The 122,972-nt window shown below is 39.1% G+C and overlaps 3 protein-coding genes and 1 long non-coding RNA gene across 6 annotated transcripts; 1 reads left to right on the top strand and 3 right to left on the bottom strand.

Annotated features, from left to right (window-relative positions):
• Positions 1-6,383: 6,383 nt before the first annotated feature.
• LOC121990397 lies at positions 6,384-8,489 on the top strand. The gene is made up of 2 exons (XR_006114583.1): positions 6,384-7,142; positions 8,142-8,489. It is a non-coding gene; the product is annotated as an uncharacterized LOC121990397 (long non-coding RNA).
• Positions 8,490-16,721: 8,232 nt separating this feature from the next.
• On the bottom strand, positions 16,722-19,700 carry LOC121993004 (2-hydroxy-6-oxononadienedioate/2-hydroxy-6-oxononatrienedioate hydrolase-like). Of its 2 annotated transcripts, none has more exons than XM_042547669.1 (5): positions 18,991-19,700; positions 18,639-18,731; positions 18,382-18,449; positions 18,161-18,270; positions 16,722-17,081 (listed from the first exon to the last, which is right to left on the bottom strand). In XM_042547669.1, exons 1-5 carry the CDS (start codon positions 19,615-19,617, stop codon positions 17,071-17,073), a joined length of 909 nt encoding a protein of 302 aa, XP_042403603.1. In that variant the 5' UTR covers positions 19,618-19,700; the 3' UTR covers positions 16,722-17,070. The 2 variants fall into 2 exon arrangements, with proteins under 2 accessions (XP_042403603.1, XP_042403602.1); XM_042547668.1 differs by having other exon boundaries at positions 18,161-18,315.
• Positions 19,701-20,612: 912 nt separating this feature from the next.
• Positions 20,613-21,277, bottom strand: LOC121990398 (probable protein phosphatase 2C 10; the record flags this gene model as incomplete). The annotated part of the gene is made up of 2 exons (XM_042544534.1): positions 20,613-20,987; positions 21,068-21,277. Coding segments are annotated over 2 exons (351 nt in total), but the record flags the coding sequence as incomplete, so codon positions are not given.
• Positions 21,278-60,385: 39,108 nt separating this feature from the next.
• On the bottom strand, positions 60,386-73,946 carry LOC121993005. 2 transcript variants are annotated; one of them, XM_042547671.1, is made up of 3 exons: positions 73,723-73,946; positions 73,171-73,352; positions 60,386-60,646 (listed from the first exon to the last, which is right to left on the bottom strand). In XM_042547671.1, exons 2-3 carry the CDS (start codon positions 73,315-73,317, stop codon positions 60,566-60,568), a joined length of 228 nt encoding a protein of 75 aa, XP_042403605.1. In that variant the 5' UTR covers positions 73,318-73,352; positions 73,723-73,946; the 3' UTR covers positions 60,386-60,565. The 2 variants fall into 2 exon arrangements, with proteins under 2 accessions (XP_042403605.1, XP_042403604.1); XM_042547670.1 differs by having other exon boundaries at positions 73,773-73,941.
• Between the last annotated feature and the right edge of the window lie 49,026 nt (positions 73,947-122,972).

Genomic DNA, 122,972 nt, shown 5'->3' on the forward strand with positions numbered 1-122,972 from the left:
CTAGTTCCAGATACATAACCAAAAAGGGGTTCAGATACATAACTTGATAACCATCATGAGTTTTGGCAAATACCTTTATAGATCAATGTAGCTCTTTGCTGCCTTGGCTTACTGGCCAGTAGAGCACAGACAAAGAGAGGGAGGGTCCGGAGGGAAACGTCAGCTGTGAAGACCCGATATGGGAACGGAGGAGGCAGCGCGGCTTGAACTGTTGTTAGGGACGCTGTAGCCGAACACGCAGAGAAATGGAAGAGATAAGAGAGCTCTCGAATGGACAGGCAGAAGCAGCGAATCGAAAAGGAGGTGTGGGCGTGTGGCGGTGTGGGCGTGGGCTAGGGTTCCAGTGGAATAAGTCGGCGAACGGCGAAGGGTGAAGGGCGTAGGGCGAGACCCGTGAGGGTGAAGGGTGAACGATGAAAGGCGAATGGCGAATGGCGAACGGCGAAGGGAGAAGGGCGGACGGCAAACGGAGTAGGGCGAACTGGCGAAGGCCGAACGGCGTGTGGCGTGTGGCGTGAAGTGAACGAGGAGTGAATTAGATTTGATAATTTGAGATGCGTAAAGTCGTAAACAACTAATAACCCTAGTTTACTGTTTACTATTTTACTTACTTTACTTTTCTTTCTTTTTTGTGTTTTTTAAAATCATACTTCTGTCATTCTGTGTTTAATTTTCTATATTATTTTTTTAAAAAAGTTGAATTAAAAATTATTATTAATATATTAGGGTCGGGTCGGGAATCCCGTCGGGTAGAACTTTTGTACCCGATTCTTTTCCCGAATTTGGGTCGGGTCGGGAAAATCCCGACCACACGGGTCGGGAAAGATTAGGGTCGGGAAAAATTCGGGATGGGAACAGGTTGGGAGTCGGGAAAGGTCGGGAATTTTGTAAAAAATTCCAGCCCTACCTGAGGTGGGATCGGTTCGGGGACCGATCAGATTCCACACAGAGAGTTGGGCAACTCTCTGTGAAGCCTTCTGATCGGTCTGGGGACCGATCAGCACAGGGCCTGATCGGTCCCCACGACCGATCAGGAGGTTCCCTGATCGGTCTGTGGACCGATAAGGAGGTTCCCTGATCGGTCCATGGACCGATAAGAGACGGAACAGAAGCGAAGGCTAGGGAATGGATCGGTCGGTGGACCGATCCACATGGAGCCTGATCGGTCCACAGACCGATCCAGGTACTAGCCGTTGCGACGCAACGGCAAGATTTCTTCTGTGTTTCTTTGCTTTCTTCGCAGGTTATAAAAGGAGGGCTGCTGCTGCGAGCCGTAACTTCTTTTTCCTTCTTCCTGTCCCTAAGTGCTACTGTGCTTGAGCTTTGTTGAGCTCCTCCAAAGCTTCGCGTGAGCTTCCGGCTGAATTCCTGGCGCTTGGAGCTGTTGCTTCTTCCAGTCGACGAGAAGGAAAGATTGTTTTTACACTTGTATTGTCTTCTGCTTTCTTGTATTTCTTGTACATTCATCTTGCTGTTGCAAGAGTATTGTGGCGAGGTTTCTCCACCCATAAGGAGTTATTTTTAGCCGGTTTTTCGGGGACTCATCCACCGACGGATTGACTGGACTCATCCACCTTACGGACACGCCGAGGAGTAGGAGCCCTAATCTCTGAACCTCGTTACATCAGTTTGTTTGAGGTTTGTCTTCTTTTCTTTCGTTTCTACGTGTTATTTTCCGCTGCGCTAACCTAGTTTGTAGAAACGCGACGATTTGGGGTCGGCTATTCACACCCCCCTCTCTAGCCTCCGTACGAAGGATCCTAACACTCTCCTCCTCTCCCGAGCCCTCACCTCCTCCGTCGAACTCCTTTCTCCCGACCTCCTCTCCCTCGCCGAACCACTTCTCCCCAAGCTAAGCCAGCGATCTCTCCCTCATGCGAGCACCAGCCGACCTTTCTCCCTCGCACGAGCAGCGAGACACCGACGTTGCCAGCCATCGACGCCGCCGACCATGGGAGATCAGTATCCGTCGAGTTTCTCCCTCACAGGACTCTGCTCGATGGTCGATCACGCTGGCAGCACTTGCTAGCCGTTGCCCCTTTCCCCAAGCTTCTTCTTTCTTCTCCTAAGTTTTTCCAGCCGTGCCCTAGCTTTGATTTGTCGCCAGGAGGGGGAAGTTGATGAAGGGGGGTGACGACAAACTCTTCACCTCGCTTGCGGATCCGAGCAAGCCAACGTAGATTCTATCAATGAGAATTCCCTTTATCCTATTACCGACCAGACACAGCCACCACTGTGAATCATCGTCGCTGCCCTTCCTTTCAGTGGGCAATGGGTTGCTATTCGGGTAGAGATAGTGAAGAAGCAGTGAACCTCCCGCAAAAATAAGGAAGTTGCTGGATCAGCCATTGCGACTCCAACCTAGTTTTCGGCAACAACTTCACTGTAGCTTCAACAATGAATTTCCAGTAGTAAGTTTCTTCGACGGCGGGTTAACAATAGTGCAATCAGATTTGGATAAGTCATAGAGGTAATTTATTATATGAATTGGATTCGATTTTAGTTGTGGAATGAGTATGATTTGTGTAATTGGGGTTTGATTGAATAGCATGATTTTATGTTTGTCGTTAGGATCATTAGATTGATTATTGGAGTCATCCTAGGTGGGATGGAGATTTTATTTAGCTATTTGATTCATATTAATTGAGCTAAATGAAATATATATATATATATATATATATATATATATATATATATATATATATATATATATATATATATATATATATATATATATATATATATTTTGATGTATACAGGATTTTAGTACGAGACGAGTGTCACGACGTGGGTTTTAGATCTATACGATCGACAGATAAAGGCGGGTATTTCTTGCTTTGTTTTCTTTTAGTACTTTGACCTTAGTGCATGAATTATTTTAGATAAGGACTGTTTACCTTGACTCCACTCTTACTTTCCTACGCTTGATACTTCCACGCAATCTTTGTGAAATTCGTTTCTATATCCATACAGTCTCTTTTTGTTGTCTACGACCTGTAGCAGATACTAAATATCATATTTGTATGCTTTAACTATTGTTTGTTTATGTACCGTATTGAGCATGTTGGCTTTATGTAGCATACCTGTTTCTGCTTATATATATATGATGACTGTTGCATTGTTCACATCATGTCATTGCATGCATGCCGCATCCTCGGCCACTCGAGAGAGTGGTAGCTGGAGTTGATGACGCTTGTCCTGTCATGCCGCACTCGGCCACATGTGTGAGTGGTAGCTGGAGTACGAGCAACAGGGACCCCATAACAGATGTGGCTAGTTAGCTACTATGCAACTGTCCCCTCGGCCACTCGTGTGGGTGGTAGCTGGAGTGGTGTACAGTCTGTCATTGACCCGGCCTCTTGACCATACAGGGGTCATGGTGCGGAGAGGTGGGCGGGAGTGGCCATCCGTGCATACGCTGTTTGTTATTATACTTGATTTGGCGGCTGTTTATATATGCTGTTATTGCTTACTTACTGCTGTTGTTCGCATATGCTGATGTGTTTGTGTTGAGATATATTCTCGTTGCTGATGTTTAGTCATTGGAAATTTGTATATATCTTGCTTATTACCTCTATAGTTATGAGCAGTACTATAGCAGATTAGTACCAGTTCTAACATACTATACCTAGCCTAGGATATGGTTTCAGGTATGAGCAGTTGTTTTGATTCTACTTTAGTATCTGCCATTTCCTCTTATGAGACTGTATACTTTTGGCACTTTCTATCTGTATATTATGTTCATGCACTATCTTATCTTTACCCGCTGAGTTCCAATACTCACCACCCCGCAAAATGATTTTCTTTTGCCAGGTAACAGGTAGATGAGTCATGGATGCTTGGAGAGATGCCGACCGCCAGTCCTGGGTCCTACGTCACACTCGAGGATAGTTTTCGTTTTGGTTTTGTTATCGTTTTGGATTGTATGTTAATTTTGCGTACCTTGCTTTTGAACAAGTCGATATGAATTTTGGGTCAAGTCTGTGATGACAGATATTTTTATTTGTGTCGTTGGTTTTACGTTCGTATCGTTTTATGTCTTCCGCTGCTGTGTGTTTATTTAGTTCCAGCCGAGTGAGCTGTTATTAATTGCCTTGTTGTGCTCATATCCAGTCGTGTGGGCTGTTGTATTATGTTATATGTTTTATTCATTTATGTCCAGCCGGGTAGGCTGCGTATATTAACTACGTGGTTATGTTATTTCTATTTTGTATATATATATATTCCAGCCGAGTGTGGCTGAGGTATATTTGGTATGTAGTAATGCTTCAGATTGTCACCCGTACAGGGGAGATGCTGCCGAAATTTCTTCGGACAGGGACTACCTGGGGCGTGACAATTTAGTGGTATCAGAGCTGGTTTTCGATGTCTGTTGCTTTTCTTGTTTTGGATTTCTTAGTTAATCTGATACCAATTTAGTGGTATCAGAGCGAGGTTTTATGATGCCTATTTTTGATATTTCGGTTGTTTTATTTTCCCTTTGTAATTTGATTCCTCGATGTGACTTTCGAGTTTTGGGACCAGGCAGCGGTAGGAATCTCCAAGTTATAGGAGGTATGTGGTATATTGTTATCGTACATATTTATTAATACTTGACTAGTTATTTGTACCACGTGTACTTAGTTGTTTATACCATATATGACATGTTGGATCAACCATTGCTTAGGTCCACCAAATCTTAGTAGTGATCATGGATTATAGTCTCATAGGATTTCTTTTACCATACCAGTATTACTAGTTTCTCCTATTACTATCAAGTAGTGAATTAATCAGTGAGCCTGACAACTTCTATCCCTAGAATAATCGAGATTTGAACAGGACTGTCTCTCCACCACGACCTGATTGGCCATTTGCATGTTTTGCAGGGAAAGGACATGATAAAATGACAGTAACATTAAGTAACTTACTTTCGGAGTACCGAGTACCACTGTAGTAACCTGAAATGTTTGTATATGAATATAAAACATGAATTGATACTGCAGGTTAACTTGCTAGATGAAAATCATATAACCAAGATGTGCCTAAACTATAAAATCTAAATAAAATCTCAGAGCCAACTATGCCTCACAATCATAAGCTAATTGGCTGACAAACATGGATAAATTCTGTAACTGCTTGGTTTGTAGAGCACTTAGTTTGGCTATCTTAAATTCCTATATTATCTTGTATCCTTCTTAATATCCTGATTCTCATATTATGAAAAGGGCCATGTACTACTCTTCAATCATACACTATGCCATCCTTTTTAGTAGACTTGTTGTGCCATTATTTTGATTATTGATCATGGCCAAATGTTCTCCAGAGACCAGAGATACAGTTGAAGACCTTTATGAAAAATTCTGGTATTGAATACTCTGAGCCTATGTGTGCTAATTCAGATAGTGAGATAGCTACCTACATTGTGAGTAATTATGTTTTCATGGCCAAACACATAGAGGTGGATTGACAACTTGAAATAATTTTATAAAGATTGGGATTTTGCATATATTAACTGAGGATCAATTTGCAAATGATTTGCCGAAGCTTTTGAGATATTCTCATTTTTTTTTTAAAGTTGTGTAACAAACCAACATTATTATTATCTATGTAGTCAGTAGGTTTTTAGCCAACATTCTGTAAAGAAATCCTTGACTGTCTGGTTGCATGTAAGTACGTTGTAACAGAAGCCAAGTTGGAACAGCAGGCAAAAGAATATATGGGACTTTGAAACTGAAGTGATAGATACATGTTTAGCTAGCCAAAAGCAGCACAAAATTTCTGAGGTTGCTTACTTTCTCCTGTCATTAAGCTTTATAAATGAGAACAAGAGAAGAATAGATGGGCATTAAAGTCTCTAAACCATAATACCAAGAGAGGGGGGTTTAAATACAAGGACAATATATAGTAAACTACATTACACCTGCTCAAGCTAGAACCTAGACGGTTGATCTTACCTACAGTAGGTTAGGTAATAGTATGGAAGTAGCGGAAACAGGATTAACTCATAACTCATAGAATCATCTTTTACAGTTGGAGATTTATTCACGATATTTGGTTGGAGTAGTATATGAGTATGCTGCTTGGTTGTTATCCTTGGATGAGGATCCCGGAGTTAAGTAGGAAATTTAGGGACCAAATTTTTATTAGTGGGGGAGAATGTAAAATACCGATCCAAATAATAAATAAGTAATAAGGTTTATTAAGCTAATAGCCTTAACGGAATTTTTAGAAATTTTTAGAAATTTTTTTGGAATTAATCGGAGCTTGTATGACTTATTTAGAGGGGATGTACTTATGGGCTCGAGAAAAAGTTTGTTTGGAATATTCGGAGGTAGGAGTTGATTGAGGAATAGGTCTAGGGTTTAATTAAAATCTCTAAGTTATAAAATAAAGGTTGTCCGTGCCCTAGCTTCCTCATCGCCAATTCCCTTGTTCCCGCGAGTTCCCGCGCTCGCCGGCCTCTCCTCCTCTCCCGAGCCCTCACCTCCTCCGTCGAACTCCTTTCTCCCGACCTCCTCTCCCTCGTCGAACCACTTCTCCCCAAGCTAAGCCGGCGATCTCTCCCTCATGCGAGCACCAGCCGACCATTCTCCCTCGCACGAGCAGCGAGACACCGACGTTGCCAGCCATCGACGCCGCCGACCATGGGAGATCAGTATCCGTCGAGTTTCTCCCTCACAGGACTCTGCTCGATGGTCGATCACGCTGGCAGCACTTGCTAGCCGTTGCCCCTTTCCCCAAGCTTCTTCTTTCTTCTCCTAAGTTTTTCCAGCCGTGCCCTAGCTTTGATTTGTCGCCAGGAGGGGGAAGTTGATGAAGGGGGGTGACGACAAACTCTTCACCTCGCTTGCGGATCCGAGCAAGCCAACGTAGATTCTATCAATGAGAATTCCCTTTATCCTATTACCGACCAGACACAGCCACCTCTGTGAATCATCGTCGCTGCCCTTCCTTTCAGTGGGCAATGGGTTGCTATTCGGGTAGAGATAGTGAAGAAGCAGTGAACCTCCCGCAAAAATAAGGAAGTTGCTGGATCAGCCATTGCGACTCCAACCTGGTTTTCGGCAACAACTTCACTGTAGCTTCAACAATGAATTTCCAGTAGTAAGTTTCTTCGACGGCGGGTTAACAATAGTGCAATCAGATTTGGATAAGTCATAGAGGTAATTTCTTATATGAATTGGATTCGATTTTAGTTGTGGAATGAGTATGATTTGTGTAATTGGGGTTTGATTGAATAGCATGATTTTATGTTTGTCGTTAGGATCATTAGATTGATTATTGGAGTCATCCTAGGTGGGATGGAGATTTTATTTAGCTATTTGATTCATATTAATTGAGCTAAATGAAATATATATATATATATATATTGATGTATACAGGATTTTAGTACGAGACGAGTGTCACGACGTGGGTTTTAGATCTATACGATCGACAGATAAAGGCGGGTATTTCTTGCTTTGTTTTCTTTTAGTACTTTGACCTTAGTGCATGAATTATTTTAGATAAGGACTGTTTACCTTGACTCCACTCTTACTTTCCTGCGCTTGATACTTCCACGCAATCTTTGTGAAATTCGTTTCTATATCCATACAGTCTCTTTTTGTTGTCTACGACCTGTAGCAGATACTAAATATCATATTTGTATGCTTTAACTATTGTTTGTTTATGTACCGTATTGAGCATGTTGGCTTTATGTAGCATACCTGTTTCTGCTTATATATATATGATGACTGTTGCATTGTTCGCATCATGTCATTGCATGCATGCCGCATCCTCGGCCACTCGAGAGAGTGGTAGCTGGAGTTGATGCCGCTTGTCCTGTCATGCCGCACTCGGCCACATGTGTGAGTGGTAGCTGGAGATATATTCTCGTTGCTGATGTTTAGTCATTGGAAATTTGTATATATCTTGCTTATTACCTCTATAGTATGAGCAGTACTATAGCAGATTAGTACCAGTTCTAACCTACTATACCTAGCCTAGGATATGATTTCAGGTATGAGCAGTTGTTTTGATTCTACTTTAGTATCTGCCATTTCCTCTTATGAGACTGTATACTTTTGGCACTTTCTATCTGTATATTATGTTCATGCACTATCTTATCTTTACCCGCTGAGTTCCAATACTCACCACCCCGCAAAATGATTTTCTTTTGCCAGGTAACAGGTAGATGAGTCATGGATGCTTGGAGAGATGCCGACCGCCAGTCCTGGGTCCTACGTCACACTCGAGGATAGTTTTCGTTTTGGTTTTGTTATCGTTTTGGATTGTATGTTAATTTTGCGTACCTTGCTTTTGAACAAGTCGATATGAATTTTGGGTCAAGTCTGTGATGACAGGTATTTTTATTTGTGTCGTTGGTTTTACGTTCGTATCGTTTTATGTCTTCCGCTGCTGTGTGTTTATTTAGTTCCAGCCGAGTGAGCTATTATTAATTGCCTTGTTGTGCTCATATCCAGTCGTGTGGGCTGTTGTATTATGTTATATGTTTTATTCATTTATGTCCAGCCGGGTAGACTGCGTATATTAACTGCGTGGTTATGTTATTTCTATTTTGTATATATATATTCCAGCCGAGTGTGGCTGAGGTATATTTGGTATGTAGTAATGCTTCAGATTGTCACCCGTACAGGGGAGATGTTGCCGAAATTTTTTCGGACAGGGACTACCTGGGGCGTGACAAGTGCTGTCAACTGGTCATGATCCTTGGGATCATTATCGTGGGTAAGTTTGGTTTTGCTGCTACTTGCCTTGGAACTAAGTGGGAAAAGGCTTCTTTCTACTTGGGCCTTATTGTTCTCTTCCTTGGTAACTTGCCCTCTTGTTCTGCGCTTCCTTTATCACCTCATTCCTGTCCCTCTTTGACATCAAGGCTTGATCCATTTCCTCTCCGAGGGTGGTAACCAGGCTCATCTTGACATCACGTCGGATCGTAGCTCTTAACCCTTCGATAAAGTGTTTCAGCTCCTCCGATGGCTATCCTACGATCATGGGCACGAAGTATCGTTTTCTCTCGAACTTCTTGATGTATTCAGCAACTGTCAAGTCTCCTTGACGAACCTCTAAGAATTATCTTGTCAGTCGAGTTCTACTGCCAGTGGTGAAATACTTCCCATATAATACTTTTTTAAAACCAACCGAAGTCAAAGTAGCCAAGTCCACCATAGAATGTGCATCTCCCACTAAATACAAGCACCATCACGTAGTATGAATATTGCACATCTAACCTTGTCTGCATTGGTGAGCTGCATAAAGTCATAGATCATCTCCAATGATGAGATCCATCCTTCAGCAACAATTGGATCAGTAGTACCCTTGAACTCTGTCGAACCCAGCTCTCTGAACTGTCTATACACCGGGTTAGCACTGGCAGTGGGATGGCTGAGTGCATTTTCATTTTCCCTAGTTCTCAACAGTTGCTGGATCTGTTCCCCATGAATTCGACTATGTTCTTGCATGAGTGTTGTAAGTCCAGCCAAAACTGATTGTTCTGTCCACTAACATCACCGTTGTTTCTTCGGACAGCCATACTCCTATAAATCCAAATATATACATCACTATCTCATGTATGCACATAAACATAGCTAAATTTAGGACTATAACTTAAAAAGGTAAATCTAAATCTTACAGACTTGAAGGTGGAAGTATCCAAGTCCTCGACGAGAATTCATGCATACACTGTCCTTTAGGAACGATTGCTCTAATACCAACTAAAACAACCCTATATCCTACACATAACGAGATATTCAACACATGTTGATCTCAAGTGGAAGACTCATCGCATAGCTCCTAAGACTTTTGATATAGGGAAAAAAATAAAAGTGAAGTTGCATGACATATGAACCTCAACACATATCAAACACAATAAATTGAAGTTGATGAACTACTACAAAGAAGATAAGCAACCAACAAATAGATTTCAATCCTTAATTACATAACAAACTAGAGAATAATTTCATAACATGCTCTCAGGATCTCCGGACAGTGTGCTATGCTTCCATTTCGTCTCCTCAGCTATTCCGCCCCCATGTCTTCTATTATATCCTTGGTGGCATCTCCCTCACCTGTATCATTTACAACGTGAGTCTACAAACTCAGCAAGTATATTCTATTAGTAGATATAAGAAATAGATGGTAAGGCAAGAATGAAACTAGGAAACATGAAGCTTAAACTTACTTACACATTATGGAAACAAGGAAAAGAACTATGCATAACTTAGCAAAAGATAAACATGACACAAGTGTGGCACCTGTCTTTAGTGCACATTCATTTGGTCCATATTCATAAAGTTTAGAGGTACCTCTTAGTAGAACTTATAATCATATAGTTGAAGCCAACATTCGTTGCATCATCATTCATGCTTGGAATAGCCCTCCCTCGAGCTCATCCTGGGGCACCCAACCCGTACCGTCACCACACATACACATCATTATCTAATTGTCTGTATTGAGTAAACATGGTTCCATCATAACATACATAACATAATTCTTGAATTATCTTTCATAAAGTGAACTACTTAGGACTACTAACAATGCATATACAATCCATGTATCACAAGAAAATTAGTAGAAGGACAACTTAAACCACAGAAATTCCTACTCTCCAGAATCTGTCCTAAGAATTTCAGTACACCAAGAAGCAACCACAATTTAAAAAAAAAAAACGGAAACCTATAGGAAGAAGCTAGGAAACATCAAAAACACATTGCAATTTCACCAAAATGATTGTAGGAAATCAAAACCATTAAGAAGAAATGCGTCATCGAAACAAATTGCAATCTACCTAGTCTGTTACCATAAATGAATACCTTTATGAAGAAGAAATGCTACATCGGAAACCCCTTGAAATCTTCCCTAGATCTTCTGCAAAAAAAAAAAAAAAAATGAAACCAATAGGATGAAGAATGCATCATTGAAAACCCAATCACTATCAAAGCATTGAATTCCAAATATGTCTGGCAAGTAGAAACCAACACAAAGAACATACGCATCCCATCACAGTCATCGATTCCCATCCATCCAGCAAAACCGAAGTCGTCTCATCGAGCAAGGTCACACACATCAAACTATCACCTTCATTCTGCCCAGAACCGAGCCCTCACAAGGAGAAAAACATAACACATCAAAGTAACACTCCCATGCCAAAACCGAAAACCCATAGCACCCATGAGAAGAATGAACCCAAACAAGCACGTATAAAATCCCCAAGCCCCATCCTCTAAATCGCGGCTACTTGCAGGAAATCAACACCACAACAAATCTAAACTTCCACTTCCCAAATCCAAGCAGAAATCGAGAAAAGAGGACAACCCTTACAATGGCAGTGCAAGGAAGAACAAATGAACCAAATACCACACCCAAATATATTCTAATAGCATGTAACCACAACAAGAAAACCATGCCATCATTAAAAGCCAATCGATCTCTCTCAAATCCAAAACAAAAAAAAGGTAAAACAAAAAAAAAGACTCAGTGTTGAGCTAATACATCTGTTGACGGGTGACTCATATTTGGATGAAGGTCATTCGATGGATGCTATGGGAAAAAAATTTGTTAAGATATTTCATAATAAATTTTGTTACTATTTTATATAACAGAATTTTATTACAATTTTTCATTACAAAATCCTATTATGATTTTATCAGGTCTGGGTTTATGCACTATTTATAGGGATCATTATAAATCTATTGTACAATAATCACACGAATCATGTAATGCAATTCTCTTGTGTAGGGAGAATTCTAATAAACTTCGATCATTTTTATGGAGTAGGCACGTCGCTGAACTATGGTAACTCTTCTTCTTTCTCTTTCCTCGTGTTTGCTCTCCTTTTGTACGTCTTTATCTTGTTGCTCCACACCATCTCTTTCTCTCTTCGTTTTCTTCGGCTTTGGAGGTTGAGAGGTGTTGCCCTCTTCTTTGTGCAACAATTGATATTAGAGCTACAGATTTAGGTAGATTTCTTTAACATGTCGGGGATGATTTTTGCAAAGTTTGATATGGTGAAGTTTGACGGAATCGGGAACTTCAGATTATGGCAGAGAAGGGTTAAGGATTTGTTGGTGCAACAAGCCATTACGAAGGTGCTAGGAGAAAGGAAATCGGAAAGCATGGAGAGATCATATTAGGAAAAACTTCAGCTGAAAGCAGGGGCAATAATTAGGCTTTATCTTATAGATGATGTGATGTACTATGTCATGGTTGAGGAGTCATCGGTGGTAGTTTGGCAAAAGCTGGAAAGCCGGTACATGTCAAAGTCATTGACAAACAAACTATATTTTAAGCAGAAATTATTCGGCCTGAAGATGACAGAAGGAACCGATCTAAGCCAGCATATCAATGTATTCAATCAGATTGTGAGCGATCTGAAGTGGGTTGATGTGAAGATCGAAGACGAAGACAAGACGTTAATGTTGTTGAATTTTCTACCTTCATCTCCTACGTATGAGAATTTGGTTACCACTTTGATGTGGGATAAGGAAACTCTAAAATTGGAGGAGATCACAGGTGCATTGCTAGGTTTTCACCAAAGGAAAAAATAAGCAATGAAATTTTTCAGGGAGAAGGACTTGTGGTAAATAGCAACCAAGAGCATGGTTAGAGCAAATCTCGATATGGATCAGGTAATAACAACAAGTCTCATTCTAAGTCGAGAAGGAAGAAGGTGATCAAGTGCTACAAGTGTGGAGGCAAAGGTCATATCAAGAGAGATTGTCTAGAAATAAAGAAACATGTTGCAGAGAACAAAGGTAGTTCGGCCAAGTCAGTAGACATAATTGAAGAAGAAAATTCAGAGAGTGGTGATGGAGATATGCTATCAGTTATGCCGAGTTCGGAGTAGCTGACGAATGCATAGATTTTGGACTCTGCATGTTCATATCACATGACTCTACCCAAGGAGTGGTTTGACACTTATAGGGCAGTGAATTCTGGTTCAGTGTTGATGAAAAATGATGCGTCATGCAGAGTTATCGACATATGGAACGTCAAAATCAAGATATTTGATGGTGTGATCAGAACCTTATGTGATGTTAGATATATACCAGAACTAAGGAAGAACTTGATCTCACTAGGTACACTAGATGGTATTGGTTGCAATTACAAATCAGTGAGCGAGGTGATGAAGGTTAGCAAGGGAGATCTGATAGTAATGAAAGGATAAAAAGTAGCAGGAAATATCTATAAATTGATAAAGACTACAATTGTAGGTGGACTCACCTCAGTGGAGTCTAAATCAGATAGTACAGTCTTGTGGCATATGCGGGTAGGGCATATGGGTGAACGTGAGATGCTAGAATTTCATAAGAGAAATCTTTTGAAGAGTGTCAAGACACGCAAGTTCGAATTATGCAAATTCTGTGTTCTTGGGAAACAGAGCAAAACACAATTCAAGACGCAACAAATAAGACAGAGGGGATTTTAGATTACATACATACGGATCTCTAGGGCCAGCTAGTATAGCATCACGTGGAGGACACTTGTATTTTGTAAGTTTTACTAATGATTTTTCATGAAATGTCTGTGTATACTTTATGCGTCATAAGTCGAAAACTTTTGTAAAGTTTAAATTGTGGAAAACTGAAGTAGAGAACCAGACTGGAAGGAAGATCAAATGTCTTAGGTCAGATAATGGGACTGAGTACATAGATTCAAAGTTTCAGGAATTTTGTGAGCAACATGGGATAATGTGACATTTCTCGATTCACAGGACATCTCAGTAGAACGGGGTAACGGAAAGGTTGAACAGGACAATCATTGAGAAGGTAAGATGTCTTAGACTGAATACTATTCAGGGCTTGCAAAGAATTTCTAGGCGAAAGCGGTTAACATGACATGTTATCTCATTAATATATCACAAGGGCAGCACTAGAAGGCAAAGTATCAGAGGAAGTATGGACAGAGAATCAAATAGATTACTCTCATCTTCGACTATTTGGATGTCCAGCCTATATGTACATATCTAGTGAGGAAAGATCAAAGCTGGATGTAAATTCAAAACAGTGCATTTTTCTGGGGTATCAGAAAGGAGTTAAAGGCTTTAAGCTTTGGGATCCTAAGACAAACAAGGTCGTGATCAGTCGAGATGTGATGTTTGACGAGAAAACTATGCTATAGCATACTCAGGAAGAAGGAAAGGAAACACCACAAAGCAACATGGTGAAAGATGTTATGCAGGTGGAGCTAGAGACTCATGACTCCGATGATTCTAGCTCAAAGCACACGAAGCATCGCACTATAACGGGTGGTAGAACGAGACGAGTCGTAAAACCACCCACCATATACGGATTCGAAGACTTGGTATCTTATGCGCTTATCACTAGTAGCAGAGACCCTACATCTTTTTAGGAGGCAATAACCAGCTTTGAGAATGATAGGTGGACCGGTGCTATGGCAGAGGAGATGAAGTCATTGCATAAGAACCAAATGTGGGATCTAGTGGAACTTCTTGAAGGAAAGAAAACTATAGGGTGCAAGTGGATATTCAAGAAGAAAGAAGAAATGTCAGAGGGAGAAGAAGTGATGTTCAAGGCTCGGTTGGTAGCAAAGGGGTATTCACAGAGAAAGATGATTGACTATAAAGAAATTTTCTCTCAAGTGGTAAGACATATATCAATTAGAGCGGTGTTGGCTTTGGTGACACATCACGATTTGTAGATGGAGCAAATGGACGTGAAGATGACATTTCTTCATAGAAATTTAGAGGAGCATATTTTTATGTCACAACCTAAGGGATTTAGTTAGCCAAGACAAGAGCAGTTAGTTTGTAAGTTGAAGAAATCACTCTATGGATTGAAACAATCTCCTAGTCAATGATACAAATGTTTTGATTCATACATGATTCAAAACAAATATAAGAGATATGACATGCTCATTGTTACGAATAAAATGAAAGAGGTTGACAATTGAAGAGACTACTGAGCAAGGAATTTGACATGAAAGATTTGAAAGAGGCCAAGAAGATTCTTGGGATGGAGATTCACAGGGATAGAGCTGCAAGGAGATTATGGTTGTCTCAACGTAGCTATGTGGAGAAGGTGCTGGATAGGTTCAACATGAAGAATACAAAATCGGTGAGCACACATCGGACGTATCACTTCAAGTTATCCAGTACACAATGTCCAAAGACGAATGACGAGATCCAAGAGATGTCAAAGGCTCCTTATGCCAGTGCAGTTGGTTGTTTGATGTATACCATGGTTTGCATAAAGCCATATTTGGTGCAAGCAGTTAGTATGTATACAACCGGAAAATCCTTCAGTTGTTAGATACGTAGAAATTCAACTTAAGAAGGTCACACTACAAACAATGCTGCAGACATGCAGACAAGGCCAGTGACCACAGAGAAGTTCAAGCATTGCTTAAACTTAATCCATATCTTTAGATGTTAAAGGAAGGAAGCCCAGACCCAGAAATCCAGATGAAACTTTATTCAGATACTCGTGTTCTTTGAAGGTGTGAATATTCATCAAAGTGAATATTGTTAACGGGTGACTCATATTTAGATGAAGATCAATACGATGGATGCTATGGAAGAAAAATTCGTTAAGATTTTTCGTAATAAAATTATGTTATGATTTTATATAACAGAATTCTGTTATGGTTTTTCATAATAGAATTCTGTTGTGATTTTTCATAAAAAAATTCTGTTACGATTTTATTGGGTTTGGGGTTTATGCATTATTTATAGGAATCATTGTAAACTTATTGTCAACAATCACAAGAATCATGTAATATGATTCTCTTGTGTAGAGAGAATTCTAATAAAACTTTGACCGTTTTTGTGGAGTAAGCACCCCGCCGAACCACAGTAACTTTTCTTCTTTCTCTTCCTCTTCTCTTTCCTTGTGTTTGCTCTCCTTGTGTGCATCTGTCTTGTTGCTCCGCGCGATCTCTTTCTCTCTTCCTCTTCTTCTGCTTTAAATGTTGAGAGATGTTGTCTCCCTCTTTGCTCAACAACATCTAATTTGTTTGCAAACCTATCAAAAAAGCAACCATTCCATACCTACTAAAGGAATCTACTTGCCTCTCCCTTTTCTTGGTGCCACTGTCAAGTGCGCAGGAGGAACTGTCGGCGAACTTAGGGCTGCTCCGACAAAGGAATGAGTGGCAGCGTCGAGGGGGAGTGGCAGAGGGGAATTGGGAGAGGGGGTGAGTGGTAGAAGGGTTTTAGGGTAAGACTTAGGGTTTAATATTAAACTTAGGTTTATATATTCAATTAACTCCCAACTTAATTGGGTGTTTAAATAAGCACAAAAATTTTCCAAGATACGATCTTTAATACATGAGAAATTAAGAAAGCATTTTACCGCTACACTATTATCCCAAAGAAAATTGTCTGTTAACTCCCATTTTATTATTAGAGCAGAAAATAAAGTCGTAACTTTAACGACTCTCTAAACACCCCATACTCTTTGAAAAAAAATAAATCTGAGATATTTATTTTAACACAACGTCCTTTGTATCGGAAAGGTCAAGCATCCGTGAAATATTTTACATCCAAGAATTTATTGAAGTAATTACCGATATAAATACTAACGGTACCAACTCCCACTCCACTATGAACATTATTACAGTTTAATCAGTCTCTAAAAGAGGTAGATGTAAATGATTCAAAAAAACCAGTATCACTATCTTAATAAGTTGGAATATCTTTTATCCATTTATGACTGTACCACGCCCCGTGGAGACAACACATATTTTCTTAAAATCTAATTATGAAAAAATAACTCAAAACTATATATAGCCTGAAAGATATAGGATGTATAATCCATTCACAAAATTGTATCTTTGTATAACAATGACAAAAATTGCACGAGTAGTCACAACAATCCTTGTTCGTCATGAAATGCAATTTCACTAATTTAACACAACAGTAGTTGGAGATGCTGGAGTTTTGTTGTATCAAATCTCTGCATGAGTCACAAAGAGATGTCTTCGTAAGGTTCTAGCCGTAGAACCTAGCTCAGCAAAACCTAAAAGGTCGGCTCAAGTAACAATATGATGAGCATGGAGGGAATGTATGCTTCATACCATCTTCATCTTCTTTGATTATTGAATACAGGTCAGTATTTGAAACTCACTCGGTGATCATACTGCGTCTATACAAAGAAAAAAGAAAAGAAACGGATAAAGCTAAAGTGAAAGATTTACATTCCGATCTACCTAGTGAAGTTCGGAAACATGCAAGAAAACTAGAGCTAACTAGAGAAAACTGATGAATAAAGTATAAAACTCTATGGTTCTGTGATTTAGTACCACCACTTAAAATGGGATAATTGATAAGTTTACTCGACACATTTGTTTGGATTTCCAAACCTATCATAATTGTTAACATCATAAATATAGAAATTGACCTCTTTCATAAAAACTAGGCTTTTAAAATAAATGGTTAGTCATATTGAAGAGCTGTTGAGATAAATAGTTAGTCAATCAACTTTGATATCCGAATTTTTTTGTGATGAGTGGTTAGTCAATCAACCTTGCATGAAATTAGAGTGGCAGTTGGAAGTTCATGTCTCACCTATGTCATAAAACCCCATCAAATCTAATCAACTATTGTAAACTTGATGGATGGTGATTCATTCATTGAATATTTGTCATAGTTTGACGCTGGCTGGCAACCTAACGCAACCCTCCTCCTTTATCCGGACTTGGGACCGGCCATGACCGGTCATCATGGGCGGAGTTAGCTTGATGGATGGTGATGACCAAACAAAAAGCCAAGTCACTAAATTGCAGATGAAATTACACGACTCTATTTGTGATCGCTTAAACCTCATAGAATCCAAACCCATTTAAGGAAACCAAGCAGTAAGAACAAGTGTTTTAGACAGGTTTGGATTTTATCAGATTTATGGGTTAAAAACTTAGGCTAGTAATTTCATTAAGTATTTGCTAACTTATCTTGCTACCAAGTTATTGCTTAGCTTTCTGCCAAGTCATTACCATGTTTATCAAAAGTGAACGTCTGAAAATCAAATGGGTCATATATTCAAGAACCAAATTCAATACAACTATTAAGTTTAAGTCTTAACTATTTGTTCAATGGTACTTGTCTTGTAATTTACTGTGGTGTTTCAGATACATTGTAAAACAGAAAAGATTATTTGAAAATAAAACATGTTGTAGATTCTGCAATTCTTTGGTGATTCAATCTAAATTCAGGAATACTCTTTACCTGAAAGTAGAGGTGCTTGCTGCCCATTGTAATTTTTTGTGGGAGAATCATGAAAAAATCTTATTATATGCTGACAAATATCTTTTGATTTCTCAAGATTAACAGCATGCCTGGCATTGTGGATGACTATTAGTCTTGCATTGTCCCCTAAATGCCTGCGTGTTTCTGATTGAAATCATATGCAATCCAAGTGAAAGTTTAATATGATATGCTTAACTGACCTCTTCAATCTGTGACCCAATTCTAATGGAAAAATTCGATCTTGCTCTCCCCAGAGTATCAAAGTAGACTGCATAGAGAGGGCGAGGCCATTCAATTATCACACTTGCGTTATCAAACAGTTCAAGATACAAAGTTGTTTGGATTCAATTATGATGTTCTTGTAAGAAAAATAGCAGGTCTATGGAGTCTATTAAGAGAAGAAGATTTATTTTTCTATGAGATTTAAGATTTGAATAGCATGAGATGATGAAACTACCTGGGTAATCCTTGGAAGATCTGTGAGTTTCCTTTCTTTAACCAAAGTATAAATCAACTCTGTCTTCTCTTTCCGATGCTTTGAGCACATCACCTGCCACAGGCAGCAAAACTAATCGTCTAAGTAATTCCAATACCATTGATACACCAAGCTCTCGACAGAAACCAGAATAGTCATTGACAAGAATTACAACTTCATCAGAAATGAACACTGATTATTAGGAAAAATGGAGATCTATGAGTATGACTTTCATTAGTGTTCAGGAAGAAACCGAGCTTGATGGTTAGGTTTCTTCAAACAAGTATATTTAGTTCGGCGTTTAGTTGAGAAAGAAATTGTTCGGTGCCAAAACCTGTATGTAATCCCGGAGGAAGCAGGACGGCAACACCGGCGGCGGCCGGACGAAGGAAAGACGGACAAGCTGTCGGAGATTCTCCGGCCGCTGGGGAAGCAGAAGTTGTAACGCCTCCCCTACGTCCGACACGACGAAGAGCCCCGACACGAGATCACGCTCCTCGAGGCACACGCCGGCGCCGCAAAGCACTACCCGCTCCACCGCGCCAGGATACATCGCCGCCAAGCGGTACGCCACGAACCCGCCATAGCTCACTCCCACGAGGCAAAAACGCCGGACGCCGAGAGCGTCCATGGCGGCCGCGACGCAGCGAGCCTGGTAAGACTCGGAGCGATCTGGGCCCAGGGAGGAGGAAGCGCCAAAGAAGAGAAGGTCGGGGACGTAGAGGTCGAATCCGGCGCGGAGGAGGGGGCGGATATAGACGGACCACTGCCATATGGCGGTGGCGCCAAAGCCGTGAATGAGGAGGAGTGGGGTGCGGGAGAGATCGGGGCGGGAGGGAACCCAGCAGTGGACGGTGGCCCCGTCGAAGAGCGCGGTGGAGGTAGGGCGGAGGCCGGCCGCGAGGAAGACACGGCGGTGGCATCGGTCCCGGGCGAGGGTGAAGTTGAGGCAGCGCGGCATCCCGTCGGCGGTAACGGTGGCAGCGGCCTCGCGATCAGTCCGTGCGCCCCCTATTGGATGTAAAAGAGAGTCTGTAACTTATCCGTGTCACTCCCACCGCAAAAGTCACGGTTTTAGGTCCATCCACAGTAGAGGTGTCAATTCGGATGAATTGGATTGGGTTGGGTCGGATTGAGTTTTTTTTTTTTTAAACCGAATCCGAACCCAATCTGAATTCGAGTTCAACCCAAAATATCTCAACCCGAATCCGACAAACCCGATCAACCTGAACCCGAACCCGAGTTTTTTTGGACTATTTTCCCTATAATTCTTCACTTTTATCTCAATACTTCATCGTTATCATATAAACATGATATTAATATATATTAAAACATCTAAATTTTTAAAATAAAATTTGATTTAACACAAAAAAAACTTACAAAACCCTATATTTAAGCCAACCGAGGTCAACCTGAATCCGACCTGACCCAACCTGAAATTTTTTTGCTCTCCAACCCTCCAACCCGAATCCGACCCGAACCCGACAATGCCCAACCCGAACCTGATTTTTTTCGGATCGACTCAGGTTGGGTCATCGGGTCGAGTTCATTTTTGACATCCCTAATCCACAGCGTTAGAAAAAGACATCCATGACGAAAGCAGTGAGGTGTCCACTAGCATAGCGATGGGAAATCACTCCCCTATTTGAGTTAAACAGGGGATCTCCCTCATTTCAAGGTTTAGTAAAGGCAACTTGCTCATGAGACACCAAGAGGGCCCTGCTCCCTTGGCCAATCATTAACAGGTATGATTAACGGGACGCTTTCAACGCCCAGACATGTACAAAGTAACTGGAATATAACATAGTTTATAACGTATTTATAACTTGCAACGGATGTTGTTGTCGTTGTTGTTACCAAGCAAGCACTGGCTTCATCCCAAACTAATCTATGCGGTAAAATCAAATCTAGCGAGTAACAAGAGGCAAAGACAAAGATTTCATGGTACAAGTCGCCTTGAAATTTTAAGGGAGAAAAAGTCATTCCACTTCCACTCATACCAATAATACATTTCTCAACTAAAACATCAAAGAAATCAACCACAGGTGAACCAACAATACACAGAAGAATTGGAACAGCAGGAGCTCTACTAGGCTAACACTCAAGGTTCCTTACGCGTTTCCCTTGTTGTCTTCCGGTCGTTATCGCTTCCTGGCAATATTTAATAATCGACAACAAGTTAGATAATCTTTATGCCCTTAGTTGAACAACGATGCAAGAGATATCATCCTTGATGACTCTGTTCACTGCTTCCGTTGCCAGCGGCCTTGCTGCTGCTTGTGGATCTTTGTGCTTTCTAGCAATATCCACTGCCTCTTCGTTGCTCATTACCTGAATAGGATTAGTGCGATGGATAGAGTAGGAGATAAGTACATCAGTTACTAAAAGAGAGAGCAATATTTGAAGCAAACCTTCCACAAGCCATCACTCGCAAGGATCAGTAGATCGATGTCAGCAGTCACATCTTCGGAGCGTATATCTGGATCTGAACTCAGATATGACTTGAGGCTCTTGTCTCCGAAAGCACGTGAAGCGGCTAACTGGCCATTGACTCTGGGAACATCTCCTGAGAACGTTATACACTGACCATGAGCATTTCTCACAGTAGACACAAATGTTTGTTAGCAAAGACGAAGAATCAAGTGCAGAAGAATGCAACATATTTACATATAATTCAATATGAATGTTTTTGAGGTGCATAGTAGGTACAGCTGCAGAAGGTCCCTAGTCCTGACAGTGAAGCAGGGTACTTTCTTCAGTGTTTTTTTTTTTTTTTTTTGGTGCGAAAGCAAACCTACACTACAGGACAATGCTGAATCATTTGGCATTTCGAAAGTGAAAGTTAGGTCATAGCCTTTTGGGAGCAAAAGCCATCATAGCTCAGATGAGTCCGATGACTTTTCGTGCTTCAGAACGGATTGTGTGATGATGACAAATTACCTACATATCTCTAATGTTAAGGTGTGCGGCAACGTTGAGTTTTCTTCGTGATCTTTTGTTAAATTATATTTTTATTTGTTTATAGTTTTTTTTAATAATTTGAATTTTTTTTATAGAGTTTAGGATTTTTTAATTTAACTATATAAAATCTTATATTTTGTATCAATTTTAAAATATAATAATATGATTAATTTTTTACTTCTGTTAATTTCTATATGAGGGTTCTTCTTTTTTGATATAATTTTTTCTACCACTCTTTATTATTGTTTCCTATTGCCGCTGTCTTCTCCTACTACTATTGATTTCGACGTCGACATCTATTTTCTATCCTGCTGTTATTGATTTCAGTGTCGACATCTATTTTCTATCGATTTCGATGCCGACGTCCTATCCTATCGATTTCGGCGTCGATATTATTTTCTGTCGATTTCAGCACTGACTTCCTGTGCTGTCAATTTTGACGTCGATACTTTTTTCTAACAATTTCAGTGTCGAAGCCCTATGTTGCTGATTTCGACACTGACATCCTTTTCTACTGATTTTGACACTGACGTCTTGTGCTACTGATTTCTACATTTGACATCCTTTTCTGCCTCAGATTCTTTGTGTGACCACGGATCGTCCTGACATCAATTTTTTCGAATCATACAAATGTGTATCCTTATAGTTTGGTTATTCTAAGAATTATTCGTTTTGTCATCATGCCTGGTCATGCAGATGCTTCATGGAAATCTGATTCATATATGTTTGAGCAGTTTCAACAGTTCTTTGCTTCACAGCCCTCTGCCATGTCAGCTTCCTCTCATATAAGTTTGTCGTCGTCTGGTATTTCAAGTATATCTTCATCCATGTGGATTTTGGACTCTGGTGTCTCCCATCATATGTCATCCAATTTTTTATCTTTTATTTCTTTTTCTCCCAGTTCATCTATATCTATTGTGACTGCTGATGGTACTCCTATGTCATTAGTAGGTGTTGGTTCAATTGTTACATCTTCTTTATCTCTTACTAATGTTTATTATATTCCAAGTCTTACTTTAAATCTTGTTTCTGTTAGTTAATTATGTAAGTCTGGATATGTAGTCGCTTTTTCTTCATCCGATTGCTATGTTCAAGACCTGCAATCTCAGAGGCTGATTGGGATAGGCCATAAGCAAGGAAGACTCTATGTTTTAGATTAACTCAAATTACCAGAAATTGTAGCTTCGAGTGTGGATTTATCATCTTTTCATTTGAGTCGTTCATCTTCTGATTTTTATTTACGACACTCTCGCTTAGGTCATGTTTCAGCGTCTCGTTTGCAGTGTTTAGCCTCTACAGGAGCATTAGGACCTTTAAAAAGTTCTGATATTTTTTATTATAGTGGTTGTAAACTGGCCAAATTTTCTGCCTTACTATTTTCTAAAAGTCTTTCTTTTTCTTCTGCTCTATTTGATCTTATCCATTCTGATGTGTGAGTCTCCTATTCCTACAAAAGGAGGTTTGAGATATTATGTTTCATTTATTGATGATTGCACTTGTTACTGTTGGGTTTATCTTATGAAACATAGGTCTGATTATCTTACAATTTTTAATAATTTTAGAGTTCTTGTGAAAACTCAACATTATATTGTCATAAAGTGTTTTCATTATGATTTGGGGGGGGGGGGTGAATACACTTCGAATCAATTTTCACATTTACTTATTTTTGATAGTACTATTCATCAAACTTCGTGTACAGATACCTCTGAACAAAATGACGTGGTTGAACGAAAACATAGACATCTTGTTGAAACAGTCCGTTCATTTTTATTGTTTGCCAGTGTTCCTAGTACCTTTTGGGGGGAAGCAATCCTTACTGTTGCTCATGTCATTAATAGAATTCTATGATTAACAACCTCCTCGGTTGTAACCAAGTAATTCATTGTGTCTCTTCCTTTTTAATTTATTTACTTTGTCTATGCAAGTGTTTGATTTAATTACGCTATAAAGAACAAGGAAGGTTTATTTTTTATTACAGGGCTATCCCCCCCCCCAGTCAGTCGCTACATGGATCAACATATCTGAATCAGAAGAGCTAGAAGAGGAAGTTCCTTCAGGAGAATCCATAAGGGGCAAATAGCCAGCAGAGGGCGAAGCTTGCGCGACTTCATGATACTTTAACAGGGCTTCCCCCCATTGGTTCAAAATATTTTCCTTCAACTGAGTGCTTTTGGAAAGGAAGGTTGGGGTGATAGCCTTACTGCAACAATAAGTGAATATCATGAGAAAAACCTTTACAAATGATCAATGGAGAGATAGAAAGTCCTTACCAAAAGTGGTGCTTAACCCAAAGTTAATCAGGGTAAGCCCAAAGATGTATAACAAGTCTTCTGTGGTTAACTCAGATAGGTTGAGTTTTAGACCTTTCAGTTTCTCCAGAGTCTGGTGTAAGGATGGATCTGTGCGGATATTATCCAAATTTGGGATAGGGGGAAGATGTTGCTACTAGGTTATTAGGCGAGGCAAAGAGGTCGGGAGTAGAATGAAGAAGTATTTATCTCTCCATTCACCCTAGGCTGAAATCCTATCAAATAAAGTCATCTTAGGAAAGGCGTGGAAATGAAATAGGCCACCCATCACTTACTAAGGATAGAAGTAATGATGAAATAGACTAGGAGACAAAGGGAGGTCAAGTAAACTAAAAACAATAGTGACACCACTTAGAATGTGGATGGAATTGAGGAGGATTTGATGGAGCAGAATGCCAAAATATTGGCTGACAGCAATAAAGAAAGGATGAAGGAGGAAATGGAGTCCTGCCACAACCTGCTCCATAAAGATAACAATGCTTTCTACTAGGGGAAGATGAGGGTGATCTTCACTGGTTGGTATGACTATGTAAGAAGGTAGTCCGTAGTTGATATTGAGGTCGTAGGCATCAATGATGGTGAAGTTGGAGGGGCATTGCATATACCACTCACTATTTTCAGCCATTTCAAGTAAAAGGAAGAAAAAGAAAACGAGAGAAATAGAAGGTATGGAAGTAACGAAGAAGAAGCGACGAAGAAGAAGAAGAAGAACTGAGGACGTTAGGGTTCTTAAGGATTTCTTATGGAAACCCTTTAAAGGTTGCCTTTTGGGCTCCTTTTTGAGCAAAGCCCTCGGATCATAATAGTAAACATGTGGGCTAAATTATGGACCATAAGATGATAAGGTGAAACGATGGGTATAGGAAAGGGCATATACTCGTAATAACACACACACACATGTCACCAACCAAAAGCTTACATCGATAATTGATTCGACAGGTAGTCCTCTTGAAGTGTTAGCACTTTTATCAAAGTAAGCCATGTTTTTATGCCACCCTTTTAAAAAGCTCAACTGGTCCTAAACTCGAATAGGTTGTTAAGGTAATGGAAGAGGTAATGACAGGAAACCCGATCGGATTCATTCCTAAATGACATATGTCCGGGCGGATTTGATACTGAATGAAGTTTAGCTTAACCGGTTCCAAATATTTTTATGGCTCACTTGGTCTTAGAGCCTGGACGAATTGTAGGTCGAACGATTTCTAAAAGTTGTTGTACCTATTTAAGTTAGTCACACCTCAGTATGGCCCGGTCGGATTTAGTCCGGACAAATTTAGGATATCTTTAGCGCATACCATACATACTCGTGAAAAATAAAAAATATGAGTTGTTCGGCAGTCAAACATTAAAGTGAATTCAAGTAACGAATTAGCCAAAAGTTTAGTTACATGGATTGCAAACATAAACACAGAGTTCTAGTGCATTGAGTAGAGGAAAAGGGGGTACAAAGTGAATCAGAATAGTCGAGGAAACAAATCGGGCGGAGCATTATTGTTTATCCTCTTACGGTCAAGAAAGTGGACAGGGGGATTAAAAGCTAAGTAACCACCTTCCTTTAATTGCTCTATTGTGCCCTTCGCTCTGAGAAGAAGTACTTTGCTAATGGAGTGAGCAATGGGCACATTGAATTTAGGTGTTTTGAGAAGAGTGGTCGTCTTTACTTAGAAACGCTCATCTTCTCCCGTCCGATAAGCTTCCAACTCCACCTGGACAACTGCTAGTTCAACTGAGATACCCACCAGTTTAGACTCTTTGGTGGATAGCGAGAGATGGGTGGTCACTAGGTCCAAGCATAAAGTATTTCGCTCAGCATCTCGAACTACTAATTCAGAAACTTTAGGAGTTAACTCGGCGTCATGGAAAAGCTTTTGTTCCTTTAGTTGAGAGGATAGGCGATCAGATTCTATAATTTTTTTCATCCAACTCTGCCTTCATATTTGCCCGGAGGGCCGCCTCTGATTGAAGTTTAGCCTCAAAGGTGTCTAGGGCAGTTTTTAAGCTAATCACCTTCTCAAGTTCGGTCTTCGCCAATCTCCAAGTCTCTTGGAGCAAAGTTTCTAGCTCACTCAACCACGCAGAGAAGGGAGCCATTGCAGCCTCAAAAATATGTTGCTTCAGTGATTCATTTTCCTGTGCTAGAGAGTACAATTGTTGGGTGACACTCATCTTAATCGGCCAGCTCTAAAGGAAGGGACAAACAGCATTAGAAACAACCAAGGTGAGAAGTGGTATGCTAAGATACTTCATCTTGGTTCGTATGAAATCATAGTTATTTGCTAACTCCCTAGGAGTTAGCTCGCTATGCCGGTTTATAACGTCCTCCCAAGCTTTTGTTAAACGACCCCTTAGAAGTATCTGGCCGGTCGGGATAGTTGAGGGAGAAGTTGTGGTCTGGGCAGATGACACATCGAAAGCAGTTGAAAATTGATGGGGTCATCTTAGCACGGAGAGATATGACGAAAATGGGGTCTATCGACTCTTCTAATAAGGAGATCACCTCCTGTGTTCGAGCGAGATCCGGTATGGGACTGGTAGAAGGAAGGGAGGATAGGTGCCACTCAAAAGATTGCTCTTGTATCTCTTCCCTGATGGGATCCTCCTAGGTGAGAGATACTTGAGTGGAAGGCTCTTCACTGAAGGGTACTTCAGCGAAGGGTGCTTGTCGTTCGGGGACCTGGACATGGGCAAGCTTATGCTTTTTGGGTCTCTTTAGGGAGGCACCCTCCCCTTCTGAAGGAGAACCCTCGGGCACTGAAACTGAAATGGAAGGCAACTCTTCTAAGGCGCTAGCCACGCTAGACTCAACTACTCCACTAGAAGGGGTGGTCGGTTGTAAGTCTCGCTCGACCTGTAGTTCTCACTCCTTAGTGAAGATTTCCCTCTCTTCCATGTCGATAGAGTCATCAACTATAGTAGAGAAAATGACATTCACTGCATAAAATAAAGAATACCTTAATTAGTGATAATACAATGTCCAAGTTATCGAAGCTTACTAAGAGAACCAGGAGCTTCTTTTGGATAGGACTCAAGCCAAACAAGTGCAGGAGGCCTTCGTGTAACTACTGATGGATTTTAAAGCTTTGATTGCTCAACTTGGGAAAGTATGAGATATAAGTAGTATCATATTTGTAATTCCCTATATTGGAAGGAGAGGAAATGAAGATTGACATTCAGTCGGCCAAGAGGCGGGCTCAACCATTTCAAGGAAAAAGAAATGTGACTTCCAACTCTTGTTTAAAGAAGACATGTTCTCGAAGAACACCAGCTTAGGGTGAGATTGAAAAAGAAAGACTCCCGGTTTTGATTTTTGGGATAAAAAATAGGAAGATGTGTTGAGGTGTAGGGGGAATGCTATATGGACAAAATAACATGAATGTGTCACATAGGGCACGGATAGCATTCGGGGTGAACTGTTGTAGAGGGATGAAAAAATACTGACTCATCGTTGACAGGAATGGGGAACAGGAAAATGAAGACTGGCTATTAACTGGTTTATAAAAAAGGTGATATGATTATTAGGAGGGCGATGAGGATGGGTGTTAGGAGAAGGGATAACAATTCGATAGCTCTCGGGGATTTCATACCAAGCATGGATATAAGATTTATCAGCGGCATTAAAATCCAAAAAGATTAGGGTATATTAAGGGGCAAAGGATTCTTCCGCCATGAGAAAACATGGAGTAAGGAGAGAGAGAAGGACTTACTGATGGCTATAGGCGAAAGAAAGAAGAACACCAGTGGTGAAAGGTTGTTGGAGAAGAAAGTGGGGAAACGAAAAGTAAAGTGTTGAGAATAGGTGGTTGTTTAGGGTTTTTATAAAGTATAATTCAATTATGGTTGTTGGATTGAAATGACATGCAATGGATCGTTGATTTGTACGAAGAGAGAGACCGTTTAGCTATATGAGGAGATGTGTGTCAGAAGTTATTTCAGAAAATAAAAAAGGGGGGGGGGGGTCACGTGGCATTAACTCATAAATAGACATTTATAATGGAGATGACAACCAAATTATTTCGTTGTCCATGCACCCCTCCGCTCATCCTCCATAATCTCTTTTGAAAAATTGGCCACTAGTAAGTAGTTTTTTGAAAAAATCACTAACTCCTCAAGACATAAAGGAGAGTGTAAATTCCTAGACAACCATAGTAAGAAGAGGTAGATGGTTGAAAGTAAGACTTGGGTCCAGTCAATCGACTACACCTCTTTCGATTAGACTTGAAGGGGAGGCTAGTGATATGGGTTATGACGAACGGACCCAGGGGATGACATGGCAGGTCAAGGTCAAGGTGATGTAGTGGTTAAAGTCAACGGAAGAAAAACATCCCTCACCTAGCTTCGTCAGTTACTAGCATTAGGGATTTCAAGTCTAGCCTAGTGGGAATACCAGGCAAGCGAATAAAGGCCGACCAACCCTTCAGCCAGTCAAATATATAGAGCCTAGTACTTTACCTAAAAGATAACACGGCTGCTCATTTAACAGTCGATCGGGTTTTGAGGTAGCCGCCCTCCTAGGTCGGCCGGGATGTCTGAGCGATCTCATAATCGACCAACCATAGGGTTGGTTAGAGTATGGGTTGGCCTCCTCGAGGACCGCAGATCTCTCTATGTACGTCTGGCTAGAAAAAAGGTTAGCCAACTTTGAGCCGACCAGCTTTGAAGTATTTATCCTTATATCACTACCCGGATGGATTTCTAGCAAAGCATAGGTTGCCAAATGGACTTCTAGGAAGCATGGAGCATCATATTATTTCTCAAACGGATTCCTAACATAACCAGGACATTATATTATTCTCCAAACGAAGGTCTCAATGTTGTACAGAACATAACTGACCAACTTAACACTGAGACATGTATAAAGGCGGCCAGCCTTATTGGCCAGCCAAGATATAGGCAGTATAATACATAACAGAGCAGACTATACGAAATGTAACCAAGTAGTTTAATAGAGATGGTCAGCCTTAAGGACAGGCGGGACATACTTAACAGACAACATCCTAACAACCTATCAAGATAACACTTATATGTCAGAAAATATTCTTCTGGAAATTTCTCTGGGGACCATCATGTCTCTCATCAATAGACCATTTATGGCAGCATATTTTCTCATGAACCCCAGTAATAACAGAAGCTATAAACAACAAAAGATGTATACATGTGAATAAAAGAAAAATTCATCGGATAATTATTGTACCTAACCTAACAAACTCTGGCACACTTTGTCAGTTCATGAGTGCGGAGACTAAGATGTGGTATATAAAGAGGGAGTCTTATCAATGGTGAAAATACACTCTTTGACATCTGTAATTCTACTCTCAGGCACACATTCCTTACTGTTCTTCATTCGCTTGTCCAGATTTCTATTGACTTGAGCATCGGAGGGCCTTCGCCAAGGACTCCCCTCTAGTTTCTAGGCACTGATATTTTATTGGCTCGTCTTCGTGTGCATAGGAGAAGAAGGAAGCTTTTCTGTAGAGTAAAAGGTCTTCTACCAACCAAACACCAATCTATCGTGCCAAGTGCGTCATCTCTGTAGTTTTCAGACAGGATCATTATCGAACTTTCAATTCTCAATTAAAGTTTATTTAATTGTTTAAAATTTTTATATTTATCATTTTAGTTGGTTATTATTGGATTGTTGAGGATACAATCAAAGTTTTACATTGCAAAGATATGAAAAAGATCATAGATTTAAAAGAAGGTAAGATATCTCTATTGTAATGTCCAAAATAAAGTCATGAGAGTTTAGACCCAAAGTGGATGATATCACGTCATTATGGAAATATGTGAATTCCTTTAGTCCCAACAAATGTTATCAAAGTCATAGTCAAGACCAGATGTCATGTGTAGTGGCCTTGAACAGGTCAAGGTTGTAGGTACAGCGGAGGCCGGCAAGAGGGGGGTGAATTGTCTGCAACTCAAAAGTATACCCTCCTCAAGAACTTTCAACTCAAAAATTACAGCAGCAATAATAAACAGTAAATAAAATAAAAGGAAAGGCTGGAAGACTCAGCGATTAACTTGGTTACAACCAAGACGGTTATTAATCCAAGGCGTTGGAGAAAGCGCACTAAGAAAGTCTCCTTTGCTGTAGGCGGAGAAGTCTTTTACACTTAGAAATCTCACTAGCTGCTAGGAATTGCTTACAGAGTTGATTGAACAATTGATGAATAATTCCTAGCTCCATGGGCCTTTATATAGCCTCTGGAAATTCTATCTTAGAGGTCCAAGGCACCTCCAATAGAGGTCCAATGCGCCTCCAAAGGAGTGAGCGGATAGAACTCTATCCGCAGCACAAACGGTCATCTTGACCAGATGAAGGCGCCTTTATCAAGCCTTGAAGGCGCCTTCAAGCCATGATGAAGGCGCCTTGAGCAGTGCTTCCAGCACACTTGCTTCTTTGCTTCAGCTTCCGAAGTTCCGTTCTTTTGGGTGATTGTGGCCAACCAGAATAGGGCTCACCCGAACCTAATTCCCGACCTTCTCCTCGAGCAGCCTTCCTCCCCGGCTTAACGTCCCTTGAACGCCACGCAAGTTCTTCTGGCCCACCAGTGTACTCTTCCGCAGCTCTCTCATCTTTTGGATGCACCGAGCCCGTCGGCTCCCCTCCCATGTCATCCTCCTCGCTAGCTGCGTCTTCCGCTCGACTTCCTGCGCTCCTAAGCTCCTGCACACTCAGACACAGGGATTAAACACAAAGCATGACCTAACCAACTTGGTTGATCACATCAAAACAACCACGGGGTCCAACAATCTCTCCCTTTTTGATGTGCATCAACCCAAGTTCAAATTAGGGTAAAAATAAACAAACAGTAATTTTTTTTTAAAAAAAAATACTAAACTAACATGTTAAGCATAAATTTGTAATAAACAAAATTACAACTATTTAATTAAGAGTTTAAACAAAATTTGTCAAAAATATATTTTTAAAACTCAGAGTTTTGAAAAAAATTCTAAAAAAAATTCTCTCCCTCTAAACTTGTACCTTTTCTCTCCCCATTTAATCACAGCAAAAACGGGGTAATAATAAGAGAATATGATATTTATTTAAAAAATATTTAGTAAAATATTAAGTTAGAAAAATTTCTGAGCAAGATGAATTTTTCCAAAAACTTCTAAGTAAAATGACTTAAAAAAAATCAAAGTAAAAATTTTGAAGATTTTTAAAGACAATATTTGAAAAAACTTTCAAAGCATTATTTAATTATAGTTTAATATTTTTTCAGAAAGTTAATTAAACATTGTATTTCAATGTTTTAGCTTCCAGGTCGTGGCGAGGCACTATGCCTTCTTGGTTATTGGAACAACAACCACTTCCTTAGACAAAGCTTTATAAAGAAATTTTAACGTTTGATTTTTTCACTGAAAGCCCAAAAAAAATTTAATTTAAGACAGATTTTGGAACCCAATAGAGGTTCCTTCCTACTGGATTAGTCAAATACTTAGGGGGTGCATAGTTCTTGGGAATTTTTCTAAGTTGACCTTAATGATGTTTAACATACCAGTTTAATTTTCCATAAATTTTAAGTTTTGATTTTTGAAAAACATTTATTTTTAAACATGCATCAGATTTCAATTTTTCAATTTCTAATTTTAAATTATCATTTTCTAATTTCAATTTATCTAAGATTCTATTTAAGTCAGCATTCTCTTTTTCTAATTTAAATAAATCTTTAGAAAGAGACTTGATAAATTTAAATGACTGAGTAGGGGTTAGAGCACGTACCTTACTTACCTGACTTGGTGATGCTCCCCCTCGATCGCTACTTTCTCCTTCTGATGTTCCTCCCCCTTCATCTATGCTCATCTCTGAGCTTGACTCTTCTTCCAGCTGATGGTTAGCCATTAGTGCTAACCCCGAGAAGGCTTCGACGTCTGATTCGGAAGAAGACGAATCTGACCAAGTGGCCTTCAGGTTCTTCTGTTTGGAGGAAGATTGTCGTTTTTCCTTTACTCTTTCCTTTTTCTTCAATTTTGGGCAGTCATCTTTGATGTGCCCTTCTTCGTTGTAGTTGTAGCAACGAACCATTCTTCTCTTTCGCTCATGCCTCTTTGTCTGCCAACTAAATTTATTAGAATTAAAAAACTTATTGAAAGGCTTTGCCAGTAGTGCTGCTAACCATGCTCACGGCAAAATAGATATCTGGTCTCGTGCACAACATAGCATACATTAGGCTTCCGACAACCGAAGCATAAGGAACTGCCTTCATGTTCTCTATCTCCTTTGTTGTCTTCGAAGACATCTTTTTAGATAAAGCTACTCCATGTCTAAAAGGTAGAAAACCTTTCTTGGAGTCTTGCATGCTAAAATGAGCAAGGATTATATTGATATATGAAGCTTGGGATAAACACAACATCCTTTTCATGCGATCCCTTATTACTTTGATCCCAAGAATATGTGTGCATTCTCCTAAGTCCTTCATATTGAATTGTTTGGACAACCATACCCTTACTTCCGACAACACTTTGATATTGTTTCTAATTAACAAAATGTCATCTACGTATAGTACAAGAAATATCATCATGTTTCCATCACACTTCTTGTATACACAAGACTCATCCAGACACTGAATAAATACATATGATTGGATTACTTCATTAAACCGGATGTTCCAAGATCTTGAAGCATGCTTCAGTCCATAAATTGACCAATTGAGCTTATACACTAGATGTTCTTTGTCTTTTTCAATAAACCCCTCTGGTTGTTTCATATGGATGTTTTCTTCAAGACTTACGTTAAGGAAAGCTGTCTTGACATCCATTTGCCAAACCTCATAATCCATATGAGCGGCAATGGATAAGAGTATCCGGATAGACTTAAGCATGTCACTGGCGAAAAAGTTTCCTCATAATCGATTCCCTCTTTCTGAGTGTACCCTTTCGCAATAAGTCTTGCTTTGAAGGTTTCCATCTTCCCATCTATCCCTCTTTTCCTTTTGTAGATCCACTTACATCCAACGACTTTTACACCATTTAGTGGTTCTACAAGCTCCTAGACCTTATTAGAATACATAGATTCTATTTCTGAATTCATTATTTTTTGCCAAGATGCTGCATCTATATCTTGGAGTGCTTCGTCATATATTTGGGGATCAGGTTCATGTTTACCTGGGACCAAGTCCGACGACTCTCCCAAAAACATGAATCTTTCAGGTTGCCTAACAACCCTCCCGCTACGACGAGGTACTGTCTGTTGTTGTGTATCATTTGTGATACGTGTTGTAGTTTTTTGTGATATTTCATCTTGCACTATTGGTACTAAAGTAAGCGTGTCCTCTCGCATTTCTTCTAGAACAATTTCACTCATGGGCTTATGGTTCATTACATAATTTTCCTCTAAAAATCGAGCATTGGTGCTAACAATGATCTTCTGATTTTTAGGATTATAAAACAAACCACCTTTCGTTCCCTTAGGATATTCTACAAACAGACAAACTTCTGTACGTGATTCCAACTTGTCAGTATCTCCCTTCAGCACATGTGCTGGACTACCTCATATCCGAATATGACTAAGACTAGGCTTACGCCTATTTCATAATTTCATGGGAGTAAAGGGTACTGATTTAGAAGGTACCATATTCAGAATGTACACTGCTATTTTCAGAGCATATCCCTAAAACAAATTTGGTAATTCTGAATAACTCATTATCGATCTAACAATTTTCATAAGAGTCCTATTCCTTCGTTCTGCCACACCATTCTGTTGGGGTGTACCAGGTGCAGACAATTGGGATTGAATCCCAGCATCTGATAAGTAATTCCTAAACTCTCCAAAGAGGTATTCGCCACCACGATCAGACTGTAGTGTCTTAATACTTTTACCATGACGTTTCTCCACATCAGTCTTGTACTCTTTGAACTTATCAAAGCATTCAGACTTACGGCTCATCAAGTAAATGTACCCATATCTCAAATAGTCATCTATAAAAAATACAAAATATTCGAAACCACCTCTTGCCTGGATAAACATAGGACCACACAAATCAGAATGAACCAGTTCTAACACATCTTTGGCTCTATACCCATTGGCCTTAAAATGTCTCTTGGTCATTTTACCTTCCAAGCAAGATTCACAAGTTGGAAAGTTTTCCAACACTAATGAACCCAAGAGTCCATCGGCTATAAGCCTTTGAATCCTACTCAAGTTAATATGACCAAGACTTAGATGCCAAAGATATGTTTGGTTCATTTTCGAAGGTTTCTTTCTCTTATTAGAATTAGAAGATGTGTTATTAATTTCCATTTGTTGCTTTGTGGGAGAAATTAGATTTAAAGTATACAAATTGCCTACTAATGTATCAGAATAGATAATAATCCTATTCTTCTTGATAACTACTTTGTCATCAAAAGAAATAGAATATCCATCCACAAATAATTTAGAAACTGAAATTAAATTTTTTCTAAAAGTTGGTACATAAAGACAATTTCTCAAAACCAAACTTCTATTCCTATCAAATGATAAGTAGACGTCTCCCACTGCAATAGCCGCCACTTTCGTAGCATTGCCCATGTAGACCGTTATCTCTCCCTCATATAGTCGTCGGGTTTCCTAGAACCCCTGCAATGTATTACAGACATGATCAGTGGCTCCTGTATCTACACACCATGTACTGGTAGATAACACCGCTAAACATATTTCAACTACAAGAGAATAAGATATACCTCTATTGTTCTGATTCCTACGAGGACAGTCCGCCTTCCAATGTCCCGACTGCTTGCAGATGAAGCACTTGCCCTTTGGCTTCTTCACTCCAGCTTTAGGTCCAGTACCTAGAGATCTTTTCACCTTCTTTCCTGAGTCAACCTATTTCTTCTTCTTCTTGCCTTTCGACTTAGAAGTAGAAATATTTTCAGCAAAGTGAATCTGAGAACTATGACGAAATATACCTTCTGCTGCCTGAAGTTCTGTCAGAAGTTCCGCCAACGTATAAGTTCTTTTGTTCATGTTATAGTTTAGGTGGAACTGCTCAAAACTTCTGGGTAGCGTTTGGAGAATAATATCGATCTGGGGTTCCCCATCGATTTCAGCTCCAAGGATCTGTATTTCGTTCAAATAAGTCATCATCTTTAGGATATGATCCCTTACGGGTGTCCCCTCTGACATGGTGACTGCCATTAATTTTCTCATTGCCTCTTGCCTAGCAGCTCGATTCTGGTGTCTGAAGAGTTCTTTGAGATTGTTCATCATATCATAAGTAGTTGATAATTCCTGATGCTGATGTTGCAGCACATTTGACATTGAAGCCAAAATGTAACACCGTGTCATCTCATCTACTTTTACCCATTTCTTATGATACTCAATCTCCTCTTCACTAGAATCAATATTAGGTGCATCAGGGCAGGTCTCTAACAGTACAAACTTATAACCTTCAGTAGTTAGGACAATGTCCAGGTTTCTTTTGCAATCTATGTAATTGGGACCAGTAAGTTTGTTCTCTTTCATTATAATAGCCAGTCGGTTGAAAGTCATCCTAAGAATCACAAAATAAACTTTTGGTCAAGATTCTAAATTTAGAATAATATTAATTCCTCAAACAATACTATTTAAATTTACCAACACCTCAAAACACCGTGACTTTTTACATGCCACGTTAGTGTGGATGTATACAAATTCAACATTTATAAGAGGAGGTTTTACCCATCAATTTTATTATCTTGTCATCCTAACTTTATGACAAATAAAATTAATAGTTGGTATCCCTTCCGGGCGCCCGGATCCCCTCCGGGCGCCCGGACCACCTTGTTCCAGAAAGACTCCTTTTTCCTGCAAAACAAGGTTAGTCTGAGGCAAATATATATCCTGTTAAACAAATGGTTAGCACAGTTAAAGTTCAACAGATAGATAAAGAGAGTATGACTTAGATTCCGTCTTTCCGAGACCGGAATCTAGTCACGATCTCGACTTAGATATCCGAAATGGATCTAAGCCGGATCGACTCCTAATGTCCCCTTCCCGGGAACGCGTCCTCACAGTCACTCCCCTCCAGTGACTTACCTCACTTACCTGCCAGACGTCCGGTCAGCCCGTCGACCCGTCTGGACTTCTCGCCAAGCGTCCGGTCAGCCCGTCGACCCGCTTGGACTTCTCGCCAGCTATCCGGTCAGCCCGTCGACCTAGCTGGACTTCTTGCCAAGCGTCCGGTCAGCCCGTCGACCCGCTTGGACTTCTCGCCAGCTATCCGGTCAGCCCGTCGACCTAGCTGGACTTTTCCTGCACACTTGATTAAAGTGTCAGATAACAACACAACTAACTTAACCTATTTGTCATTCATCAAAACCTGGGTTAGACCGTTAGTGCTACCCGCACCAACAATCTCCCCCTTTTTGATGGAATGACAACCTGGTTAAGTTAGTGAAAGCATATGTACGAAACAACATGCATTTGTGTGGTTTTAAAGTTAGTTTGTGTTTTCAAATTGGTTTAGCTAACTTAACCACCTAACCCTCCTCCCCCTTTGGCATTCATAAAAAAAACAAGGGAGACAATCATAGTGTAGAGTTACTGAAAACAATAACACTTAATCTTAAAAAAATAACTGAGTTTGGTTCAGAATTTAAGGAGAGAAAAAAAATACAATTTTTAAATCCAAGAAAAGATCAAGTTGACTTGGGGGAGTATAAAGTTTTGAGAACTTGTATAAAGCAGTAGCTTTTAGCGTTTAGAAAAATTGCTAAGTTTTAATTTTCAAACATAAGTGTATAAGGTCTAAATTTCAAGATTAAATATTCAAAACAAGTTTCAACTTTGAAACGCTTTTCAAACATAAGTTTTCAAAACCAAAATTCCAAAACTAAGTTTGAAAAAAAATCTATTGTTCAAAACTAATTGAAATTTATTTTTCAACACTAAGTTTGTAAAAGATTCAATTTTCAAAATCAAGGAAAATGAGTTTGAGAAGCTTAGTTTTTTTTTTTTGTAAAATTTAACCTTCAAATCAAAATGTCAAAATTAAGTAAAATCAAATTTTTAAGAACTAAATTCAGGACAATTTTCAAAGTAAAGTTAAATTAAATTTAAATTTTTACTTTTAGTTTTCAAAGGAGTTTGGTAAAAGTAAGATCATATTTTTAGAATGTTTTTGTAAAATTTGTTTTTCAAAATCAAATTTTCAAAGTTTAAAAGTATTAGATTCAAAACCTTTCAAACTTTCAAATTTTTGTAAAAAATTTCACAATTTTAAACAAGTTGTTTTTAAACTTTGATTTTCAAAATTAAGTTTAAAATTTAATTTGGAAAACTAAAGTAGTTTTATTTCTCCCCCTGAATTTGATACTTAACTTTAACCAGCTGTCTAACCAATTAGGTACTAACTAACTATCAAAAGATAGTAGCTTTCACTTGGTTAGTCAGATTAAGTTAATTATAATCAGTCAGTGTTTGACTTGACTGATGAACTTTAATCTGATTAATATCTGAATTGTATTTAACGTCCAGACTTATGCTGATGCACTGAAATAAGCATCTTAAGTCCAGACAGTTGGCCTATGCATCTCACCCCTTTCTATGTTTATCAAACACAAGCAAGGTAAACCTAAGGTGTTGGTGAGATGCTCAAAAAACTAGTCCTATGGGTACATGCTTTCTAAGGATGTAAAACTAGTCTAAGGCCAAAACTGTTTTCGAAAGTCTAAAAATGGAAAGTTTGAAAACAAACAAGTTTAGCCTATAAGTTGGTGAAATCAATTTTGAAAGTATTTTTGAAAGATCCTAGTCTATTAAGCACATCCCTAATTTTCGTCGTAAGTTGCTAAATTCACTTTCAGGGAGAGGTTTTGTAAAAATGTCAGCTAAATTTGATTTGGACTCAATGTACTTGAGTTCAATATCGCCTTTAGTAACATGATCCCTGATGAAGTGGTGTCTAATTTCAATATGTTTGATTCTTGAATGATGCACAGGATTTTTGGTTAAGTTAATTGAACTTATATTGTCAATTAATACTTTTACATTTGTGATATTTAAGTTGAAATCTTTTAGAGTATGCATCATCCATAATATTTGTGCAACACATTCGCCTATAGCTATGTATTCTGACTCAGTTGTAGACAGAGCAACACAATGTTGCTTTCTACTAAACCAGCTAACAAGTGATGAACCTAATAATTGGCATCCACCACTTGTGCTTTTGCGGTCTAATTTGCATCCAGCATAATCTGAGTCAGAATACTCTATTAGTTCAAAATTACTTGTCCTAGGATACCAGATTCCTACATTTGTTGTTCCTTTAAGATATCTAAAAATTCTTTTAACCTGTGTCAAATGGGATTCCTTAGCACAAGTTTGGTATCTAGCACACATACTAACTGCAAATAAAATATCAGGTCGGCTTGCAGTTAAGTACAGTAGGCTACCTATTGCACTTCTATAATGTTTTAAATCAATTGGTTTTCCATTTGGGTCACTATCTAAGATTGTGTTTACAGCCATCGGTGTTTTTATTTCTTTTGTATTTTCCATTCCGAATTTTTTAAGTAATTCTTTGGTGTATTTATGTTGAGAGATATAGTTTCCTTCATTTGTCTGTTTGATTTGTAATCCTAAGAAATAGGTTAGTTTTCCCACTAAGCTCATTTCAAATTCTTTTTCCATTAGATTAATAAATTCTTCTAAAAATTCTGAATTTGTTGAGCCAAATATTATGTCATCCACGTATATTTGTGCAATAAATATGTTTGTATTTAATGATTTGACAAACAAGGTTGGGTCAATTTGACCTTGTTTGAATCCTTTAGATGTTAGGTAAGATGTTAGCCTCTCATACCATGCCCTGGGTGCTTGTTTAAGTCCATATAGGGCTTTCTTTAATTTAAAAACATAATCAGGGTGTTCTAAGCTTTCAAAACCAGGAGGCTGACCTACATAAACTTTTTCTTTGATTAGTCCATTAAGAAAGGCAGACTTAACATCCATTTGGTATAGTTTAAATCCCTTATGGGCTGCATAACTTAGTAACATTCTAATGGATTCTAATCTGGCTACTGGGGCATATGTTTCGTCATAGTCAAGTCCTTCAACTTGACTAAATCCTTTGGCAACCAGTCTAGCCTTATTTCTAGTAATTTCCCCAGTTTCACTTAGTTTGTTTCTGAATACCCATTTTGTTTCTATTATTTTCTTATTCTTAGGTGGTGGGACTAGGTCCCAGACCTCATTACGCTCAAATTGGGCTAGTTCTTCTTGCATAGCTATAATCCAATCTGGGTCTAGTAGGGATTCATCCACAGTTTTAGGTTCAATTTTTGAAATTAATGAAATTTGACTTAGGTTTCTAAAGGATGATCTGGTTTGAACTCTTAAGTCTGGGTCACCAATTATTTGATCAGTTGGATGATTTGGGTTTACCCTTATTGTTTTAGGAGGTTGATTCTCTTGATGTTGTTCCTCGTCTTCATGATTTAGAGTTTGGTTGGTTTCTGGAACAAACTCTGGGGGTTGTGTAGGTTCTATGTCTTGTTTAGTTTCTTTAAATTTTACATTAGTAGTTTCTTCAATTTTTAAGGTAACTTTATTATAAATTGTAGCCTCTACTATTTAGGGAATATCCTACAAAATTCCATTTTCAATTTTAGAGGTGAATTTTCCTAAGTGTTCTCTTGTATTTAAGATAAAAACTGGGCACCCAAATACCTTAAAGTATTTTATGTTTGGTTGTTTATTATAAAATATTTCGAAGAAAGTTTTGTTATGAGTTTTATTTATTGTTGTTCTGTTCTGTACATAGCAGGCTGTACTAACGGCTTCTGCCCAAAAGTATTTAGGTAGGTTATACTCATTTAACATTGTTCTAGAAGCTTCAAGTAAGGTTCTATTTTTTCTTTCTACAATTCCATTTTGTTGGGGGGTTTTAGGGCATGAGAACTCATGATGGTAACCATTTTCTAGACAAAAACTGTTAAAGTTGTGATTTTTAAATTCTCCCCCATTGTCACTCCTAATTCTTTTAATTTTAATATCTTTTTCGTTTTCAATCTGTTTGCAAAAATTTGTAAGAATTTCAAAAGTTTCATCTTTATGTTTTAAGAATTTTACCCAAGTAAACCTAGAGTAATCGTTTATAATTATTAAACAGTATAAGTTTCCATTAATGGATTTGACTCCATGGGAGTCAAAAAGATCTAAATGTAGAAGTTCTAAGATTGAGTTAGTTTGTGGTTGATTTGTTTGTTTGTGGGTTGATTTAGTTTGTTTTCCTTGTTGACAAGCATTACATATAGTTGAATCTAAGTTAGGTAACTTCGGTAAGCCTTTTACAAGTCCATTTAATTTACTTATATTTCTAAAGTTGGTGTGAGACATTCTCCTATGCCATAACCAAGTTTCTTCTTTTTGTGTTAAATAGCACTTAATGGAAGAAATGGTTAAGTTGATGGCATAGATGTTGTCTTTTCTAAAACCTTTTAGGCTTATGGTAGGATTATCTAGGTGTTTGATTGAGCATTCTGTAGATAGAAACTTGACCTTATACCTAGTATCACACAATTGACTTATACTTAGAAGATTATATTTAAAGTTTTCAACAAGTAAGACATTTGTAATTATAAAATCTAATTTTAATTCAATATTACCTATACCAATTACCTTGAGCTTGCCATTGTTTCCAAAGGCAACTGTTCCTAGGCTTTTGTAAGTGAGTTGAGTGAACTTGGTGTGATCTCCAGTCATATGTTTGGAGCAACCACTGTCCAAAATCCACTTGGTTTCCTACAGTAAGTAGGATTTAAAGTTAATCTTTTGAGCATGCATTAATTTAAGTTTAAAATTAAGTTTAAAATTAATTTAAGTTTTTAAAATTAAAATTTTGAAGTTAATTTTTTAAGTTTAAAATTAAATTTTGAAATTAATTTAAGTTTTAAAAATTAAAATTTTGAAGTTAATTTTTTAAGTTTAAAATTAAATTTTGAGATTAATTTAAGTTTTAAAATTAAAACTTTGAAGTTAACTTTTTTTAAGTTTAAAATTGAATTTAAGTTTTAAAATTAAAATTTTGAAGTTAAATATTTTTTTTTTTAAAGTTTAAAATTAAATTTTGAAATTAATTTAAGTTTTAAAAATTAAAATGTTGAAATTAATTTAAGTTTTAACAATTAAAATTTTGAAGTTAATTTTTTAAGTTTAAAATTAAATTTTTAAAATTAATTTTTTAAGTTTAAAATTAAATTTTGAGATTAATTTAAGTTTTAAAAATTAAAATTTTGAAGTTAATTTTTTAAGTTTAAAATTAAATTTTAAAATTAATTTTTTTAAGTTTAAAATTAAATTTTGAGATTTAATTTAAGTTTTAAAATTAAAATTTTGAAATTAATTAAAAAAAATTTGAAAATAATTTTTTAAGTTTAAAATTAAAATTTTAAAATTAATTTTTAAGCCTTATTCATCTCACCCGATCTATATTATCAATCAAGGAATCCTATGGTTTTGTGAGATGAAATTGGTTTGATTACAGAGTTTTGGTTTAACTAGTGTTAGATTCAGACTTAGCTTTGGTTTCCACAAATAGGCATTCTTCGGATAAACTTCTAAGCTTGGTGAGTCACAAGGACATCATTAGAAGTAACCAACCTTTCGAGGTTTTCCGAATAGTCATATCCACGGAACTTAGTACTAAATCTTGGTCTAACTGGTTAGGATTCGTTTAAGGGTAGCTTCGGTCAGTTCCACTTGGTCAAATGCACCAGATCGAAACCATATCTTTCTAGACATGCGATGCCCAAGTTTCCCTAACGTACTATCATCCAAAAATTTCACCAATACCATGTTTCAACTTAAACTTGGTCTCTTTTTACCTAATCCTAATTACCCTGCCGGGTTGGTAAATTTTGGGTTACCCTATCGGGTAAGTTAGTTTTGGAGGTGCCAGCTATTCTGGAGCCTCCCCCTGAATTATTGGCCATTAATTTAAGTTTTGATTTTAGGCTTGTGTCGATTCTTTTTATAGTTATAGTTAACTTGGTGATAATTCTATTTAGATTTTGAATTTGATTTAGGTTTGTATTTTGGATTTTGGTTTGGTTTATTTAATTTTATATAATGTATTTTTTCTTTAGGTATATAATATTGATTAAGTCCTACTTGCGTGGTCAGACACGCTTTCGGAACCCAAGCTAGATTGGTTGACTTGTATTGGGTTATTAATGATTTGAAGGTTTTATTTGAATTCGACTTATATCCTAGTCCGGTTTTATTATAACATGCTTTTTGATTATTTAGGATTAAGTCTAAATTTTTTGATCTTGTTGTGAATTTTTCTAACATCTCTTTTAAATTGTTTATTTCATTTTTTAATGATAAATTCTCCTCCTCAAGTGTTAGATCTTGAGTTGGATTTGAATTCTTTAATTGTTCCTTGAGGTTTTGATTTTCCTCAAGAAGTGATTTGTTTTCATTTTCTAATTTAGTTAATTTACTATTTAGACAGGAAATAATTCTAAAAAAATTTTTGTTTAAATTAAAGTATACCTCATTCGGGCCTTCGGAAACGAGTACGGACTTGTGGCTTGTTTCGGACTCAGACCCGTCTTCATCTTCCGACTCGTTATCTGTTTCGGCTTCGCGGGCCATCAGTGCGAGGTGGCTCTGATGTTTCTGCTCTTCTTCCTCCGATTCGTCCGAGGAGTCGTCCCACGTTGCTTTGAGTGCCTTCTTTTTGGTTGGCTTTGGTTTGTCGAACTTTAGTTTTGGACATTCGTTCTTGTAATGTCCCTTTTTGTTGCAGCCGTAGCAAGTCACGTTCTTTTGTTCTGAGGGAGAGCTGATCTTTTGAAGATCCTTTTCCTCTTTTTCCTGGTGAACATTTTTCTTACCAAGTTCACCAGGTGTTCTTCGTCTTCGGAGTCTTGGTCGGAGTCTTCTTCAAGTTCAAGCTTGCCTTTCTTTTCTTTGGAGGAACCTGCAAATAGTGCTATACCTTTCTCGGCTCCGGCATTAGTTTGTTCGTGTAATTCTAATTCACAAAACAGCTCGTCTAATTTTAAGTTAGAAAGATTCTTAGAAATTTTGTAGGCATCCACTATTGATGCCCACAAACTATTACGTGGAAAAGCGTTTAAAGCGTACCTTATTAGGTCTCTGTTCTCCATTTGGTGGCCTATTGCATGAAGCCCGTTGAGGATGTCCTTGATCCTCGCGTGTAGTTGATTCGCTGTTTCTCCTTCCTGCATTTTTATATTAAAGATTTTGTTTAGAAGCAGGTCTCGTTTTGTTACCTTAGCGTCGCTCGTTCCCTCGTGCAGTTCGATCAGCTTGTCCCATAGCTCTTTAGCGTTTTGTGTGGACCGACTCTTTCAGTTCTTCTCTTGTCAATCCACACTGTAGAGTGTTCTTTATTTTCTGTTGATGCTTTTTCTTGAGATCTGCTGTCCGGTCTTGAGATCCACTAGATTCCGGCGTTGTCCATTGGAATTTTGTAAGGTTTCGTAATACTCATCCACTGGTCGGTAGACCTCCATGCACTTCTTCCAGTAGGGAAAGTCGTCCCGTTGAAGAGTGGAGGTCGTTGAATCCTTCTTGTTGGGACATTCTGTACACAGGTAAATAAAAAAATATCCCAAGACTTGGTCTTGGATTAGTAGTCGGGAAGAAAAGATAGAAAAAATCTAAATTCGTGTTGAACTAATTTAAATTGATTAGTGAAATATTAAGTTAACGAAACACCGGTTTTAAAATTAATTAAAAAAACAATTCACCCCCTGTCTGATTGGAGCGAACCTGACTCGATACCACTTGTAGGACCGTTAGATTCGATAGAGGGGGTGAATATCGATTCGAAAAGACGAGTATAAACGCAAAAAAGATAAAGTAGACACAAATATTTTTACTTCGTTCGGACTCCTGACGGCCCGTGGTCCTTGACCACTTTCGTTGGGCAATCACTAGCAAGTCGAAATATGATTAAAAAGTACTGGAGATGCTAGTAATAATAAAGCAATACCGACAAAGAGAAAATTAAGCAAAAGGAAGAGCACTTTTGTCGGGCGTTGTTGACGCGCACTTGAGCGTCGGCGCAAGATCGGCGAAGAGTTCTCGATCGAGTTAATTCAAGCTCGGGCTTCTTTATATCTGTTCGGCGCTGGATCCCTTGGCGCAGGTGTAACTTGCTCAAATCAAGATGCTCCACGTGGCGGCGAGTTGTCTGGATAAAATTGCCGCCTGGACCAACTCCGGGTGCTCGAACCACCTTGTTCGAAAACTCCTTTCCTGCAAAACAAGGTTAGTCCGAGCAAATAATATGCAAACAATGACAAGATTTGACAGATTAAAGAGTGTCCGGTCCTGACTTAGAGTTTAGCTGAAACTATAGGTTGGACCAATACTACTAGATGTCCTCTTTGGGGAACGTGCCCTCATCTACTCTCAAGAGCACTCCCTCCGACTTACCTCACTTACACGCCAGACGTCCGGTCGGCAAGCGTCCGTCGACACGTCGCTTGGACTTCTCGCCGACTATCCGGTCGACCCTGGACTTCTTGCCAAGCGTCCGGTCAGCCCGTCGACCCGCTTGGACTTCTCGCCAGCTATTCGGTCAGCCCGTCGACCTAGCTGGACTTTTCCTGCACACTTGATCAAAGTGTCAGACAACAACACAACTAACTTAACCTATTTGTCATTCATCAAAACCTGGGTTAGACCGTTAGTGCTACCCGCACCAACACCTATAACCATCCATAAAGGAAGTTTGACCTAGTGATCCGCAAACAAACTCATCCGTTGTGGAGGGAGACACTCAGATCCAACACGCAAGTTTGTTGCATCACTTACAAACCAGTAATAGAGACCGTGGAATTTATTTACTAATCCCTCTCCCACTTAGTTATTTAAGGTGAGGAATTTTAACCATGCAAGCACACATCACAGTAAATAAAAGCAATAAATATAGAAATTAATTTTCCAACTATTATGACTTCTTCCATTACTGTCCTCCGTGTGCTGCCAACCCTAGCTGCTGTCATCTTTAGCCACCGCAATCGGGTCTAGTCGCCGCATCTATCTTGCTTCTTTTTCCGCTGCGCCTCTGGTCCACAAATAGTACCATGCCTCGTAAGGATACGATCCGCGACAAAAATAAAATTTTACATATATCGATCTTATATTCCACAAAAGAATGTACATGCAATCTAGATCGAAACAAAAATGTAAAATGCTAAAACTAATACAGCTCCTGTTGTATTTAATACATACAATCATGCACACAAATAAAATGCCTTTGACATGTCCAAGGGTCCAATCACACACAATCACTATAAGCCATAATAGTTGGAGCCTGTAACCACAAATTTAGCATATCCTACTATTATCCTGCCTAAATTATGTATGACATATGCATAATTAAACTGAAAACCAAACACACAGAGGCAAACCCTAGCTCTGATACCAATTGTTGGTTGCTACTGGGAATATTGTACTGGTTCCCCTGTATAAAAATTTTGTATAAGTCTTGAACCATTCCTAACAACCTATTGTGTTCTTTAGAAATTAAATTTGGAATCGCAAACAGAACTTAACATTATTGATTGCAAATTCAACTTGATGTTCTTAGTGGTTTAGACTTGAATCGCAAACGATGCTTAACATTATTAATCCAAATCCACCTATGTTACAAATTCAATTAAATATTAATTTCAGAGATCGACTTCCAGGTTAAACATAGCGAGGCACAAGGCCTTCTTGGGTATGGGAGAATCCACCACTTCCTAGACAAAGTCTTTTAACGAAATTTAATATTTAATTTCCTTATAGTAACCCTAGGTTTAACAAAAAAGAACAATCGAATCACAAATTCGAAAAACAAAAGAAACACAAAATCGAAAACATAAATTGGATAACCTAGATTCATTAGCCTATTGTGTTTGGTATTTCAAGATCTAAATAAAAGGATAAACTCATTATGATGTGGAAACTAATAACTAGTTATACCTTTTATAGCTTATAGACCTCACGATCTTCTATCGTACTCCTCTTCTTATCTCGGGCGTCGTGTGGGCGATGATCTACCGAGACGAGAATCCACCCAAGCTTCCTTCTTCTCCAAGCAAGTTTCGGCCACTACAAGAACTCCAAGACAAGATGAGGTTCGACCACCACCACCAAGCTCCAAGGGATGCTAGAAACAAAGCCTCCTTTCTCTCCTTCTTCTCCAAGCAAGATCCGGCCACCACAAGAACTCCAAGTGAAGATGAGGTTCGGCCACAAGAAGAAGAGAAGGGAAGGAAGAGGGCAGCCACACCAAGGAAGAAAAGAGAGAGGAATAGATGATATTTTATGAGGTGAGGCACCTCTACCCTTTCTTTTATATTCCTTGGTCTTGGCAAATAAGGAAAATTTAAATAAAACCTTCCTTATCCTCTTTGCCAATGAAAGGAAAATTTAATTAAAATTTCCTTTCTTGTTTCTATTTGGTCGGCCACCTTAACATCCTCCATACAAGGAAAGTTTTAAACAAAAATTAAAACTTCCTAAGTTTTAAAAAATTCCCTTCATGGTTGGTTATAAAAGGAAACATTTATAAATTAAAATCTCTCTATTAAAACATGTGGATGATTTACAAAAAGGAAAGTTTTCTCAAAATTAAAATCTTCCTTTTAATTTACAAATAAGGAAAGATATCAAATCTATTTTCTTAATCTTTTGTAGAAACTATAAAAGGAAAAACTTAATTTTAAAACTCTCTTTTTAAAATCATGAGGATGGTTAAAAAAAAGGAAAATTTTATCAAAAATTAAAATCTTCCTTTTAACTACAAATAAGGAAAGATATCAAACCTTTCTCTTAATCTTTTATAGAAAATTATAAAAAGAAAGATTTAAATTTTAAACTCTCTTTTAAAACCATGGCTTCCACATAAGAAAAGATTTAAAAAAAATCCTTTTATTTTAATGTGGTCGGCCAATTAAGCTTGGGTTCAAGCTAGGGCTGGCACCATCTCACCTTGGTTTAGCCGACCCTAGCTTGGGCTCCAAGCTAGGCTTGGTCGGCCACCTTAAGGTGGGTAAGAAGATGAGTATGGGTGGGTATAACACTTTATAAATAAGAGGCTACGACAAGGACCTGTTGGAGTGTATACTGAAAGCCTAAGCTTTGTAAACATTCATTATGAATAAAGAATCACATTTGGTCTAATTATCTACATTTGTTTGTAGTTGTTCATTTAATTTATATTGTAGATAACATAGTATGTGGTGTCACATACAGAAGATGATGTTATCAGTACCTTATAAATTATAAACAGTAGCTCACGACCAGAATGGAAAGGAACAAACCATTAGAAAGTCGTAGTGTAATTAGGTATTAGTTTATCTTGACTATATAATTACACTAGTACACTCAGAGTGTATTGAGTAGGACCATTTGAGGTCGTTCCTTTTATACTGACTTTATAAAGGAACAAAGACCTCAGTTATTATGGAAGTGTGTGCTCTTAATCCTAATATAATAACAAGCACATATGTTTGACATTTATTTCTTTAATTTATCAATGGGTGAGATTTAGTTCGATGAATCAATAAACCCGATAAATTGGGAAATGATATCACTCATAGTGTGTGTTGTTGATTATAAAAGGAAACTGTGTCCTAGTGATACTAGGTTGATAATGTCCTCAAGAGGAGCTCATAAAGATTGTCATGTTAAACCCTGCAGGTGGACTTAGTCCGACATGACAATAAGGTTGAGTGGTACTACTCTTGGACTTAGATATTAATTAAATGAGTTGTCAGTAACTCACTTAATTAGTGGACATTCGATATCTTAAACACAGGGAGACTAACACACTCATAATAAGAAGGAGCCCAAAATGTAATTTGGGATTGGTGCGGTAGTTCAATGATAGTTCTCTAGTGGAATGAATTATCATTGATAAAATTAAGTTGTGTGTTCGGCGAACATGGGATGCTTAATTTTATCGGAGACCAAAACCAATTCCTCCTCTCGGTCCCTATCGTAGCCTCTTATTTATAGAGAACAATACCCACATATACACAACTTCTCTACCCACCAAAAGGGAACCGGCCAAGCTAGCTTGGGAACCAAGCTGCCTAAGCTTGGGTTTAAGGTGGCCGGCCCTAGCTTGAACCCAAGCTAGTAGGGCCGGCCATAATTAATTAAAAGAAAATTTAATTTTAATGTTTATTATTATGTGGAAGATTTAATTTAAAAGAGAATTAAAATTAAAATATCTCTCTTGTAAAAGATTTACAAAAGATTAAAGAAAGAGATTAGATCTCTTTCCTTATTTGTAGATTGGAGAGATGTTTTATTTTCTCTTTAAAATTATTCACATGTTAATAAAATTAAAATTATAGATATTTCCTTTTATTAACCATGAAGAGATTTTAAAGAGAAATTTTAATTTTTTAAAATTTCCGGAAACAAATAAGGAAAGTTTTAATTGTTGATTGAAACTTGTCCAATTTGCTTCCTATTGATTTGGCCGGCCATCATTGTTTAATTGGGGAAATATTATTTTATTTTTCTCAATTAAATCATGTCAAGGAAATTAAGGAAAATTTATTGTAATTAAATTTCCTAATTTGCCTAGGCCAAGGAATATAAAAGAAAGGGTGAGGGTGCCTTCACAAGACACAACATCTATTATTCCTCTCTCTCTTTTGTTCCTTGGTGTGGCCGGCCATCATCTCCTTCTCTTCCTCTTGTGGTGGCCGAACCTCTCCCTCTCCCTTGGAGTTCTTGTGGTGGCCGGATACTACTCGGAGAAGAAGAAGAAGAAGGAGAGAAAGCTAGCATCTCTTGGAGCTTGGTTAGTATTTTGATTTTTCTCCTTGGTGAAGCTTTTCTTTTGTGGCCGAACCTTGCTTGGAGGAGAAGAAGGTGGTTGGTGGTTTCTCATCTTGGAAGATCGTTGCCCACACAACGTCCGAGGTCAGAAGAGGAATACGGTAGAAGATCAAGAGGTTTTTCTACAAGGTATAACTAGTAATTTCTATTTCCGCATCATGCTAGTTATTTATGGAAATAATACCAAATACAAGAGGCTTACGTTCTAGTATTTCAAATATGTTTTTTCGAAGTTGTGTTATTTTGTTTCTTTCTTTTCCTTGTGATTTGATTGTTCTCTTTGGTTAACCTAAAGTTATTTTAGGAAATTAAATATTAGCTTTCTATTAAAGGTTTTGTCTAGTCGGTGGTGGTTGCTCCCATATCCAAGAAGGTCATGTGCCTCGCCACGTCAGTACTGGGAACCTTTTATGGAAATTAATATTTAATGGAATTAATAACTTAAGGAGACTTGGGTCGAACGTGTTAAGTTCCGAGATTCAAGTCAAAACCTAAAAGAACAAATAGATTAAGTTTTGGATCAAGCGTGTTAAGTTCCATGAGCGATCCAAAATTTAATTTAAAAGAACACATGGTAGCTAGGAAAAGGTTGACCTTTGTACAAAATTTTTGTGGAACCTATAGGTTTTAGAGTAGCAACCAACAATTGGTATCGAGCTAGGGTTTTGCCTCTGTATTTGGTATTTAGTTTAATTATGCACATGTCATACATAATTTAGGCGGGATAATAGTAGGATGTGCTAACTTTGTGGATCGGGATCCAACTATTATGGCTTTTAGTTAATTATGTGTGTGATTGGACCCTTGGACATGTCAAGGGCAATTTATTTGTGTGTGCATGATTGTATTAAAATACAGGAGCAGTATTTAGTTTTATTAGGATTTTATTTTTGATCTAGATACATGTACATTCCTTTTATGGAATATAGGATCAAAATGTAAAATTCTATTTATGTCATGGATCGAATCTTGCAAGCGTGGAACCTTCTAAGGACTAGAGGCGCAGTGGAACTCGGATCAAGATGGATGCGACAGTTAGACCCGGTGGCGGTGGCCAAATATGGCGGCAGCTTGGGATGACAACACACGGAGGACAATTAAAGATAAAAGCCATAATAGTTGAAAATTAGATTTTCTATTTATTGCTTTTATATTGTCTGTGTGCATGTTAGTTTACAAGTATAGTAGGCTAGCATAGTTAAAATTCCTCATTTGTAAATAACTAAGTGGGAGAGGATTTTTAAAGTAAATCCCATGGTCTCCATTCTTGGTTTGTAAGTGATGCAAACAAGCTTGCGTTGGCTCTGAGTGCCTTCCTCCATGCGGATGAGCTTGTTTGCGGATCACTAGAAACAGACTTTCATTTTGGATGACTATAGGAAGTTAATTAGGCGTGTGATCTTCCCCAGCGGAAGGGCATAATCTTATTAATGGACTTAGTGTCAAGTAATGGTGAACACTTAGACACATCTAATAGTATCCTCCCCAACGGAGTCACTGTTATTATTTGTGTGACCAAATAATACCAACTATTAATTTTATTTGTCAAAAAGTTAGGTTGACAAGATAATAAAATTAATGGGTTAAAACCCTCCTTTTACAAATGTTGAAATTGTATACGTCCACACTAACGTGGCATACAAAATTCACGGTGTTATGAGGTGTTGGTTAATTTAAAATAGTATTGTTTGAGGAATCAATATTATTCTAAATTTAGAGTTCTGACCAAAAGTTATTTGTGATTCTTAGGATGACTTTCAACCCACTGTCCATCATACTTCAACAAAATAGACTTACTGGACCAAATTACATAGATTGGAAAAGAAACCTGGATATTGTTCTGACTGCTGAAAGCTATAAATTTGTACTGACTGAACCTTGTCCTGATGCACCTACTGGTGAATGTACCCAAGAGGAGATTGAATATCATAAGAAATGGGTAAAAGCAAATGAGATGGCGCGGTGTTACATTTTGGCTTCAATGTCAAATGTATTGCAACATCAGCATCAAGATTTACCAACAGCCTATGATATCATGAACAATCTCAAGGAACTCTTTGGTCATCAGGATAGGGCTTCTAGGCAAGAAGCCATGAGAAAGATAATGACAGCCACCATGCAAGAGGGTACTCAGGATCATATCCTAAACATGATGGCTTATACGAAATAGAGATCCTTGGAGGAGAAATTGATGGGAAACCCGGATCGATATGATCCTCCAAACCCTACCTAGAAGTTTTTCCACCTGAACTATAATATGAATAAAAGGATTTATTCATTAGGGAAACTACTGACAGAAGGGTTATTTCGTCACAATGCTCAAATTCACTATCTTGAAAATGGTTCTACTTCTAAAAAGGAAAGAAGAAGAAGAAACAAGCTGGTTCAGAAAGTGAATAAATCTCAGTGTACTTAAAGCTGGAATGAAGAAGCCAAGGGCAAGTGCTTCATCTGCAAGCGGGACAGGACTGTCCTCGTAAGAACCAAAACAAAGGTATATCTCATACTCTAGTTGTTGAAACATGTTTAGCGGTGTTATCTACCAGGTGTGTGATCTGAGAGCCAATGATCATGTCGCAATTCCTTGCGGGGTTCGAAACCCGACGACTATCGAAGGGGAGATTCTGTCTACATGGGCAATGCTACTAAGGTGGCATTGTTGTAGTGGGAGGCGTCTACTTATCTTTTAGTAGAAATAGAAATTTGGTTTTAAGAAATTGTCTTTATGTACCCAGTTTTAGAAAGAATTTAATTTCAGTTTCTAAACTGTTTTTAGATGGATATTCAGTTTCTTTCAGTAACGATGTAGTTATTAAAAGAAATAAAGTGATTATCTGTTCTGGTGCATTAGTTGGCAATTTGTATATTTTAAATCCAAATTCTTCCACAAAGCAAAACATGGAAATTTATAATTCATCTTTTAAATCTAATAAGAGAAAAGAACCTTCAGAAATGAACCAAGCATATCTTTGGCATCTAAGGCTTGGTCATATAAACTTAAGTAGGATTCAGAGGCTTATAGCCGATGGACTTTTAAGTTCATTTGAGTTGGAAAATTTTTCAACTTGTGAATCTTGCTTAGAAGGTAAAATGACCAAGAGGTCGTTCAAGGCCAAGGGGTATAGAGCCAAAGAAGTGTTAGAGTTGGTTCACTCTGATTTGTGTGGTCCTATGTCTGTCCAGGCAAGAGGAGGTTTTGAATATTTTGTCTCTTTCATAGACGATTATTCAAGATATGGATACATTTACCTAATGCGCCGCAAGTCCGAATGCTTTGACAAGTTCAAAGAATACAAAGCTGATGTGGAGAAACGATTAGGTAAAAGTATCAAGACACTACGATCTGATCGTGGTGGCGAATACCTCTTAGGAGAGTTTAGGAATTACTTATCAGAGGCTGGGATTCAATCCCAATTGTCTGCACCTAGAATGGTGTAGCAGAGCGAAGGAATAGGACTCTTATGGAGATGGTTAGATCGATGATGAGTTATTGATTACAAATTCGTTTTGGGGATATGCTCTGGGTACATTCCGAACTTAGTACCTTCTAAATCAGTTTCTTCTACTCCCATAGAATTGTGGAATGGCGAAAACCCAGTCTAAGACATATTCGGATTTGGGGTAGTCCGGCACATGTCTTGAACCAGATCTTGATAAGTTAGAATCTCGTACAGGTTCGCGTGTTTGTAGGATATTCCAAAGGAACGAAGGTGGTTTATTTTATAGTCCTAAAGACGGAAGGTCATTGTTAGCACCAATGCCCGTTTTTAGAAGAAGACTATATAATAGATCACAAGCCCGATAGTAAAGTCGTTTTAGAAGAACTTAGAGAGGACATGTCTACTTCATTACCAACGACAAGATGAAGTACCACAAGAGACTGCAACACATGTCACACATGATACACAACCACGCATGCCTCGTCGTAGTGGGAGGGTTGTGAGGCACTGAAAGATTCATGTTTTGGGAGAGTCTTGGACTTGATCCGGGTAAACATGAACTGATCCGATCATATAATGAAGCACTCCAAGATATAGATCGACATCTTGGCAAAAGGCAATGAATTCGAAATAGAGTCCATGTACTCTAATAAGGTCTGAGCTTGTAGAACCACCGATGGTGTAAAAGCCGTTGGATGCAAGTGGATCTACAAAAGGAAAAGAGGGACAGACGGGAAGGTAGAAACCTTCAAAGCTAGGCTTGTTGCGAAAGGGTACACTCAGAAAGAGGGAATCGATTATGATGAAACCTTTTCACCGGTAGCCATGCTTAAGTCTATCCGGATACTCTTATCCATTCTTGCTCATATGGATTATGAGATTTGGCAAATGGATGTCAAGACAGCTTTCCTTAATGGAAGTCTTGAAGAGAACATCCATATGAAGCAACCGGAAGGATTTATTGAAAAGGCAAAGAGCATCTAGTATGCAAGCTCAATCGGTCCATTTATGGATTAAAAAGCTTCAGGTCTTGGAACATCCGGTTTAATGAAGTAATCCGGTCATATGGATTTATTCAAAGTCGGATGAGTCTTGTGTATATAAAGTGAAGGAAGCGTGGTGGTATTTCTTGTACTATACGTAGATGATATTTTGTTAATTGGCAACAATGTCAAGGTATTATCAGACGTAAGGGTATGGTTGTCCAAATAATTTGATATGAAGGACTTAGGAGAATGTGCACACATTTTTGGGATCAAAGTTATAAGGGATCGCAAGAAAAGAATGTTGTGTCTATCCCAAGCTTCATATATAGATACAATCCTTGCTCGTTTTAGCATGCAAGACTCCAAGAAAGGTTTCTTACCTTTTAGACATGGAGTAGCTCTATCTAAAGAGATGTCTCCAAAGACATCAAAAGAGATAGAGGACATGAAAGCAGTTCCTTATGCTTCGGCTGTAGGAAGCCTAATGTATGCAATGCTATGTACGAGACCTGATATCTGTTTTGCCGTAGGCATGGTCAGCAGATATCAGAGAAGGACATTGGACTACGGTAAAGCATATATTAAAGTACCTGAGAAGGACTAGGGATTATATGCTAGTTTACCAAGCAGATGATTTGCTCCCTGTGGGTTACACGGATTCAGATTTCCAATCAGATAGGGATAACAGTAAGTCTACATCAGGCTATGTGTTTACTTTAGGAGGTGGAGCCATTTCATGGAGGAGTGTTAAGCAGAAATGCGTTTCGGACTCAACCATGGAAGCTCAGCCTCTGAGGCGGCTAAAGAAGCGGTATGGCTCAGGAACTTTCTAATGGACTTAGATGTGATTCTGGTTTGCCCAAAATCATCACAATTTATTGTGATAACAGCGGTGCAGTTGCAAACTCGAAGGCCCATAAGGCGAGTAAACATATAAAGCGCAAGTACCACCTGATAAGAGATATCGTGAGCGAGGAGAAGTTGTCATCGCCAAGATTGCATCAGCGGATAACCTGGCAGATCCTTTCACTAAGGCCCTTCCGGCGAAAGCTTTCGATCGGCATGTGGAGGGAATGGGAATCAGATGTATGGTAGAAGATATGGCAGCTTAGTCATTAGTATAAGTGGGAGATTGTTGGAGTGTATACTGAGAGCCTAAGCTTTGTAAACATTCATTATGAATAAAGAATCACATTTGGTCTAATTATCTACATTTGTTTGTAGTTGTTCATTTAATTTATATTGTAGATAACATAGTATGTGGTGTCACATACAGAAGATGATGTTATCGTACCTATATAAACAGTAGCTCACGACCAGAATGGAAAGGAACAAACCATTAGAAAGTCGTAGTGTAATTAGGTATTAGTTTATCTTGACTATATAATTACACTAGTACACTCGAGTGTATTGAGAAGGACCATTTGAGGTCGTTCTTTTATCTTGACTTTATAAAGGAACAAAGACCTCAGTTATTATGGAAGTGTGTGCTCTTAATCCTAATATAATAACAAGCACATATGTTTGACATTTATTTCTTTAATTTATCAATGGGTGAGATTTAGTTCGATGAATCAATAAACCCGATAAATTGGGAAATGGTATCACTCATAGTGTGTGTTGTTGATTATAAAAGGAAACTGTGTCCTAGTGATACTAGGTTGATAATGTCCTCAAGAGGAGCTCATAAAGATTGTCATGTTAAACCCTGCAGGTGGACTTAGTCCGACATGACAATAAGGTTGAGTGGTACTACTCTTGGACTTAGATATTAATTAAATGAGTTGTCAGTAACTCACTTAATTAGTGGACATTCGATATCTTAAACACAGGGAGACTAACACACTCATAATAAGAAGGAGCCCAAAAATGTAATTTGGGATTGGTGCGGTAGTTCAATGATAGTTCTCTAGTGGAATGAATTATCATTGATAAAATTAAGTTGTGTGTTCGGGCGAACATGGGATGCTTATTTTATCGGGAGACCAAACCAATTCCTCCTCTCGGTCCCTATCGTAGCCTCTTATTTATAGAGTACTATACCCACATATACCCACCTTCTATACCCACCTAAAGGGGCCGGCCAAGCTAGCTTGGGAACCAAGCTAGGGCCAACCTAAGGTGGTCGGCCCTAGCTGAACCCAAGCTAGTAGGGCCGACCATAATTAATTAAAAAGAAATTTTAATTTTAATGTTTATTATTATGTGGAAGATTTAATTTAAAAGAAATTAAAATTAAAATATCTCTCTTGTAAAAGATTTACAAAGATTAAAGAAAGAGATTAGATCTCTTTCCTTATTTGTAGATTGGAGAGATGTTTTATTTTCTCTTTAAAATTATTCACATGTTAATAAAATTAAAATTATAGATATTTCCTTTTATTAACCATGAAGAGATTTTAAAGAGAAATTTTATTTTTTAAAATTTCCGGAAACAAATAAGGAAAGTTTTAATTGTTGATTGAAACTTGTCCAATTTGCTTCCTATTGATTTGGCCGGCCATCATTGTTTAATTGGGGAAATATTATTTTATTTTTCTCAATTAAATCATGTCAAGGAAATTAAGGAAAATTTATTGTAATTAAATTTCCTAATTTGCCTAGGCCAAGGAATATAAAAGAAGGGGTGAGGGTGCCTTCACAAGACACAACATCTATTATTCCTCTCCCTCTTTTGTTCCTTGGTGTGGCCGGCCATCATCTCCTTCTCTTCCTCTTGTGGTGGCCGAACCTCTCCCTCTCCCTTGGAGTTCTTGTGGTGGCCGGATACTACTCGGAGAAGAAGAAGAAGAAGGAGAGAAAGCTAGCATCTCTTGGAGCTTGGTTAGTATTTTGGTTTTTCTCCTTGGTGAAGCTTTTCTTTTGTGGCCGAACCTTGCTTGGAGGAGAAGAAGGTGGTTGGTGGTTTCTCATCTTGGAAGATCGTTGCCCACACAACGTCCGAGGTCAGAAGAGGAATACGGTAGAAGATCAAGAGGTTTTTCTACAAGGTATAACTAGTAATTTCTATTTCCGCATCATGCTAGTTATTTATGGAAATAATACCAAATACAAGAGGCTTACGTTCTAGTATTTCAAATATGTTTTTTCGAAGTTGTGTTATTTTGTTTCTTTCTTTTCCTTGTGATTTGATTGTTCTCTTTGGTTAACCTAAAGTTATTTTAGGAAATTAAATATTAGTTTTCTATTAAAGGTTTTGTCTAGTCGGTGGTGGTTGCTCCCATATCCAAGAAGGTCATGTGCCTCGCCACGTCAGTACTGGGAACCTTTTATGGAAATTAATATTTAGTGGAATTAATAACTTAAGGAGACTTGGGTCGAACGTGTTAAGTTCCGCAGGAGATCCAAGTCAAAACCTAAAAGAACAAATAGATTAAGTTTTGGATCAAACGTGTTAAGTTCCGCAGACGATCCAAAATTTAATTTAAAAGAACACATGGTAGCTAGGAAAAGGTTCAGACCTTTGTACAAAATTTTTGTACAGTGGAACCTATAGGTTTTCCGAGTAGCAACCAACAGGACCAAGAGGAGGAATTGGTTTTGGTCTCCCGATGAACTTGAGCTTCCCGTGTTCGCCCCGAACACCCAACTCGAGTTCATTAATAATATCTCGTTCCACTAAAGAGTTATTATTGAACTACCACACCAATCTCATATTAGTATATGTGCTCCTTCTTATCATGAGTGTGTTAATCTCCCTGTGTTTAAGATATCGAATGTTCACTAATTGAATGAGTTACTGACAACTCACTTAATTAATATCTAGCTCCAAGAGTAGTACCACTCAACCTTATCGTCATGTTGGACTAAGTCCACCTGCAGGGTTTACATGACAATCCTTATGAGCTCCTCTTGGGGGCATTCTCAACCTAGATTACTAAGACATAGTTTCATTCTATAATCAACAACACATCATATAAATAATATTATTTCCCAACTTATCGGGTCTATTAATTTATCGAACTAAATCGTACCCTTTGATAAATTAAAGAAATGAATATTGAATATTGAATATATGTGCTTGTTATTATATCATGATTAAAAACACACACTTTCATAATAACAAAAGTCTTGTTCTTTTATGCAGTCAGTATAAAAAGAACTTACCTTAAATGGTTCTGCTCAATACACTCAGAGTGTACTAGTGTAATTTTATAGTTAAGATAAACTAATATCAAATTACACTACGACTATTCCATTGGTTTGTTCCTTTCCATCTTAGTCGTGAGCTACTGTTTATAATTTATAAGGAATTGATAATATGATCTTCTGTATGTGACATCCCACACCATGTTATCTACAATATAAATTAATTGAATAATTACACTTAGTATATAAAAATAGACATTTGACCAATTTGATTCTTTATTTCAAATAAATGTTTACAAAAATTAGGCTTTTAGTATACACTCTAACAGATTGGATGCTCGTGAGGAGGCCCAAAGCAGCTTAAGAGTGATCAGATGTTTGCGATGAAGGCTCAGAGTTAGTCAGGGTGACCATATGCTCACGGTGAGGCCCGGAGCATCGCGGGGATATCCAAACTATGAAAGTAATGGTGGTCCTTTGTTTGAGAGGAAATTTGTCGGGGATACAATTAAAGTCTCACATTAAAAAGATATGGAAAAGATTATGATTTAAAAGAATATAAGATATCTCTATTGGAATAAAGACTTTTTGGTAGAGCCCAAAAATAAAATCATGAAGGTTTAGACCCAAATTAGATAATATCATGTCATTTTAGATATATGTGAATTTTTTTGATCCTAACAATTGAGCTTGATGATATAAATTTATTTATTTTTATTTATTTTAATTTATTTAGCACGTTAATGATTAATCATAAATATTATTCATGAATATAAGCAAGTTTATATATATATATAGAGTTTTGTTACTGTGCGTGACCGCTGTTTTTTTTTTTTATTTTTTTTTTGTTTTTTGAATTTTAAAAATTCAACATTTCCTTATTTAAAATTTAATATATAGATATATCCCCTAAACACATTACAATATTCAATAAATACTTAAATTAATTTTATTTTAATTTTTTTTTAAACCAAACACTATTACCTAATTAGAAAGCCTAAACCCTATAGTTAAAATCTAAAAAAAAAAAATAGTTTTAACACTATACCCAAAGCCTGAACCCTATAAATAAAATCGTAAAAAAAATTTTTAATTTAAAAATTAAAAAAAATTTAAAAAAAAACAAAAAAAATTTGATACTGCGCGCGACGCGCACAGTCGACGCGCACAGTCGTGCACTGTGCCGTCGCGCGCAGTATCAAATCTATATATATATATATATATATATATATATATATATATATATAAACTTATTTATTCAGTTTAATTAGTGATATAAATTTATTTATTTAATTAATTTTATATATATTAAATGAATATAAATAAATTATTACCAACTCAACTATCAAATTTATTTACCGTCCTAAATCGATCCCATAAAATAATTTAAAATAATACGTCGGTTTTATTAATTTATCTATATAATAAGCTGCATTTTTTAGTTCACGCTCCATAATACCGTTATATGAGCCGATATGTCCGCGTTATGATATGAATTGTAACGAAGAAACCTTCGAGGCTTCCATCTCTTTCCGAACCGTTATAATCTTTCGCCATCTCCGTTATTTGCACACTTCCTTCCTTTTTATTGTGATATAAATTGTAACGCTTGAGGCTTCCGGCTCTTCCCAGACCGTTATAATCCTTTTCGCCATCTCCGTTATTGGTGCATTTCTTTCCCTCTTCGTTTCTCTCGTCGCTCGTAGTCGCTTGGAAACCCTCCGATTTCGAATTGCGAAAGGCTGTGACGATGAGGCGATCCTCCACCATCCCCTACTCGGTGCTGTCGCTAGCTCCTCCGTTGGAGCCTGACGCCCCATCACCTACATGGCTAGGGAGAAGAGGGTGTTTCTGATAAGCAGATTGGCCTAAAGATTTTTCTCTCCAAATGTTCTCGATATTACTCTCGTGGACTTATCAGGAATTACTAAATTACCAGTTGGTGGCCAACCTAGTGACATCAAAGTGAGGATTAGAACAATGATATTTTCTAGCATCAAGCAAAAGGCATGCATCATGTTAGCAGTTTCTCCTGCCAATGCTGACTTGGCAAATTCTGATGCACTTCAAATGGCAAGACTTGCGGATCCAGATGGATCCTTTGGTGTCATCACTAAGTTGGATATAATGGATAGAGACACTGGCGCGCAGAAACTTTTTATTAGGAAATATAATACCACTTCGGCTTGGTTTCGTGGGAGTAGTTAACCGTAGTTAACAGGATATCAACCTGAACCATAGTATCAAACATGCATGAGCATTTCAAGAAAACTTGCTCCGCAATTAATATATTTATCATGATGATAAAAGATGAATATGTTCGTCCCTAGCGTTTCCGTCAATCCGTCTCAGGACCAACACGGAGGAGATAAATTACGGACGGCTACTAGCATTTGAAATAGTGACTAACACCTAAGGGAGACATTTATCTCGACTTGTCGAAATTCGAACCCTAGACCTCATGATGATAACATTTCATGCACTAGCCACTAGACCCATCCGAGAGGACAACCAACCTGCTTATCATGGTCTTTCTCATTATTATGATGTCCCACAGCTAGCCAAGAAATTGAACCAAATTTTGGTTCAACATATTAGGAATGTGCTTACACCGCCTTATCAAGTTGATATAATCATCTTAAACTACCATCTAATACTATTTTAAATTAAAGAACAATTTTTCTCTACCTAGAAAAAAATGATGATATTTAAAATCAAGAAAGCAAATTTTTTTTTATTATTATTATTATTATTGTGAGTTTGATATTTAAAATATTTTTAATAATTTTTATTTTTTCTATTTTAATATTTGGAGTCCTGGATTATGATTTTTTTTTTTATAAGATTCCTTATTTCTTGTTTTTCACAAATTAAGCATTGTAGTGAAATTTATTTCCTTCGTCTTAAAATTTAGAGTTAATGTTTAGGAGTGACAACTTTTGGTGAGCCTTTCAGAAATTCTTATGACTTACTAGAGTGTCAGTGTGATCGTAAAGACAGTTCTGTGCTAGTTGATTAGTTGATAAGTGAAACATATATCGAAAGATGAAAACCCCAAGTGTGGCACAAGCAAGAGGTGAGCAAATTCTTTCCAAGTGAGTGCAGCACACGAGACAATAACGATTTCAAAGTTCTTTCCTGGATTGATTGAGAAAATAGATGATACCAAATTTGAGAGCTGCATTATCGCGAAAGCAACAACATTCTAATATCCAGGAGCAGTTCCAATTACAATTCTTGAAACACACAAAATTGAGCAGACAGATAAACGCTAAGTTATAAAGCAGAACAAAGCACCTTGTTGCTTATCAATGGCTTACTCCACTGATCCGATCTAACGTTATTGATGTTCAACTGCAGAAGCAGCACTTGCTGTAGCTTCTTGTGGTGGCTCGGCGCAAGCTCTCAAGACTGATTCGTTCTGCAATAAAAAAGAAACAGCTGATTTTGAATGTAAAAAGGTACGATTCAATCAGAATCCTTGAAGATATTAGATCCTGTAATATACAGTATGGTGATAACATTAACTAGCAATCTAGAAGTACTTATTTACAAGGAAAAGATAAAAATTTAACTACGCCAATTAAAACAGACGACGAAAGTGCCACAATCAAAGAGTATCTTATGATTACAAATAGCACAGAGTTCATAGAGTTCAATGCAAGGATAACATCCATCCATGTAGTTAGTTGATCCCAAATTGATTATGACAATCCAAGAGCAATTAGCCTTGGCTCCAATCCTTAATCATTTTCATTACATTAAATATAATTTCTTTGCCTCCATCTTTTCTCTACATCTTTAACTTCTAGCAATTTTACTTGTTGGGTGCCTTCTAGTTTGTGAATACCATCTTAAAATATCTTAAGGATCTAAATGCCACTACTAATATAGGCTTTGAATGCACTTCTAGGGACTGATATTATGTGAATTTACTCTTAGAAATGAATGTTTAGTACCCAAAGCCAAAGTAGAAGAAAAACAATCAAAGATGAGTAGCGTATGAGCAAAAACAGAAGTACAAACTAAGAAGTAATATATGATACATACAATCAAAGTACAGTTCCATCTACTTCCAGATTTTTAATTCATAGAAAGTTAACAAATGCATAGTTAAAAAGCTTTTTAATATGAAGTTATCCATGTTGGTTCTCGTTTGAACACAAAAACATCCTTCATAATTCTCATTTGATTCCATAGTATGAGTCACACCTTAACAGAAAATCTGAAAAACAAACAATGAAAACATTTAGATATCACTAATAATTTCCTTCCAATCCATCATAATAGTACTTCCTATATGTGTTCTTGAACAGTATGAAACTTTGTTTCTCTTAGTACCTTATAATGCACAAGTGCACAACCTCTCAGTAGATCTATCTTTCTGCTAAATCTGTGCCACATCAATCACCTTATGCTTTTTAATAGTTCAATGCTTCAACTGGGTTATTTTTTTCTACTAAAGAACTCGAGCCTTGAGCCAAGGGGAAAAGTATACTTAAGGGATAGTTCAAAACATTTGGTATTGATTTTTCCTCTTTTTCATGGCTACTTCCTAGAGGATTATGATATTATTCAAGAGGATTTTGTTTCGCATATAGTTCTAGAAAAATACAAACATATTTTGTGATAGTATAATGAACTCTCACAAGTTCTTCAATGCTTAAGCTTCCATTTGATATGCATGTCCCTCTCTTTCAAAGTTTTTCGATTGCTTTATTTAGTGACACTTAAGTCAAGAATCATGTACCAATCATTATCATTAAATTAAACCCCTTTCTCTCAACATCCTTTATTTCGTAACGATTTGACTATACATCAAAGTCATTTTGCGGTGATATCATTTTCATGAGAGGAGGCAGCTTCACTCAAGGAAGAAGGAAGGATTCACTCCAAATGGCCAAGTTAAGGTTCACAAAAGAACAGAGAGATAAGTGAATTTCTACAGTGATAGTGAATTAAATGATAATACCACAATAGGTTCCGAATAATCTAGCTTGATCAGAATTCATACTAATGTGGTGATGAAGGGTGCCTATCAAATATCAATCAAAGACGGGACTAACAGTCAAAGTGGAGGTCAAAGTTAAGGCGGATAACGTCAGAGAACCAACAGGCCCACCAAAGTTGGCCGAGCGAAAATCGATGCCAACTGTCGATTGGGCTTGAAGGGTCTGATCGGCTAGGTGGCTTATGAGTGGACCACGTGTCCGACAGAATCACTATGATAAGAACATCATATGCTCACCAAGTGAATGTTATGCCAACCGGAACGCATGTCCGGTCGGGCAAGAAACAACCTGTTGAACCGAGATACTATGAAGGAGAGCAGCTGAGATTGACTGGGTGGGGAATCCCGACCGAGCGGCTCCCTCGCTCGGCCAAGCAGTGAGACTCCTCCCATATCTCGTAATATCCCTATGGGAGATAATACCACTAACAATAGGGCATAGTCAACGAGTAAATCATACGACGGAAGCTTCTATTGTGATATCAGGGATTTGCATGCTCTATTAAGGTATGGTGTTAGAGAAGATTTTTTCATAGGATAGTTGGGAAAGCGTTATTGCATCTTGAGAAGCGTGCACGTCACCTATTGTAGCACTATATAAAGGGGAGTATATGCACCAGTTGAAATATGTGATATATGTTATTTGTGCTTGTGCTCTCATTGCTACTAGATTGCTCCATCGCCTTTCTACTATTTCGATAACTGACTTGAGCATCAGAGGGTCAACGCCAGGGACCCCTTCCCTAGCCCGGCACTGGCGTTCCTTGTGTTTCAGATCGGAGCAGATTCTTCACATGGTCAACCGAGGAGTCACATCCCCAGCTAGCCTTCTTTACCGTTTTCGAATAGGATCATATTGGCGCCGTGGAATGTAGCCTGTATCCGAGGAGGACACTGGACAACTCACGACGGTGACACTGACAAAGGAGTTGAACATGTTGATACAAGCCCGGATTGCCAAGATGGTGGAGCAATAACAACAGGCGATGGCGCAACTCTCGGTGTCAACAGCGGGACAACAAACCGAATATAGACAAAGCGGATAATATATTCGTTCGGGGGCAAATGGTGTCGATCCCCTTTTATCGGGCGTTATTCCATACTCCTTTAAAGGAACAGGGCTGAGCAGACAGAGATCAAGGATCCTCCTCGGACGACGCGCCTATGAGGGACGAACGAAAGGGAAAAGCGCCTAGGATCGATAATTCGCTCGAACGGATCAACAGACAATTCTCTCAAGGGATCCTGGACGACCCACTACCACGACATTATACCCCATTGACGATCGAGGAATACAATGGGACAATCGATCCGGAAAATCATCTGATCAGGTTTGACAACACAGTCACACTCCATCAGTACACCGATGGAGTGAAATGTTGAGTCTTCCTCACCATCCTCTCTGGATCAACGCAACAATGGTTCAAACGACTGTTGATCGGATCAATTCATAACTTCAAGGATTTCCAAGCGGCATTCTTGCATCATTTTGCTAGAAGTCGTCGTTACCAGAAGACGAGCGTTAATTTATTTGTTGTGAAACAAGGACCCAAGGAGGCATTAAGAGCTTACATCAAGCAGTTCAACCAAGTGGTCATGGATATCCCATCAGTCACCGCAGAGGTATTGGTGAATGTCTTCTCACAGGGGCTCACCGAAGGGAAATTCTTTCGTTCACTTATTTGGAGGCCGCCAAAAGACTTCGATCATCTACTCAGGCGCGCCACCGAATACATCAACGTGGAGGAGGCCCAAGCAGCGCGAAGGAAGTGCCCACTGAACATACTACTCCCCCCGAATGACGACCGACCGATAACCATCAACCACCAAAGGGCGGAGCAACAAAACCGCACCAGGAGCCCCATGCTCATGCAGTGCTCAGAGCGGCTGAAGGCTACGAAAGGAAGGCCTTGGACACCATTATTTTGCTCCTACCATCGCTCGACAACACATAATGCAGGAGATTGTTATGACTTGAGACCAGTCTCAAACCGACCGGTTCCTCCAGGATACCGTTATCGCTCACCAACTCCAGATCGAAGCCATTGACGCCGATCAAACAGGCGAGGAGAAGAAGAGAGACCGGCTAAGCGGACTAGACCCTTGGCTAGGGAGGAGGAAAACTAAAGCAATGCCGCTCGAGGCAAAATCGGAATGATCACCGAGGGGTCATATGACGGTGATTCCAACCGAGCAAGGAAGTCGCACACTCGACGACTGAAGATACATATTGTGGGATGCAGCAAAAAGAAGGCCGAGGGACCAAAGATCAGTTTTGGCCCTCGGGACTTAGAGGAAGTGGACAACGACGCCTTGATCATCCGAGCGGTAATAGCTAATTATACTATTCACCGAACTTTTGTAGATACAGACAGCTCGGTGAATATCATCTTCAAGAAGGTGTTCGATCAGTTACAAATTGATCAAAGCAAATTGTAGCCCATGACGACCCCGCTGTATGAGTTCACAGGCAATGAACTATTGTCGATCGGCGAGCTTGGTCATATCACTCGGAAAAGAGCCTCTCAAGAGGACAAGGACCATAAACTTTATCGTGATTAATGTGTTGTCCATCTATAATGTGATATTGGGCCGACCAACCCTAAACGAGTTCCGAGCCGTAGTGTTCATCTTCTGCCAGAATATCAAGTTTCCGATGGTCAATGCGATTCAAAGACGACCAATTGGCCACTCGGTGATGCTACGTCGAGATGGTCAAGACGACCAACCTTCGTCACCGCCGATCTGACAAATGATAGGAAGGTAAAGTTGGTCACTTGCCTTAGGCAAAACCACAACGTGTTTGCCTGGTCAAACCACGAGCTCCCAGATATCTCGCCGAGTGTGGCTCAGCATGAGCTTCACGTTTGATCGGATGGTCGACCGATAAAACAGAGGAAAGACTTTAGCTCGGAGCAAAATCAGATCATCCGAGCGGAGATAAAAAAAATTGTTAGAGGCCGGTTACATCCGCGAGGTACAATTTCTGAGCTGGTTGGCCAACGTCGTGCTGGTCTCCAAGCCAAGCAACAAATGGTGACTTTGCATCGACCTCCGCGATTTAAACAAAGCTCGTCCGAAGGATTTCTATCCCCTGTCTCAAATAGATCAAATGGTAGACTTCACGGCGGGTTGCGGGCTGATCTGCATGCTTGATGTGTACCAGGGCTGAGCACCATCAAGTGTCGCTCGCCAAGGAAAATCAAGAGAAAGTTAACTTCATTACGACCGACGAGACCTACTGCTACAATATTATGCCATTCAGATTAAAGAACGTCGGCGCCACTTATCAAAAACTGGTGAACAAGGTGTTCCGATGGCAGATCGGCCAAAATATGGAGGTATATGTTGGTGGCATATTAATAAAATCTCTCCGACCCGCTGGCCTTTGCTCATTATATCGAAGAAACCTGCCGCACTCTGAGGGCGTACGGAATTAAGCTGAACCCAAGCAAGTGTCTATTTGGAGTAAAGAGTGATCGATTCCTCGAGTACATCGTGACCGAGCGGGGAATAGAGGCAAATCCAAGCAAGGTAAAAGCGCTGCAGGACATGCCATGCCCCCACTCCACAACTTGAAGGAGGTCCAATGGCTGACCGGACGAATCACTGCATTGTTGAGATTCATCTCCAACCGAAGTCACCCGTTCTTCAAGATCCTGCGACACGTGACGAAATTCCAGTGGGACGCGGAATGTGACAATGCACGAGGAACTTAAGAAATACCTTACCTTCCTACCTGTACTGGCAAAGTTCAATGCCAGAGAGTTGCTCTGCATTTATTTGTCATCCATAGATCATGCTGTTGGCTCGACGTTGGTGTGGCAGAACGGCTCTGAACAACAACCGGTGTACTTTCTTAGTCATATATTGAAAGATGCAGAATCCTACTACACTGGTCTTGAAAAGTTGGCATACGTGCTAATACTCATCACTAGGAGGCTTTGCCCATACTTTCTCACATTCTATTGTGGTGATGACTAACAGCGCATTGGAAAGAATCCTCCTTAACCCAAAAGCATCTGGACGACTAGTCAAATGGACCACCGAGTTGAGTGAGTTTGACATACAGTATCAACCGCGGACGGCGATCAAAGGCCAAACCTTAGCTGATTTTGTCACTGAGGTCTAGAACGCCGAGCCAAACGTTACCTGGAATATAAATGTGGACAATTCATCCACCCGGCAAGATAGTGGAATCAATATCCTTTTAATATCGCCGCGTGAGGATCGGATGCACTTGTTCGTACGACTTGATTGTCGGGCAACAAATAACAAGGCAGAATATGAGACCCTGATAGCTGGTCTAGAGGCAGCTCGGCATGTGGGAGCCACAAGAGTCCTCATAATTCTCAATTGATAGCTCAGCAGCTATCGGGAAAGTTCGAGATAAATAACGCTTAACTCAAGCTGTATGTCGAAGCTTTCGAGAAATTAAAGACAAGTTTCCAAGAAGTGATTATGGTGGATCAGTATGCTGACAAGCCGGTTAAATTAGCAAGTTCTTTATCTCCGATCATCATAAATAAGAGGGTCGAACAGGTCTTGTTGGTGGCACACATCGACCGAACGACTGGAATGACCTTCCCGAGCGACTGGAGGACACCGTTGATAGAGCTCCTCCGATCGGGTGTCGCACCCGCTGACCGAGAGGAAGCTCGTTTGTTAAAAGAAAGGGTTGGTTGGCCGGGTACTTCTAGCCCACATTGCAAGACGACGCCACTCAGACGGTGGTCAATTGCTTGTCCTGCCAAAAGTATCATAGCATCCCGCATCAACCTTCTGAAGAGTTGAAAGCATCCGCCGTGTACCGGGCAACGGAGATTTCTACTTGTTACGGTAAATTATTTCTCAAAATGGGTGAAAGTCGAACCATTCGCCAAGATAACCGAGCCCATGGTTATCAAGTTTATATGGCAAAACATCCTGTGTTGGTTCGACATCCCTCGCAAGCTCGTCTTGGACAATGAAAGACAGTTTATAGGGCGGAGGCTCAAGGAATGGTGCACGGGTTATGGCATCTTATAGGCCTTCAAGTCAGTGGTCTACTTCCAAAGTAATGGTCAGGCGGAAGTCACCTACAAGGAGATCCTCAGAGGGCTATGAACTCGACTCGATCGTGCCAGGGCAGCTGAGTCGACGAGCTCCTAGCGTATTGTAGGCTTATCACAACGCACCAAGAGAGGCGACCGACATAACCCCATTCCATCTGGTGTACGAGGGTAAAGTCGTGGTTCCGGTGGAAGTTAGAGTAGAGTCCAACTGGGTGTAGTACTACGACGATGGAAACACCGATCAGAGGCTCATGGAGCTCGACCTGTGGATGAAGTGCGAGATAAAGCCGTCATCCGACTCATGGCTTATCGACAGCGTATGAAGCAAAGCTACAACTAGAGGGTGATCCCGAAGTCATTCCAGGTCGACGACCTGGTATGGAAGAGAGTGAAGCCGGTCAACGACGTCACCAAATTAGAAGCCCTATGGGAAGGACCGTATAAAGTCACTCAGAAGCTCCACTCGGGAGCTTATTATTTACAAGATGAGAATGAGAGAGATCTAGAGCAACTTTAGAGTGCGAACTATCTCTCGCCCTACAGGGTCGGGTGATAGGTGCGTAATCAAATTCCGCTACAATTGTAAAAGCGTTTATTCTATAATTGCAGGGGAACGATGAATAAAAATCCCAAGTGTCCCAGACTCTTGAGTTGATTAGCCAAGTTAAAAGTCGAGCAGCGCCTACAAACCCTTAAGCAATGAATATCAACAATCAAGCGACGACTATAACTCAAGAGTAGTGATCATCAAAAGTCAAGCGACCTTTTAACCCCAGTTCAACAGTCAAGCAACGACTATAAACTCCTGTGAAATGAAAAATCGAGAAATCGAGCGGCGACTATAAACTCCTGTCCTTCATCACCAAAGAGCTAAGCAGTGGCTATAAATCCGAGAGTTAACGACAACAGCCGAGCGGCGACTATAAACCCACTAGTCAACGAGCGACAGCTATAAACCCGAGAATCGATGACAACAACCGAGCTGCGGCTATAAACCCGAGAGATGACAACAACAGCCGAGCGACGACTATAAACCTAAGAGAAGTCGAGCAACAGCTATAAACCCGCGAGGCTACACAAAATAAAGTAGAGTGACAGCTATAAACCCAGAGGCTATGCCAAATAAAATCGAGTGACAGTTATAAACCCGAGAATCTAAGCAAAATAAAGCCGAGTGACGGCTATAAACCCGAGAGGCTACGCCAAATAATGTCGAGCAACGGCTATAAACCCAATAGTCTACACCTAATAAAACTGAGTGACGGCTATAAACCCGAGTCTAGCTAAATAAAATCGAGCGACGCCTATAAACTCGAAAAGAAAGTTATTAGAGAGTCGAGTGGCGACTGTAAATCCCGATTCAACTTAGAAGAACAGAAGCGTAAAGATTCACACTTAGAAGATTTTCGCAAATATTACAATATTGTAAAACGAGAAATCGGACAGCCTTATGGAGCCGAGCGACGATGCATGGAAGGACACTTGGAATATTTAATAATGCCCTAAAAAAAGCTAGGAAACCGTTGAACGAACGCACGTTCATTGATACTTAGAAATTTTTACAAACTAACAGGGGAAAGTACAAGAGGCAACCTAAAAAAACTAAAAGGAAGATTAGTCGAGATATTCGAGCACATCGTCTGGCAACGACTCGATGATCTTCTCCCTGTTTATGATCTTGTTGGTCAGTACTGGAGAAAGATAGCCGCCGTCCTTCAGCTGTTGGAGAGTCCCATCAACGCGATAGTTGAAGAAGCAAAGAGCCTGATCTGTGAGCTTGTCATTGAAAGGATCAGAACAGAGATAGTTGCGCTTGAAAACTTCAACCTGTCCGGGCTCTTCCTCTTGGTACGTCTTGAAGTCCGCTCGGGACGCCTCTAATTTAGATTTCAACAAAGCCAGCTCGGTATCGTTGTCGTCAAGCTGGAGCTTTGTAATCGCTTGCTCTGTAGATCGGCTATCCCATTCAGTCGCTAGAGCAGCCTCCGCCTCCTTGAGGTTTTGAGCCAAAACCCAAGCCTCCTTATTTTTGATGTCTCAGTCTTCGATAGCTCGGAGATTCCTGACGTTGGCGGAGTTGATCTTAGCCTCAAAAGTATTAGCTTGCTTGGTAAGCCGCACAATTTGTAAGGCATGATCGTTATTCCTGCTCCTCTCTGCATTGAGCGCCTGCTCGGAGCCTATTCTAGGTCAGTCTTCAACTGAGACACCTCCGCTGTCAGTTGCTCAAGATGAGCCCAGGAGGCTTTTGATGGTCCGCTCGAAGTGCACACCCATGCTCCAAGATGATCAATCTCTGGCACACGCCTAGGCATTCGACCCAGAACTACAATAGAAATAGGTTAAAGAATGTCGGTCGGAAAATACGCAAGCAAACATAATGATAATATATATACCCCAGTGGACTTCTGAGTATATCCGTCCGCGAGCTCTCCAGGAGAAATGGGCCCCACGCGGGCTCGAGCATCAGCCCAGACTTGTACTAATGGTCCTTGAATCTTGATCTGATGTTCAAGGTATCGTAGCTCGGCGTCGTCAGGATGGTGCCACTCGTTCGTTGGTAGGTGAATGATGGTCGTTATGTGCCTACGACCACTCGGACAGGATGGCTCAGAAGTGGTCTGTCCTTTTGACTTAGACATAGGGGAGGATCGGATAGTGGACACATGGGCGGCTGGCAAGGACGATCGGGATGGCATGTATGCGACAGGTTGCACGCATATGGTCCCTGACGGCAACATGGACAATGAAGGTGTCCGATCGGATGACATAGAACTGGGAATCGCGGTCGACTCCCGCTCAAGAAAGGCGGGAGATGAGGTCTCACCGCGCTCAGAGTGCAGACATGAGGCAATAGGATCAAGGGTTTGTAGTGCAGAGGTAGCCGAACGGGATGAAGCTTCCCCCCGATACCTCTTGCGTCATTGGATTAATGGCTCACCCTAGGAGGCCGACTCCGAGCGCACCGCAATCGACGCCATTGATGGCCGCTCCGGAGGGAGTTCAACTGTGGCGGTTGCGACATCGTTAGCCGCCATCTAGTTTCCTCCAACCTCACTAGCCGATGCGTGGTTTCCTCCAGCTTCGCCGGTAGGATCGTCAAATTGGTCGACCGGTAATAGGCCCCGACTTTCCATCTCGGCAACACCTTTGGTGTTAATCTCCGCATCGGCGAGCTGCTTCTGTCGCTCAGTCGTGCCCTCAACATGATTTGAGCTGCAAAAAGGGAAGAGAAATCAGTTAAATTCAAGGATGGGAAGAAGAAAAAGAACATACCTAGGGTACGGGGCAGTCGCGTTCGGATTGGGCTCAATCCGAACACATATAAGACACTCTCTAATAGCAGTCGGTGTATATGATACTTTTGCTGCTTGCAGATAGTTCGATCGGCTTTGATATCTTCCGAGCGATGGAGGTTTCATCACTTCCATCTGCCAGCCGGTCGAAAAGTCAAGCCGAGCGAGAAAACGAACAAAAAAATAATACTCTCTCCAATGCTTATTGGAGGATGGCATTTTATCAAAAAAAAGACGACACCCACTCGGGCTTGAAAGAGAAAGGTCGGACGCCGACGCAAAACTGGTCCTTGAAAAAGGGCAAACAACCGTCGGAAGGTAAATGGGGTTGGTCATAAGCATAGGGGATCGCGATTTGATAATCGGGGGAGGGGGACAGTAGGTAAGTTTCATCTCATCGATTTCATCGTCGTTAAACTTGGACCCATCAGAAGTGTACCAAAGCCTGAGGATGGACTCAGGAGGCTGAAGACATGAGGCCATAGAAAATTGAAAAGGAAGAAGATCGGAAACTCGACGAGAGAAAGAAAGAAAAAGATATTGACGGCGATGAAGAGGAAAAAGAGAATCGGGAGCGAGCATGCGCAAGAGAGAAAGGGTGACAAGGAAGGAAAACGATGAGTAAGGGTTTATAAACCCTATGGACGGTCGCTCTACAATTGAGGGTTACAGAAAACAACGCCAAGATCTAGCCATGGGATTAAAAATAGCGCTTGTCACATCAACCACGGATATCCACCTGTCACATCAAGCGTGCGATGGCAGAGAGCAAGATACGTGGTGACTGGCGACAAGGAAGCATTAATGGGATTTAATTAAAAGGCATGGGCAACGTGCTCAACAATAATGACCAGAGATTTGCACGATTTTCTAGAAATTGAGAGGACGTCAGCAACCGTTAAAAGGCACTCGTCCGAGGAAGCGGCGATAAGTGGAAAAATTGCTAAGTGTCATCGCCAATCATCCCAACCAGCGAAACTTAGGTCAGTGGAAGATAGTCGAGCGACAACTCTAAATCGAGGTCAATTAATGATAGCCAAACGACGGCTCTAAACCCATGGGAGAAAGCAACTTCAACGTCTACAATAGTCGAACGGCGGCTCTAAACCCATGACAGCAATTGATAGTCAAGCGACGACTCTAAACCTAAGTCGGCAAGATAAAGTCGAGCGGCGACTATAAAATCTTAATCGGAGGAACTCAAAGTTGAGTAGTGACTATGAAGATGATGCGAGCAGATCGACAACTTTTGAACAGAGAATGTCCGATCAAAGGGAAAGGTCACTGAAGAGAGCAGTCGGACTTACAACCTCTTTCGACTAGACTTAAGGGAAGGCTTATGATGCGGTGATGAAGGGTGTCTATCAAATATCAGTCAAAGGCAGGACCACCAGCCAACGTGAAGGTCGAAGTCAAGACGGGTAACGCTAGAGAACCAACGGGCCCACCAAAGTTGGCCGAGCGGCAGTTGGCAATCTAGCCTTAAGTGTCCAATCAGCCAAGTGGCTTATATGAGTGGATCACATGTTCGACCACGGTTACTACAGAAAGAACATCAGATGCTCATAACCGACCAAGTGAATGATATGCCAACCGGAGCGCATGTCCGGTCGGGCAAGAAACAACCTATCAAACCGAGGTACTACGAAGGAGAGCAGTTGAGATCAATAGGGCAGGGAATCCCAACCGAGCGGCTCCCCCGCTCGGCCAAGCAGTGGGACCCCTCCCATATCTCGTAATATCCCTATGGGAGATAATACCACTAACAATCATGGTCAACAGGCAAATCGTACAACGGAAGCTTCTGCTATCATATCAGTGATTTGCATGCCCTGTTAAGGTATGGTGTCAGAGACACTTTCTTGACATGTCTTTTCAAAGGATAGTTGGGAAAATGTGTTTGCATCTTGAGAAGCGTGCACATCGCCTATTGTAACACTATATAAAGGGAAATTCATGCACCGATAGAAGTATGTGATATATGTTATTTGTGTTTGTGCTCTCATTGCTACTAGATTGCTTCATCGTCTTTCTACTGTTCCGATAACTGACTTGAGCGTCGGAGGGCCAACGTCAGGGATGGTAAATTTCACCCTGCCTGTACAGGCAGTGCCCCAATCTCTCACAATGAGGTGGTGGGACCCACTACTTAAGTGTGGGTCCCACCATCCCAATGTGAGAGGTTGGGGCACTGCCTGTACAAGCATGATCAAATTAACCGTCAGGGACCCCGTTCCTTGTATTGTAGATCGGAGCGGAGTCTTCACACGGTCAACCGAGGAGTCACGTCCCCAACTAGCCTTTTTCATCGTTTTCGGACAAGATCACATACAATTTAAGTTAATAACATTAAGTTAATTATCTCAATAGCACCAATAAACTGATTACTCTGTGAAAAATGATTGGTCTGGCATCGTCAATGGAAGCAAAAACTTCAGCCTAGATTGAACAAACCTATGATGACCAGACAATTTCTACCAAGATTGGATTTTGATGGGCTCGCTCAGTCCGACAGAAGAACTTCAATTCTAAAAAAAATACCAACAAGATGGATATGCTAGAGTTAAAGGAAACGGGAAATCACCTGCCAGATGCGGCGGAGGCGTTTCTTGGCATTGCTCCTCCGGGTGCCGGTGATTCTGATCCGCTTCCATGGCTTCCCTGCAGAATTGAACCGCTGTATGATCTCCAGCGCCCGCGTTCCCCAGAACGCCCCCATGAACCCACTCATCTATCTCCCTATACGGTTTGGCTTCGATTAGGGTTCTGCATTGGGTTTAATAAATTAGGGACAACGTACAATCGGAGAAACAAATATCTAAAATCGTGGCTTTGTCAGCAACATACATATACGTGATACATTTATCTCGAAAGAAAAATAGTCAAATAATATCGAGCAAGAAGAACACCAATAAAAGTTCAATAAATTAAAACTGTTTTGGCAGCCCTAAACAACACGACGAAATCAGCCACGCGATTCAAGCATAAAACGATGAAAAGACCAAAGATCAAATCATAGGAGACGAATCAAGTCTTTGGACAACCAAAATCAATCGAAAAGCTGAGCGACTGCATCAGAGAAGGCCGAAAACGACACGAAGCAAATCAAGAGGTGATAAACTGAAGACAAGGATACGGTCAGCAGGAGAAGCGGCAGGAACAACAGCCGTCATTCTCAAATCTTACAGTAAGAAGCGAGAAGAGCGCGCAATTCCGGTCGGATTCGATGGCTAAAAGGAAACCCTAGAACAGACGAAGCAGAGGTGGGCGCCGCCGCAGCGTACGAGAGGGAGCGAGGAGCGAGTTTTGCTAGGCTAAGAACGGTACATATAGAACCGCTTGGCCTGAGCAACGTGCCTCAAAGATCCAATTCTTTTTTGACTCCAATAACTCGCCCGTTCGTAATTCCATCCTGGTTACAGCATCTTACTGGGTATTAAATAGATATTATAATACATATTTAACACTCCTTTTTCATTATAAATGAACATTATAATGTCCACCCACAAGATAAAAGAAACAGAATATTCAAAAGTTTACACACTTTTGAACACTCTCTCCCAATTTTTTTTTATTTTCTTTTTTTTAATTGTAAATTTTTTAATATTATTTAAAAAATAGTAAAAGAGATGAGTGAGTGGACGATGGGGTCCATAAATAATGAGTGTTAATGTTAAAAGGGATGTGAGCGAAAGAGATATATTGTTATAATGAATATATGGCAATGGGTCTCATGCTTTTTGATAAGGTGGTGGATGTTATAACGAATTAGCGTTGCGGATGCTCTAACTCGAATCCGTGACCCGTTCCATCCATCCAGTCATGTTTGGGTATATCATACGGGTAAGAAGACGATTGACAAGTTAAAAAAGAAGGCAATTGGCTTGAACTAGGGGGGTAAACGAGTCAAGCTGCTCGAGAACTATTCGGATCTCGGCTCGAAAAAAAATTCGTTCAAGTTCATTCGATTAAGTTAACGAGTCGAGCTCGAGCATGATTTTGAGCTTGAAAATATTATCGAGTCAAGCTCAAGCTTAACAATATTTGATTCGTGAGCTTGCGAACATATTCGTTTAGAAACTCGCGAACGTGTTCACTAAAAGGCTCATGAGCATATTCGTTAAGAGGTTCATCTCTCTCTCTCTCTCTCTCTCTCTATATATATATATATATATATAATTATTATAGCTAATTATCTTAAACGAATTCGAACTAAGCTCGTTAAATTTTTGAACGAGTTTTTTTTTAGCCGAGCTCGAGCTCAAGCCGAACTCGAGCTATTTAAATTTATTATGAGCTGAACTCGAGTTTAAGAACTAAAACTCGAATGGAACTCGAGCCGATCTCAAGTTTAAAGATAGCAAACCGAGCCCAAGCTAGAGGCTCTTACTATTCGGCTCAGCTTGACTCATTTACAGCCCTAGCATGATCTCTTTTCTTTCCCAATGATACTTTTGGACTTTCACATATCTTGGGATAATTCATTAAAATATCCCTAATATTTCAATTTAATCTTGATTATATCCTTAAAATTTATTCTGTGCCATTTATATCCCTTATGTTTTACAAATTATCTTAAATATATCTTCACCATCAACTTCTATGTTAACTGATATGGAATCTGTCACATGATAGCCACGTGACTAACATGTGATGGGATTCTTAAAGAAAAAACAGAGAAGCTCGGCTTCGCTTCATCTTATTTCCCAATCCCCCTATCCTAAACCCTAATTCTCGTAGGATCGTCAACGGTGAAGTCGTCGGGCAGTGAAGATGTCCAACTCCTGTGGTTAAGACATCTAACTCACGAACAACGGTGGTACTATGAACACATTAGTAAGTTGTCTATGAATGTGCTTTAACATTTGGTTCATTCAAATGACTGGCAAAATGTGAATTTGCATCTTGATTTAGAGGAGTTGAGGAGACCAGATCTGATGGGGCTAACAAGTGGATTGGAAAACAATTCGTGATCATCAAAACTGAGTAGGAGTAGGAAGAAGAGTAAATAAGTTTGGAAATTGTGAGCCATTTTAGGGATTTCAATTTATGTTTTTGATTATTTATTGTATTTTAAAAATAAGTTTAGAAAATTTTGTTGCAATTATAGGGTAAGACAAAGACATATGTTGTCTTTGTTGGACAGAATCTTGGTGTTTATAGCACTTGGGAGGAAACACATATGCATGTTAACAAATTTAGTGGAGTTGTACACAAGTCCTATAAAACTAGTGAGAAAGCAATAGCAACATTTACTATAAACAAAGAGAAACAAGCTACTACCTTTACTCGTACTGAAAAGAAACCTTCGAACTGAACTTCCAGATCAAGCTCAACAGCTACTTCGAGTTCTAGTAAATCTAACCAATCTGAGATGCTAGCTAAACTTATGGATGCATAGTTAGAGTTAGTAAATGAGTATCGTAACCATTGTTTAAAGGTTGCAGGGATGTTTGAGGACATAGAACAACAATTGAAATATCTCCATGTTAGAGATGATACCAAGTAGTTTTTTTTATGGTGTAATCAAGGTTTGAAATCTCTCCGTGTTAGAGATGATTCCAAAAAGTTTTTTTATGATGTAATGAAGGTTTGAAATCTCTCCATGTTAGAGATGATGCCAAATAGTTTTTTTTTATGGTGTAATGAAGGTTGATCGATGTGTGGAGATAAACATCAAGTTTCTTTTTCACTTCATTGAAATGTCATGGTTATCATTTAAGAGATCATCCCGGAAATAGAATGGACATCATTGGCTAAATTGTAAAAGGTTTGTCATTGAGCAATGATCTAGCCAAGATCATTTGGATCAAATCTAATTCTTGGTACATGCATTTATAACTTCAAGAACTATTATCTTGATCAAAAAAGATGATTGTCTCATTGTTTGCTCATTAAAACCTCCTATTTTCCTGATAGATTTGTGTAGAAAAATGATTTGCATATAGATGTGGCAAATAATACTCAGAGACAAGTTTGTTGTGATCAAACACAGTACTCAGAGACAAGTTTTGTGACCAAATAAGAGAAATGCCAAGTTCACAAAAAAAAATAGACTGAGACAGTTTCTACAATGCATCTACTACATTACATCTACTGAAATGCATCTATAAACAATTATCCCAATACACCACTGCATTACATCTACTGAAATGCATCTACAAAAATTATCCCAAAATGCCACTGCATTACATTTACTGATTCTGAAGATTCACAATTGAAGATTCTGAAGCACATAGTTGATTTAGTCTTCGAAATAAGCCTTGCATTTTCATTTCTCTTCTTTCTTTGATCAGCTAACGATGACCTCAGTCCAGAAAGAGTCACAAAGTTTTTCCCCCTTTCACGATGCTCTGATCAGCTAACGATGCTCCAACTCCAGTTGATCTCGATCTCCCTCTTGCTCCATTTTGCCCACCACAAATCGACCTTCTGACCTGTGTAAAGCATAATAAGAGATCTTATTAATTAACAACAACTTAACAACATATTGTACAACAAAATTAGAAATTCAAATATTAATGGTAAGCAACTTAACATCAAAATATTAACAACAATTTAAATAACAACAGGTCTATCCACTTTCAAAGCAGAATACTAACAACAAGCAACTCAAAGCATAACAACAACTTAAATAACATGGATTAAAGATTGAAATCAAGAACAAAATTCGGATATCCAAGTCTGTAATTTTTTTCTTTTAATTTGGCTTAAATCAACAATAGACGTTGTTTGCCTTTGTTGTGTCGAATATTCTTGCATAGTCTCCCTGTGTTCCCTGGGTTCTTTGCATGTCCTTTGGTTATGACCAAATTCTCCACATTGTTTTGCATTTATTATTTCTTCTGGGTCCTTGTAGATGTGTTTTGCTAGAACTAGGAGGTTCATCTCTTTCCCTCCTTCGCAATTTAGCAGGTCTACCCACTTTCTCTTTAAATATCGGAGGTAGTGGAGATGACAATGAACATTCATGCCATAAATCAAAATCAGAAATAGGCAACATAGATTTCTCATAGCATTTCTTATATGTCTCAACCCCATAATAGGAATGCACGTTGATTCGGCGGTAAGAATGGGGGACCCACTTCCTGAAGGGTCCCAGCCTGAGGACGAATGGAGGGCTGACTAAGCGGGTAATGGCCGCGTCGAGCCAGAGATAACCCAGCCATGGGCTTGGGTTTCCGACGCCAAGGCGGGAGGACTAAATGGCCGAGTGGGTGTCTGCCCGGCTGGGACCGAAGGGCCGAGCGGGTGGTCCGTTCGGCCAGGATAAGGGCGAGGATACAAAGGCTAGCCGAGCGGCCTATTCGTTCGGCTCGGGATATGGGATGTCAGCAAAGGCATGTCTGATGATTATGCCGTACACAAGATTGCACGATAGAGGATCTCGCCGTCAAATCATGGAGAGGTTGATACAGTAGCGGTATGGCCTTATGGATGCCCTTCTGACAAACCCATACCTGGGCATGGTCGAAAGCAGGTGATTGCTTTGATTGGCGCGCCCAGGCTCCTTCAAGAGGTCTATATAAGGTCTCCATTTCTTCACCAGAGGTACGCTGGTTTCGAATCTCTGAAGCCACCTCTTTGTTATTCCTCGCCTGACTTGAGCGTCGGAGGGCCGTCGCCGGGACACCCCTCCCGGCTCGGTTTTGTTGCAGGTTCGCCGGAGCACTCGAGGATCCAGCAGGGAGCGCCACGTCCCCAGCGTCCTTTGACTTCTGGTTCGGACAGGATCACACGTAATCAAGTGGATCTTGATACTTGTACCAAATTGCACACACCACATGCTAGCACAGGATGCCAGTCAAGTCCCATCTCTTGTAACTGCACAAATTTGCACCAAAGTTGACTGTCTACAAACCAGATGGTCTATTGATATGGAAATGCATATAATCAGCTTGTATCAGACTATGTTGTGTTGCATCATTGCAATTTTGTGCCAAAACCTTTATAATTTTTGGATAAATCTTGTTGTCCCATTTCTCATCCTATTCTCTGCTAAATTAAAATCGAACCATGAGCAAATTTCTTATAGCTTCAAACATCGGAATAATTGGCTTCACTCTGGCCTCCAAGATAAAACTGTCGAAGCGCTTACACATATTATTCAAAAGTGCATCACATTTGGGGGTTGGAAGGATTAGTGGGTCATGCCTCTTGTACGGAAGTTGGATCCACTTTAGTTTTGTAATGAACCAAAATTGGTTTAGGTTAATTATGAACCAAAATTGGTTTAGGTTAATTATGAACCAAATTGGTTTGGTTTTAAACCAAGTTAGTTTGGTTTTTGAACCAAGCTAATTGATAATGGGTCGGGTTGGCTTAATAGGCATGAGTTTGATCTTGCTTATCAAATCCTGATGAAGGTGTATAAATACCCCTCAATGAGAGAAAAATTGTAGTGCAACATAATTGTGATTAGGACTCTCTTCTTGTTCTCCCTCCCCTTTGCCACAACCAACCACAAAGAGGGGTTACCCCTTTTTGTGCCACCGCCTCCAGCCCACTGTTGGCCACCCCAGTCACTCGACCTTCTGGCTGACCCTCCCTGCTGCCTCCTACCAATTTTCCAGCCACCTGGTAGAAAGAAAATGTATAGTACAATAGCTTCTGTCGTTAGATAGGAACTCTAGTTGTTGTACTCTTGGTTGTCGTCGGCCTCCTTTGCTGTCGACCACCACTTGTTTGCCGTGCAGTTTTCTGATGGTAGCTAAGGGGATGTTGTGCTCTCGATTTGGTGCTATCGGGTTGCCTTTGTGGCCAGGCATTAAATCGAGCAAGGATTCTCTCTCAGATTATGTCGTCTTATTTCTTTGGCTAGTACCAAAACAAAGTTGAAACTTATGACTTTGAGAAGTTGTCATGAAGGTGTCTCGATGTGGATACTGTTAGGACCCAAATAATTCACATATCTCTATAATGATATAATTTTAATTATATTCCTAACAAATACGAATAAAGGTAATCCTTGTGAGTGTTGCTAATTGATGTCGTTTTCATTATACGTTATCCGTCAAGTATAATTTCTAAACAAAATTATTATTCTATGATTATGTCTAAGCTTGTTCTTGTGGATGTATGTGATGCGTGTAGTAATAATTTAGGAAATTATTATACCTCCACTGCATGTTTTTCAAAAATAAAATTTAAATACACATATAGAGGCACAAACACAAAGGCAACCTAGTTTTCTTCGTGACACACTTTTTTATCCTTATATGTATAGTATTCAGTGGCTTAGGATTAGTTGTGGCCTCTAGGGGCTCTTCGCCTTTGTCCTTGTTGGGGGTTGCCATTGTCTCTTTTATGACACTACACTTCCTAAGGCCTTGCAACTCTACCATCAATTTGTCCTTTTAAGCAATTATCATGTCCTTCTCAACAATAACTAACTAATTATTCTGGACAATCTTCTCCAAATTGTCAAGAAGCTCCTTTATTTTGTTATCCTTCTCATTAATGAGCTTCTCATTGGAAGTGGTGGTGTTCTTTAATAAATCAATCACTTCGGTCATTTGCTTGTGGAGGGACTCTATATATATGATGTGTTTATTTTATATTGGGATTTCTGATTAGTTTTGATGCATTTCTTAACTAGCTTTGTATGTAATTTGTTGGTGCAATTTTTCTAGGTCAAGGTTGATGAATTTGACTAAGTTTGGGTTGACTCAAGCTTGAGTCTTGGCATTTGAATTTCGATGTTTGACAATATATGGAGATTGCAGGTGTAATTGTCCTTTGAGGAGATTGCTGGTATAATTTTCCTCTGGTCAAGGTTTGAACATTTTGATACAAAGAAGAGTCAAGTATGTCAAGATTGACAAGATACTTGACTGGGAAGTCCAAACTGGAGGTTAAGAGGTTGGCAAAATAAGAAAATCCAAGTGGATCAATATTGATCAGACACTTGGTGTGAAAGTCCTGGTGAGTGAAGCTAGGTAAGTGAAAAATCCTAATGAGTGAAGCTAGACAATGAGGAAGTCCTAGTGAGTGAAACAAGATAGTTAAAAATCCAGGTGGGTCAAAGGTTGACTAGACACTTGGTGATTGGAAGTCCAAGTGGGTCAAGGCTAACTGGACACTTGACACAAGGAGAAAAGTCCAAGTGGATCAAAGGACTGACTGGACACTTGGTTAATAAGTTCCAATAGGTCAAGGTTGACCGGATGCTAGTTAAGGAAGAGTCCCAATAGGTCACGGTTGACCAGATATTGGATGAAGAAACCCTAAGCTTAGGTTTGGAAGTTAGGGTTTGGTAATCGATTACCATAGCTCAAACGATTACCCTAATCGCTTAAGCTCATTGTCACGAGAAGTAGAAATGGTCGTAATCGATTACAATATACTTATTCGATTACGGTAATCGATTAAGCCCGTTTTCGCGAGTGCACAGAGAGGTGCTTAATCGATCGATTAGGCACATCTTAAGCGATTAGGGAAATCACTTAAGAATCATTCTGTGGGAAACAAAAAGCTTCGTAATCGATTAGGATAATCGATTGGGAAGGCTTAATCGATTAGGATAATTGATTAAGCTTAAAAAAAACTAGATGTTCTGAGTAGGTTGTGAAGGTGGAATCGCTTAAGGGAAAATCTTAAGTGATTAAGGCGCTAACGGTAACCCTAGAAAAGGGTTTTTCGTGGCCATTGCATGTAGAGCTCTCACAACAAATTTCTCATCGCTCAATTCCAGTTTTTAGAGACTTAGAGAGAAGTGTTACGACACTTCTAATTTGATCAAGAGGTGTCTAGAAGCAAGAAGTAAGAATCTAGGGTTTCATTTATTGTATATCTTGTAAGATTTCATATTGTATTTGCTTCTTTTTTTTCTTCTTTTTGTATTTTTGTGTGTGAGCTTGTACGAGGCTTTTCTGCCTTTAGAGTATTTCCGAGAAGGAGGGTTTTCATAGTGAATGTGTGAGAGAGGGTCAGATCCATGAATTAGTCACTTCGTTTGAGGTGGATACCAAGTAAATTCATCTTGTTAACATTGGAGGAGCTTGCTTCAAGTATTCTGCTGCAAATTATCATCATTCAAAGAAGCAAGTGAGCTATTCACCCCCTGGTCCCTCTAGCTCTGAAGTGTCCCAACACAATTAACTCATGATTTCATATCTTTGTGCTTCATTTCATTTATTTCTAGTTCGTGGTATTGCTCTTGTGTATTTCCTGCATTAGGGCATAAAATGGAGCAACAATAAGGATTAAAGATTAAGGAAGGAAGCTCCTAAGACTTAACACAGGCAGTCTTTCCTAATGGTATGACCCGTGTTCCTTTCTGTTAGAGAAACATGGGCAGTCGTGTCCAACGACACAGGCAGTTACCTAGTGGCACGACTCGTATTCTTTTCTACTGCCAAACTAGAGTGTCCATGCCCAATGGTAAGGGTTGTGTTCTTCTCTGTTGAGGAAACACGGGTTCCCATGTGTGCTCAGCCACACCCTGAAGCAGTAGTGCTAGACACGGGTGCTCGTGCATATGGCATGACCCATGTTGGTCTTCTGCCTCCTCACCTATTTAAGGCTCTCATGCCATTTTTGAAGGGGATTAGATTTGAAAACCGTTTGAGGGTTACCAGGAGGCTTGAGGAGGAGATCCCAAGACCATCCATGCCATCTAAGTGAAGGAGCCATGCCAAGAAAATCTAGAATGCAGAATCTCATATCAAGCCTAAGCCTCTTCTCTCTTTTCTCTATTTCTCTGAGATTGTAATCGGATTTCTAAATCATGAACATGTTTTGTGATTGTAACCCCACGTTTATGGATAAACTCTAGATTCTAGGATTAGGGAGTAACTTCTTGAGATGTAAACACTATCTCTTTGAATCTAAGCATGTTTGAATCTTTTTATTTCATGATATGTGACTTGTAGTCCATATCTACTATATTATCATGATCTTGATGCCAAAAGTATGAGATTCATATCCTACAAGGGATTCATAAATGGACCAAAAGGAGAATTTGACCTTCCGACCCATAGAAAACCAAGACGCGGAGGCTGTGAGGAGCCCTAGATTATCACATAACTTAAAAGATTAATCTTAATTCATCATCACGTAATAAGAGGATGATCATTTAGAGGTTGAGGGGTCTCATGACATGGCCTTACTTAGGTTATGATCCCTAACTTAGTACACTCCGAAAGTAGTCGATCATTAAGATTAGTACGTCAGTGTAGTTCCAAAAGTTCGCACTAGTTATATAAGATAGTCTACCTACACAAATAAACATTGAGGATAGGAATTCAAACATAGGTCAAGTGTTTATTTGCATAGAGCCCCCAAGGCATAACATAAACAGTAGACGCATGCCATCTATAACATAATGGTCAGAGGTCAATTCTCGGGAACTGACGGTCTGGGGTTTACCCAGTTATGCGCCTAACGCCTATGCATCTGCATTTACCTCCATATCTGTGGAACTAACACTAAAAGCATTAAGGTAACGGATCTATTTTTTTTTATTTGTATAAAAGTGAAACTAAAGTCCTAGAATCGCTCTTTCTCTGACAAATTACATCACTTTCTACTATGTTATTGTTTCTCTGTTGCATAGCTACTGCTCGTTTGCTACTTTACTACTGATTGAGTGGGTCCACTTTGATTAGACTATTACTACATATCTTTCCTTTCTGAGCATTACTTCTTTGCTCTTTCTTTTTTATCTTCTCTTTAGCTGTTGATTTCTATGTTTATGACATCCTACACCTTTGATTTAATTTGGACAATTAAATCTATTTAGTAAGCTAGTATTCAATCACCGGTCCTTGTGGATTTGATCTTTTATTATTTGATGACATTTCAGTACACTTGTGATTTTATCACATCAAGCTTTTGGCACTATTGTCGAGGACTGACGTATATTGATATTAGTTGAAATTCAGATTGATTGGATTAGACTGCTTTTTTTTGTTTATTTACTATTTTCATTTGTTTGAATTTGTCTTCACTCTGTTTCTTTGCTTTATCTTTTCAGGAATTACTCTTGTTCATGCACAAAACTTCAAGGTTAGTAAATTTGCAACCTTTTGATCTAGATGTCAATCATACTTACCATCAAAGGTTGAGGGAGAATCAAGCAATGGAGCATAACTAAGATTCGGATATTCCTAATCTACTCATGGCTAAAAACAGCAAGCCTCTTGGTGACTATGCATCACAAAGTGTAAGGGGATTTAGATCAAGTATTGCTAGGCCCACTATAGAGGCAAACAACTTTGAACTTAAGTCAACTCTAATTCATATGGTTCAACAATCCCAATTTACTGGAGCTCTAATACAAGACCTCAATTTACATATGGGAATTTTTTTTGGAGATGTAATACTCTGAAGCAAAATGGAGCTTCTGCTGATGTCATTTGACTTATGTTGTTTCCGTTCTCATTGAGGGACAAAGCCAAGTTATGGCTTTCAACAATTTTAACCAAAAGACAAATAATACCTATTTCAATACCTACAACCTAAGATAGAGGAATCACCCCAACTTTTCTTATCAAACCAATCAAGGGCAATTCCCAAGCCAAGGAGGGTACAAGCAAAATTCAGAGGCTCAATCATAAAAATCAAGCCTAGAGAAAATGAAGGAGCAATTCATTGTAACTCAATCTGAAGCTAATGATAAATTTCACCAACAACACTCTAATCACGAAGTCATGACGAACCACTCAAAGATGCTAGAAACTCAAGTGGCCCAAGTGGCTAGTTCAGTGGCAAGGACCCTCGATAAATTTCCAAGACAGCTAGAAGTGAATCCCATTGACCAATGTAATGCAGTAAATATAAGGAGTGGGAAGGTGCTACAGGATGTAAAAGGAACGATGAAAGATGTAACAAAAAAATTTTCTGAAGATGAGGATAATTTATAAGGAGCATCCAAGGTGGTAGAGAACTTACGGGAATCTAAGGAGCTTGATGAAGATCCCTTGCTGAAGTCCCTAATTCAAACTTATCAACGACCAACCTCATTTCCCCAAAGATTAGCTAAGGTGAAGCAATATGAAGAAGTTGACAAATTTTTAAAAATGATGAAAAAGATTTGTATATATTGAAGTGCCTCTACTAGACATCATGCACCAAATGCCACAATTTGCCAAATTTATAAAGGAAATCATTTCTCACAAGAGGAGGAAGGAGAATCAAAAAACTATTGCACTAACTAAAGAATGTAGTGTCATAATTCAGAAAGAACACCGTTCAAAATTGAACGATCTAGGAAGTTTCTCTATTCCCTGCTTTATCAAGGATAAAAAGATAAGTAAAGCTTTTTGCAATTAGGGAGCGAGTGTTAGTCTAATGCCTTTCTCCATGTGCAAAAGGCTTGGTCTAGGGGACCTCAAGCTTACCACCATGACTTTACAATTGGCGAATTACCCTTGCCAGGATCCCTTGGGAATTTTGGAGAATGTTACGATTCAAATTGGAGGGATTGTAGTTCCCACTGATTTTGTAGTATTAGAGATGGAGGAAGATCCACACATTCCAATAATTCTTGGGAGGTCATTCTTAGCAATCACAGGAGTGATCATTAATGTAAAGAATCACAAACTTTCCTTTGCGATGAGAACCAACAAGCTTGGATTCAGCCTCTCTATAAGCTATCAAGTGATCTCAATGGAGAATGCAAAGGAGAAGAAGGAAATTCTAGTCACTTCGAGGAGCAAGTTGAAAAGCCTCCAGATACATAGCCAAGTATAGAATCTTCAAATCACACCAAATACATAATTTCGACAAAAGATCCACCAAGGGAAGAAACTTTTAGATTTGGAACACTTAGAAGAGGGGAAAAGAACCCTCTCAAAACTAAGGCTTCAAGTTGAGTTTTAAGAAAGGGGTCGAGCTAATGACTTTAAATAAATGCTTCTTGGGAGGCAACTTGAGTTCTTCATTTCTTAAATTTTTACCATTTTCGAGTGTGCAATTTTATTTTGAAGTAGTTTTAATCTAGTCATTTTAATTTGCTAGTCATAGAATGAAAGTTGGAGCTAAAAACACAAGATTGGAGTAGAACATGGGCAGTCGTGCCCAGTGGCACGACATGTGTTCTTTGTGTTGGTGCGGTTTTGCACTAACGGTCTAACTTGAGTTGTGATGAATGACAAGTTAAGTTAGGCTTTGTTGTGATCTAACCACTTGATTAAGTGTGCAGGAAATCTAGCTAGGTTGACGTGCCAACTGGATAACTGGTACAAAATCTAACTAGGTCGAGGGGCCGACTGGATAGCTGGTACGAAGTACAGCTAGGTCGACGGGCCGACCAGATAGCTGGTACGAAATCCAGCTAGGTCAACTGGATGCCTTCTCGAGGCCAATTAGATAGCTGAAACGAAGTCTAGATAAGTCAATGGGTTGACCGAATATGTGACAAGAAGTCTAGCTAAGTCAACGGACTGACCGGATAGCTAGCATAAAGTCCAGATAGGTCAACGGGCTGACAAGATGTCTGGCAACTGATAAGTTAAGGTAAGTCATTAGAGGAGTGTGACCAAGTGAGGACGTGTCCTGGTTGAAGGGACAGCAGGCGTCAGTCTAGTTTAGGTTTATTTGAGATCCATAAGCTGAGACTTTGACTAGTTCCTGGTCCTGAAAGGATAGAAACTAATTACTACTATGTATTATTATTAAATTATCCTAATATTTATTTTGTATGGTATTTTTAGACTAACATTATTTTGCAGGGCAAAAAAAAAGAAAATTGCCTTCGGATGAACAGTGTCTGAAGGCGCCTTCAAGCAGTGAAGGCACCTTCGTACTGTTCATAGAAGGCACCTTCCATGTCTATGGAAGACGCCTTCCACAGGATAAACTTTTACCTTCGCAGCGGATAAGTGTCGGGCCATTCAGGATCAAACTTGTCTCATTGGAGGCGCCTTCCATGTCTTTTATAAGGCTGTCTCGAGAAGGCATTGTAGAATAACACCTATACGAGCTACCGCGCGTCCGATTAAACTTCCGACTTCTCCAAGCTTCTATTATGACTCTGTTGTAAAGATGTTGTACCCATCGACTGCTCCGAGGACTTCCGATCCTGGCCGGCAGACTAACATCGACACGAGCGCTCCCACTGTTGGCGCTGGGAATTCCGTTCTGTGTAAATCCCCTGTACAAAAATTTACACGAGCACAAAACCTTTCCTAGCAAACCACATGTTCGATCAGACATGTGTTTGATCAATCAAGAAAGTTCTTGATTAATCAAAGCGCACCTTGATCGAAGCACAAGATCGCTGGCCTCTTGTGTTGGTGTTCAGGATCCATACGAAGAAAAGCAAACTAATTGCGCTGCGGAATAAGAATTAGTTCGTATGCTAAGACCTCTTGATCCTCTGTTGTATTCCTCTCCTCCTCTTAGACGTCGTGTGGGCGACGATCTACCAAGACAAAACCACCCGACTCCTTCTTCTTGTTTCCAATCTTTCGGCCACTAAGAGATGTTAGAATAGGATGTCTCCTTCTCTTCTTCTTCTCCTCCAAGCAACCGGCCACAAAGAAAACTCTTCTCCAAAGGGGCGCCGACCCAAATGAAGAGGAAGGGAAAGATGCCGCCGGCCCTAGGGAAAGAAGCAAGAGGAAAATAAGAAAGGAGGGGCGCCGACCACAAGAGAATAGAAGAGGATTCTTAGGTTAGTTTTGGGCACCACCCTCTCTTCTTTTCTAATCTTTGTTGGCGACTAAAAAGGAAATATTTTAACAAAATTCTATTTTAAATAAAATTTCCCTTGTTGGGTTCTTCGAGCCGCGAAAACCGCTTTTTCGCGTCGCGGAAACCCCGAAGGACCCAAAGCCGTAGATCCGTGTAAAGATTCGTATACAAAATTCGAAAAACTATTTCTTGTACGAGTTCAAAAACTGATCTACTACTTAGATCTACGAGGAAAAAGTGTTTACCCTTGATGCGCGCCCTACGCGAATCCCGCTCTTCCAAGGTGTTGCCGGATCTCAAGACCGTCAAGCGCCGGTCCTCAAGAAGTATCCACACGGATAACTTAGGTGGATAAAACCTCACACAAAGGTGTGCTAGCACTTGGTAGGGTTCGGCCAAGTAAGGAGGAGAGGGAGAGGGAGAGCTTGAGAGGAAGGAGGAAGAAGATGCACCACTTGAATGAAAAATCAAATTCTCCTTCACACCCAAAGTGGCCGGCCACTCTCCATGGTAAAACCACCAAATTAATTGCATTAATTGCAATTAATATGAAACCATTAAAGAGTTGTAACCCCATGAGGTGGCACTCTAGGATGATGTGGATCAACACCATTGGTCCACATATTGCCACCTCACTAAATGACATGGCAACATGTGTAACCTCCTCATTTAATGTGGGCCGGCCACATTAAATGCTATGGAGGCTTGTAACCTCCATGAGGTGGCACACATTGATGATGTGGAGCAATCCTATTGGTCCACATCTTGCCAACTCACTAGTGATGTGGCAAAAAGTCAAGTCAAACATGACTTTTTCTCTTCCTCTCAAATCAAGTCAAACTCGATCAAATCTCTCTCATGGTTGATCTAATCCAACCATATGATTCAAGCCAACTTAATATAATGAATCTAATTCATTAAATTAAGTTGATTTAAACATGAATCAACTTGAGTCCAACTCAATTAGCCCAATTTGGATTACTCTTAATCCAATATGATTCATCAAATGAATCTAATCCTCTTGGTTCATCATATGAACCAAATCTCCATCTAATTGTCCTAAGTGTGTGACCCTATAGGTTCTTGTAACGTTGGCAATGCCCTAAACCCATTTAGGAGCATAAGTAATGAGCGGTATCTAGCAACACATCATTACTACCCAAGTTACAAGAATGTTGAGATCCAACATCACATTGTGACTACTAATTGTGACTCCTCACAATATGTGACAAATGTCCTTCTATCCTAGACATCTAGATTGATCAATGTGAGGCATAGACCGTGTCATCCTCTAATCAATCTAAATCTTGAACTCCAAGTAGACGCACTCGATCAAATGAGCTCAACATCTAATGTTGACTCATTTGGGCATGGCCATGCACTTAGTGGTCTCACTCTATCAAGAATAGCGATGTCGCTCCCGTCATATGGGAGGGATAGATCCCATCTACATCACTCACATCCCTCTGCATAATTCGTTACATACCCAGTAATCGCCTTTATAGTCCACCCAGTTACGGGTGACGTTTGACGAAACCAAAGTACATAACTCCTTATGTAGGGATCCATGGTGACTTCAGGTCTAAGGACTAATAGTCATACTAATAGCCACATGAGAAAGTATATGACACTCATATAACGATCCATGATACTTTCTCATGGTGGGTCATTCAGTATACATTCTCCAATGCATACCCATGTGTCAACTTGATATCTCCATATCCATGACTTGTGAGATCAAGTCATCGAGCTGACCTACATGCTAGTCTTATTGCATTAACATTGTCCCTGAATGTTAATACTCGACTAGGAATGATTTAGAGTAGTGTTCCCTATATCATCTCACTATCGATTCAACTAATCGATTGATATAGGTATGAACCTTCTACTCAAGGACGCTATTATACTTAGTCTATTTGACACTAATACAATTAAGTATAATAACCAAACAAATGCCTTTATTAATATACAAGAATATGATATACATGAGTCCATACAATCATCAAATGATTGGCTCTAGGGCTCTAACTAACAATCTCCCACTAGCACTAGTGCCAATCAGTATAGGCTCTAAAGCCTAAAGACCTAGTGTGACCATCATGCTTTCTCTGTGCCAAAGCCTTGGTCAAGGGATCTGCAATGTTAGCCTCTGTAGGTACTCCGCAAATCTTCACATCTCCTCTATCGATAATCTCTCGAATGAGATGGAAACGTTGTAGAACTGCTGTGAACTCTGCTAGCTCATAGCACTACCATTCAAGCAAAACACGAACCTCGACTGCGATTTTTAATCATCCTGGTCGGTCTGGAAGCTAGCATCACTGTAACTCTTTACAGCTAGCTCATCATCGCCTCCATATATCAAGAAATATTCTTTAGTCCTTCTCAAGTACATAAGAATATTTTTGACCGCTATCCAGTGACTTTCACCTGGATCTGACTGGTATCTGCTCGTCATGCTCATAGCATACGAGACATCAGGTCGAGTACATAACATGACATACATGATAGATCCTATGGCTGTGGAACTACAAAACCCTCGAGTTGTGTCATGTACACATCCTCAAGTATGTTTCCATTCGAAACGCGGTTTTTGATATCCATCCGCCATATCTCGGAATCTGGTCTCATCACTTCCCGATAGGTGTTAGGCTCATCCTCTATGAGCACAACGTCATTATGGTCGACAGAAATGAATATCTCTCACGACGTACCAGACCTGCCAAGAGGTATGTCTACTTGAAGCGGTTGTTGTTCCTCAACTCCTTGTGGAACAACATCATCCACAACACTTTGTGGTTCGGTTCAATTTCCATCGAGGCATTATTGCTATTGTTCGCATCTTGAACTTCTTCAAAATCGAACGTGCTCCCACTAGTCTTTCTAGAAACAAAACCCTTTCTAGAAAGACCCCGTCTTCCACAACTACCTTGTGGGGAATGTAGAATAATATCCCTTAGTTTCCTTGGGATATCCGATGAAATAACACTTGTCGGATTGGGTCCTAATTTATCCGAGACTTGACGTCGTATAAGCCTCACTGCCCCAAATCCTCATGAAAGACACCGGCATCTCTCCCACCCATATCCTATATGGTGTCTTTATCACGGCCTTGGATGGAACTCGGTTGAGAATGAAAGCTGCCGTGTCTAGAGCATATCCCCATAGATATGTTGGAAGATCTGTGTGACTCATCATAGATCGTACCATATCCAATAGGGTACGATTCCTCCTTTCGGATACACCATTCCACTGTGGTGTTCCAGGAGGAGTGAGTTGGGATAGAATCCCACACTCAGCTAAATAGTCACGAAACTCATGACTTAAGTATTCACCACCTCAATCTGATCGAAGTATTTTAATACTCTTGCCAAGCTGGTTCTGTACTTCATTCTTGAATTCTTTGAACTTTTCAAAGGATTCAGACTTATGTGTCATCAAGTACACATAACCATATTTACTGAAGTCATCAGTAAATATGATGAAGTACCTATAACCGCTTCTAGCAGCAACATTGAAAGGGCCACATACATCACTATGTATGAGTCCTAACAAATCAGTTGCTCTCTCGCTATGCCCACTAAAGGGCGTCTTGGTCATCTTGCCTCGTAGGCATGACTCACATATCTCATATGATTCTAAATCAAATGAGTCCAACAATCCATCCTTATGGAGCTGGGATAAGCGCTTGTCATTTATATGACCTAAGCGACAGTGCCAGAGGTAGGTTTGGTTCATGTCATTTGACTTGAACCTCTTGGTACTAATGTTATAGATAGGGCTCTCAAGGTCTAGAATATAGAGTCCGTTTATTAGTGGTGCACTACAATAGAACATATCTTTTAAATAAACAGAACAACATTTATCTTTTATTATAAAAGAGTATCCTTTCTTGTCTAAACAAGAAACTGAAACTATGTTCTTAGTAAGAGCAGGCACATAACAACAATCATCTAAATTTAGTACAAGCCCAGAGGGCAGAGATAGCTGATAAGTTCCTACAGCAACAGCAGCAACCCGTGCTCCATTGCCTACTCGTAGGTCCACCTCGCCCTTTGCCAATGCTCTGCTATTTCTCCGCCTGCACATCAGGACAAATGTGAGAAGCACATCCAGATCTAATACCCATGATGTAGAAATAGATAGATTGACTTCTATAACATATATACCGGCGTGGAAGTCTCACTCGCTTCTTCTTAAGATCTTCCAAGTATACCTTGCGGTTCCTCTTCCAGTGCCCGAGCAGTGGAAGCGGTAGCATCCTTGGCGACCCTCCTTGACCGTGCCTTGCCTTTGCCCTTGGTTTGGGACTTTCCCTTACCTTTGGGCTTGCCCTTGCCCTTGTGCTTCTAAATCATCGAATGGGCTTAACCTTCTTAAGGTTAATCTCGGGATCGTAACATACTAAGTAGCTCGGGCGGTGGCTTGTCAATGCTATAATTTTGAACGAATTGACTATAGCTATCCGGCAAGAACTGCATCAAGTCAGTGGCGACTCTTGGCCAAGTGGGAACCCCTTTGTAGGTTCTCTATGTACCCAATCATCTTGAGTACATAAGGACCTACAGGAGTCGACATCTTGCACTGAAACAATGGCCTTGAGATCTCAAATCTCTCATGCCTCGCTTGTCACGATATAGTTGGCGAAGATGCTCAACCATATCGTGGCGCCCATCAACTCATGTTGCTTCTAAAGCTCGAGTTCATGGTCGCGAGCATTAATAGGACACATCTAATGCGTCGTCTTGATGCTTCTTATAAGCATCTTTGTCGGCTCATGGGCATTGGTAGGAGGAGCCTCAAGAATGGGCTGCTCCAGGTTTACGCTCCTGGTGAGAACTATTCTCAAGTTCTGTGCCAGTCGGAAATTTGCTCGTTGAGCTTGTCCTTCTCAAGAGCGGATCGCAGGGAGAAAGTTCGGATTTGACGTCATGGTTATCTACAACAGAAAATTTTGCGAAATAAATATCATATTCTTTTAAAATCATTTAATTAGGCCTTTAATTAAATGATGCTCCCACCAATTCTATAATTCTTGTGGGACAAGATCCACATCATACTAACCCTTGAGTTAGCTTTGGCTAATACGCCCAAGGCTTAGTATGATCGGTAGGTAACGATTACCAATTACATCTCTATGCAACTCTTGTATATAGAATCAATATCCGCATTTATATTAAAACTCGAGTTAGCTTTGGCTAATACGCCCGAGAGTTAATATAGATGTGATTTTGACCTATTCTTTTCCAACCGTTGGAATAATGCCTATAGTTGACTCGATCCAACCGAGTAACTAGGAATACTCAATCTAATTGAGTTGTATTCACCCATGCGTTGATAGGCGGGACCAAGATTGTCCCTCCGTACCCTACCAAGATAATATGTATTGCTCTGCTTTGGCAGATTCAACAATACATGTGATCGAGGTAGTGATAGGTATCACGGCACGGTTAGGCATTTTAGAGTTGGTTCGATCTAGATCTAATCTAATCGAGAAGGATGCATCTTGTGCATGACTTAGATCTAATCTAATCTCAAGGGTGCATCATGTGCACGACTTAGATCTAATCTAATCGTTAAGGCACTAATTAATTAATTAACTATTAAACATGCATCAGATACATAATAATTAATTAATTAATCTATTTATGATTTAGTCATGGCCCTACTACGATCTTCTCAAGCCAATGAGAAGATCGAATGGTCAACCTAGGGTCAACAGCTTCTCCAAGCTCCTCCCTTTGACCACCTTGTGTTGCTCGTGCCCGCCTCGGAACTCCGTCTCGTGTGGACCCTCCACTGCTCCAATTTGTACATTACAATTTGAAACTCGAGTTACATTCGAGTCTAAATCTAATTTACAACAAGAATAAAAGACGAGGCACGACGCGCAGGTCGCGAATAATAAAATAAATACAACGAAAACACATCACGCAGGCCATATTATGAATTACAACACAACAAATCATATTGGGTTTTGGGCCATGACTATCACAAAATTAATATATAATTCAAAATTATATATTTTCTTATTTTCTGTAATTTTAAAAATAATTTTTTACAATTTTACAAGTAAAATTTCCCGGCGGTCCGGTTAGCGGTTTCGGGCGCAATCGGAACGGGGCCCAGGGGCAGCGCCCCCCCGCGATCTAACCATCGCGAGGGTCCCATTGCGATCCAACATCGCCTAAACCCGCTGTCCCAAAACGATTTGGGCGAGACATTACCGTGAAAAATCTTCCCGACGGGTTCGCTTTTAGCGATTTCGGGTGCGATCGAGCAAATCCTTGCGGGGTTAGGGGCAGCGCCTCTCACGATCTAACCATCGCGAGTTGCTCCGTGCGATCTAAAGGCACCGAGTCCGCTGTCCCAAAAGATTTTGGGTCGAAACGAAGTCGTTTAGGAAAATTCTTCCCGATAGCCAAAGCCTACAAGTGCCGAGACACTTGTTCCGCTTATAAGGAAAAATTACCCATAAAAACATAAAAATTGAATTTTACAGAAAATCACAGAAGCTTTTGTTTTCCAAAACCAAAACTAACTCGACAAGTCTTTGCACGTGGCTCGATACCACCGTTGTTCTTCGAGCATGAAAATCACTTTTCGCGAAACCCCGAAGGACCCAAAGTCGTAGATCCGTGCAAAGAATATTAAAATTCGAAAAACTATTTCTTGTACGAGTTCAAAAACTGATCTACTACTTAGATCTACGAGGAAAAAGTGTTTACCCTTGATGCGCGCCCTACGCGAATCCCGCTCTTCCAAGGTGTTGCCGGATCTCAAGACCGTCAAGCGCCGGTCCTCTAGAAGTATCCACACGGACAACTTAGGTGGAGAAAACCTCACACAAAGGTGTGCTAGCACCTTGGTAAGGTTCGGCCAAGTAAGGAGGAGAGGGAGAGGGGAAGCTTGAGAGGAAGGAGGAAGAAGATGCACCACTTGAATGAAAAATCAAATTCTCCTTCACACCCAAAGTGGCCGGCCACTCTTCATGGTAAAACCACCAAATTAATTGCATTAATTGCAATTAATATGAAACCATTAAAGAGTTGTAACCCCCATGAGGTGGCACTCTAGGATGATGTGGATCAACACCATTGGTCCACATATTGCCACCTCACTAAATGACATGGCAACATGTGTAACCTCCTCATTTAATGTGGGCCGGCCACATTAAATGCTATGGAGGCTTGTAACCTCCATGAGGTGGCACACATTGATGATGTGGAGCAATCCTATTGGTCCACATCTTGCCAACTCACTAGTGATGTGGCAAAAAGTCAAGTCAAACATGACTTTTTCTCTTCCTCTCAAATCAAGTCAAACTCGATCAAATCTCTCTCATGGTTGATCTAATCCAACCATATGATTCAAGCCAACTTAATATAATGAATCTAATTCATTAAATTAAGTTGATTTAAACATGAATCAACTTGAGTCCAACTCAATTAGCCCAATTTGGATTACTCTTAATCCAATATGATTCATCAAATGAATCTAATCCTCTTGGTTCATCATATGAACCAAATCTCCATCTAATTGTCCTAAGTGTGTGACCCTATAGGTTCTTGTAACGTTGGCAATGCCCTAAACCCATTTAGGAGCATAAGTAATGAGCGGTATCTAGCAACACATCATTACTACCCAAGTTACAAGAATGTTGAGATCCAACATCACCTTGTGACTACTAATTGTGACTCCTCACAATATGTGACAAATGTCCTTCTATCCTAGACATCTAGATTGATCAATGTGAGGCATAGACCGTGTCATCCTCTAATCAATCTAAATCTTGAACTCCAAGTAGACTCACTTAATCAAATGAGCTCAACATCTAATGTTGACTCATTTGGGCATGGCCATGCACTTAGTGGTCTCTCTCTATCAAGAATACCGATGTCGCTCCCGTCATATGGGAGGGATAGATCCCATCTACATCACTCACATCCCTCTACATAATTCGTTATATACCCGCCTTTATAGTCCACCCGATTACGGGTGACGTTTGACGAAACCAAAGTACATAACTCCTTATGTAGGGATCCATGGTGACTTCAGGTCTAAGGACTAATAGTCATACTAATAGCCACATGAGAAAGTATATGACACTCATATAACGATCCATGATACTTTCTCATGGCAGGTCATTCAGTATACATTCTCCAATGCATACCCATGTGTCAACTTGATATCTCCATATCCATGACTTGTGAGATCAAGTCATCGAGCTGACCTACATGCTAGTCTTATTGCATTAACATTGTCCCTGAATGTTAATACTCGACTAGGAATGATTTAGAGTAGTGTTCCCTATATCATCTCACTATCGATTCAACTAATCGATTGATATAGGTATGAACCTTCTACTCAAGGACGCTATTATACTTAGTCTATTTGACACTAATACAATTAAGTATAATAACCAAACAAATGCCTTTATTAATATACAAGAATATGATATACATGAGTCCATACAATCATCAAGTGATTGGCTCTAGGGCTCTAACTAACATCCCTTTTATTCCTATTGTGGATGGTTACAAAAAGGAAAGATTTTAACAAAATTAAAATATCTCTTTTAAACCATTGTAAATAGCTGTAAAAGGAAAAATTTTAACAAAATTCTGTTTTAAATAAAATCTCCCTTTTATTCCTATTGTGGCCGCCCCCTTGCTTGGGCACCAAGCAAGGCTTGGCCGACCCTTATCTTGAGCACCAAGCAAGGCTTGGCTGACCCTATGCTTGAGCAACAAGCAAGGCTTGGTCGGTCCCTTGCTTGGGTAAGAAGCAGGGCTTGGGTGGATGTGACGCTTTATATATATAGAGGCTACAACAAGGACCGAGAGGAGGAATTAGTTTTGGCCTCCTGATGGACTTGAGCTTCCTGTGTTCGACCCGAACACCCAACTTAAGTTCATCAATAATAACTCATACCACTAAAGGATCATTATTGAACTACCGCACCAATCCCATATTACAATATGGGCTCCTACTTATCATGAGTGCGTTAATCTCCCTGTGTTTAAGATATCGTATGTCCGTTAATTAAATAAGTTATTGACAACTAATTTAATTAACATCTGACTCCAAAAGTAGTACCACTCAACTTTATTATCATGTCGGACTAAGTCCACCTGCAGGGTTTACATGATAATCCTTATGAGTTCCTCAAGGGGACATCATCAACCTAAATAAATAGGATACAATTCCCTTTATAATCAACAATACACCATATAAATGGTACTATCTCCCAACTTATCGGGTCTATTGATTTAACGAATAAATCTCACCCATTGATAAGTTAAAGAAATAAATACTAAGTATATGTGTTTGTTATTATATCAGGATTAAGAGTACGCATATCCATAATAATAGAGGTTCTGTTCTTTTATATAGTCAGTATAAATCAAACAATCTCAAATGGTCATGCTCAATACACACATAGTGTACTAGTGTAATTATATAGTAAGATAAACTAATACCAAATTACACTACAACCGTTCCAATAGTTTGTCCCTATCCATCTTGGTTGTGAGCTACTATTTATAATTTATAAGGAACCGATAACATGATCTTCTGTGTGACACCACACACCATGTTATCTACAATTTAAATTAAATGGACAACTGCATCGACATATATATAAATATAAAATGCAGACATTTGACCAAAGTGATTCTCATTTCAAAATATCTTAAAGACAGATGTTCATACAAAAGCTAGGCTTATAGTATACATCCCAACAATCTCCCACTTATACTAAAAGACTATGCTGACATATATGCTTCCATACATCTAATTCTCATCCCTCAACATGTCCATCAAAAGCTCTCGCCGGAAGGGCCTTAGTAAAAGGAGCTGTCAGGTTATCTGTTGATGCAATCTTGACGACAATAACTTCTCCTCGCTTTACGATGTCTCGTATCAGGTGGTACTTGCGCTCAATGTGTTTACTTGCCTTATAGGCTTGTGGCTCCTTCGAGTTTGCTACTGCACCACTATTATCACAATAAATTGTGATAATTTTGGACAAACCAAGAATCACATCTAAATCCATCAAGAAGTTTCTGAGCCATACAACTTCTTTGGCTGCCTCAGAGGCTGTCACATACTCAACTTCCATGGTGGAATCCGAAACGCATTTCTGCTTAACACTCCTCCATGTTATGGCTCCACCTCCCAAAGTAAACATATACCCCGAGGTTGACTTACTATTGTCCCTATCTGATTGGAAGTTAGAATTCGTGTAACCCACAGGGAGCAAATCATCTACCTGGTAAACCAACATATAATTTCTAGTCATTTTCAGGTACTTTAATATATGCTTTACTACAATCCAATGTCCCTGTCCTGCGTTACTTTGATATCTGCTAACCATGCCCATGACAAAACAGATATCCGGTCTCATATATAGCATTGCATACATTAGACTTCCTACAGCCGAAGCATAAGGAACTGTCTTCATCTCCTCTATCTCCTTTGTTGTCTTAGGAGACATCTCTTTAGATAAATGTACTCCATGCCAAAAAGGTAGAAAACCTTTCTTGGAGTTTTGCATGCTAAAGCGAGCTAGGATAGTATCGATGTACGAAGCTTGGGATAAGCACAATATCTTTTTCTTGTGATTTCTTATTACTTTAATCCCAAGAATATGCCCACATTCTCTCAAGTCCTTCATATCAAACTACTTGGACAACTATACCCTTATGTCTGACAACACTTTGACATTGTTGCCAATGAACAGAATTTTTTTTTTTTTTGATGAAACAGAATGTCATCTACGTATAGTATAAGAAATACCACCACGTTTCTGTCACTTTTCTTATATACACAAGACTCATCCGGACATTGAATAAATCCATAAGACTGGATCACTTCATCAAACTGGATGTTCCAAGATCTCGAAGCTTGCTTCAGTCCATAAATGGACCGATTGAGCTTACATACAAGATACTCTTTGCCCTTCGCAATGAATCCCTCTGGTTACTTCATATGGATGTTTTCTTCAAGACTTCCATTAAGGAAAGTTATCTTGACATCCATTTGCTAAACCTCATAATCCATATGAGCAACAATAGATAAAAGAATCCGGATAGACTTAAGCATGGCTACCGGCGAAAAGATTTTCTCATAATCGATTCCCTCTTTCTGAATATACCCCTTCGCAACAAATCTTGCTTTAAAGATTTTCACCTTCCCGTCTATCCCTCTTTTCCTTTTGTAGACCCATTTACATCCAATGGCTTTTACACCATTTGGTCATTCTACAAGCTCCCAGACTTGATTATAATACATATATTCTATTTCAGAGTTCATTGCACTTTGCCAAGATGTTGCATCTTTATCTTAGAGTGATTCATCATATGTCCAGGGATCAGGTTCATGTTCACCAGGGATCAAGTTCGAAGACTCTCCCAAAAACATGAATCTATCAGGTTATCGAACAACCCTCCCACTACAACGAGGCACTACCTGTAGTTGTGCATCATTTGTGTCACGTGTTATAGTTTCTTGTGGTATCTCATCTTGTACCATTGGTACTAAATTAGACGTATCCTCTCTTATTTCCTCAAGAAAAATTTTACTCATGTGCTTGTGGTTCATTACATAATCCTCTTCTAAAAATCGGGCATTGGTGCTAACAATGACCTTCTGATCTTTGGGACTATAAAACAAACCACCTTTCGTTTCTTTAGGATAACCCACAAATAAGCGAACTTCTGTACGTGATTCCAACTTATCAGCATTTCCTGTCAGCACATGTGCTAGACTACCCCAAATCTGAATGTGTCTTAGACTAGGCTTATGCCCATTCCACAATTCTGTGGAAGTAGAGGGTACTGACTTAGAAGGTACCAAGTTTAGAATGTACGCCACCGTTTCCAGAGCATATCCCCAAAATGAATTTGGTATTCTGAATAACTCATCATTGATCTAACCATTTCCATAAGAATCATATTCCTTCGTTCCGCCACACCATTCTGTTGGGATGTACCAGGTACAAATAATTGGGATTGAATCCCGACCTCTGATAAGTAATTCCTAAAGTCTCCTAAGAGGTACTCTCCACCACGATTTGACCGTAGTGTCTTGATACTTTTACCATGATGTTTCTCCACATCAGTCTTGTACTCTTTGAACTTATCAAAGCACTCAGACTTGCGGCGCATCAAGTAAATGTATCCATATCTCGAATATTCATCTATAAAAGAGACAAAATATTCGAAACCACCTCTCGCCTAGATAGTCATAGGTCCACACAAATCAGAATGAACCAATTCCAACACTTCTTTGGCTCTATACCCCTGTGCTTTAAAAGGTCTCTTGGTCATTTTTCCTTCCAAGCAACATTCGCAGGTTGGAAAGTTTTCCACCACCAATGAACCCAAAGGTTCATCGGCTATTAACCTTTGAATCCTACTCAAGTTAATATGACCTAGCCTTAGATGTCAAAGATATGTTTGGTTCATTTTCGAAGGCTGCTTTCTCTTATTAGAATTAGAAGATGTGTTATTAATTTTCATTTGTTGCAACGTGGGAGTTATTGAATTACTAGTTTACAAATTGTCAATCAACGTACCAGAAACAGATAACCATCCTATTTTTCTTGACAACTACTTTATTATCAAAAGAAATAGAATATCCATCCATAAATAATTTAGAAATTGAAATCAAGTTCTTTCTAAAACATGGTACGTAAAGACAATTTCTCAAAATCAATGTTTTATTCCTATCAAAAGATAAATAAATATCTCTCACTGCAACAACCGTCACTTTCATAGCATTGTCCATGTAGACGGTGATCTCCCCTTCATGTAGTCGTCGAGTTTCCTGGAACCCCTGCAATGAATTGCAGACATAATTAGTGGTTCCCGTATCTACACACCAGGTACTGGTAGATAACATCGCTAAACATGTTTCAATAACTAATGAATGAGATATACCTTTATTGTTCTCCTTTCTGTGAGGACAGTCCACCTTCCAATGTCCAAACTGCTTGCATGTGAAGCACTTGCCCTTCAGCTTCTTCACACCTGCTTGCGGTCCAGTCCCTTGAGGTCGAATCACTTTCTTTGCTGAACCAACTTGTTTCTTTTTCTTCTTCCTGCCTTTCGGCTTAGAAGCAAAAATGTTTTCAGCAATGTGAATTTGAAAACTTTGATGAAATAGTCCTTCTGCTGCTTGGAGTTCTATCAGAAGTTCCACCAATGAATAAGTCCTTTTGTTCATGTTATAGTTCAGGTGGAACTGCTCAAAACTCTTGGGTAGCGTTTGGAGAATGATATCGACCTGGGTTTCCCCAACGATTTCAACTTCAAGGATTTACATCTCGTTCAAGTGAACCATCATTTTGAGGATATGATCCCTCACGGGTGTCCCCTCAGTCATGGTGGTCGTCATCAGGTTTCTCATAGCCTCCTGCCTGACAGCCTGATTCTGGTGTCTGAAGAGTTCTTTGAGATTGTACATCATGTCATAGGCAGTAGGCATGGCCTGATGCTGATGTTGCAGCACATTTGACAAAGAAGCCAAAATGTAACACCACGCCATCTTATCTGCCTTGACTCATTTCCTATGTTTGTCAATGTCCTCTTCACTAGAATCGCTATCAGGCACATTAGGACAGACCTAAAAAAGTACGAACTTGTATCCTTCAGCAGTTAAGACAATGTCCAAGTTTCATTTCCAATCAATATAATTGGGACCAGTAAGTTTATTTTCTTTTAAAATAACAGCAAGAGGATTGAAAGTCATTTTGAAATCATGAGAATCACAAAATAAGATATTTGGTCAAAACTTTAGAATTTAAAATAATATTGATTCCTCAAACAATACAATTTAAATTTATCAACACCTCAAAACATCGTGAATTTCGTATGCCATGATAGTGTGGGCGTATACTAATTCAAACATTTGTAAGAGGAGGTTTTACCCATTAATTTTATTATCGTGTCAACCTAACTTTATGACAAATAAAATTAATAGTTGGTTTGTCTTCGGTCACACAAATAATAGCAGTGACTCCGATAGGGAGGATACTATTAAATGCGCCTAAGTGTATATCATTAGTTGATATTTAGTCCATTAATTAGAATTGTGCCCCTTCAGATGGAGAAGATCACACAAATCTAAATAATTTCCTATAATCATCCATAGAGGAAGTTTGATCTAGTAATCTGCAAACAAGCTCATCCGATGTGGAGGAAGGCACTTAAAGCCAACGCGTAAGTTTGAATGCATCACTTACAAACCAGTAATGGAGACCATGAAATTTATTTAAATAATTCCTCTCCCACTTAGTTATTTAAAATTGAGGAATTTTAACATGCACACACATCACACATGCACATAACCACACAAACACAGCATATAAAGACAATAAATATGAAAATAAATTTCCAACTATTATGACCTCATCCATTGCTGTCCTCCGTATGACACCAACCCTAGCCACCGCCAATCCTAGCCAGGTGAGGAGGAGAAAACCTAGCCACCGACCCTAGGGTTTATGTCGTCATGTCTATCTTGCTCCCTTCTTCGCCGCACCTCCGGTCCTCAAGGTAGCACCACGCATAGCAAGCCGCAACAATAAGAAATAAAAATATTACATTTATCGATCCTATATTCCACGAAGGAACATGCATGTAATCTAAATTGAACAAAATGTAAAATAAACTAATATAGCTCCAGCTGTATTTAATAATTACAATCATGCACACACAAAATACCTTCGACATGCCCGAGAGTTCAAATCACATACAAATACAATAGGCCATAATAGTTGGAACTAGGATGCCTGCAACCACAGAGTTAATCTATTTTGCATATCCTACTATTATCCTACCTAAATTATATATGAATAGTGCATAATTTAACCGAAAACCAAACACTTAGAGGCTGAAACCTCGCTCTGATACCAATTATTGACGCTGGGAATTCCGTTCTGTGTAAATCCCCTGTATAAAAATTTGTACGAGCATAGAACCTTTCCTAGCAACCTACATGCTCGATCAGGCATGTGTTTGATCAATCAAGCAAGTTCTTGATTGATCAAAGTGCACCTTGATTGAAGCACAAGATAGCTGGCCTCTTGTGTTGGTGTTCAGGATCCATACGAAGAAAAACAAACTAATTGCGCTGCAGAATAAGAATTAGTTGTACCTTTCCTCGTATGTTAAGACCTCTTGATCCTCTGCTGTATTCCTCTCCTCCTCTTGGATGTCGTGTGGGCGACGATCTACCAAGACAAAACCACCCGACTCCTTCTTCTTGTTTCCAATCTTTCGACCACCAAGAGATACTAGAATAGGATGCCTCCTCTTCTCCTCCTCCTCCAAGCAACTGCCACAAAGCAAACTCTTCTCCAAAGGGGCGCCGACCCTAATGAAGAGGAAGGGAAAGATGCTGCCAACCCTAGGGAAAAAAGCAAGAGGAAAATAAGAAAGGAGGGGTGCCAACCACAAGAGAATAGAAGAGGATTCTTAGGTTAGTTTTGGGCACCACCCTCTCCTCTTTAATAATCTTTGCTGGCGACTAAAAAGGAAAGATTTTAACAAAATTCTATTTTAAATAAAATTTCCCTTTTATTCCTATTGTGGATGGTTACAAAAAATGAAATATTTTAACAAAATTAAAATATCACTTTTAAACCATTGTAAATAACTATAAAAGGAAACATTTTAACAAAATTTTGTTTAAAATAAAATCTCCCTTTTATTCCTATTGTGGTCGGGCCCTTGCTTGGGCACCAAGCAAGGCTTGGCCGACCCTTATCTTGGGCTCCAAGCAAGGCTTGGCCGACCCTATGCTTGGGCAACAAGCAAGGCTTAGCCGACCCCTTGCTTGGGTAAGAAGCAGGGCTTGGGTGGATGTGACGCTTTATATATATAGAGGCTACAACATAGACCAAGAGGAGGAATTGGTTTTGGCCTCCTAATGAACTTGAGCTCCTATGTTCGACCCGAACACCCAACTCAAGTTCATCAATAATAACCCATACCACTAAAGGGTCATTATTGAACTACCACACCAATCTCATATTACAATATGAGCTCCTATTTATCATGAGTGTGTTAATCTCTCTGTGTTTAAGATATCGTATGTTCGTTAATTAAATGAGTTACTGACAACTCATTTAATTAACATCTGATTCCAAGAGTAGTACCACTTAACTTTATTATCATGTCAGACTAAGTCCACCTACATAATTTACATGATAATCCTTATGATCTCCTCAATGGGACATCATCAACCTAAATAAATAGGACACAATTTCCCTTTATAATCAACAGCAACCATATAAATGGTACTATCTCTCAACTTATCGGGCCTATTGATTTAACGAATAAATCTCACCCATTGATAAGTTAAAGAAAAAAATACTAAGTATATGTGTTTATTATTATATCGGGATTAAGAGTATGCACATCCATAATAATAGAGGTTCTGTTCTGTTATATAGTCAGTATAAATCGAACAACCTCAAACAGTCCTACTCAATACACACATAGTGTACTAGTGTAATTATATAGTCAAGACAAACTAATACCAAATTATATTACAACCATTCCAATGGTTTGTCCCTATCCATCTTGGTTGTGAGCTACTATTTATAATTTATAAGGAACTGATAACATGATCTTCTGTGTGACACCACACACTATATTATCTATAATATAAATTAAATGGACAACTGCATCGACATATATATAAATATAAAATGCAGACATTTAACCAAAGTGATTCTCATTTCAAAATATCTCAAAAATAGATGATCATACAAAAGCTAGGATTATAGTATACATCCCAACACCCACTTCGAACCTCAAAGTGTCAGTAAATTTTTTTAGTGTAATTAAATACTGCAAAAGGAAAAGTGCAGGGTGTTGCACTTGTTCTAACTTTCCTTATACTTCGATTCCCTCTTCTGGAGGTACCGAAAGAGGTTTATAGTGAATTACCTATCGATAGGTCCGCGGGACTAGGATCTTGGAGTAGGAGTCGCCGAATGCTCCGAACCAAGTAAAACCGCTTATGTTCCTCTTGTGCCTGCTTTTCATGTTTTTCTTTTCCGCTACGTACTTTACTCTATTTTTAAAAATAGAAAAGAAAATTTTGAAAACCGCGTGATTCACCCCCTCCGCCTCTCAAGTGTGTAATCGATCCAACAAGTGGTATCAGAGCAGGTTTTGCTCTGATTTGGTGCAACCACCAATCAAGCCGGGGGAATTCCTTTTTTGTTCCATCTGAATTAACCTATTCAGTAATTATTTTCATTCGGTTTTAATTTGAGATTGGTACAACACCTCTCAAATTTTTCTACATTTTTTTCTCAAGCACGGCTAATCCAAGACCAAGTCTTAGTACCTTGTTTTAGTTTTTCTTTCTACAACTGTGAAATGTCACAACTTGAAGGGTACAACACCATTCATTCTCCCCTATTCAACGATGACGACTTCCCTTACTAGAAGAAGTAGATGGAGGTGTACATGAAGATTGACTTCGACCAGTAGTTCAGCATCACCAGAGGCTACAAAGCTCCAATCGACAATGCCGGAATTCTAATGGACCTAGAACATTGGAATCTGGAAATGAAGAAAAAGACATAGATCAACTTCAAAGCTCTCAACATAATTCAGTGTGGGCTAACAAAAGAAGAGTTGAACCGCGTCAGCCCACACGAAAACGCAAAGAAACTTTGGGACAAACTCATAGAACTGCATGAGGGAACCAATGACGCTAAAGTAACAAAGAGAGATTTATTTTTAAATAAATTATTTAATGTCAAAATAGAGGAAGGTGAGACGGTCAGTCAATTGCACGCGAGGATAAAGGACATTCTCAACAGACTCCACACAATCGACCACCAAATAGAGAACTGGGATCTGATAAGGTATGCCTTAAACGCATTTCCTCAAAATGCACTGTGGCCATCCATCATGGATGCCTATAAGATTTCGAGAAACTTGTCAAAATTAAAACTAGATGAATTATTCTGTGAACTGGAACTGCATGAATAGACTAATGCCAAATCTGAGAAAGTTCTTGCTCTTATTATAGGGTCATCAAAAGACAAGTCCAAATACAAATCAGAACCTGAAGACAAGTCTGACCTAGACTTAGATGATGAAGAACACTTGGTGAACCTAGTAAGAAAAGTGTTCAATAGGAGAAAGAAGAACTTCACCAGCAAGGACTTGCAAAAGATCAACTCCACCTCCAACTCTAACAATAAGAACGTGACCTGCTTTGGATGCAACAAGAAGGGGCACTACAAGACCGGCTGCCCAAATCTGAAAAAGAAGAAGACCCTCAAAGAAACATGGGATGAATCATCCGAGGAAGATTCAGACAGCGAGGAACTGAAGCACTCCAACTACCTCGCATTGATGGCGCACGGACCAGAATCAAAAAGTGAATCGGAAGACGAGTCCGAACCTGAATCAAGCCACGAGTCCACACTCATTTTCGAAGGTTCCAATGAGGTATATTTTAGCTTAAATAAAAAGTTCTTTAAAACCATTGTATGCTTAAATAGGAAACTAACTACTTATGCAAATCAAATAAACAAACTAACAAAAGAAAATGATAAACTTAATGAACAATTAAAATTAAACTCAACAACTGAACCAATTCAAACTGAAATCCCAACTCAAGTTGAAAACATTGAGGAGGACAATTTTAGATTAAAAAATGAAATAGTTAAACTAAAGGAATTACTTGAAAAAATTATAACTAGATCCGAGTACCTTGACATGATACTTGGATCACAAAAAGATGTGTACAAGAAGTCCGAACTTGCATTCAAGTCTAGCTCAACCAACAAATCCTTTATATCTTTAGTTAACCAAAATAAAAATCAAATTAAGGCTTGGGTTCCAAAAGCGTGCTTAACCACGCAAGTAGGACTCAATCAATATTACATACCAAAAGATAAAATTTATTACATAAATCAAACTAAATTAAATATCTCTCCCTTAAAATATAAAATTAAACCTTCTAAATTAAATAAAAAACTTAAATCAAATAACTCAAACCAATATACAGAACCTAAAATAAAAACTAAGTCAAAAGGCTAGAGAACCAACTCAAATTATCATCAAGTAAACTATAACTATAAAAATAATCGACATAAATCCAAAACTTAAAATATTCAATAATTCAGGGGGAGACTCCAAATTAATTGGCACCTCCAAAATTAATGACTTACCTAGATGGGTATTTAGGAATAGTCTAAATAGGGACAAAAGTTTAACTTAACCAATGGTATTAGTGAAGTTTTGAATGATAGTAGGTTAAGGGAAACTCTGTCTATGCATGTCTAGGAAGATATGACTTCAACCTGGTGCATTTGGCTTAGTGAAACTAACTGAAGCTATCCCTTACGGATCCTAACCAGTTAGACCAAGGTTTTGTACTAAGCTCAGTAGATCGGACTATTTAGAAATTCTTGAAGGCATGGTTACTCTAATGATGTCCAAGTGACTCACCATAGCCCAGACGTTTATCCAAAAAATATCTATTTGTTGAGCCCAAAGTTAAACTTGAATCTAACACAAAGTTAAATCCTAAAATTGAAGTTAACTAATATCACAAAATCATAGGATTCCCTGATTGAAAATATAGATCGGGTGAGATGAGCTTAGTAGGTAAACTAACTTATTTTTTTATGTCTACAAATTAAACAAACTAATGAAGGAAATTATATCTACCAAGAAAAATATATTAAGGAATTACTTATAAAATTTGGAATGGAAAACATCAAAGAAATAAAAACTCCAATGGTCACTAACACAACCTTGGATAATGACCCAAATGGAAAACTAATTGACCTAAAATATTGTAGAAGTGTCATAGGTAGCCTTCTATACTTGACTGTAAGTCGACCTGATATTTTATTTGTAGTTAGTATGTGTGCTAGATACCAAACATGTGCTAAAGAATCTCATTTAACTAACATAAAAAGAATTTTTAGATATCTAAAAGGAACTTCAAATGTAGGAATTTGGTATCCTAGAACATCCAATTTTGAACTCATAGGCTACTCTGATTCAGACTATGTTGGTTTTAAACTAGACCGTAAAAGTACAAGTAGTGAATGTCAGTTACTTGACCCATCACTTGTCAGCTGGTTTAGTAGAAAGCAACACTATATTGCTTTATCTACTACTGACGCAAAATATATAGAAATAGGAGAATGTATTGTGCAATTGTTATAGATGATGCACATTCTAAAATATTTCAATTTAAACTTTACAAAAATGAAAGTACTAATTGACAATGTTAGCTCAATTAATTTAACAAAAAAAATCCCGTGTATCATTCAAGAACCAAACACATTGAAATTAGACATCGCTTTATCAAGGATCATGTCACTAAAGGTGACATTGAACTCAATTACATTGAGTCCAAGTCAAACTTAGCTGATATATTCACCAAATCCCTCCCTGAAAGTGAATTTAGCAACTTACGACGTCAGTTAGGAATGTGTTTAATAGACTAGGACCAATATTTTCAATATTATTTTCAACATTTCTAAATTCTAGGGCAAAATTTTTTATTTATTTTTCTCAAAATTCTCTTATTTTTAGAATTTTTAAAATCAATTTTAGCCTTAGTCTAGATCGAACTCATAGAAAGCATGCTCCTATAGATTTAGGACTTGAGCATCTCACCAACACATTAGGGTTACCTTGTTTGTGTAATCCAAACTTAGAAAGGGGTGAGATGCATAGGCAACTTGTGTGGACTTAAGATGCTTATATCAGTGCATCAACATAAGTCTGGGTGTTAAATATCAAATTTACAACAATCAGGTTAAGTAATCTAGGTTAATCAAACACTAACTGGATACAAAGACCTAACCTAACTAACCAAGTGAACATTGCTATCTTCTGATAGTTAGTTATAACTAACGATTAGACAGTTAAGGATAATTTATAGCTGATTAGATTATTTTAAAGCAATATCAGGTTCAGGGGGAGGAAAAATAAGTCAACAAAATTTTGAAAACATTCCATTAAAAAATTATTACATATCTTGAAAAATTATTTTGAAAACTATCTCAATTTTTCTAAACTACTTTAAAATAATTTTAAAATGTTGCAACATTTAGTATTTTAACTTTTGTCTTGGAAAACTTTGACCTTAAATCTTTTAAAGTTTTTTTGGGAGAACTCAGCATTTTCAAAAAAATTTTGGAAAACTTTAAAGTTTCTCGAGTTAGTAGATTTTAAAAGTATTTTCAACCTTATTTCTCTTGTAAAAATACTAATATCCAGTGTTTTAAAATTGATTCTATAAAATGTCTTTTAAATTTTTTTTCTGCTTTACAAGATGTCTTGAAACACTTTAAAAATTTTTTTGAAAAGGTTCTTTTCAAAATTTATTTTTGTAATTTTTAAATAAGTTATTTTCTTTATCATTTTAAAGCTAAGTAATTTCAAAACTATCTTTGAACGTATTTTAATATATGTTATCAAATATTTTTGAAAAATTTTTATGGTTATATAATTTTTTCCTCCCTCAAAGTAGTCCTGAGACATATTATAAAAAATATTTTCTTACTTTTTCTAGTAAACTTTTTTCTGTCTATTAATGTTTTTTTGATGAATGCCAAAGGGGAGGGTTAAGGGGTTATGTTGAAACAAATCGAAATCCAATTAAGTTAAACCATATCATGTGTCCATTTATACTTGCATTTTTTTTCCTAACTTAACCCAGGTTATCATTGTATCGAAAGGGGAAGATTGTTGGTGCGGTTTTGCACTAACGATCTAACTCAAATTTTGATAATGACAAGTAAGTTAAGTTAGGATTTGTTGTGATCTAACCACTTGATTAAGTGTGTAGGAAATCCAGCTAGGTCGACGGGCCGACCGGATAGCTGGTACGAAATCCAGCTAGGTCGGCGGACCGACCAGATAGCTGGTACGAAATCCAACTAGGTTGACAGGCCGACCGGTAGCTGGTACAAAGTCCAGATAGGTTGACGGACTGACCGGATATCTGGCAAGAAGTTCAGCTAGGTCAACGGGCCAACCGGATAGTTGGCATGAAATCCAGACAGGTCTACGGGCTAACCGGATGTCTGAAAAACTGGTAAGTTAAGGTAAGTTACTGGAGGAGAGTGACCAAGTGAGGATGCATCCCGATTGAAGGGATAGTAAGCGTCAGTCCATTTAGGATCCCTAAGCTGAGACTTTGACTAGTTTCTGGTCCTAGAAGGACAGGAACTAATTACTACTCTGTATTATTATTAAATTGTCCTAATACTTGTTTTATAGGGTATTTTTGGACTAATGTTGTTTTACAAGGCAAAAAGAAGAAAATTTCCTTTGGATGAATAGTGTCCGAAGGCACCTTCATGCAGTGAAGACGCCTTCACACTGTTCATAGAAGGAGCCTTCCATGACTATAGAAGACGCCTTCCATAGGATAAACTTTTGTCGTCGTAGCGGATAAGTGCTAGGTCATTCGGGATCAAACTTGCCTTATTAGAGGCGCCTTCCATGGCTATGGAAGGAGCCTTTTATGCTTTTTATAAGGTTGTCTCGAGAAGGCATTGTAGAATAACACCTATACGAGCTACTACACATCCGATTGAACTTCCGACTGCTCCAAGATTCTGCTACGACTCTACTGCAAAGTTGTTGCACCTAATGACTACTTCGAGGACTTTCAATCGCGACCGACAGATCGACATCAATATGAGTGCTCCCACTTCGAATCTCAAAGTGTCAGTAAATTTTTTTAGTGTAATTAAATACTGTAAAAGGATAAGTGCAGGGTGTTGCACTTGTTCAAACCTTCCTTGTGTTGGTTGGTCCTAGGAGGATCGTACCGGTTCCACTGTACAAAAATTTTATACAAGTGTTGAACATTTTCCTAAACAACCTATTGTGTTCTTTAGAAGTTAAATTAGGAATCACAAACGGAACTTAACATTATTGATTCCAAATTTAACTTATCTGTTCTTAATGGTTTAGACTTAAATCGCAAGCGGAACATAACACTATTGATCCAAATCAACCTATGTTATAAATTTAATTAAATATTAATTTCTAAAATTGGCTTCCAGGACTGCATGGTGAGGCACATGACCTTCTTGGGTATGGGAGCATCCACCACCGCCTAGACAAAGCCTTTTAAGGAAAGCTAATATTTAATTTCCTTATATAACTCTAGGTTTAACCAAAAAGAACAATCGAATCACAAATTCGAAAAATAAAAGAAAAGAAATACAACTTCGAATATCTAATCCGAAAATCTAGAATCTAATGCCTCTTGTGTTTAGAATTTATACAAAAGAAAAACTAGTATGATGCAGAAAATAATTACTAGTTATACATTCCTTTGTATGCAACGACCTCTTGATCTTCTACCGTATTCCTCTTCTTATCTCGGACGTTGTGTGGGCAACGATCTACCGAGATGAGAACCACCCAAGCCCTTCTCCTTCCTCCTTGCAAGTTTCGGCCAAACCAAGAATCCTCTAAGGATGTAAAATTCCGGCCACCACCACCAAGCTCCAAGGGATGCAAGAAACAAAGCCTCCTTTCTCTCCTTCTTCTGCTAGCTAGTGTTGGATCGAAAGCGCTAGAGGGGGGGGGGGGGGGGGTGAATAGCGCTCGTGGCTATTTTAGCGATTTAAAACTAAGAGTAGAAACACAGCGGAAAGTAAATGCAAACGCACAAAGACGCAAATGGTTTACTTCGTTCGGAGTCTATCTCGACTCCTACTCGAAGACCCGCAGTCCTTGACCGCTTTTGGTGGGCAACAACTATAGGCTCGTTAAGTGATTATAATTTGAAGTACAATAATCAATAACAATAAAATATACCGACGACGATGGAAAGATGGAAGAACTGAGCTCCGGGTCGTCGGGATGATATTGCAGCACTTTGGGATCGACTTGGTAGCAGCAGGAAGTAGAAAGTTCTCTTTTGTGATTTTTTCTCGAAGCTGCACCCCAAGGCTCCCTTTTATAGCTCTGTAGACGCTGATCCAGATCCCCAACTCTCAGGATCAGCTTTGACCCGAAGCGGATCGGTCGACCGATCCTCATGTTCGGTCGACCGATCAGATGATCTCCACCGCATCTGATCCATCGATCCGTCGCTCCGCTTCGATCTGGTCAAACTCTATCCTTGTGTTCGGTCGACCGATCCCAGGGTCTGGTCGACCGATCAGTCTCCTCTGATCCGCTCACCTCGGCCTGATCCAGTCGACACTTATCCTAGGTTCGGTCGACCGATCCCGAGGTCTGGTCGACCGATCCCTGGTCGAGCCCGGTCCAACTTCTGGAGACTTGATCTGTTAGCTTGGAGGTTCGGTCGACCGATCCCGGTCAGTTCTATCCTTGCACAAAAATATTAGTTTCCTGCAAAACAGAGTTAGAACACAAAAGATAATATATATAAATAAATTTGACAGTCACCAGATTGTCCGGGTCTGACTTCAGGTTTCCGACCGGAAACCCTAGGTCGACCCTACGCCTACTGTTCCCTCTACGGGGAACGCGTCCTCACCTACTCCTCTCAGGAGATTTACCTATTGCCAGTACGATCCTTCAGATCGACTGGACTTTTGCTCAGCGTCCGATGCTTCCGGTCTTCATGCTGGATGTCCAGTCCTCGACCCATCCAGACTTCTACCCGGTTCGCGACACCAGGATTTTAACCTAGGGTTACCACCCCCTAGGATTTTTGCCCGAAGCGTCGACCCGCCAAGACTTCCCGCATAGGGTTACCACCCCCTATGACCTAGGGTTACCACCCCCTAGGGTTTTTCCTTGCCTAACCGCAGCTAGGACTTTTCTCCACCTAGGGTTGCCACCCCCTAGGACCTAGGGTTACCACCCCCTAGGGTTTTCACCTGCCTAATCATAGTTAGGACTTTCTTGAAATACTCAGTCATACACATTAGATAACAATTAAACTTAACTTTGAATCCCTTTGCCATTATCAAAACTAAGGTTCGATCGTCGGATGCTTCCCGCACCAACAATCTCCCCCTTTTTGATTATGACAACCGAAATTCAAAGTTAAGTGAAAAAATGCAATAAAGGTAAATATAAATGAATACAAGCATAAATAACGCCTAAGCATATTGAAGCTCCCCCTTAATGAAAGCTCCCCCTTTAACTGATTTCTTTTAGTTTTGAAATTTTGAATTTAGTTTCCTTTTATTTTCCTTTGAATTTCCTTATACTTTTGAATTTCCTTATACTCTCCCCCTTTGCCATATATCAAAATAAAGAGGGGAGTAAAAAATCGAGTACTGAAGTAAACACTTAGCTTTGCAAACATTAAAGTCTAAGTGTTTCTTTTAAAATTTTTTCTAAACTCTAAGTTTAAGAAATAATTTTAAATTATTAAGAAATAATTTTCAAAGTATTTTTCAAATAAGTTTTGAAATTAATTTTCAAGGGATTTTCCAAATGATTTTTGAAATTAATTTATAAAATTAATTTTCAAAGGATTTTTCAAGTAATTTTTGAAATAAAATTAATTTTCAAAGGATTTTTCGAATAATTTTTGAAATTAATTTATAAAATTAATTTTCAAAGGATTTTTCAAGTAATTTTTGAAATAAAATTAATTTTCAAAGGATTTTTCAAATAATTTTTGAAATTAATTTATAAAATTAATTTTCAAAGGATTTTTAAAGTAATTTTGAAATTAATTTTCAAAGGATTTTATAAATAATTTTTAAAATTAATTTTCAAAGGATTTTTAAAGTAATTTTAAAATTAATTTTCAAAGGATTTTACAAATAATTTTTAAAATAATTTTTCAAAGGATTTTTAAAATAATTTTGAAATAATTTTTCAAAGGATTTTACAAATAATTTTTAAAATTAATTTTCAAAGGATTTTACAAATAAGTTTGAAATTAATTTTCAAAGGATTTTTCAAATGAGTTTGAAATTAATTTTCAAAGGATTTTTCAAATTTTGAAATTAAGTTTTCAATGGATTTTTAAAATGATTTTCAAATAATTTTTAAAGTGATTTTGAAATAATTTTTCAAAGGATTTTTAAAATGATTTTCAAATAATTTTTAATAAGTGTTTAAAGGATTTAAAATAGATTAAATTTTATTAAGTTGATTGATTAGATTACATTGATTATAGACTAAGTTTAACCTTTATCCATCTCACCCGATTCTAAGTTATCTATCAGGTAATCTTAAGTATTTTTGTGAGATGGTTATCTTTGATTTAAATTATTTCTAAGGATTAATTTACATTTGAGTTAAAATTAGGTTTTCCAATTAGTCAATTAAATAAATATTTCAAAGATTGATTCCCAGGTCAGGGCGAGGCTCTAGGCCTTCTTGGGTATGGGATCATCCACCCCTTCCTAGACAGAATCGCTCAAAGAAATATATATTCAATTTTCTTTTTGAAACTCCTAGATTTAACTAGCAAGTGTAAATTACGCCTAGATCATTAAGCTATCCTAGTCTAAGCATGTATATTGCAAGGAAAAATAAATAAACAAGCATCAATCAGTTCTATTTATTGGTAAAGATGGTCTTCTATAGGCTCCCCCTGGATCATAGCCTCGATATGGTCTATCAAGGTAATGGATCTGATCTTTGGGGACCCAATAGTGACCAAGTCCAACTTGATTAACCAAGTTTGACTTGGGGACCCATGCTTGAATTATGTTTCTATCATTTCTATTTACTAACGACAAGTATGATTTAAATTTTGTTTTGGTCTTAAATCCAAGTCCGGATTTGTTGTAAACGGCTCACTGTTTCCCAAGAATCAGATCCAGATTCTTGGAACCCAAGGTGAACCGTTCCAACATGTCCTTGAGTTCTTTAATTTGAGTTTTCAAATTGGAATTTTCTTTCTCAAGTTGTTGGACTTGAGTTGAACTTCCAATTTGAATTGACTCAGTTAAAGAACTCGAGTCAGTCGCTCCCTTAAGGGCTGTTACCTCCTTTTGGAGTGACTTAACTCGGATGTTGGATTTAGCCAACTTTTTAAGCAAGTACGGAATTAAATTTTGCAAATCATCTAATTGAGTTTCGGCAAGTAAGGCACTTACAGTGGGGTTTGGTCCTTCGGAAGAGGATGCGTGTCCGTGGCTTTGCTCGGACTCAGTTTCCGACTCGATCTCGGTTTCAGACTCAAATTCGGACTCGGTTTCGTCAATATTTACTTGTACTGGCAACGCGAGGAAGCTTGTCGGTTCTTCTTCGTCGGACTCGGATTCATCTGAGGACTCAGACCAGGTTGCTTTTAATGCCTTCCTTCTTTTCTTCTTGTTTGGACAATCTGGCTTGTAGTGCCCCTTCTAGTTACAACCGTAGCAGGTCACTTCGAATTTTTCCTTTGAGCTTGGTTGGGCTTTTTTGGACTGGATGGCCTTTCTGACATCCTTTTTGTTGAAGCCCTTCTTTTTGTAGAGTTTCTTTACCAGGTTGACTATTTCGGTTGTAAGCTCGTCGTCGTTGTTCGAATCTGGTTCTTCTTCTGACTCTGGTTCGGTTCTGCGTTTTATCTTTGATTCGCGCATTCTCCCTGTTCCTGCAACCAAAGCCAACCCTTTCTCAGTCGGGCGTGCATTAATCTGTTCATGAAGTTCAAATTCTGCAAAAAGTTCATCTAACTTAATGGTAGATAGGTCCTTAGAAACCTTGTAGGCATCCACCATGGATGCCCACAAGGTGTTCCTCGGAAAGGCGTTTAAGGAATACCTTATGATGTCCCGGTTATCTACCTTCTGTCCAATTGCATGTAGACCATTGAGCAGATCTTGAATCCGGGCATGGAGTTGGGCAGCTGTCTCACCTTCCTGCAGTTTAATATTAAATAATTTATTGAAGATTAAGTCTCTTTTACTTACTTTGGTGTCGGACGTTCCTTCGTGAAGTTCAATGAGCTTCTCCCACAGCTCCTTGGCACTGTTGAAGGGGCTGACACGGTTGAGTTCTTCTTTTGATAGGCCACACTAGAGGGTGCATGTCGCCTTGGCATTAGCTTCCACCTTTTTAATCAGAGATGCGTCCCAGTCCTCGTATGGTAGTGGCTTGCCGGCGCTATCAGTTGGTAGTTGGAGTCCAGTTTTGACGATCATCCAGACTTCAAAATGAGTCTGGAGATATGCCTCCATCCGACTCTTCCAGTACCCGAAGTCGTCTCCGGTGAATAGTGGGGGGGCGAGCTGTACTGTAGCCTTCTTGAAGGGCCATTTTAGATCAACTATAAAAAAAATAAACAACAAGAAAATTCCAGGACTTGGTCCTGGATTAGTAGTGCTGGAAATATTAAAAAGAAAATGGACTCGAGTGGTGTTGCACCAACATCGAGCAAAAACCGATTCGAGAAAAGAATTAGAATATAGCTATAAGGCTAAATTCTAATTGACTCCGAAAAATCTGAAACTACCATGAAAAAATTGTTTTGAATGGTGGTTGCACCGATTCAAAACTACCCCGCTCTGATACCAATTGTTGGATCGAAAGCGCTAGAGGGGGGGGTGAATAGCGCTCATGGCTATTTTAGCGATTTAAAACTAAGAGTAGAAACGCAGCAGAAAGTAAATGCAAACGCACAAAGACGCAAATGGTTTACTTCATTCGGAGTCTATCTCGACTCCTACTCGAAGGCCCGTAGTCCTTGACCGCTTTTGGTGGGCAACAACTATAGGCTCGTTAAGTGATTACAATTTAAAGTACAATAATCAATACCAATAAAATATACCGATGATGATGGAAAGATGGAAGAACTGAGCTCCGGGTCATCGGGATGATATTGCAGCACTTTGGGATCGACTTGGTAGCAGCAGGAAGTAGAAAGTTCGCTTTTGTGATTTTTTCTCGAAGCTGCACCCCAAGGCTCCCTTTTATAGCTCTGTAGACGCTGATCCAGATCCCCAACTCTCAGGATCAGCTTTGACCCGAAGCGGATCGGTCGACCGATCCTCATGTTCGGTCGACCGATCAGATGATCTCCACCGCATCTAATCCGTCGATCTGTCGCTCCGCTTCGATCTGGTCAAACTCTATCCTTGTGTTCGGTCGACCGATCCCAGGGTCCGGTCGACCGATCAGTCTCCTTTGACCCGCTCACCTCGGCCTGATCCAGTCGACACTTATCCCAGGTTCGGTCGACAGATCCTGAGGTCTGGTCGACCGATCCCTGGTCGAGCCCGGTCCAACTTCTGGAGACTTGATCTATTAGCTTGGAGGTTCGGTCGACCGATCCCAGTCAGTTCTATCCCTGCACAAAAATATTAGTTTCCTGCAAAACAGAGTTAGAATACAAAAGATAATATATATAAATAAATTTGACAGTCACCAGACTGTCCGGGTCTGACTTCGGGTTTCCGACTGGAAACCCTAGGTCGACCCGACGCCTACTGTTCCCTCTACGGGGAACGCGTCCTCACCTACTTTTGCTCAGCGTCCGATGCTTTCGGTCTTCATGCTGGATGTCCGGTCCTCGACCCATCCAGACTTCTACCCAGTTCGCGACACCAGGATTTTAACCTAGGGTTACCACCCCCTAGGATTTTTGCCCGAAGCGTCGACCCGCCAAGACTTCCCGCATACGGTTACCACCCCCTATGACCTAGGGTTACCACCCCCTAGGATTTTTCCTTGCCTAACCACAGCTAGGACTTTTCTCCACCTAGGGTTGCCACCCCCTAGGACCTAGGGTGCGTCGACCCGCCAAGACTTCCCGCATAGGGTTACCACCCCCTATGACCTAGGATTACCACCCCCTAGAGTTTTTCCTTGCCTAACCGCAGCTAGGACTTTTCTCCACCTAGGGTTGTCACCCCCTAGGGTTTTCACCTGCCTAACCATAGTTAGGACTTTCCTGAAACACTCAGTCATATACATTAGATAACAATTAAACTTAACTTCGAATCCCTTTGCCATTATCAAAACTAAGGTTCGATCGTCGGATGCTTCCTGCACCAACAGCTAGAACCGACCACCATCAAAAGCTCTAAGAGAAGGATGAAACCGACCACTAAAGAAGAAGAGAAGAGGAGAGGGAGAACCTCTAGGGCCGGCCACAATCAAGGAAGAAAAGAGAGGAAGAAATAGAATAGAGTTGTTACCCATGAAGGCACCTCTACCCTCTCTTTTATAATCCTTGGTCTTGGCAAATAAGGAAATTTAAATAAAAACTTCCTTAATTCTTTTGCCATGAAAAGGAAATTTTAATTAATTTAAAAATCAATTTTCTTTTCTTAAACAACATGGTCGGCCACCTATTAGCTCCAATCAAGGAAAGTTTAATTCACACAAGAATTAAAACTTCCTAATTTGTTTCCAGAAATTTATTAAAAAAATTTTCTAATAATTTTCCCTTCATGGTGGGTTATAAAAGGAAATTTTATAAATTAAAATATTTCTTTTAAACATATGGATGATTTCAAAAAAAGGAAAGTTTTCCACTAAAATTAAAATCTCCTTTCAATCTACAAATAAGGAAAGATATCTAATCTTCTCTTAATTTTTTGTAGGAACTTATAAAAGAAAATATTTAATTTTAAAACTCTCTTTTAAATCATGAACATGGTTACAAAAAGGAAAGTTTTATCAAAATTAAAATCTTCCTTTCAATCTACAAATAAGGAAAGATATCAAATCTTTTCTTAATCTTTTGTAGAAAGCTATAAAAGGAAAGATTTAAATTTTAAACTCTCTTTTAAAACCATGATATCCACATTTTAAATAAAAATCCCTTTTTATTTTCTAGTGGCCGGCCACCTAAGCTTGGGACCCAAGCTTTCGCCGGCCACCTAAAATTGGCTCCACCATTAGCTTTGGCTGGCCCTAGCTTGGGCTCCAAGCTAGCTTGGCCAGCCACCTTAAGTGTAACACCCCAAATTTCAATATTTGGAGTCCTAAAAGTCCTTATAAAAATTTAGAAATACTTTTAAAATATTATAGAGATTTTTATAAATTTTTAGAGTATTTTTATGTAATTTTTGGAGTTCGTTTGGTATTTTTACCAAGAGGAAGAAGTTTTAAAAAAAAAAGAAAAGGAATATGTTGAAGCAAACCTGCAATCTGTGACTTCGAGCAAAACCAACACAACCAGCTGAGCTACACGATTTTTATTAAATTTATATGGAGCGAAATGTATATATGCAGTAGATGGAACGTTTAAAATAAATCGGAGAAAAAGGGGCGCGGCCAAGAATCGAAGCCCAAACCTATGGCTTCAAGCAAAGCGCAACGGACCAACTGGTCTAGCGATCGTTGCTATTTAAATAGGCAACGACAAATATATAAGCTATAGTTGATAATAATAAAAAAAAACCCTTGTTATAAAGAGAGGATTTAGGTTTCCCGAAACCTAATTTCTTTCTCACCTCTTCTCCTCACGCGACGTCGGCGATTCCTCTCGGGCAGAAACGAAGTCGCGGCTAGGGCTTCGTCGCCGGGGGCCGGCGAGCACTTTTCTCCAAGAGCTCTTCACACCGTTGAGATCCTCTCGTCGAGGAGAGGTTGTGGGCACGAGGAGGAGCCAAAGGTCGAGCTACCTGAAACCCTAGAGCCTTCCCTTTCGGTTGTAAGTCCAAGAACAGCGAGGTGAGTCGCAACTCACCTGCAGTAGGATAGTTTTGGATTTCTATTTCGTGTGTTTTCGAATTTTTCTGTGATATTGGTTTAGGGTTTGCCGCCGTGACCTTCAAGAAAGAATAGGATGGGTAAAATTCAAGCATGTGGGTTTAATATCTCAAGCTTTATAGTTTGAATTCGGATTTTTTTATACTAGGCAATGAGAAATCTTTTGTTTTGGTTCTTTGCCGTGGACTGAGCAGTAGCAACCTTCAATTCTTTTTGTTGCCTTGGCACATAGGATAGAGAACAATTGATGTCTTAGTTTTCAGTAGTTGAAAGCATTGTGGCATGTTTTAAAGGTTTCCGTTACTCTATATAAACATAAGCTGGGAATAAGTTTCCATAGGTTGTTTCATTTTCTTGAAACATTTCAGATCCTTGTTCTTTTCACCATGCTTCCTACGAAGGAATACCCTGCTCTGTTCGTGGGGAATTTTACAGTTTAAAGATCTGTTGCTCAATGAGGAATTTTGAGTTTTGAGTTAGTTAGAGGTTTAAGAATAACATGCCTGTTTTGATTTCTTTCTTTTGATCTCAGTTTTAGCATCTCAGCTGTAGCATCACATTGTCATTGTAATATATATGTAATCAGCATTCCGAATTCTCAGTTTAGACCCCAGCATCTCAGTTTTTACATCTCAGTTGTAGTATCTCAGTTTTTGATATGCCTCATGAATTTCATATTAGCCTTGAGATCTTGTTGTTGGTTGCTTAGTAAGAATAGTTTTTTTTAGCATTGGCAGATTTCTTTTCCATTGCTAATAGAAGTGCAGTTTTCCTTTTCTAGCTTTACCTTAGTACGAATTCTCAGTATTTCCTGATGAAGCATGATATTCTGTTAATTCCATGCAGCAACGATTCCTTTATTTTCTAGATTCTATTGCATGCCTAGTAGTTGAATTTGTTTTACTATCACAGCATGCTTAAGTTGTTCTAGTTTCCTATTTGCTATTGGAATAACATGAGCAAAATTCTATTTATTAGCTAGCATGTCAGATTTTGATAAGCTTAGTATGCAGATTTTTATAAGCTTTGTATGCAGATTTTTGTAAGCTTTGTATACAGATTTTTAGTACGTAGGGTGTGTTCTAGTGCACACCAAGTGCTTGATAAAATGCTTAGCTCAATATAATGCTACAGTAGGCATTTTAATAGCTCAGTAAATGCAGTAGAAGCATTTAAAATAACTTATTTAGTCTTGCTTCACTTATAAGGGACTACGGTCCAATGGGTGGGCTCCACTCTAGGTTCGGATAACCTAGTAAAAGCAAGATAAGTTAATTAGTTTAAGATTCAGTATTTTACTTTTAGCTGGACCAGATGTCCATTGGGTCCCTAGGTTTAGATAACCTAGTAAACCCTACTAGCCTCGGAACTTGCAATCCCGGGTTTAGTTAGGGATGCGCGCACAGCAAGTACTGTTTCTGGGCCCATCAGCAGCATGATTACTATTTTGATCTATTATGTAAATAGTTTTCAAAACTTCACAAATTAGTTATGTGAATACAAGTTAGACTCAGTTTAGCATTAATTAGTTCAGCTTATGTATCAGTTCAGTTTCCTATTGATACACATGATAGTTCTATGATTAGCTATACATGTTAGTTTTTCAGTTAGTTGATTTCTTTGCTATTTATGAGCATGATTAGCTATACATGTTTAGTATTTCAGTTAGTATGATTCCTTTATTGATTTATGAGCATGATTAGCTATACATGTTTAGTATTTCAGTTAGCATGATTCCTTTGCTATTTATGAGCATGAGTAGCTATACATGTTAGCTTTTCAGTTAGTTGATTTCTTTGTTATTTATGAGCATGAGTAGCTTTACATGTTAGCATTCAGTTTTAGCATGTTTTTATTTATATACATGCATATCGAGTTTTTGTGAGTAGGATAGCGCTCACTAAGCTTTTAGCTTATAGATACTATTTTCCTCCTACTGCAGATAAAGGAAAAGCTAAAGTATAAGGAAGAAGGCGACAAGGAGATGCTGTGACAGTGTGTGATGTGTGGACTATGGAGATCCTTTGGACTTAGCTAAAGAACTTACTTAGTTTAAGAATTTGTTTAGTTTAATTTCTTATTAAGTTGATAAGAAAATTTTGTAGTAAGAAGTTATGTTTCCGCTTTTCATTACCTGCATGTTTTGATTTATTAAACTGCGTGGTTGTGAAAATATATGTTCCAGCCACCTGTGGCTGAGTATACTCTGTATGTATTTACGGATATGGTCACCGGTACAGGGGAGACTCTGCCGAAATTTTTCGGTAGAGATTCCTCGTGGTTTCGATCACACCAATTAAGTAGAGTTAGTAGTCAAGTAACGGTCATCCTTAGAGTGTAGTAGTAGTAAGAAGGGTGGTCGTTACAGTTGGTATCAGAGCAGTTCCCATTCTCTAGCATCACACACATCAGCATCAGCCTTGCCGTCTTCCAAGTAAGAATACCTCTACTCTATTTACGTTTCTTGCTTTCATGTTTAAGAATAATTATAGCATGCTTATGTGTGATAGCCTCTAACATGTTTATAGTAGCTAGTTAAACGTGATTAGATTAGTTATGTTATGTTCTCTATGTCTTTAGAAATGGCATGAGGACGCCCAGTTAGAAGGGCACTAGCTACTGAGCCCCAGCAAGAGGCAGGCAGTTCAGTGCCTCCTCCAGACCTTACAGCATTAGTGGCTCAGTTACAGCATCAGGAAATAGCCACCTTAAAGGCTAATCAGCAGATACCCACCAGCCCAGCCTACAGCGCCAACGCCAGCACCAGTACCAACACCAGCAGTCCCAGCAGCTGAGCCAAGAAAGGAAGCCTATCTGATCCAGTGGCAGCGAGTCAAGCCAGAAAACTTCTCAGGCACTAGTGAACCATGGGATGCACAAGTCTGGTTCAAAACACTGGAGAGCACGATGGAGCTTCTGGACTGGCCAGAACACGAGAAGGTGAAGTGTGCCTCCTTCTGCCTGACAGGAGACGCACGCATGTGGTGGGAAAGAATCAGAACGAAGCGCCCAGTGAACCAGATGTCATGGGCTGACTTTGAGAAGGAGTTCTTCGAGGAGTTCTTGTTGGAGTGTATACTGAAAGCCTAAGCTTTGTAAACATTCATTATGAATAAAGAATCACATTTGGTCTAATTATCTACATTTGTTTGTAGTTGTTCATTTAATTTATATTGTAGATAACATAGTATGTGGTGTCACATACAGAAGATGATGTTATCAGTACCTTATAAATTATAAACAGTAGCTCACGACCAGAATGGAAAGGAACAAACCATTAGAAGGTCGTAGTGTAATTAGGTATTAGTTTATCTTGACTATATAATTACACTAGTACACTCAGAGTGTATTGAGTAGGACCATTTGAGGTCGTTTCTTTTATACTGACTTTATAAAGGAACAAAGACCTCGGTTATTATGGAAGTGTGTGCTCTTAATCCTAATATAATAACAAGCACATATATTTGATATTTATTTCTTTAATTTATCAATGGGTGAGATTTAGTTCGATGAATCAATAAGCCCGATAAATTGGGAAATGATATCACTTATAGTGTGTGTTGTTGATTATAGAAGGAAACTGTGTCCTAGAGATACTAGGTTGATAATGTCCCCAAGAGGAGCTCATAAGGATTGTCATGTTAAACCCTGCAGGTGGACTTAGTCCGACATGACGATAAGGTTGAGTGGTACTACTCTTGGACTTAGACATTAATTAAATGAGTTGTCAGTAACTCACTTAATTAGTGGACATTCGATATCTTAAACACAGAGAGACTAACACACTCATAATAAGAAGGAGCCCAAAAAATGTAATTTGGGATTGGTGCGGTAGTTCAATGATAGTTCTCTAGTGGAATGAATTATCATTGATAAAATTAAGTTGTGTGTTCGGGGTGAACACGGGATGCTTAATTTTATCGGGAGACCAAAACCAATTCCTCCTCTCGGTCCCTATCGTAGCCTCTTATTTATAGAGTTCTATACCCACCTATACCCACCTACACCCACCTTCTATACCCACCCAATGGGGGCCGGCCAAGCTAGCTTGGGAACAAGCTAGGGCCGGTCTAGGTATAAAATTGGGTGGCCGGCCCTAGCTTGAACCCAAGCTAGTAGGGCCGGCCAAATAAAA

Source organism: Zingiber officinale, chromosome 6B, assembly GCF_018446385.1.
Source record: "Zingiber officinale cultivar Zhangliang chromosome 6B, Zo_v1.1, whole genome shotgun sequence".
Lineage (NCBI taxonomy): Eukaryota > Viridiplantae > Streptophyta > Magnoliopsida > Zingiberales > Zingiberaceae > Zingiber > Zingiber officinale.

Excerpts from the sequence above, each read along its gene's own strand:
- LOC121993005 (XM_042547671.1), bottom strand. The coding sequence starts at position 73,317 with ATGAGTGGGTTCATGGGGGCGTTCTGGGGAACGCGGGCGCTGGAGATC. Across the intron at positions 60,647-73,170 it reads GCCTCCGCCGCATCTGGCAG|AACGAATCAGTCTTGAGAGC; the intron begins GTGATTTCCCGT and ends TTTTTATTGCAG.
- LOC121993004 (XM_042547668.1), bottom strand. The coding sequence starts at position 19,617 with ATGCCGCGCTGCCTCAACTTCACCCTCGCCCGGGACCGATGCCACCGC. Across the intron at positions 18,450-18,638 it reads ATCTTCCAAGGATTACCCAG|TCTACTTTGATACTCTGGGG; the intron begins GTAGTTTCATCA and ends CTCTCTATGCAG. Across the intron at positions 18,316-18,381 it reads TTGGGTCACAGATTGAAGAG|GCATTTAGGGGACAATGCAA; the intron begins GTCAGTTAAGCA and ends AGAAACACGCAG.